We start from the raw sequence: 109,873 nt of genomic DNA, 5'->3' as shown, positions 1-109,873 counted from the left end.
CATGTTATAAATTATTTTTAAACTAAATATTATAAAATTTTATTAATATTCTAAGTTTATAAGGTTCGATGATATATATTCTTGTTCAAAACAACAGGAGTTGAACCAGAGGAAGTAGGTAAAATGAGATGCACATCACAGTTAATTGCATGAAGTTTATCAGTGAAACACATACAACATGAGCATGACGGACCATCCGCGTGCCCGATCGGTCATTATCTTACGTGCATGACCCGGGAAAGTGCCTGCTACTGCTCGATGGATTGGGTAACGACAATGACGTGCAGCACTGCTAGCTGTGGCCGAATTTACACTGGTCGTGATAGATTTTTGATGTCACAGCTTTGCGTTGTGCCAGCCAGGGAGCAATACAGCAGTGCACCAGCGCGGCGCGGCTGCGCGGCCGGAATCCGGATGGAGCGCAGCGCAGCGCGCTGAAGCTGACGACGGACGACGGATGTAAGCGAGCGGAAGCGGACCAGGCTCGTCGGCATCGGCAGCCAGCCAGCGCCGCGAGTGACAAAAGGTCGTCCTCGTCACGGCCCGTCACATCCGGAACGGTGAAACGAAAGCAATAACGCCGGGCGGGTAGATGCACATCGATAGGTATATTTATAAAAAAAATATGAATAAAAAAATTATGTAGGTATTCTAGCGATTTAGAATGCTGAAAAAATAAATTTTAATAAAAACTTAAAATCAACTCTAAATATAAATTTATAAGAGCAAGTACAATAGCGGACTATAAGCTAGCTATAAACATATTTTAAAGAGATAAAGAGAAGAGGGAAGAGCAGTGAGTTACAAATTTATAGCGAGCTACGGCACGAACTCCAAGACATAATATATGTATGACATGTTGGACAGAGTAGTATATATTTTATAGGAAGCTATTGTACGAATTATCTATTAGATTGAGTATAAATAAATTGAAGATAATAGTTGACTATGGCTGTGTTCGGCCATGCTCATAAGTTAACTAAGCCCCCCTTCGTTTTATGCGTGCACGCTTCCCGAACTGCTAAACAGTGTATTTTTTGGAAAAAATTTTTATAGGAAAGTTGTTTTAAAAAATCATATTAATCTATTTTATATTTTTTAATAATTAATAATTAATTAATCATGTACTAATCTATTACTATATTTTCCGTGACAGACATAAGTTAACTTATCCCCCATGCCGAACGGGGCCTATGTCGTCTGTCCATCTTTGATTAAGGCCATGTTTAGTTTGCAAAATGTTTTTAAAAAACATCACATCGGATATTCAGGTATACATTTAAAGTATTAAACGTATTCTAATTACAAAACAAATTATAGATTGTGTCAAGAAACTGCAAGACGAATCTTTAGAGCATAATTGATCCATCATTAGCACATGTGGGTTAGTGTAACACTTATGGCTAACCACATACTAATTAGACTTAAAAGATTCGTCTCACGATTTCCTCCGTAATCGTGTAATTAGTTTTAATATTTATGTATATTTAATACTTCATTTAGGTGTCCAAAATTTGATGTGGTGTTTTCAGAAAAAACTTTTTGTAAACTAATTAGGGCATGCACAGTGCAAGCTTCGTGAAGGAGTAGCCTAAACATACCACGTAGGACGAAGCTACATCTTTCATAGTGCATGATGCCCTTAAGTGGGTCCCACGAAAAAAAATTATGGCCTTTTTTACCTTTTCCCTGCTCTCTCCGATTAGCTCTCCTCTCTTTCCCCTCTCTCCGCTCTTTCTCTCCTCCCCCTCTCCCGGCTCTCTCCCTCCCCTCCCCGGTGGCGTGTCGGGGCGGCGAGCGGGCGACGGCGGATCCGGCCGGCAGCGGGCGAGCGACGGGCGGTGCTCTTTGTCGTCTCTCTCCTTGCTTTCTCTTGTTTCTCTCTTCTCTCTCCTCTCTCTAACAGAGCTACTATCCCTTGGCGAGGGGACGCGTACCCTGGCTGGGGCACGATTCACGCCAAGCTGGCGAACAAGCTCCTACGTAGCGAGCTAGAGCTCCTCGCCACGTAGGAGCACTGTGCGTGTCCTAAACAGGGTCTGAAGCTCGCGCCTCGCGTGGTGTGGACTGGTGTTGTGGCGGGGCCTAGCGCTTCACGTCACGGGAGACGCCTCGGTACTTGTGCAACCCTCTATCAACGTATATTTTTAAGCAATGTATATTTTTATGCGTAAGTTTTAACGCATAGAGATTAGCTAAACATGATCGAATGTATAGATTTATATAATTCGTACTAAAATGGGTGTCCACTTTGTTAGAAAAATATTATCTCCTTTTAACTTGTTTCAACGTGGATCAATAAGACAACAGTCCAACCTAGTTGTCTAGCTAAAATTATTTTTCTAACTTAAGCATCAGTTGTCCAAATAAGTAATAAGTGTTTAAAATTTCTAGCATAACGCATATACTCCAATATATGGCGCTTCTTCTTGTTTCTCGTTACACCGGAGCTGCGCTCGTGTAGGTGCAGCTCGGTTGCCTGCTGATTTTCGGACAACTTATATGCATGTGTCATTTCGTAGACTGGGTTGGGTTGAAAAATGCGGTAGAATCAGGGATTCAGGAAGTGGTCTCGCAGCCAAGTTTCAGATCATATTTTTAATAGTACAGTGCCACCGACCTGGGCTTTTTCCCCGTAGCCTGACAACTGTTATCCACGACCAGCTACCTATTCTGCGCGAAAAATATGCAGCACGAGACCTACAAGCAGTTTTTTCTCCCTACTGGAATCTGAAATTACACGGCATTCTTCCCAGAACTAGTGCTTCAGTGTATGGAGCGGTGGGTGTCCACTGTCCGAATCCCACTTCTTCGCCTGCGTGCAGGTGCAGGAAGGATTGAACTCGTCTAGACACGAGTTGATATAAAACGGCATGGCACCAAAGTTTTCCAAAAGCGACCCCCCAGTCTTCAAAACTCTCCGCTGATGGGCGGGTAAGCATTGAAGCAAAGCCACATGCCAAGGCAAAATATTCTGCCATATCACATGGCACGCAGCGACGCAGGGGCACAGGGTGAGAGGCAGAGTAGCCATTGGTGCGTTTGGCTCCAGTTCATCGTCCATTTACTACAGGGTGACATCGCCACATGCTTGGTGTAGCCGCGTATATAGCTAGCTGCACACAGCGCAGGAACAGAAATGTTTCTGGCTGTGATATCTTAACAAAACGTATCTACGCCGCTCACAGGTCAAGCATCGCGAGTAGCTGCTGGTGTGGTGTGTTACTGTGTTATCTTCAGTTGCTACTTGCTAGCAGTTCCAGGAAATCAAAATGATTCGATCGCCTGAAAAGTTCTATTTACTACAATTGTAGGTTGAGTCGTAGATCGGGCGTTCCGGGGATGTCTGTCAACGCGAACTTCTCCGGATCTCTATGCTTGTGATTGGTAGTACTCCCTCCGTTTCATAATGTAAGACGTTTTAATTATGCTTAGATTCATCTATTAATCAATGTATATTGTTATGTCTAGATTTATTGATATCTATATAAATTTAGGATACGCTAAAAAGTCTTATATTATAAAACAGAGGTATTAGTATATTAACTACCATCGTGCAGATGTAAAATAATACTCCTCCATAGATTACTGCAACTGACAATACAAAAGTGCCTTTTCTAAGGACATGCAGAATTTGGACTGATTGCTTGCTCTGCAAGTTCATATTGAGTTGTTGCCGCAGGTCTAGCCGAGCGACCATTCGACCATCAATAGTAGTACAGCTTTCCCTTTAACACCGGAAATTCGCATTCAAGAAAGAGCTATTCCCATCAACAAACTGAAGCTGGTACTTCTTTCAAAAAAATAAATAAATTGAAGCTGGTATCATTTCTGCGAGTACTGTCAGAATTTCGTATTGACTGGTGTACCGCGTCACCGCGGTATATATGCCCACATGCAACTCTGCTGGGAAACAAAGCATTATAACTGTTCAATTTGCTCTCACTCAAGTTCTCTGTAAATCTCATGTGTACATCTCTGGGTTTGAGTGAGTGAAAGAAAAAAATGTTTACACACAACAAGGTACTATTTATGTTCTTAAATGTAACAAATTCTACGAACAAACCTGGATAATCTCAGAATCCCTAATATTTAAGGACATAGCTAGGTAGTATCTTATTAGTGAATGGTAAATTAAAGAGTTCTTTTTAACATATTTGAGTAAGTGTCTTGAGGCCATACATTTTCTAGGCTAAAAATCAATACCTCCGCATATTAACCATCTCAGGTATCAAAATTTTACAATAAATTTAGTACATCCATGTGCTTTCTCAATGACCGTAAAATTTTCTCTAAACTAAATATTAGTTGTTGTAAACTTGAAAATCAATTAATATGACTTTAAAATAACTTTTATATAGAAAATTTATGTTAAACACACAGTTTAACTGTTTGAGAAATATGCTCATGAAAAACGAATAGATGAATGAAATTTTCTTACTATCTCCATCCTTAAATGTGAAAGTGGGTCATTGCTTGGCTTTTTCAGAGAAAAAACAAACGATATATTTGCAAGCAAAAAAATAATTTATAAATAAAATTTTTATATGCGTGTTCATAAGACTAAAAAATAAACTATGATAAAAGTCCTAAAATCAACTCTAAATTAAGATTAAAAATTTAAATTTTATCTTATAAGATAATTATAAGATAAGTAAAAGCGAAATAAGAAGACCGAAAGATTATATGGTAGTATTTAATTGAGAGAACGCCATAAGATGATGAACTCATCGGGTGCATCAAACAATTGAAAGGTGAGGTGCCGGTGGCGGATGCTCTGTGCTACTTAAAAATGAAATAATTAAGTATTATCTATTTTAAACTTGAAAAATGAAATAATATTATTTTTTAAACAACTTTTATATAAACTATTTTAACAAAACAATATAGTATTTAATAGTTTGAAAAGCGTGCGCATGAAAAAAAAAAAGAAGAGATTAGCCCCGTGAGCATCTTGAGAACGCGCCCACTGACTTGTGACGAATGAAGATCTATCTTTCTGTTTGAGAAGAGTTAACATATCATCTACTTCATGACTTATATAAGGCCCTGTTTAGTTCCTAAAAATTTTCGCTAAAAACATCACATCGAATCTTTAGACATCTAAATAGAGTATTAAATATAGATAAAATGAAAAACTAATTGCACTTATGTGAGAAATCGTGAGACGAATTTTTGAGTCTAATTAATATGTGATTAGCCATAAGTGCTACAGCAACCCACATGCGCTAATGACGGATTAATTAGGCTCAAAAGATTTGTCTCGAGGTTTCAAGGCCAGCCGTGAAATTCGTTTTTTCATTCGTGTCCAAAAACCCTTCCGACATCCGGTCAAACGTCTGACGTGACATAAAAATTTTTTATTTCACCAACTAAACATCCCTAACAGAATGGTTTGCCTCCTTAAATGCACAATGATGCACTTCACTTGGATGCTTTAACAAATCCACATATCTTGTACTTGTAACCTGGTTAGATTTATAATATATCATATGCATTTAAGGAAATCTTACGGTGAAGCACCCGTAAGCTAAGCATGAGCTTTGATCAAATAAGATAGATTAAATTTCATAAAAGTAGATCAAATTATCACATAACTAAATATTTAAGGATGTCTATAATAAAACTACAGATTTAACACTAAATTCTTCTAAAACTCCATATTTGAGGCATTGTACCGTAAACTACAGATATAACATTAATTTTATGACAAAAATATAACTTTTGTAACTTGAAAGAAAAAGACAACGATGGAACCCTAAAACCTATAATTTTGTGCTACAAGACACAAAATCTATAATTTTCTAAGAAATTTAATGATAAATATGTAGTTTTGAGATATATAACCTTAAATATATGGTTTTGCATAATTTAATCAAAAGCATTTTTCACATTCTTGAGAAAGTACCATGAGGTACTACTATTTTCTATACAAAATTTGGTATTTTCTAGTACCTAAGTTACCAAGAGGTATTAAATTTTACATAAAAAACAGTAGTACCTCATGGTGCCTACTTAGGGATGAAAAAATTGCTCCTTAATCAATATACATGTAGTTTATGAAATTTACACCATAAGATAACTTAGCCTAGTAAATTGTTCATGTGATCTTAAAAATGCAATCAATATACACAAGAGTTGTTTTTATTTGTTTTTAATGGATTTTTAAAAAAAAGTAAGTCATGATATTTGTTATAGTCGAGGCGACATGTCAAAACTACAAGCACCGCCACTCCGCCAGTGCCAGTGGCACATTTATTGAATTGAGTCGAGATGAAAAGGCAGCAGTTGAATTCAACCCGTGTAACATGCTTACGTACGTACGCTAGGCTTCCGTATATCCACCTGACGGATCACGCACTCACGCTAGCTACATGCGCCCATGATTGCTGTCGCAGTGTGTTCCCGTAGATACGTATGCTCATCGCTACGATCACAAGACAGCAACACCATTCGGCCGTTTCATTTTTTTTATTTTTTTATAGAGAAGAATCCGCTATATCTACTCGGATATATGCAACCATTTTTTTATTTCAAAAACTCGAATTTAGTACAAGTAGGAGACTAATCTCACCCAATCCGAAATTCATGTTTCTACAGAGATTTAAACATAGCACCTTAGATACTACTCAGGTCGCTATATAAACAATAGTATATATGCCCTTTCACAATGCCGTTTCATATTGCCGTTCATGTAGATTAATTTGTACTGCTTTCGAAGAACATTCCACTGACAAGACGAATTAGTATGATTGCTTGCCCCGTGGCTATTTGTTTCCAGCTAATTGCACTTGACCTCGTGGTATACATTAGCTGTAAGCGTTCAAGCGCAAATGGACGCGATACGGTGGTGCACGGCCTTTGCAGAAGTCTATGGTCATACTCATACATGGATGGATGGATGCCTCTCACGCGTTTGCGACCTCAGATGATAATTGATAATGATAATCCGTTACAAGTGGCGCAATACCAAAGTTCTTGCAACTTGGCATTATCCACTAATCATCGGCGATCTGAGTCATCTGACACGTTTAACGTACCGAAGTGGAAAACAGAGCGTCGGTGGGAACAAAAATTGCCCTTCTAATACGGAGTACATCTGTACATGTCGAGAAGTTGTGGCTGAATTTTAATCAAATCTATACTATTATAAAAAGCAATATTGATTCTGCTAATTTTTTCGTCCGTCATCCCTATGGGCTGCTTCTGCGTCAGGTCGTTGGCCCGCTTCTGCGCGGTTGCGCTGTCGGCCCACTCGTGCCACGCGCTTCGCTTCTATGTCAGGCCGTCGGCCCACTTCTACGCGCCGCCCGCGGTCCACTCGCACGACGCATATCGCAAAAGATGAAAAATCGCCGTAGCCGGGTGTCGAACTCGGGTCAGCCGCGTGATAGGTAGGAATACTCACCACAATACTACAATGAAGCCTTTGATTGAACATTGTTCCTTAAATTTGTGAACGTTCTCCTTAGCACCACGCCGGCAGCCAGTGTTGATGGGCGTCGCCAACCTTCCGTCGGCTTCCGTCGCCACCGTGGGCACCCGAGCGCCCTCGCGCCTCTTCCTCCCCTCCGCCACCGCGCCCGACCTCCTCACCGCCGCCAAGCAATCTCCGCCGCCACCGCTGATCAACCGCGCCACCGGCCGTCGTCACCTGTCCCGGGTCCTCGCTGACTTGCTTCCGCACTCCGTCGTCGCCGGTGAGCTCTCCCCTCCTCCCTCTCCCTCCTTTTCCTCTCCGCGAGCCGTCGTCGGGGAAGCTGCTGCCACCGCGCGCCTGCGCGCCTCGGTCCTCGCCATCGTCCCTCCGCCCGCCGTCTACTTCGCCTCGGCGTCGCCGTGGTGGCCTCGCCGCCACCGGGCCCGGCACGTCACTGCCGCCTTCTTCCCGAGCCGGCGCCATCCTTTGTTGTCCTTCTCTTGGTCCGGCCGCCGTCTTCACCGTCGCCGCGTGCGCACGCCGTAGGTCGCCGCCTCCGCGCCGGCCGGGCGCCGTCTCCACCGCCACGCGGTCGCCGTGTCGTCGCCGCCGGCACCCGTCGCTGCCTGTCGTCGTCGCCGTCACGCCGCGCCGTCGCCGTCGTCGTCGTGCTGCCGCGCCGTCGCCGTCGTGCTGCCGCGCCGTCGCCGTCGCGCCGTGCAACGCCGCTGTCACCGCCCACCGGTCGGCGCCGCCGGCCGAGCATCTCTCCTCCCCGCTCCCCTGCTCTCCTCTCTGACCGACGGGCCCCACCCGTCGGCCACACCTCCTCTTCCCTCCCTCCCTCCCGACTGACGGGTCCCACCCGTCAGCCGCCGGTCGCCCCCTTCCTCTCTCTCTCCTTCCCGGGACCCACCTGTCATCCACCCACCACCCCTCTCTCTCACCGACAGGTGGACCCTACCTGTCAGCGCGCCACCTCCCCTCCACTGACGTCAGCAGCCCCATTTAATTGCGTAATAATTGATTTAGGACTTTTCTGTTTAGTTAAAAAAACCCAGAAAACTTCTAAAATTCATAAGTAATTCATCTAGTCTCCGTTTAGGCCCATTCAAGTTTCATTAAATCCAGAAAAATACCAAGAATCCATTAAAAATAGTTTCTTTCTCTGTTTCAGTAGTTTTATAGCCTGTTTTTCTTGTTTTGCCTTGTTTGTCGTAGGTTTTGACCCCGTTGAAACGCCGATCAATCTCGAGGTCGTCGCCGAAGTTCCTCGTGGGTCTAAGCAAGGCAAGTGGCACCCTTCTTTGATCATATTGAACCTATGTTTATAAAATTCCCTGCTTTACATTCAAACATGCATTGTTTTATGCAAATGTATTTATTTTATTTATCTATTGAGCAATTAACAATATATCAGTTGATTCCCACTTTTTATTATTGTCATCACAGGGTTAATTTGACTAAAAATAGGCTTAGGCAATGCCTAGCCATGCTTAGTTCAACTAGTTCACCAATTATCATTTAATTATTGTTACACTTTGATAGACCTTTAATGGTTGTAATCATTATTAATCTCCCGATGTGGATTAATAACAACTAAAATATTACTTATGGTAGGCTGTGGGTGCATAGTTTGAGAGTCGTGACCAGTTCTCAGGAAACCGTGGAAGTATTACACGTACTAACCACAAGCCAGAATGGGTAACGGTGAGACTCGTAATCTAGCTTATCCCTATTCGACGTACCGAGGCAAGGGTGAGCGTGGTGGAGTATGGACGGGTAATCGTGGTGTAACGAAAACCTCTGCTGGTTCCGGATTCACCTAGGCATAAGAGGGGACTGCCCGACTTAGTGTAAAGGAGTGGGTGAAACCTGAAGTGCGGTGCGATTGTCTAGGGAGGGTTAGGTGAAAAATCTTATCATGGTTTCCGTACTGAGGTATCGTGGTGATACGTTGGCACATGACAACATGCTTAGGAGCCATGTCTTATGGGTAAAGTTGTACACCTCTACAGAGTAAAACTATTCGAATAGCCGTGCCCGCGGTTATTGGACGAACTGACAGATTCACTGGGATTAGTTAAACCATTAATAACCTAATCAATCTTAGAATAGGAGATAGATTATATGACAGATACAAATGTACACATTCACGAATACATCTGCTTTCTTAGATCATTCACTAGGGTGAGGGTTTCTCCACATGAATTTCAATTGCTATGGGATATTTTTAATCGGCCACCAAGGTGAAGGTTTCTTCGCCTGAATTTCAATTACCTATGAAGTACCTAAAGCCAAGATACATGGTTTTAGATATAATTACAGTAGATTGAAGTGATAGAAGGATGATAGTTTACACGTTGAACGTAGAAATAGTATTACACATGAATGGGAAGTAATACAAATTTCAAAAAACAAAAGAGGTACTAATGCAATGCATGTACCGATCGAAGATTATAACACATAGTAAAAAGACTTGCATGTATGGCCATTTAAGAAGTATTTGAGAAAAACAAATTTTAAATTATATTCACATAATTTTTATAGATTTTCTTCTAAGTTTTATGCTCGTAGCAAAGCACAGGCATTGTGCTAGTATATATCAAAGGATTTCATTTCCGAACTTTGATATTCAGCTTAACTCAAAATAAGGCCTGGATGCAAAATAATCTATGATATTCAACCATATAAGTCCAAATAAGTATGTTTGAATACAGTAGAAAAATGCGGGAACTCCTGTTACAGTGAATCAAAAATCCTGGAACAACATGAGAGAATCGTCATGTCTAATCAGGGCTAGGATCAATATATTTTTTCTATTCCGCAACTTCGTGTCATCCTTTGAGCCCTGAAATAGATTATGTTCAAATAATACGTGAGGTTCAGTGGCACGCAGCAAGTGGAAGCTCCTTCAAGCTAGCAAGCAAATGCCAATCTAACTCATAATTTAGTATGACGTGTTATCTGACCATGCGGAGCAGCCAGTTCTTGTTATTACAGGTGCACAAAGCATTGAACACATTAGTTATGATTTGCTACATGTTGCTATTTCCGCCATGTCTAATAGTATGACATACTGGAATATGCAAAATCATTAGTATGTGCAATATTAAGATTTGATATGTGAAAATGACATTTGGATCGTGAACTTTCATGCAGTTACATTTTTAATATTTTGGTTAAACTAAAAACATGTGCATTCGAGACTATGTCAATGTTATAAATTATAGTGGCTACTTACATTCTGTTCTGCATTTGCAATTAACAAGTGAAAGGCACAGCCTGGAGACCTGGACCTGACCAAATAAGCTTATGGCAATGATTAAAAATACTCCCTCTATTTTTTATTTGAAACCGTTAATTTTTGGATTTACGTTTGATTGTTTGTTTTTTTAAATATGCAAAATTATAAGTCATGCTTAAAGAATATTTAGTAATAAATCAAATCATAACAAAATAATTAATAATTACGTACATTTTTGAATAAGACAAATGAACAAACGTAGACTCATGGCAACAGAGTCAAATAAAAGAAAGTGAGGGAGTATGCAACACAATTTAATTTGCCATTAACGTGGTGTTGCACTATGATGATCCACAGAGGAAGCACCTCTATAAGCACAGTAAGACTACTTGAAGATTGCAAATTTACAAAGGTGAAAGATCAGTATGTAACCTCAAGTAGAAGTTCAGCTATGTAATTGACCATCTGCCGCAGGTTTAAAGCAGCATGATATAGATTATCAATGAACTGCTCCCGGAATGTATTTTTCACTCTCCATACAAAAAATTGTGAGTTCCCCGTTCCTGTTCCAGAAAGGATTCTCTGCAAACACAAAAGGATTATCATCAACATAAGTATAAAACGTTGCGTACTTTTCTTGCTCAACATCTATATACAATGCATACAGGTATGACTGCCTATTGTACATGCATATGAAATTTATGCGCTTTAAATCCACTAATTATCCTACAGGTCAGGAAGTGTACATGGGATGATGCTATGGGAGAAAAAAACTTAAAAAGTTCCTTTTGTAACTATAAAGTTGCACCAACAAACTCACCCCTAAAAATATTTTGCATGGTCACCACATGTCTATAATAAATAGTTCAGGAGTTATTGTCACAGCTTCAAGACTGACAGATTGGTCAATTTGACTCAATTCCTTGGCTTAACATAGGTATTGCGAAAATTTTGCTTCAGAAAAGCAAAAGTCAGAGTTGCCAGAGAAAAAAAAAACACCTCTCTTGTTTTGGGCAATATTGCATGAAAATTTACGAATTGTTGGTACTGGATTAAATACCAAATATGAGTGCCACTAGAATACTGAAATGTTCTAATATACTATTTATTTTAACTGGATACGTTAGTATTTGGAACACTATTCATAAAACAGCTAGCAATGCTTTATAACATATAATAGGCTGCCTTAATGAGTAATTAATCTATATAGATTTAAGCTGGCAATAAAGACAACATATACTGATGCATTTCTAAAACTAATTAGGGTTGTCTGCCTGAAACTCTCAAGTGGAGGTTTTTTTCTTAAGGATAAATGGTTTCACAAACATGTACAACCAAGTGGTTTGCTGACTTTTCTTCACTCTAGAATATGAACTACAGCAAATTCATCCATACTCCATACTCCAAATAACAAATGTTACTTGTCTAATTATGTAACAGACCTCTGTATCTATGTATTCATCCTTCCAAAGCTTATACAAAGTTCCATGAACAATCTGCTTGTCGAGAATTGTCGTGTCAATAATCTGCAAGGTGCAACCGAACGTCCAGTGTTATTTCCTGCAGTTCACAGAAGGAATCCCTGTTGTCTACTAGACATCGTAGAATAGCAAGACCAGCATGTAATAAAGATAAAAGCATGATAAAGGCCTAGATACTTTCACAACAGCAAAGAATTGAACTGGTATGTTAGAATACTAAAATTTGCTCGCTGTATGAGATACTTACTTTATCTGTCTCAACTGGACAACCTTCTCTGACCAATAGCCTAAAAATTATAAAAGCTTCTTGCCCATATTTCTTCTTCACAAGGGATTCTATCTATAATGCACAAATATAGGAACAAATATGCTGTCATTTTTTATAAGCCAAGTAAAGGATATAATAGCAGCTTTCGAACAAAAAGAACATAAAACTTTGAAGCAATTATGTACCTCCTCATTACGAGATGCTTCAATGATTCTGCTTAAATCTACAAAGAGTAGTACCACTGTCATGTAAAACTCTTACAAAAGGAAGCACCGATTTTTATTCAAGGTTGCCACAAAATTTAAACATGGCATTTTTTTTTCAGAAAAAGGCTCATTGTCCACATGTAAAAATATATTTTGCAAAATTTCTATTTCAATTATGCTTTTCTTGTAGTAATCTAGATTGTTTCGTTAAGTTGATGGGCAAATTAGTCATTGTTCTAATTTTTCACAAATAATTAAAGACAAAAAAAACATTTTAGACTCTCAGCAGCAACCATTGCATTTTAACTGTGCATAGATATTATCAACTAGGTACCAACCCCAAGAGAAACCTTACATCAATAGATTATATCAACAAATGTAAACTCTAGGTTGTCCATTACTCATCAAAATAGAGTTGGATATGTAATTACATGTTAATAGATTTGTGAAACTACAAATAAAGGGGCATATCGGAGCTTCAAATTGAGTGAATAAGAATTGCAATTCCCACTATCCTCCCCACCATTGATAAAGCTAATGCAGAATGCCTACTTGGATACATATCAAGTCACATGGCTGTGGCATCACAAACCTGTGAATACGATATTGTACTGCCATTCTTTTTTTATTTCCTTTGTTCCTAAATAATTGTCACCAGATACTGTTCATGTACAACCTCTGACTGCTCATCTTGTTAGCAAAAATATATAAATGTTCAAAAATATGTCGTATTATTAAAGCACTTTCTATGCTAAATATGACTATACTCCATTTTTATTTATATGATATTGGTTAGTTCAGAACTAATCAACTTCATATAAATAAAAATGAAGGGACTAGCTGTGTTCATGAAAACACTGTAATTTAAAAGTTTTGCTAGTCAAAGATAAAATCGCACTAGTCAACGGTGTCAAGGAAAATGGAACAGAGGGAGTATTAAAGACATTGGCCAAACAAATGAAATATAACAAAAGGCATGAGAAGAGTTTGTGCAACGGAAAGGAGAAAACACGGATAAAAGATATTGCAAAAGGAAGACAGGAAGAGTAACACCAAAAAAATCAATCAGCATTCATTTTAAGGATAGTAAATGTACGAATAGGATAGCAACACTTTATATTTGTGCTCTACACTAGTATAAACTGTTGCATTTAACATTTTTTGTGTGTAATATTCAAGGAATCAAATCCATGACTAGATTCAAGTTCAAAGCCAGACTATTCCTGCATGCATGCTCTAGTTTCCAATTTATCCGCTGCTATAAAAGAATAATCAAGTCACTTTGATGTATTATTTTTATACTGCAGTAAAAAAAACCAACACAACATTTAATCAACTCTTACCTAAGGTGAATGAGTCTGGGTCCTCCGAGGAAGGACTACAATTTAACTCCTCCAAAACTCTCGTTATATGATCAAGTGTCATCGATGTACTTCCTTCTTTCTGTCCTAGTCTCTCCAAAATACCATTTATTGGAGATGTCACTGCATAAGTAGAAAATCTACTGGTAAATACTTAATTTGAACATTCACAACAGAGATTAAAAATTGGAACTTAGATCTGTCTTTTGCCTCTTATGTTACTATGAATTATCAATAAGGTTTATGAGTTTTGCCACAAATATCAAATTAAACAGCCTGAAAAATCTATCGATTAAACTAAACTACTCCTTCAAATGTTATGATGTCATTGTGCCAGTATATCTATCTTACCCTTTTCCCCTTCAAATGGAAATCCTAAAAGACAACATAAAGTAAAAATGAAGGGGAGGTAACACAATTAATAAAAAAAAATTGCACTATGCACCAGGTAAAACACATCATGCTTCAGTTAGCACCAGGTGTCGCATACCCTTTCACTTTGCACCAGGCTGTATTCAAATAAGTTTCACTTTGCACCAAGATACATCATCAACCCTATGGGAATTTAATGAAATTTTATAAAATCTGAATGAAGCTTTGCAAAACTTGGTCTAAATTAAAAGCTTCATAAGTTCTACCCATATTTTACAAGATTTACCTTCAATTGACACAACCTAGTGCAAAGTGGAACTTATTTTTATACATACTGGTGTGGAATGAAAGTATGCGCTAAACCTGATGCAAAGTGAAACAAGGTACAACCTACACCGTGCAAAGTGCAATTTACTCTAAAAAACCTACTATATGTAATTCTAACCTTGCTCATAGTAGATCATTTATCATTGCATACAGATAAATAAGAAAAGGAGTTTGAATAAACAAAAACCGCAATTTGGTCAACAGTAGAAAAGAACACAAAATGTACTAATCTTTCTTGTTGACCTCTATATAAGCTTTCTCACAAACAGAAACAATTATGTTCAGATATATAACTGAGAAGCTGCTGCCATAACATAATGTTGAGGTGTTTTGGCTCTCATACTGAAAGGTTACTTGAGATACTGATATGGCTATTACCAGAGTTGTTGTCCCTTTCTATTAAACTGGCCTCGAAAAATGCTTCCCAAATAGGATGTGTGCCAACCTTCAATTTAGGTTTCTTTCTTTCTGCACAAAACTTGAATACGAGAAGAAATGATTAAGTTGTAGGTGATAATGAAGTTCATTGTCTTGCATTCAGTTGCATCATGCACACGTACACCTATAGATACTTAAAAACTGGCAATTTTCTTCTTCGGGATGGAGACTGTTCAAGAAGGCCCTCGGATTTCTTATCTCTTTTTGCTTCTCTTTATTGCATATCTTTATAAAGTTTTATTAGGATCATTTCTACTGTTTGTTAAAAGAAAACAAATCAAGTTAGCAATATGTGCAAAGGCTGCGGCTTTAAAATTCCATTTACAAATAGGACAAGTAGTGTAGCACCACTACAAGGAAAAATAATATATGCACCTACATAAATTGTCTATCAAAGTAATGTTATGGGTAAAGCAGCAAACCTTCTTCTTTAGACAGAATATGAATTTCTCAAAATTTGCACGATAAAGTACTTCATTCTCTGCAATCGTTGAATTGAGCTCTGCATCTACCTCTATGGCATTACGTTTCCTCTGATGAAATAACAGCGCATAGAATTAGCAGATGACCAAAGTATATAAATTTCTCAAATAGTTTCTTCATCAGCCATCAAATATTTGCATATAACATATTAATAACACAAAATCTATGAACAATCATGTTAACAATGAGCTGCAAGAGTAGAATACCTTTGCACCAGATATAGAAGAATGTGGAGAATCATTAGCATTTGATGCATCTTCCATGATGCATGGGATCTCAGAATATCTTTCTGCATCAGAAAGAGCTGCCGTATTGACAACTTTCTTATCAATTGAAAGAACAATCTCGACAGTCTGTTCCAAAAAGATATTTGTCAGATTGTCAGCTCACCCACCAAATCATCATACACAGAAACATCGTGAGAAGAAAAGACAGGAACGCTTCGAAGTAACAAGGTGTTGATTTTAGTAGATAACCAGTTTTAATTAGTGAATATATATAAGTAAAAAATGAGATATGTTTTGGTGACAGCCAACATGAAAGCAGGATAGAAAATTCCTTCACCACTGAGCTATCACATTTGCAGGTAACAAATCCATTTTAGGTGATCTAACTAGAAAAACAAAGGTACTATACTAACCAAAGTCTAGTCATAAGTCAATTTCTACCAATTATCCATTGGCAAACAGGCCCAACAAAGAAAACTATAAATAACACAAAACTAGAAAGTAGTAGAGGTAGATGATTGAAACTCCAAAAACCTCAACAAATCAATGCCCATGCTAAGGAACTAAATGGATAACTTACTTTTGGAGCCCGTTTCCTTGTCAATGTAGGTTGTTCATCTACAAGTGGATCAAAGAAAGGTTCAGGTTTTGGGCAACGCTCCACATAATGTGCAAATACAAGTTTGTTGAAGTTCATTCGTATTTCCTCCCTTGTTGGTGTGATACTGCCTGAAACATGAAATGACCCATTGTTGGGAGAAAAAAAACAACTACGGTAACAACAACCAGTTGTGGCCACTGAAAAAGAAATGTTTAGAAGGAAAGAGAACACTATTAAAAAGGACAGGCGATGGAATAACAACATCAATAATAGTACTCGCCTTCTGGTATTTTAGAAATTGTTCGCTCCACAAGTTGGTCGAATGTTAGCCTGCCATTCTGAAGCAACCCTTCAAGAAGAGCTTCTGACTGAAAGATATAAAGATGCATGCGTAAGGTCATCAAACTGCACGTTGCTATGACAGCCAAAAGAATTGAGTCACGAAACCACAAAAAGAAAATATATTCTTCAGGTTTGAGAATGAACAGATGAAATTTTGTAGCAAAACTAGCATGAATATCAGAAAATAAGTTAAGGTATGCTATTTGGATATAAATTATCAAAACCAATAATTTCTAGCATACTTACAACTGTGAAATTGGACTGAACCAACAAACCAAACATTCAGGATGGGGATAATAATTTGTTACCACCAACATGGTAAGATCTTTCATCAATCAGGTTAAACATTTAAGATTGATATAGCAACTTCTACACTATTTAGTAACAACTCATAATATTTTCTATCAAAGTATCAGTTGTCAACTTGTGATAATGAATTACTGACAATGCAAATAAAACATTAGGTCAAACTTTGTATCTGCAAACCTCACCAAATGGGGAATATGAGATGAGAAACGATAAGGGTTTAGCAGTAAAAAGAAGGTATGCTCCTTAATGAAGCAAGAAAAAAGGGGAAGAATGTCCAGCAGTACAGTAGCTTGGCAATGCTGGATAACAAACTGCATACATAAAGTATTAGCTACCATGTGTTACCGAACAATGTTATGAATGCATCAGTGTCGTTTCTAGTACTATCAATTCTAAAAATTATGACAAGTACACCAAAGGCAACTTATGTGTGTTCACATACTAGATTATTTCGTAACGAAAAAGTATTAGCGTGCTGCTAACAAGAGCCACATGCCATCCACTCCAGAATATTAATCGTGGTCAGGATGCATTTAACTCCTACATTTCAAAGATGGAGAACAAGATGTACCGTAAAATCTGACTACATTGGAATCAATTTCAGCATTTCGCCCTTTCAAGAGCTATGGCGGCTGTTAGTGCTAATATCAATTTTAACCATGTAATACTGCAAAAAAATTACAACAAAAAACGAGTAAGGACCTCTGGAATGTCTGCACGGATGACAGAAACAAACTTTGAGAAACGCTGCCGATGCAGGATGTTTTCGAAGATGGCCAAGTAGTGTGTTGTCGTCTTATCGCCACTTCCTACAATCGACGGATAGTCACAGACAAGTCACACATCGAATCAGATCATACTTGAGTAAGTGGCTCACCTCTAGGGGAATTGAAGGCCTGGACGCAGTTGTGCTGGATGAGGACAAGGAGTGAGTTCTTCACCTGCCCCGGGGAGAGCTCGAGGCGGCGGACGATCTCCTGCAGCGGAAGCGCGCCGTGGCGGAGCAGGCAGCGGCACACCTTCTGGGAGGGGAGATCGGGCGGCGGCGGCGGTTAGGGCATACCGCACACAAGCACGAGCGAGCAGACGTAGCCGTAGGGGAAGTACGAAGCGAGCGACTGAAGGGGGAGAGGGGCGCTTACGGACACGAGGGGGCCGAAGTGGTCGGAGATGATGCTGACGGCGAGGAAGATACCGTGCTGCGACACCATGGTCGCCGGCGGCGAGTAGCGGCTTTGTGGTTTGGTGGATGGAATCCCGCGCGCATAAACCCTCGCGGGAAGGGGGAGAGAATGGGAGGGGTGGGGTTTGATGCGACGGATGGTCAGGATCGGCTTTGCGGAGAACACGGAACGTGTGACGCGTACGCCGTGCGGGAGTCGAGACTCCGCCACGGCCCACGGGCCACACTACGGATCGGGCGCGGGAGGTGGGGGAGGGTCAGGAAATTTTCAGTGGGTAAGAGCATCCCAATTAGCTCAGCCATTCCCTCCTTCATTCTAAAAATAGAGGATTAAGAGTTAAATTTAAGCTCCAGCAAAATATCTATCACATCATCTATCATCTATTTTTAGATATCATCTATATTATGAGAAAGAAACTCTATATTTAGATGTTCTCTCTCCCATCCTCCAAATAAATATGGAGTACAATATATATAAATGATCTGCTGGAGTACAAAGGAATATAAAAGATGAAAGCGTTTTAGATGCTCATCCGGATGAAGATATGAATGACCAAATTTAGATGAACTGTTGGGGATGCTCTAAGTCTGATCAAAACTCCAGCATCTCAAGTTGATGCGACGTAAAAAAGATTAAACATCACAATCACATATATGTGTAAAATTTACTTAAAATACAATAGAAGATAGAATTAACATCATACAACATTAATAATCGACTAATTTAGATAGTTCACATACAAAAGATGGTGTACACAAATAAAAATAATTAAACACCACAATCACATATATCCTTTTCCTCTTCATGTTTTACCTAAATAAAAATAAAAATAGCCCCATGCAAATCCTATAATAACAAGTAAATAATAAGATGCTGTAACTTGTAAGTTCATGACAAGTAAATAATTTTCATTTGCGTATGAGTAGAACCATAAGTTTCGTTCTAGCAACGGATTTAAATTTAACTAGTGAGTATACAAAGTATCGAGTATAACTACTACTACCTCTGTTTCATAATGTAAGATTTTCTAACGTATCCTAAATTCATATAGATATTAATGAATCTAGACATATATATAAACAATATACATTGGTTAATAGATGAATCTAAGCATAGCTAAAACATCTTATATTATGAAACGGAGGGAGTAACTAGTAACAGAGATACAGAGAGAGATTCAGAGAGAAAGACAGCACTCACACACAGCAGAGTAGGAGCCCGACTGGCCGACTGCCCGGGGCGGCAGGGTAGGCCGGGCAGCGGTGGGCGGCTAGATGGATGAGGTAGAGAGCGAGGGAGAGAGGTGCTGTCGACCGCCGCAGTTTCAGGCCTTCAGCGCGTGCGGTGTGTGCGCATATCCACAGAAGGCAGAGGCAGGCACATCAAACCCTTCCTCCTCTTTCTAATGGAGTGGGCTATCCCTATTTCTGGGCCGATTTGAGGTAGTCATCGGCCCTGCCTACGCCCCTGAGGCCTACGGCATGGTGCACTAGTGTGGTGGTGCTTGTCCAGCAAGAAACATAATGCTATTTTAAATGTCTACTGGGATGGTAGTGAATCTATCATCCATTGTTTTCTATTTTTTTATAAATTAGGCCATAATATTTTACAATATTATGGAATTGTCCATATTTAGTTCAAACAAGTGATATTAGTATAGTTGATAAAGAATACCTATAATGTTTTGTAATATATTTTCATAGCAAAGTACTAGTTTTTAAACATGTTTTGCGTCTTATAAGTAAATTTTACTATATAGTAAGTTGGCCACTTTTATCATCATATATACTTTATTTATTATTTTTTTATATCCAATGACTAAAATTATCTTTGTATGATCGAACAGGTAGGACGGACTTCACCTCTCTTTGCGTAGATTTTTCATATATAAGTGACTTTCCATATATTAGAAAATATATTTCTAATTAGAAACACTTTCTATATATCTTTCTATATATTAGACTTTATATAAGAATAAGTATATTAATGTTCTAATCATAAATATCTGCAAATATGTAATGTATATCTTTAGAATCGATGTTTAATCATAATTTTTAATCGTATTGTTAAAACACCGACAATGATAGCAAAAGATCAATCAAGGCTCTAGGCTATTATTATTGGACGCCCAAATAGTCAAATTGCTAACAATAATATTAAATATAATTTTTCCATGAAATAGAAATGAGTATATAGTGTTCTAGAAATATTTTGTTAACACCATATTTTTATTTGAAATAAGTAAAATTCTTTATTTGTCAAATGACGCACCACCTTAGAATATTTTTAAATCATAAAAAAATACATGCACCTCCTAATAATAACGAGCTGGAAACATAACTACTTAAAAATATCATTATTAGTTTCACTTCGTTAAAAATTGTCATATACTTTTTATAACTACAGAGAACTCATGCTATAATATAAATATTTGCTATAAATTATATAATTACTTAATATTTGATTTATATATTTTTTCATATGTGATCACTTAATAGGGTGATAAATATTAAGAACAGAGAGAGTATAATATTTCTGTATTCTTTCAGTTGTTTTCTCCAACTAAAAAGAAAGCGCGCGGTGCAGATAGGCTGGGTTAACCACGTCGGCCCCGACTTCTCATTCCTATCCGGTACCGTCTGCCCTTTCGATTTGTTTGTAGCCGGTCCCGTCAAAAACTCAAAATACCTTACTAATGAATCCCGCGGAAAGCCAACAGCATCAAAAACCAACAGCAAAGAAACAAGGAGCAAGCAATAGCATCCCCTTGCCTCTCCCTCTCGCTAACCAATCAATCAACCAAATCCCATCACTCGAACAAAGCTAGCGCAGAGGCAGCAAGAAACCTCCCGGGCAGACGTGCGCGCAGATTGCTTCAAAGCAAACCTAGCTTGCTTGACTTCGTCGATCGAGCAACTGATCAATCTTATACCTACGGATCACCACGAGAGGCAAAGCTTAGCTAGCTAGGCACTCGCAGCGAGCGATCGAGGCGAGGCGAAGGCTGCAGCCATGCTGGAGCTGCTGGTGGTGGGCTGCAGCAGTGTGGTGCTGCTCCTCCACGGCGCCAACTTCCTCCTCCGCGCGCTCTTCGCTCGCCGCGGCGCCGTCGCGCGCCCCATCAGGTACGGTTAATTGTGAACGAGCCCCCGCATCGCATCGCCTCGGCTCGCCTCCCCCTCTCCTCCGTCCTCCTCCTCATCTCGTTTCCTGACTCTGCAGCTAGCCGATCGAGCTAGCGTTATGGATTAATTAACCGAGCCTTCCTGGTCTCGTTCTGTGCAGCTTCCTCGGGTTCGTCGCGTGAGCGAGTGATGGATCTCATCGACGGATCGACCCTGTGCCGGTGCCGCACACCCCAAGGCCAGCGACGGATCAAGTAGTGGACGACCGTATAATAGTACTCCGATCGACCAACCGAGATATGTAAAATTCGTGAACAACCAAGATGTGCGCGGTTACGCGTACATGTACATGTAGTAGGCCTAGGCCACCTAGCACGGCAGCAGTAGCATACATCGAACGGATTGATGCATATGATTGACCAATGACCGATTTCTCCCTGCGTAACGTGCCAAACGTACCTGAGCAGTACTAGCAAGTAATTAGGTTACGGTTATATATACAACACTGTATCGTCGTCTCCGAGCCGGTGCATGTGATCGATGACTGACGTGTTGATCTCATCGAAACGTCCGTGGTGCCATCGGCATACGTGTGCACGTTTGTTCGATGCGGCGTCGGGGAGCAGCCCGCTCGGGGAGCTAGCGCGCGCGCGCGGTGCGGTGACTTTCCATCGCCGTGACGACATTTTTAGGTGTTTTCCAGGAATTCAACCGGTGGACGGCCCTCTTGTTGCAACGTGCCCGTGGCGACATCCCCGCAGCGCAAGTTGGGTCCTCTTGCGGGCGGGCCCGCGACAGATTAAAACATGCGGAGCCGGTGAGCATGGTCGACGTTTTCAACACCAGCTGTCCACAGGTTTAGCTGTTGTGCTGTACTCTCTCGTGTCTTCGAGTAGCCTGCAGTCAACGGGCCACGGTCCACCCCCACTGTTTTTTCTTTGATGGCAAGACGCTCTCCAGTCTACCCTACACTACAGTGAGTGCCACTGGCCCACTGCATTTAGGTCTTATTCACTTCATTGCCCAAAAAAAACCAGATCCAAACTACGGTAATTTTTGGTATTACCAGATTTTGGTAAGATAGATGGGATAGTATTTAGTTTAATAGACCTTTCCAAAGTTTGGTGGAAGTTTCGATGGTGGAAAGTTCTATAATAATACCAAAATTTGGTGGTTGTTGTGTTGACAGTAGTATGTTAAGTTTCTCTCCGTACAACATTTTTGCACTGAAAATTTTAGAAGGGTAAAATTGCAACAAAGTAAATAGTCCCCAAGTCTTGTAGTATAACGTTATGGAAATTTTACAAATTCTCACGTATCTAGTCGGTTTCAGTATGAAAGAACGTCCACATTCAAGGGAGGCCTAAAGGTAATGGATTGAGCGCTAGTCTGATAACATGGTATGTGGTATTAGGTCATCTTGCATCCTATTTGACCAAAACTCAAGAAGCATGAACAAAATATTCGATCCTTTCCTGGCATGTAGGAAATATAAATTTAGCTGTTCGCATAGAATATTTGAATATGAACTATGCATGTATGATATTTGACTTCCTACATGAACGTGACAACATGCTCAACAATGGTTGTGTCACAAAGGCTAAATCCAATTTGCTTATCGACTGTTTTTGCTGGAACTAAAGAAACAACTAGGATAAAGTGGCATTAACGACAATGTAAATCTTATCGATTACGCCTCCGATTAATATTCTCTCCAAGATATCCGGGAACGGGTTCTTAAGTACTATCGTCAGCTCATAATATGGTCCTAAGTTGCTATCCAGATTATTAGAATACTTTTGTGGTCCCCTAATTGGTATAGAATACATTCTTGTAACTTCACTGGTTGATCTCGAGGCTATAAAAACATGTTTATCTAAGAAATAAATCATTGAAATATTTGACCATTTCACCCCTTGTGTTCACATTTCATTTTGGGTAGACGGAAAAAGTTGTATTTCGCTAACTATTCACTTTCTTCTCCGTGGCACAACATGGTATCCAATATGTGATGGTCAGGGTCAAATGCTGGGGGCTTTAAGCCCCGCACCCACTGGATCTCACGAAGGAAAAGATAGATGTAAGCGGGATAAGAGGGAGGGGAAAGAAGAATACGATGCTTGAAGCCGTAAAGGATGAAAAAAAAAGCAATGAGTCCCCCTCATTCGGGCTAGATCCGCTCCTGGTGACAGTTATGTTATTACTGCTATTACAGTTGTCTGTGCAAAGTTTTAGATGACTCATGATTCTTTGTCCCCCTCGCCTGCTGACAAGGGTGCTAACGGCGGAAACTGCCACCAGCACTGTAGCCAAAGAATGCACCTCTGCTTTTGGACAATCTGTCACCAGAGTGTGGCCAAGAAGGTATCTACGATTGAGCAATTAGAAAAGAGATTCAGCTGATTTGCTCTGTGATCTCTATTCTTTTGCCGGGCCGGCGGAATGGAGGAAATGAAGTAGTACAAGGACAAAGGCTCGGTCTCGGGTAGCATCCAACTACACGGAATAAGCTAGCAGCACCCAACCAACTGCTTGCATCCAACTAGTTAGCAGCACATCCAACACTTGGCATTGCTTCACATTGAAGAAGGTTACTGATTGATCTGCTAACCATCTTATATTATTTTTTATGTCGTACATTGCACAACTTGTTAATGGAAGCATCTAAACTCGTTCACTTCTTCTAAGATTATCTGAATTAGATTAAGAACCTTCAGAACCAGCATTCAGGGATGGAATATTTTTCTCAAAAAAAAACTAATACTGGGATGGACACTGCCAGCAGCAACACTGTTGTCTGAGCATATATAGATAATACTCGGCAGGTTATTCAGCGACATGATACCCGTTGAAAATACGCTTTTACACTTGCATATAAATCACTACGTACTAATTGTCCATTGTTATTAGTTATTGGCAATATTCTGCTCCCTACCAAGTCAACCTACTTCCTCCGTCCCAAAATAAACCAATCTTTTATTTTTTTAGCTATAATGTTTAACGTTTCGTCTTATTCAAAAAAATTACGATTAATATTATTATTTTTATTATATGATAAATCATGAATAGTGTTTTATGTGTGATTAATTTTTTTTAATTTTTTGAAAAATTTTCAAATAAGATGGATGGTAAAACGCTAGACACAGATGGCCAAAAGTTTGTCTTATTTTGAGACGGAGGAAGTACTAATTTGCCGGTTAGCTTAAGCACTAAAAGAAAACAAAGACTAAAGTATGTGTCAACATGATAACAACTGCATGTACATTGCCATCTAGAACAAGAGTGAGTGAAGCAGCCAAGAACGTGCATTCGTTGCATCCCTTTGATTAGCTGGTATATTATATGCTCAAAACCAGCTGTTAGACTGCAATCTTAATTGCTGCACCATTTTCATAGAAATAAAAAAGAGCACCAGTTGGTGTGGTTTGGCATCTATGGCAGGTATAGATAACCATAGGGTTTCCAAACTACTCCATCCATGTCAACAATCTCTTAAGCATATGAAGCTGCACCTGCTACTGAAGACTTGCTCCTTGACTCAAAAAATGATTTCCAACAATTTTGTAGTAGTCACCGATCACTGTACCCGCTATTTTATTGATCAGTAGGGATAGGGAGTACCACTGCTGCAACTACTACTGGGATTTAATTTTCATCCGAATTAAAATAATAATTCTCTCTGTATGTGTGCGCCCATTGACCATGTCCAAGCGTCACCCTTGTGTATAAAGCTAGTTATTGGAGAGGAGGCTTTTGAAAGGGCTCAGATGCACATATACTAACCAATCGGTTAATCTTCTCAAGCATATATCCTAATAAAAATTTTGCCGCGACGATGAAGGTAAGCGATTCTTCTAATCCCTTCATATGTTTTTTTTTCACTCCGATGTATATATGGAATTCCATTCGTGATGTAGCTGTGTTATTGGTGTGAATCAGATAGTGCTCAAGGTGCCGATCACCTGCAAGAAATGCAAATCCTGCATCCTGCAGACCGTCTCAAGGACCAAAGGTCTGTGGCCAGTTTTTTCTCTTCCTTCCTCTCCATCACCATCCATCCATGATCCGCTCGCGTTCATCATCATCATCCATGCAATGCACTGCTTGCTCGATCGATCACCGTTGCCGATGATGCCGTGTGCGTGATGGGTTTCCTGCAGGGATCAAGTCGCTGACGTACGACGACGAGAAGAGCACGCTGACGGTGATCGGGGAGGTGGACGTGGTGGTGATCGTGGACAAGCTCCGGCACCCCAAGTCCGGGAAGGGGAAGGAGAAGAGGGAGGGGTACATGGTGGAGGTGATGTCGGTGAGCGACGAGAAGAAGGAGGCGGAGGAGAAGAAGAAGAAGGACGAGGAGGAGAAGAAGAAGAAGGAGAAGGAGGAGGAGGAGAAGAAGAAGAAGTGCGCCGAGATCAAGAAGTGCGTTGAGCTGCAGCAGCAGTGCTGCAAGGCGTGCCAGCCGTACTACATCGCCGTCGACGACCACCCCGGCTACCCCTGCACCATCGTCTGATCAGTCACAGTGCTGTCGCTGTCGCTGCAGATCTGATGCTGCTACAGATTCAGCCTAGCCACACTCAGGCTCTGCAAGTTCGTGTGTAAATTGTTTTTCATCGGTTGCAAAGATTCAGCTTTTGATTCGCGTTTCTTTGTCCGGATCCTTTGCTCCTCCTTGCCGCCTTCATTTATGCTGGGGTACGCAGCCATGGAAATGCGATTGTGAATCCCCATGTCTCTGCAAGAAACGGCTAGGATATCTTATTCAGAATTCAGCGGCCAAGGTTAAGATCCTCTCTTTGCCAATAGCAAAAAAAGAAGATGATATTAAGAGGCCTCTTGCAGGGAACTGGTTAAGCAAGTTGTTGGTTTTGGACTATTTTTGCTTGACAAGTTGTGGGGGGGGGGGGGGGGGGGGTGGGGGGGTGGGGTTCTGTGTATCTCATGACAATTAATACAGCTTGAATAAGTTATAATGGTGGTTTGCCAACTTAACCAAATGTGCTCAAGTCTGTAGTTGTTCGCAGTGTCAAATTTGAAAAAATTTCTAGCGACCATCTGTCGCTATTGACACTAGAGTTTTCATGATTAAACAAAAGAACTTGGGTAGGGAAAACGATTTAGGGGGTGTTTGTTTCTGGGGACTTATTTTTAGCTCTTAGTCACATCGGATGTTTGGGGAATTTAAAGTATTAAATATAGACTAATAAAAAAACATAATTAGCAAATATTTACTATAGCATCACATAGGCTAATCATGGATTAATTAGGCTCATTAGATTCGTCTCGTGAATTAGTCTAAAATTATAGATGGATTTTATTAATAGTCTATATTTAATACTTCAAATTAATGTCCAAACATCCGATGTGACATGGGGCTAAAAAGTTTAGCCCCGTCTAAACAACCCCTTAGGTTTAGAAGCCAAAGTGATGTCCACTGGTGCATACATGCATCATTGCAGGCTAAAATAGAGAGGGGCAGTGGATACTAGACAGAACCAAGGACTTATTTGGGACAAGAGAATTTTAATGGATTTTCGTAGATAATAGTTCTGTTCCCCTAAAAATACCATGAAATTCCTCCAAAGTGAAGGAGACCTAAAGAACTATACCTAATCCCCTCTTGGTGATTCCCGTAGATGATTAGCTAGGATTTCCTTTCACTGTCCAACGTGGAGGGATTGATACCACTCGCTTTTTTTTTTCATTTAAAGTCGTTGATTTTTGGATTTACTATTGATCATTCGTCTTATTTAAAATTTTATAAAAATATGTTTATAAACCATTCTTAAAGTTTATTTAATAAATTAAATAATAACAAAATAATTAATATTATATATTTTTAATTAAGATAAATGGTTAAACATAACAAAAATCAATGCCGTCAAACAAAGAAACCGAAAAAGTATTTCCTCTAATTTTTTTATGCCGTTGACTTTTTGATGATTTGATCTACGTTAGACCCTTCGTCTTATTCAATAAATTTATATAATTATTGACTACTTTATTATGCTTTGATTTATTACTAAAAATAACTTTAAGTATGATTTATAATTTTATATATTTGGACAAAATTTTTGAATAAGACGAATGATCAAATATAAATAAAAAAGTCAACGATGTTAAATAAAAACCCGAAGAGAGTAGTATTATCTCTATAACACGCTCTGGTATGTGCTATTGTTATGGCGAGATTGCTGGACTTCACTTTGAAATCAAGGGCATTTAAGCTATACAACTAACAAATCATAATGAATCAGAGCGCGCTAAAAAAACTCGTTGCGACCTCGTTGTTGTTGTGAAAGTGCAAATTCATGACAATCACTTTGCTCGATAAATCTCACATAGATTCTTTTAAGTAGAGTTTATATATAGTATTTGAATTTACATTTTGTGTATGAGTGCGTCTGTTCAGCACATATTTACGAACATTTCACAATATGCCTAAGTCATCCAAGGAAGGTATGCAGTTTTGGATATCGATACAGTGTTCAAAATGCAACCGTAGCCATTATTCGCTCAAATTATATCTGTAACACACAGTACAATTTTAGTGTTTTTTAAAGCACTTTGGAAGGTAATTATAAAAAGGTTCTTGTACGTAAAGTTTTAGATTTTTCTTGGAAGCTGAACGAGTGAACGGCATCCTTATTTGTCCTAGCAAATTTGTCTCTCCCTTTACTGCCCCTTCTCGTAACTTTTTTCCCTTTATTTAGTCGCTCATCTTTTGTTTTTCTACGATATATTTATAAATAAAAAATAATTTATAAATATTTTTTTATATACATGTTTTTAGCTATATAAAGGTAAATGTTGACAATAAACTACGATAAAAATTTCAAAATCAATTTTAAATTTAATGGTAAAATTTTTAATTTTTATCTTATAAACATAAACAACGCAAGTGTTACCTTTTTGACAGTCATATGTTGGTTTGCTGTTAGAATACACGTGATTGAGCAACTTTGCCCTTTGAATTGTTTAGAGTTGAAAAACAAATAATATCTGTATTAAATATTGCAGGGTTAGAAATGAGTGAATAGTTATAGGTATATAATAGAGAAAGATTTAAATAAGAGATGATTAATATAACAAGTAGTACTTTAGGATAATAATTATTTGCTATTAATTTGAATTATACAAAGACTAATATTTCAGGACCGAGATAGCAAGAAAGATTTTTGGGGGACAAACAAATCAACACAGTGAAAAAGCCCGATTTACTCTGGTAAAAGAAAAACCCCCCACCTACCTTTACGGCTTTACCCCCTTTTACCCCTTTGGGCCCCTCCTCGAAACCGCCCACACATCCGACTATCCGAACAGCAATGGCGCCTGCCTGCGGCGACGCCGCCGCCGCGGCTGCCTCCGTCGCGCCAGGCCTGGGCAGCCTGCTCATTCGCGACGCCGCCAGGCTCCCTCCACTCCCCGAACGGTACCCGCCATTCTGGTCTTGTACTTCCGATTCCTTCCCCATTTCCCAGGTGAGGGGATTTTTTTTTTTTTAATTCGGTTTCTCCTTCACGCAGCGGCGGCGGCGGCAATGCGGCAGAGAGGGAGGCGGGCGGTGCGAACAGGAACGGGAGGAAGGAGAAGGCCGGGGCGCAGAGGATCACCGGGTGGGGGCTCCGTGAGTTCAGCAAGATAGGTAAGTCAGATGACGCGCATGCCAAAACGCTCATGAACCCGCAGTGGTCAATTCGAGTTTTTATGTTACATTTGTGTTGGTGGCACTGCTGGGGATGCAGCCCAGTACTACCGTTTTGTACACGAAACAGATTGCGCGATTCGATGTTTAGCATGGTGCTATTGGATTTAGTGCGTGGGGTGTCACCTTGACCTTGAGCCATAGGGAGAACCGATGATTAAACAAGTCCTGTCTGGTGGCAGTTGCTACCCTACTATTTTGAATTTTAGACAGCGCTGGAATGATAGTGTCAGACTGCGCACTTGTGGAAAACCTTGGCTATTGTTGTGTGGTTGGCATTGTTTGCGTTATGGAGCGCACTATGCCAGCATTGCTCAACTTGATGGTATGCCAGCATTTTGAGCACACCATGTAGAGTAATACGATATGAGAACTGATTTTACAGATCATGCTTATACGGCAGTCACTACCCACTGCATTTAGTTAATAGAATTGCTAGGATATCTGAGGTTGTGTTGGTAGAAATTTTGTGAGGGTGCAGATCTGTAATGGATCTGTTTTACCAGTTAAAAGTAGATGCTATCTTGCCATGATGTGAACGAAAGTGCTATCCTGGTTGCGATTTCATGAGCATCTGACTTCATTTTGCAGTTTCTAAGAAAGTTGAAGCCAAAGGAAGAACCACATATAATGAGGTATTCCATTTTCCATACATAATTCCTGAGCTAACATGGTGTGATGCATTACTTTTGGAGGTTCATGGTCAGAACATTAGTAAAATCATTCTGAATTTACTGTGCTTTAGATTACACTTCAAACATCCAACGATGAAGTTTATACAAGATCAGGAGAGTTTATGATAAGAACATCCCAAATAGGCAAATACTGAGTGCAAAACTATTATCCTTTCCTGCTATCTAAACTATCTGAATTCCCGCACAACTTGAGTGGAGATGGATTAAAGTTGAATTGAAAGTAGAATTGTATTTAATATACAACTATTGCTTATATTTCTATAAATACAGCTGTATTTTGTATACATGGATAGCAATCAATCCACACCATAATAATATGGGCCACCATGATCAATAGCACATATATTTCTTTTTTCCTATTAATGTGGTAATTTCCAGTCTTGAGAGGAAACGTGGCGGTTCCTTTTATCCTTTTCTTACTGATATATACTACTCTCTCCGTTCTATATTATAAGACCTGTTGGGTTTGCCTAGATTCATCCATGTATCAATACATATGTTTTATATATGTGTCTAGATTCATTAGCACAAATATGAATCTAGGCAAGGTCAGAAAATCTTATAATATGGAATGGAGGGAATAGATGCCAAAGGTAGAACACATTTATGTTTAACAATGATTTATTTCCTCCCCTTTAAAGGTTGCAAGTTACCTCATTCCTCAATTTGTTATTGCCTATTCTAGGTTGCCGATGAGATTTTTGCAGAGCTAAAGTCCATTACACATAATGGTCTGGAGGTTTGTTCATGCTATTTTCATACTATTTATTTGTATACGATTGAGCTGTGTATGTGCTTTACAGGAACAAATGTTGAGCTAATACAAAATAATGTTGTCTCTGTAGTTCGATGAGAAAAATATTAGGCGGAGAGTATATGATGCTTTCAATGTGCTCATTGCAATTCGTGTTATTGCAAAAGATAAGAAGGAGATTAAGTGGATGGGCCTTACTAATTACAGATACGAAAAGATACAGAAGTTGGAGGTCAGTTGCTCTTACATTGAAGGTTAGATTGAAAATAATCAATCATGAAAATTATTTGATTTCTACCATGTTCTATTTTAAAGGAAGTTCACAAAGAACTCATCACCAGGATCAAGAACAAGAAGAAGCTTCTCCAGGAAATTGAAAAGCAGGTAAGTTTGATTGCAAACATATCAACCGTTTTGTTTGATTTCACATTAACGTGGTGCAGTTGATTATTTCCTGATGTTTCTTTCTTGTTTATTTCAAGTTTGATGGCCTTCAAAATATTAAATTACGCAACCAGGCACTACAAAGATCAGCAGAAAGTGCTAATGGCATTTGCCTTCCATTCTTATTGATCAAGGTAGTTGTTCTCACTTGACAACAGTGGAGAATTCCTTGAACTCAGCCACCTACAACTAACTCCTACGGCCTACCATATGGCTGTGCCTATTATACCTCTACCAATTCTGTAGACTACAGTTGCTAGTGTGTATTGACTCAGTGTTCCTAAAACCATGAAAACTGCGGTGATTATCGCGCCTACCGCTGTGGTGTGGTAGCTGTAATACTGCGGTAACCGCCCTAAATTCAAATAAAATTTGAAAATAATTTTAATTTTTTATTAAATTTGGTGTGGTTTTGCACTGTTCAACCGTGGTTTTTGCTCCTGCCACTGGGATGCGGTAACAGTGCACTCCATGGTTTTGGGAACCCTGTAGTGACTACGCTAGATTATATACATATCCTATTCCAATGCTAGGAAATAGTCTTGTACTTGCAAACTTACAGTCATTTTTATGTAATCGTATAAAAGAAATGCTGATTGATACAAAGGTTGCAAGGAAAAGAAATCTGTACAAATGCATCATATGATATTGGCAAGATGGGTCAGGACGGTTTATTTATTGACTTATTTACCTTCGAGCAGACCTCCAGAAAAGCAAGGGTGGAAATTGAGATTTCAGAAGATTCAAAGTTTGCACGGTTTGACTTCAATGGGTATGTTTTTATGTGCTACTTATCTCCCCATCCTAGCAGGTCTTTCTCCTAACTGAATGCCTGCAACTCTACTTTTCAGTGCACCATTCACCATGCATGATGATGTCTCAATCCTTGAAGCCATCAGGAGTAACAGCATAGGAAGAATTGGCCTCTCCATTCTCCCGTAAGAGGCACAAGAATATGACAAATCAACTAAATTGTCAAAATTGGCAGTGCCAGTTTCTTTTGCACAGCTATGTATAGTTATAGCGTACCTTTCAGTATTAAAACTCGATGTAGTTTATAGAACGGTCCCTCAGGCTTTAAGCAGATATGGCCTGCGAATTTTGCCTCTTTTTTGTGCCTAGCAGGTGAGTCTGGAAATAGTTGTTTCTTATATGAGCTGCTATGTATAAACTCGATAGCCGTTTGGCCCGTTTCAATTCGAAGCTCGTGTACAATCTCTGTTTGTGGCTCATGGTGTTTAGTTGTTGGCAGGTCGTCGTGCATTTAGAAGCATTCACTGTGCAAATGAAGCTCGGCACTTGTCATCAGCTCGAAGCCCCAATCTCGCGTTATCATCGTCAATTAATCATACACTAATGACTTTGTTTTGCGTGAGCAAATTTGATTAGCTTGTTTTAGCCCAAAAGAACTCTCTCTAGAGTAGAGAAGATGTGTGCCATGCTATTGGAATAAACTGATCTGCATGCCGTGCTTGACCTGTCCTGCGAGCTGCAGGGCAAAGAGTCGCAGATAACATTGCTCATGTTTAGGAGCGCAGCATCGCAGGAGTATAATAACAGAATAGGAATTACTGCATATATCAGTAAGGCTTCGTGCTTACTGTAGTCACAGATGAAGTCCGCATTCCTTTTTATAAAATTCAAACCTGTCCATTGAGCATCGCTGAAAGTCTGAAACTACTTCTGAAGAACATCTCATTATTTGCACAAATCAGTGGGCAGTAGTGCAAAAAAACCCTTAACACTGAGTGAATTACTTTGAGCTTTGAAGACATCTTCACCATAGAAAGAAAATATATTTCAATTTGGAATTTTACAACAGTGATGTGATCATGTGAAGGAAAACAGAAGTGGGAGGGAAGCACTGGCCCAACTCTATGTAAACGTTTCCAGTACTGGGCAAGCACATGTACACAGAACATGGACTAGAGGTATACACATCAGAGTATAACAAACTATTTAGTTCCTTAAACAACATGTGAATGCCCAAAATTGGCAAGACACGCCGAAAATGAATCTGCTGCGAATTCGTAATGACCATTTGTCAATAAACTAGGTGGTAGCAGCAGGTTCAGCATTTGGAACATACCAACCACGGAGTATCTCAATGGCCTTCTTCCTCCTTGCAAGAATGGACTTGCGATGATTACCAGTATTCCTGTGCATGGCGCCAACCTTCACTGTCTTGTCAATGGCTTTGTATGCCTCAGAAATCCATTTCTCTATTTGAATGATATCTTCAGGTGTTGCATCAGGTTTCTTCCGCAGCTTTTCCAGGGCTTTCAAAACCTAATCAAGTAACGAGGATTATAATCACAAAAAGGAAAAAAAAAAAGAAGGCTTATGGTATTTGATATCCACAAAAAGAGCTTATGATATTGAATGCTGCATAAAAATGTAACTGTTTTTAGAGGAAATGAACTTTTCTTATTTCTGTAGCTGGTAAGGCTATCAGAGATCCATTAGATCGCAAAATAACTATGGTTCACACAAAATAATAACTGTGAAATCAAATTCAATCTAGTAGTTTTCTCCTTTGAGATGAAAATTTTACTATATCTGCAATAATTCAAAAGAGTGGTGCCTTTCAAAATCACATTCACTCTATTTTTTTAGTTTGACATTGGACATTACATCAATTCATCTACATTCCCAAGAAGAAAGCAACCCTGGAAATGTATTTCAAAGGGAATGAATAAAACATATGTTATGTTGGAGTGTATAAAGTGAATTGTTAGCCCTTCCCTATCAGTTTAGGCTTTTAGGTGCAACTGGCTGGTGCATGCAACTTAACATGATATCAGAGCCAAAGGTCTCAAGTTTGAATCATGGCTGGCGCACAATTAATTAAATTAATTGCAACCCACTCCAATATTCCACGATTGAGTATCAGCTTAGCTTTTAGGTGCAACAGTCACATGCAACTTAGCATGTTACATGGTCATAAATCCTAAACCCCAACCCACCACTCAAATCAACTTCTCAAGCTCCTCAATCCATAACACGGGATGATTGACGTACTAATATCGAGTCGTAGCTAATTACGCATAATTTCCCACTCTCTCTGCACAGTGCACCGTGCAATGTGCTGCTCAAAACATTCGCCTTGGTAACAGTGGGTGGAAATACTGGAGAACTCCTGAATCATAAGCAATGAGGAAGGAAAGCACCGCCGTTTGTGTACCTTCTTCATCCTGGTGCGCATCTCGGCCTTGCGGGCATGGTTGCGGATGCGGTGCCGGTCGTTCTGCCGCTCCCTCTTCTTGACCGAGTCCGGCCGCTTCCCGGTCTTGGTCGCCTCGCAGACCACCTCGAGTCCCCTCCTCCTCGACCTCCCCGACGCCGACGCCGTCGCCCATGCCCCGAAGCCACCTGAACAAGGCATTCGCATCGCATCCCCGATGAATAACTAAGAGCAAAGGAAAAGAACACCTTTCTCGAGGGGGGAGAGAGAGAGCTGTACCGATGGGGAAGGCGGCGTAGGAGGCGGAGAGGCGGGCACGCGGGGAGAAGGCGCGGAGGGAGAGAGACGCGGGGGCTGTCCGGGCAGGGAAAGGGAGGGAGGCGGAGAGGGAGGAGAGGGAGAAGAGCGGCGAGGTGGCAGTCGCCATGGCTGCGGCGTGGAGGAGTGAGCTCGAGTAGCGCAGCGCCACCTCGTGCCTGCGGCGATGATGTTATCTTATCCGGGACGAGCCGGAGCCGGAGCTCGGAGCCTGGTGCGCCGGCTCGGGTCAGTCGGGTGGGCCAGGCGACCTAAAATGATTTGTCTCATAATTTTCTCTCTAATTATACGATTAATATTTTGTTTTATCTACGTTTAACTGTCAGATTTTTATTGATTTGATGCGATGTTTTTGAGAACTAAACAGAGCCATGTGAAGGCGGAATATTTATTTACGCTAAACAACCATACATAAACATTGCATTTATAAATTAATTTTCATAATAATTTATTTACTGGTTTTTGATTTTAGATCGCTAAGATCATATACATAAGTATTTTATTTATAAATTATTTTTCGTTTGTACATATGTTATTTGGCTTTTAAAAAAACCAAATAATGTGGGTGAGAATAGAAGGATTTGGTTGGGTTTCTTAAAATAAATCTATTGAAGAAAGGTTGAAGCATGGAAATACAAGAGGAAACATGGAAGCCGGGATCGAATGAGAGAATGCTCTGAGAGAGAAAAAAAATACTGGTCACACTCAATATTATATTACAAAATGTCTCTATCGCCCCTAGCTTGAATACACTAGAAAAGAGAAAAAAAAAGATAAATACTAGCATTGTACGTACTTCCTATTGCGCATGAAGTTTTGAGCTTTACTGCATGTTTGGAAGTAGATAAGTAATTTTCATTTTTATGTAATGCCCCTTCTATCATATCAAGTGTTTTTTTTATCATCACTGCATAAAAATTCTGTTATATTGTAGAATTTTTAAACTATCAAATATTTATCTTGTCGGCTTACCCTTCGTATTTTTTTTGTCCGGCTCTGTCAATGCACATACTCAAGAAAAAGAAAGAAAGAGTACCAAAAAAAAAAATCCAGAGTGAGCATCAGGCAGATGCGACGTCATTCTTCCCCCCGCGCCGTCTGCTCCACCCACGCGGACAAGATGCAAACATCATGATCCATCGTCCCATCCGTACCGAAAGCCACACCGTTCGCCACGATCCTTTCCCCCCGGCCAAACACCAGCCACCAGTGCTTGCCAATCAGGACTCCAGGACCACCAGGACACACCCTCCACAACGCCCGGTCCTCGCGGTGGTGTGCCGGCCGTCACCCCCTGTCCGCTGTTCGCCGTGCCCGCTGCAATCCGCCACGGCGCGCCACTGGATTTCCGACGTGCATCGAGCGCGCGCGCGCGCGCGCCAGAGCTGCCTGGAACGTGGCCGACGACAACCGGCGGTGGTGGTTTGATTTTGATTTTGCGAAGCACGTTGCCTTCGAATTTGTTTAACCCCCCACACCCCCACTTCGCACACACACGCTCCCTGTAAACTAATCCGCTTCCGCTTCCGCTCGCGCTTTCCAGATCTCTCCCTGCGCTTCCGCTCGAGGGAGAGGGAGAGATGAGGGAGGCGGAGGCGCCTCTGATCGCCGAGGCGGCGGGGCAGCACAGGTCCCGCGGCTCCGGGTCGTCCGCCGGCACCGGCAGCCACACCAGCGGCGGCGGCGGCGGGAGGGCCTCGAGGCAGTACAACCGCCGCTCGGACGCCCTCGCCTACGGCGACCGGTACCAGAAGGCGGCCGCCCTCGTCGACCTCGTCGGTTCCTTACTCTCTGCTCCCACCCAGCTTTCTCACGAGTTCTCCAATAGTCCAATACCTCCCTCCTCTGCCGTGTGTGTCGTTCGTTACTCGTTACGGGAAGCGCGACGCTGCTCGCTGTGGGATGCTGTTTGTGAATTGCGGTGATCGTGTTCACTGTGGGGTCGTAGGGACTAGGGGTGGTTTGCGCTGGCGTCTGGCGAGCGAGGTGGGTGTAGGAGCGGTGTTTGATGGATTGTCTGCATGAGCCCGGCATGCTTACGTTACGTGGCGCTGAGCTATGGGTGGTCGAGGTAGTCGTTTGTACTACGTAACTCTGTATGGAGTGGCAGGATAAAGCCAAGGCCACATTTAGGCGCCAATGCCAGAATTAGGTGTGGTTTCAGTTGCTAAACGTATAAAGTTGTTTGAGTTGCGTTGTTTTTGATGTTTAGTGTAGATGTTAGCTTAATAACATGTTCTTCAACTTTCGTGAGTGGTATCTGTTGAATCATGCAAAAAAATGATAAGCATGCATGTATCCGAGTTTTTTCCTGTGTAAGCTGACGTTTTATCATGACTATTGTGGCACTTTTGTTTGAAGTTTCGCTCACTAATTAGTGCCATAAAAATGAAGCTATTCGTCGACACTCTTAGCTGTAGGACTCACAGTAGTAAATTCCATTTTGTATTGGAAGGCTACTAGGGAATTGTCGAATCTTCCCTTGAGAGTTGGGATCCAGTTGTCAGATTATGTGTTGCAAAACCCTTATTTCCAAAGGAATATGTGCTGGTGTTTTTTTAATGATGTGAAACGCGGTTGTGCATTTGTGTTTTGCAATGTTGTTGTTGTTGTTGTTTTTTGATGTACTGGAAAGTTAATTGCTATTGATTTGCAGGCAGAAGATGGTGTTGGTATCCCTGAGGATGTCTTGAATGACACAAGGTTTGAGAGGGCTATGAGATTCTATTTTGTGTATCTCCGGTTGGATTGGCTGTGGTCACTTAACCTATTTGCTTTGATTCTCTTGAATTTTCTTGAGGTCAGTTCTGAAAGTGGAATCTACCTATTACCTTGTAAGAGAGAGTAGCCAAAAAAGGCAATTTCATTATGGTAATATTTTGAGTTGTTTGTTTTGCATTTCAGAAGCCTCTCTGGTGCCGAGGATATGCTCAACATGCTTGTGATCAAAGGGATCTTTACTTTCTTGGGGAATTGCCATACTTAAACAAAACTGAATCTCTTATATATGAGGTAAGGCTTTCTCCATAATAGTAGGGTTTTTATATTCTCTCAAAACCTTAGTTGCATAATAGTAGGCTTTCTCCATAATAGTAGGGCTTTCTCCATAATGATAATCCGCATAGCTGTTTTAAAGAATGTGTACTGGTCTGTATTGAGGACTTAAAACAATAATCTGATATATTGATGTGTACTTTCTTTTGTTTTAAATTTCAGGGGCTTACACTTGTTATTCTTGTAATGGATATCTTCTATCCACTGTCGTATGAAGGTTTAAATATATTCTGGAAGAACACTATTAATAAATTAAAGGTAACATATCTTCTTCCAAAATAGATGTTTATTTGTACAAATAAGTGAATAACAAGAATAGCTTACTTGATTGTTTCTATGTGTCCAAGTTAAACAAAAACATGTAACTGCAAACAAAATAATGGATAATTTGGATATATTTGGGCCTACTGAGATACAATACATTTGGAGGGATATTTAACCATGCACAAATTTCACAACTTTACATAAAGTAACTTCATGTTTTTTTTTCATATGAGCTATAGTTAATTGTTTAAGTTTTGTTAAATTTGCTAGTTATATTCATAGTTCGGTCACTTTTGACTGGACTAGGCCCTTTCAACTTTGGCAATTTTGATACGGTTTGCCTTCAAGCTAATTAAACTAATCTTGTTTTAACTAGACTGCTCATTATGCTAAGTGTGTCCATTTTTTGTTTCTACACTGCAAACAAACTTTAATTTTTGGTGTTTTTTTAGTAAATTAAGCAGCTGTTTCACTCTTAAAGAAAGTGTATCTTTCTTGTTGCCTCACTAACTATGGTCCATCCATGTTTTTTGCTTTACCTTGTAGGTTCTTCTTCTCTTCATCTTAGCATGTGACATACTGTTGTTTGCATTTAGTCCTCAACCTTTCAGAGTAGCTCCCTACATCCGTGTCTTGTTTCTAATAATGACTATCAGGTATTTTTTATCTGCTCAAAACTACACCTTGTGCTGCTAGCTTTCTGAATACAGTAGGAAGGCTCCTAACTGAATCAGTTAATAAATAATATAAATAGAATGTGGACTCCTGGAGTTTTTTCATACTTTATACCAAAGAGAGCAACAAACACAGGCATATAATACAATCTCAATTAGTTGGCACATAAGCTGAACTGATCCTCTGTTCTATTATTAAGAAAATATACATGTCAATGTTAGCAAAGAAATATCATTTTTGTTTGACAGATGTATTAAATGTTCTTTATGTAACAGGGAACTGCGAATGTGTGCTGTTACACTGGTTGGTATGGTTGGAACATATCTTAATGTTTTGGTAAGGCTTTAGTAATTATGCAAAATTACTGTACTTCTAGCACTGTAAGACAAGATTAACAAATTCACTTTAGAATGATAGAAACTTTTGCTGATGCTTGATAGTACTGTGGACCTTCATTAATCATCATCTGATGGTATTGAGTAAATGTTTTGTGTTGCATGTATCGAAGTTGTGGGTACCAAAGCCTTTGTAGGTTTATGTAGGCTGGGAGGGAGGGAGGGATTGTTATATTCTGATGTTTTCATTTTTTCCTTCTGCTCTTTCTGCTTCCCAAGAACTGGGCCAGTTTGCAACCATATTTTTTGTCCTCGACTCCTCGTTACTGAAATACATCTCAGTAAATTTATTTTTTCCATACATATTTTGTGGATATGTATGTTCATATTCATGTTTGCATTAGCACACGTTATGTGTTCAGTTTTGACATATATCTTTTGGGTCACTTGCATTATATAGGCCCTTTCACTGCTGTTCCTTGTATTTGCAAGCTGGCTAGCTTACGTAACATTTGAGGACACACTGCAAGGAAAGACCCTTTTTTCTTCATATGGTGCCACACTATACCAGATGTTTGTTCTTTTCACCACCTCCAATAATCCTGATGTATGGGTTCCTGCTTATAAGTAAGAAGGGATCATTATTCCTGAAAATTTTATGATAGTTCCTGCAGATTACATGCATACAAGTTAACCTTGTACATCTTTTGAACAGGAGCTCTCGTTGGTACTCGCTATTTTTTGTTGTCTACGTACTTTTGGGAGTTTACTTCCTAACAAATTTAATTCTCGCTGTCATTTATGATAGCTTTAAGGAACAGGTAGATCCTCACTTGTGTCCTAATTTACATGATTATCACCATATTTTTTCTTCTATGAATTCTGATGTATTCTTATTGTTCTTCCCATAGAATTCTAACATGGTATAGTTTCTGTGATCTAGCTAGCAAAGCAAGTTTCTCAGGCAGACTTTATAAGGAAAAGCATACTAGAGAAGGCATTTGGTCTTATTGATGTCAATGTAAGTGTTCTGTTTTTTATAAGTTGTCCTGGAAACTAATGTACCATATTTCATCAAAGCATTTTAGTGCATATATTTTGTTGTTTATGTTTTCCTCAACTAATGCACCATAGTTTAACAAAAAGTACTTTAGTAAGATTCATATAAATTTTAGTATGGCTTTGGCATTTAAGTTATCCTTCACCAGAGTATAATTCAGTCAATTCAGTATTCAGTTGGGATCATTTTAAATGTTCAAATCATCAAATAATGAACACTAGCCCATCTGTGCAAGGGGTAATAAGGCTAATGTTGTAGATCCTATATTAGGGAAAATGAGTTAGCAATGAATCATGTTACTGAAGAAGTAATGTGTTATTGTCCTGCTCCTATTGAGAGGATATGGAGGTGCCTTTAGCTGTGTTACACTGCTGTTATTCATGAGTGGTACTTACAGTTAGCTGCTGATATCCTTTTCTTCCCTGTCTGTGTGCATCAGGGTCAGGGTTATCTCAACAAAGAGCAGTGCCTATCATTACTAGATGAGCTCAACAAATACAGGTAACAAAAATGCCCTCTTACATTATACTGTTTCAGAGCTGCTTATTACATTTTGGAGTGATTTTAAGGTCCTTGAGGAAGTGCCACACTTTTTAGGTTTAAATTGGTGCTATCTTCTGGTACCTCAACACTGGGAAGGTACCAAGATGTACCAAAGATGTACATTAAAAAGTGCCCTACCTCCTGGTACATCATCTGACCGTAAATGAACTCTACCTTTTTATGTTTGGGTGGTAAGTTTGTTTTCACACTCACCATTGTGGAGATGGTCGTCCATTTCTTGAAGAAATCAAGATCAGTATCTGTTATGCATGAAAGCAGTTCTCAAACCTAAGCAAACTTGAGATCCTCCAGGGAACATGCCGAAGATGCTGAAGGAATCCAAGCCAACCCAGGTCCTGAAAAAATATGTCCATGCCAAGGGTATAAGAAGCTTCTAATCAGCCCCTCTTTGTGCAAGCTTGTGTGCTTGACGCTAGCTGTGAAAGTAGTTTATCCATTGTGGAAGTTTCCACACTATCCTTGCATAAACAGTATTAAGTTATGTCCCTGAAAAGGTTTGCTAACTCAAGAAATGGTCAGCAATAAAAATGAAACAAAATAGTAACTTGACTGCCTTTGGAAGATGGACACCCATACCAGTGTCTAGAGCCAAAGCTCTGCTTTTAGATGATGAACTAGTACTTGAATACTCATTTGAAGACACCATCACGGGGTGGCTGTTTTGATCTATGAGACTCTGACAATCACTTACTGTTGCAAATTACATAATTTCACCTGTGCTTCATTATTTTGACATTATTAACTCATTTCAGAAGACAGAACTGATTTTGTAAAAAATGGCAAGTTGGTAGCTAAAACATGGTTCTAACAATTGCAGCATATCATGCTGTGTGATTTTCAGTTTTGCACTTATTGGTTCTAGCAAGTGTAATGACTTTTAAGTTGGTTTGCTTATATCATAGCATGGTAGGGAATCCCTAAGTTAATGACGTTAGATGTAATCCTTGTATTTCATCAAGTTCCTGCTAGATCCTGGAGCAGTTACTGGTGTCATATAACGGTGTCTCCTTTTGTAGATCCTTACCGAAAACTTCAAGGGAAGATTTTGAATTAATTTTTGCCGAGCTTGATCAGAGTGGTGATTTCAAGGTATGTGCTCTTCTTTTCTTCTTATCTTAGTAGGCATGTTTTAGATTTAATAACTCTTGAAGCATGTAGTTTGCTTTAACCTATGGAAGTAAAGAAGGCCTTAATCGTACTACTGTGTACTCCAGCTAGTAGTACAATGTCAGCAACTTCCCTTTCTGTATGCTCATGTATAATAGTTAGTGCAGAAATTATTCTCAGAATCTCAATCTTTGAGTTGCTGTTGGATTTACTGAAAATTTTGGATTTATGGACATCCGACAATATTTGCGAACATATGCACTCCTGACTCCTACATATTCATCCCTGACTCCTACAAGTGTTGAGAATGTTCATAACAAAAACACTTATAATAAGCTGGTAGTAATTTAACACCTTTACCATTTTCTGAAATTAAATAGTCCTCAGTGTGGTCTTAAGTTTGAACTTAGCGTTTATCCTTAGCTGATGACCTGCATGTTAGGGTATATACATCTCATTCATTTATCTTTTCCAGGTTACCTCTGAAGAATTTGCTACACTGTGCAATACAATTGCAATAAAATTCCAGAAAGAACCACCGGTATGTTCTACTTCTTTTGGTGTTCATAATTCTCTCTTGTTTATCATGAAAACTATACCCCTTCAGTATAAAATAAATGCCCTTTATTTGACTTTGCACAGACCAATGCAAAAGTTTGTCTGTTTATTGTTACTTTTAGCAAAGGTTGAAGGAAATATTTTATGGAAATATGCCTTTGCAATTCTCTTGTTTACACAATATGAATACTACAGCTGCAAATGTATCAATGGCCAAAGATTTGAGAATTGATTATAAGGATGTAAATGTTACATCGATGTTGTACTGTTTGCAACAACTTTGTACCTTGTTTGACCTAATGTTGTACATATCTTTTCAGCCATCCTGTCTCGAGAAGTATCCTTCTTTCTATCATTCAGAACTTTGTGAACGGTTGAAATCTTTTGTGAGGAGCAGACTGTTTGAGTATATTGTTGTTTTTGTTCTTCTGATGAACCTAGTCGCTGTCATTATTGAAACAACGGTATGGCAGCATCATTCTCTAATTTTATGTTTTATTTTTTTATTAAGTTTGGAGCCAAAATTTGTACTTTAGCAGCATTCGATTTCTGTTGCAACATTGTCTAAGAATACCTACATCATATTTTTTATTTACCATAAAACACTGAATTACATGGCAGCATAAGCAGCCTAGTATGTTATATTTGCAACAATTCATTGATTAACACAATTGTGTAATCTAATTTATTTTTACATAGAAAATTTTGTCAGGAAGGAAATATGCATTCATTTTCGAACCAATATTTGAAATGATTAAACTCACAAACTGACTGTAAAAATCATATGTAACCTCTGGCATATGATCTTTGCAGCTTGATATACAAAACAGCTCCTCACAGAAAGCGTGGCAAGAAGTTGAGTTTGTCTTTGGTAAGCATGATGTGGTGAACTTTGTTCCAATTTTGGAAGCAGTATGTTTATTATCTCTGATAAATTTCATATTTGGCATATTATCTTGTGTTTCCAAATTAAAGTTAGCCCCTGAAGATTTATGCCATTCAAAATATAATCTGTCCTAAACTGTAGTACTCTGTTATTCTTAATTTTGTTGAAAGGGTATAATGTATTTTTCCTGTTCTGTTGCTGCAGTAGTTTGGGGGTTGATACAGAGTTACATATGATTGCAATGGCCTTAAGTTTATGTACTAGCTCTATTTAGAAGTGTATGTTATTTCAGAAAGCATTCAGTCTAACTTCTTTCACTTTGACTACTAATATATAAGTCTGCTAGTATAGGTCGTTTCAAGTTGACAGTTAGATTTGTAGTTTCTTGAACTTTCATGATTATATTCAGAAGAAAATAATTTCTCCAGTTCTGTAAGGTGCATAGCACAATATTGCAGAGCACTGATACTATAATGTAACTATACGTTTCTCCGCTAAAAAAATGTTTCTTCCCTTCTCTTCATGTATGTTAACAAAAATCTATAATGTTGCAGGATGGATTTATGTTATAGAGATGGCACTCAAAATTTTTTCATTAGGATTTGGTGCTTATTGGATGGAAGGTCAAAACAAGTTTGATTTTGTGATTACTTGGACTATATGTAAGTTTCATCACACTTTCTTTATTTGAGATGATTTTAATCACACTTCTATGTATTTGCTTGTTTTCTTCCATTGATACATTTCACCTTGCATTGTAAAGAAAAATTATACATTGATCAATAGATGAATCTAGGGATAGCTATATCGTCTTATAATATGAAACTGAGGTAGTGCTATATTAATAATTGGTATGCACATTCATGGTTACTGAAAGTAATGGAGTATAATCGATTTTTCTCTGGTCAATATTGGATGTATATAACTTCAAACTCACGTGTCCTTCCCAAGAAAATAGTACTGGTCATGCCAAATGCATTTTGTTGTTTCAAACATTGTCTACCAAGGAGAACTGCATATGCTTGTCCATGCATTTCTTTTGCTGAAAATAAGTACTGCTGTATGATTTAACTACCTTATTTCATATGAATAACCTAATATTTGGAGAAAAAATAGTAACTTTTGCACAATAAATCTTCTACTCAGTAACTTATGCCATCTGACATCTCATTTTGTTGCAGTTATTGGAGAGGCTCTAACATTTGGCTTCCCATCAAAGCTTTCTTTTCTTTCAAATGGGGAATGGTAATTTCACTGTTTTGGATTCATTACTTTCCAAATTTTAGTCAAAGTCATCATAAGTACACCAAGATGTGCATAAATCTTTTTAGGGACAATTGCAAATTTGCCACTGGTTTGAAACGTTATTGCAAAACTATCACTAGAAAATTACAAAAATACCACTAGAACTGTCATTTGGGTGACATCCTTGCAATTTAGGAAAAACCAGCGGCAAATTTGCAAATGCCCCATCTTCTTAATATGCATCATGCTCTTTAATTCCTGAAACTAAAAATACATCCATGTGCTATGTATAGAACAGGTATTAACTATTAAGGTCAAAACCCAGTTCTAAAACGCTGTCTAATTAATCAAATTACGAAAAGCTTCCTAACATGATGGTTATTTAGGAATTATGTACTGAAATTCCCATTGAACAAAAGAAACTGCAACATGAAATGTCATGTTGGGCTATATGGGGTGTTGAATCAGACTGCATTTTAAAAGTGTTGGAGTGTATAAAGTGAATTGCCCGTCTTTCCCTATCAGCTTAGTTTTTAGGTGCAATTGGTTGGTGCATGCAACTTAACATGGTATCAGAGTCAGAGGTCTCGAGTTCGAATCCTGGCTGGCGTGCAATTAAATAAAATAATTGCAGCGCCCACTCCAATATTCTACGCTTGAGACTTGAGGGGGTCTCGCGTGAGGGGGAGTGTTGGAGTGTATAAAGTGAATTGCCCATCTTTCTCTATCAACTTAGGCTTTTAGGTGCAACTGGCTGCAACTTAACAAAAATGTGTCATGAGCTGTACTATTTCAAATTGCTAATTTAGCATTACATCACTTGAACAAGTGCTGTGTGTATCACTGCTGACAGAGTTATCTGGGAGCTATTTCTTGTTGCTTGCTCTAACAGTCCTGCTGGCTTCTGCAAAATATATTATTTATTTTCATATGCTTTTTACTTGGCAGGATTCGGTACCTTCTTCTTGGAAGGATGCTACGCTTAACAAGAATTCTGTTGCAAGTCCAGCGTTTCAGAGCTTTTGTTGCGACATTCTTTACTCTGATGTCTAGCTTGATGCCATATTTGGGGATTGTATTCTGCACCCTTTGCATTTACTGCTCCCTTGGTTTGCAGGTTGGAATAAACTATAAGTTCAATGGATAAAACAGTTCACCCAATAGCTTAAAACTTTTGGGAAAACACAAACATTTCTTCTCATTCTCCACCGCTTCCCCTCACACACACTCTTGACAAAGATTCTAGTTCACTTTGTTTACTGGTCACAGCAATCTGTTACTGACACTAGTGATTAGAGTTTTTTTTCCTTTGTTCTCAGATTGCCCAATTACTAATTACTATTGTTATGTGTGCTTTTCCTGTTCTAAACTGCACATCGTTGCTGTCTAAACATCGTTAGCACTTTTCACATCTCAATTATTGTCATGAGATGATAATTGAGGGTCTTCAATTTGCAGATATTTGGGGGCATTGTGTATGCAGGAAACCCAACACTGGAAGGAACCGCTCTTTTCGATAATGAGTATGCTTTTGTCCTTATTTCACTGTTTAGATTTCTAGAGCGCTCTGGTCCAGTAACTTCACTACAATATAGCCTTGTAATACATTTGTTCACAAAGTTCTCACATTTTTACCTTGACATGGTCAGCTATCTTCTTTTTAACTTCAATGACTATCCAAGTGGTATGGTAACTCTGTTCAATTTGTTAGTCATGGGCAATTGGCAAGCATGGATGGAGGTAAGAATATGGCAGCCATACTTGCTCTCAATCACGCTGCTTCTATGCACCGATCTTTTTTATATATTTTGAGGGGTGGGAGGGTGCTCAGGGTGGTACTTATGCCTGTCTATTTTACTGTATTAAAATGTGCAGTTAAGATCCGTGAGTTTAAAAGCTTATCCTGCAGATGTTAAGAAGTACTTCTACACAATAGAGAGTATTAATGAAGATCATCTTTTGACTCCTACATTTATATTCTTATAAAGTTAGCTCAATGATCTTGATAGCTTCCCTACAAGAATTCAAAGAAAATCTGCCTCAAAGTCTTGAACGACTTATTTTATTTGCTGCCTTCATTTCCTTATCTTTGTTCTTTTGAACATAAGCTTACTTTTCTTTTTCCAGAGCTACATGCAATTGACTGGAAGTTCTTGGAGTCTGATTTATTTTGTCAGCTTTTACCTCATTTCAGTATTACTTCTGCTTAATCTGGTATGACAATAAAGAGTTTTTCAGTTTTTGTTCAAGCAGTGACATTTAACTTTTACCAAAATGCAGTGGCATTCATGGTATAAATTTTCTAACATGCATAATACTATTGTTTTATGATATATGTGTGCATTGTTAGAAACTTATTGACAAGTGGACATTCCTATTATCCTATTTTTGATTTTAGACGTTTATTTGTTCATTGGATTAATTGTGTTTTATCCTTTTTCTTTCTCAGATTGTGGCATTTGTGTTGGAGGCATTTTTTGCTGAGATGGAATTGGAGAAAGATGGAGAAGCTGATATCCAGGTTAGAACCATGTTTGTGCTGAAGCCCGAAAGTAAATTATCTTTACCTGTATTTAGAAAATCACTTGAATCCAGAAATTAACTGGGCATTGCTGGTAGCCCAGTACTGTCCTTTGACGACCTTTATTTACAATACACTACAATCACATAATTATTTAAGCACGAAACCAAACCTTGCTATTGTTGCCTTACGTGAGTTTGAGCATCTGAGGGAGGTTGTGGCTAGTGTTTGGTACTCTGGTCTGTAGTCACACTTTCCGAGCTTTTTGTAGTTTCTGACTTTCTGTTATATCAGTATCAAGAATTTGGCATTACTAGCTTCGTTTCCTCAAATTGTGGAGTATAGAACATACATGTTTTTCCTTCACACGCTTTCCAGTTAAATCTATTATCATTTAATTTCGTTATGCCCCACTAATTTATCCAATAAAGCTGTTATCTGGATTGAAATATCTAGTTTTTTGAGGGCATAAGTTCGTCCCTGCAGGATTCTACTTTGGAAGGAAGAAGCAGACGGCGAGCTGTGCGGTAATAAACAAAAAAAAAATATTGTTATGGCATGATAACATATTGTTGCAGCATTTCTTACCATAGCTGTGGTGCAGTGTGAGGTCAAAGGGCACCATGGTCGACATTCTTCTGCACCATATGTTGAGCAATGAACTTGATGGATCTCAAAACTGTGACCAGTAAATTATATTCATGGTACTACTCTTCTCTTCACTCCAATGGCAAACCTTGTATAATTAAGTTAATGGATACTCCCTCTGTTTCATATTATAAGATGTTTTGTCACTATTAAGATTCATCCATGAATCAATAGATATGTTTTATAGTGTGTCTAGATTCATTACTCCACATAGATGTAGAGAGCACCAGGTAATGCGAAACGGAGGCACTACATGTTATGGAAATGCCAGGAACCATTTTTAATATTTCTAATGCATATACCATGTGACCGTGTACTGATATCCTTTTACTCAGATATATCATGATAGGTAATTAATACTCCATCCATTCTAAAATATAAGTTGTATTAGCTTTTTATATAGTTTTCAATGCTATACTTTGATTATTCATTATTTCATAATATACTATCAACAAGTATGATTTAACATCGCATGAAAATATTTTCAAATAAGAATCTAATGAAACCACTCGTATGACACTAACTACAAATATTTTTAGTTTACTTATTAGTAAAATTTTGAAATGTCAGACTTTCTTGAAAATAAGGATGCCTTATATTATAGAAAGGAGGGACAACTACTTTATTAGATTAGTCACATCATTTGATTACTTGCTTTCTATGGCTTGATGCTGCTTGTAGCATGATTTATTTATGTAATTCGGTCTTTTAGATTTTTGTCATGCAAGGAAGAAAACAAAAAAGAAGTAATGATAGTTACCAGTTCCTGAGCATGAAGTGATGTTTTGTTACGTACAAGTGCAAGGAATTTTGGAGAGCAGTTAGAAATGGTCTCCGTATTTCATATTTTCATTTTCAAGGAGAACATTGAATGTGCTTTATTTTTTCTGCCCAAAAAGATGTCTTTTCATAGGATAAAAAAGTGCTAATGGCTATGGCGATTTTACCTATCGTTTCAGCCAAAATAGTACGCATTTGCCTTGCTAAATGTGTTTTGTAGCGAGCTGTGTATTTACTCAATTTTAACGAATGCTTTCTGCATATACTTGTATAGTTCCATGGTATACCTGTTGGTCTCGTTGGCCCATAGGAATTATAAGCTGGTATCAGAGTCAGGCTAAGGCTAGGGTTTCATCTCAGCTGTAGGCCTGTAGCCACCGTCACTACCACCGGTGTGGATCATGCTCATTCTTCTCCTTGCGCAGTCCGGCTTTGCCCCACGCGGACGCGGTTCCTCTGATTTATCGTGTCCCTCTTGACCCATGCTCCTGTATCGCTTCCACACGACACGCCGGTGGAGACCTGCCGCTGGGTGTCCATGCCCATACCAGCACTGTTTAGAGATGGTTTGGATAAAGCGGAGCACCCATTTGAGTTGTGGGTAAGGGAGGTGTAATATCCATTTTACCCATTTGAGATGTTAATGGGTTGGTGCTCGACAAGGATTGCTCATCGAGGGGTTGATCTTTTCTTTTTCCCGTAACCTGTTTTGGTCTTTGATTGTTAAATTACAATTGACAGTTATCGAACCGACGGACTCGATGACCAGAATTGCCTCTCAGATGGCATTTAAGCACCGATGAATCCCAATGCAGAGAGAAAGGAATTAAGGAAGCACGTCAGTCCGTCCACTGTCTACGCCTCCACATGAACCAGGTCTTCAGTCTGTGACTGGCTGACACAACAACCCTCTCTCCGGTCACCTTATCGATTTTTAAAAAACAAACTTTAGTAAAAAACATTAAATTAACTCTAAATTTAAGATTTAAAATTCAAATTTTGGTTTACAAGTATAAGTGTAAAGATAGAGCAGAGTGACAGCATCTCCCTTTCTCCGATCACTTTATCGATTTCCTACTGACATTGTGCCTATCTTATCTTAGCGATCTAAAACCAATGCTAGAAAATAAATTTTAGTAAAAAACCTCAAATCAACCCTAAATTTAAGATTATCGCACATCTTTAATAATTAGTAGTAGAAACCAACTGGTAATCACCCGACCCCCTGCTCCTCGGACGAAGCAACAAATCTCCTCCAAGCCGCTGCTGCAAGAACAGCACGAAGGCCAGCAACGCCGCTCCCAGCGGCACAACGATGTCCCACGCGACGCCGAAGAAATCGTCGCGGCTGCTCGCGTATACGTGGGTCGGCGCGTAGCTCACAGCCCTGAACGCGTCGTACGCGTGAGGCGCCCCGCGGATCGCGGTGCCCCCGACGTAGAACCACGGCGAGATCGCCTTCACCCTCGAGCCGGACGCCGCGTTGAAGATCACCTGGGGCAGCAGGAACCCGTCCAGCACGAGCCCCGCGTACGACGCCAGGTCACCCCACAGCGTGGTGGCCTCGGCCGGAGCGAAGCGGCGAGGGACCAGCTCCGCTTCCCTCGCGGCGCGGACGTTCATCATGTGAGCGACGCCGGTGACGGCGGCTCCGACGACGTACAGGGGCAGGCACGTACGCAGCACCTTCCTCTCGACGGCCGCCGGCGAGGCCTCGCCTTCGCTGCCGCGGTCCACGGATATCCGGCCGGACCATGCCAGCTGAAGAAGGCGCAGCTGCAGCACGAAGGCAATCAGCGTAGGCACCCTCAGCATCAGCTCGTTGAGATGGAGCCACCCCTTGTCGCTGTCGGAGAGCCAGGCGAAGTCCTTCCTCTTGTTGAAGAACACGAGCTCAGAATTCACCACGAGAGGGGTGACGAGCCCCAAGGCTTGGACGGCGAGCATGGTGATCGATGTGGAAGCAGCCGCCCTGGGGTTCCTCTTGGTGTGGAGGATCTGCAGGACGGTGAGGACGCATGTCATCGTCGTGGATATCACCACCACGACGCTCTCCATGTCCATCCGCCAGATTGACTCGGACACTACGGACCGCCAGTACATCCCGGACACGGTGAAACCCTTCCCTGGGAAGTAGAGACGGTCGCTGCTATCCCTCAGGCTGCTGATCCTCCCCCTGCCGCCACCGCCATAGCCAAACCCCTTGTCACCACCAAAGAACTGAACGCTTACCAAGATCTTGCAGTCCATTGAGCCATTGTGCTCTCCACAGCCAACCATGCACAGGGAGCCCGTGGTAGGATCGTAAACGCCCTCGGCCCGGATATGCTGTCGTTCGAGCTGGCCAAAGGAAGACCAATTCTTAGGTGCAACATCGTACGACATATCATAGCTGACATTCACCAGTGTACTCTGCTTTAGCTGAGCCGCCGCGTGCCGGGAGAACGAATGGTTGGCAGCCCGATGGTCGCCGTCAACCATTGCCGAGCCGATCATGACCGGGCGGGCGTGCCCGCTCCCTGTTTCTCCCTCAAAGAACAACGGGAAGTAGAACTCACGGTGCGAGTAAGTGTAGTTTCCCAGGAACGAACCGTTGCTCTTCTTCTTCTTGCTGGTGCTCAGCCCGGCCTTGAGGTAATGCTTCTTGGCCTCCTCAATCATGGTGAAGTTGTAGATGTACTTCACGTCGGAGAGGTTGCCCTTCCAGTCCTGGAAGCTCGACGCTGTTATCAGAGCGTCGGGGCCTACACTTGTGTGGTTGTCGCTGCTGTTCATCTGGGTCGCGTTCCAGATCACGCCGGCGGCGACACTCCGGTCCCGTACCGTCCACACGGCCGGGAACCATAAGCTCATCCCGATCCCGCACTCGTGCACCTGCAGCTCAGTACGGGTCGACGGTGTCGCCGGCGCCTGCGAGGAGCGCGCCACCAGGCACGCGCGGAGGCAGAGCCGGTTCGTGTCACTGTCCCAGTGCCCGTCGGCGACGACCGCCGCCTCCTCGGACAAGAAGATGTGCCTGAAGCCCCACTTGTCGGCCGTGTCGTTGGAGAACACCGCGTACGCTCGCACGGCGCCACCCGGGGTGCAGTGCACCTGGTTGACGTACATCCGCGGATCGTGCAGCGAAGGGAAGCTCACCGCATACCCGGGACCGTACTCCAGCCGGTACGACGTGGCGATCCGCTCCTGGAGGGTGGCGCACGAGAAGTTGCCGTCCGGCGTCGTCTGGATGCCGCGCCGCGCGGCAGCAGGCTGACTGTCCGGCTCTGGCAGGCAGGACGCGTTCTCGCCGTAGCTGTAGCTGCTCCCCTCGGCGTACGTGACGAGGGAGAAGGGCTCGAAGTCGGCACCCTCGAGGCTGCCGGTGACGAAGGGGTCGGTGAGGCTGGAAGGGCTGGGGATCCGGAGGTGGAGGGCGACATCCGCGTAATGCTTCATGGAGCCGTCAATGGAAAGGTCACTCCCCTCGCCAACCATGCAGAGCTGCGCGGAGGTGGACGAGTAGTATCCGTCGAGGTAGAAGGAAATGGAATGCCTTTCCTTCTCGAAACTACGGCCGGCGCCGCTCTCGAATACCTGGACGCGGCTGCCGGACAGGGTGAGGGTGGCGGCGAGGTGGAGGACGCCGGGTTCGGTGGTGCGGGACACGGAGTGGGGGAGAAGGGAGAAGGAGCGCCGGACGAAGCCGTCGGTGAACTGGTGTAGGCCGGAGACGGCGTAGAAGCTACGAGGGGCGAACAGGATGTCCGCGCCTTCGCCGGAGAAGACGCCAGATGTAATATGGAACGACCGGAGGAGCGCAGAGGCGTCGTCCACGTCAGTGTGTTGGTCGGCAGCCGGCGACGGGGACACGCACCGTGAGGAGTATGAGCCAGAGAGCGCCGCGGCGGAGGGGGTGGCAGAGGTGATGAACACGACGAGCAGGATGAAGCAGAGCCTGTGATTCTTCGCTAGCGCCGCCATTTTGGAAACACCGAGGTATGATGAGGAATTGAGGCGAGGCTGCGCCGCGGTGGTGCGCTTAATAAATAGCTTGGCGATTAGGCACACGAGGAAGACGCGCGGAAAGACAGCTGTTCGAATTGGTGCTTTATCATATTTGTTTAGCAGCATGATCCTTCTCTAGCACCTTTCGCAAACGTGAGATTTACTAGCTATTTTTTAAGAGAATGGAATCTTAACTTTTGAGATACTTGCAGGCGGATCAAGTTGATGATGATTGGAAGTTAAGGATGGTGGATGCCTCTTTAATCCGGCTGTTGACCTGTGGTCAAGGAGTTGCCCGTTGGTTGCCATTCTTTTGTACATACGGTGGGTGCGCACGTCGCAGATGGATCCGGGAAACTGCCCAACAGCCAAACCTGTACTAAAAAATCGTAAGGGCTCTCGTATATTGTATTTTATCTAAATAGTTACTAAAAATAAAAAAAATAAAGATAGATTAATATTAAATATATAACTCTATAAGCATGCAAGTTCAAATATGACTTCTATAATATATAATAAAAATAACAAATTGAACTCTAAATAGTATATGTATACTCGTAGTCATATTTGTTATATTTATTACAGATTATAGAAGTCATATTTTAACTTGTATATTTATAAAATGATATATCTCATATTAATTTATTTTCATATTTTTTTAATTTTTACTTACTGTTTAAATAGCATATAATAGATGAAAAAATGTCTTCCTCCTGAGTTTAAGATCCACTCATCTCTAACTCTAGGGGTTGGTACGAACAAATACTCCCGCAAAGAGGTGATTTGACTATTGTGCCACTTGTCAAGCTGCACTTTGAAAGTGTACCGTGATCCGTGAGTACATGGGAAAATGTTTTAAGCTCTCGAGGGACATCTCCTCGTCTATTGTATGCTATTTAAATAGTCATAAAAAGTATACAAATTTTGTGAAGATAAATTAATATGTGATATATCATCACAAAACATGCAAGTTAAAATATGACTTCTACAATTCATAGCAAAAATAACAAATATATGATTGTGAGTATGTGTATACTATTCACAGTTTAGTTTGTTATTTTTGTTATGAATTGTAGAAGTCATATTTTAACTTGTATGTTTGTATAGTGATATATCACTAACTAATCTATCTTCATATTTTTTTTACATATTTTTTATAACTATTTAGATAGTACGCAATAGACGAGAAAACGATGAGGAGATGTTCCCTGGAGAGTTTAGAATCCACGCTCACCATGTACAGTGATGAAACGGCGTGGGCAACATGAGTTTGGGACTGGTCCGGTCCATTGACGCATGCGAGGCAGAACACAATCATAAACAGAGAAAAGGAGCAAGAGAAGGCCCGACATCCAACAAAACCCAAGCCGTTGATCATGTCATTTCTGCAGCTCTCTCCTGGTGTTAATTTCGCCGGTTTAACATGGGCCGCACAAGTGGAAAAGGAGTCATATCACAGTGAACGGTGAAGCCAAACATATAAGAAATAATCTTTATTTCATTAGCAAGCAGCCAAGCATGAGAAAGCGCCTAAACATACACACACAAACACTAGCATGCGCATTAACACGGGCAACGATACTGAGTATTTTTACGGTTGTTGAGTAGGTTTAGTACCCCCGATAGAAGTGTAAAATTGCTCAACGATATTACTTGTACTCTACGTAGACAGCCCAGGGCACCGTGATCACTAACAAAATCACAAACAGCTCGTTCAATCCATCGCCGTGTCGACCTCCTGCGGAGAGCCAACCGTGGTGGAGACCATCTCGTATTCATCGAACCTCTTGCCCCTCACGAAGAAGGCGCCCCCGAGCCGCTGCTGCAAGAACAGCAGCAGCGCCAGTGACGCTGCCCCCAGCGACACGGCGACGTCCCACGCCACGCCGAAGAGATCGTCACGAGGTCTCGCGTACATGTACGACGACGGCCTCGCGCTCGGCACGCAGCCGCGAGCCCTCAGCGCGTCGTACGCGTGGGGCGTCGCGCGGAGCACGGTCACCCCGACGTAGAACCACGGCGAGATCGCCCTCGCCCTGGACCGGGAGAACACGTTCAGGATCACCTGCGGCAGGAGGAACCCGTCCAGGACGAGGCCCGCGTACGACGCGAGGGCGCCCCAAAGCGTGGTCGAACCCGCGGCGGCGACGCTGACGATCAGCGGGTTCTCCCCCGTAGCAGCACGGCCATTGTTGATGACGTGAACCGCCCCGGCGACGAGGCCGCCGAACAGGTACAGGGGCTGGTAGATCCGCAGAGATCTCCCCTCGGTGAGAGACCATTTCTTGGCTATAGCACGGTCGGCCGATCGCCGGCTGGACCGCACCAGCTGGAGGAGGCAGAGCTGCAGCGCGAAGGCGACCAGCGTGGGCACACGCAGCACCACCTCGTTCAGCTCGAGCCACCCGCCGGTGGTGGAGAACGGGACGTAGTGCGTCCTCCTGCCGACGAACAGGGCGTCGACGTTGAGCGCGAGATGGGTCACGTGCACCAGGGCTAGCATGGCGAGCATGGCGATCGACGTGGCCGGAGCCGACGCGGGGTTCCCCTGGCGTGGCGGATCTGCAGGGCGGCGAAGATGCACGACAGCGTCGCGGAGACCACCGCCATGATGATCTCCAGGTCCATCCTCCAGATCGACCCGTCGATCTGCTCCTGGGAAATTGTTTTTAGCATACGGGTATAGGTACACCCGTGTGTTTGCATGTTATCTAAATAGTGATAAAAAATATGAAAAAAGATAGATAAATATGAGTTATATCACTCTACAAACATATAAATTTAAATTCAATTTATACAAGTTACAGCAAAAAAAAAAAACAAAACTGAAACTAATCCATCTGCTCCCTGTACATCCCGTACAGGGTGACGTCGATCGCTTCGAAGTAGAGATGATCTGCCTTGCTCCTTGTGCTACTGATCTTCCCCCTGCTGTGAGCCCGTGACCATTTCCCTTGGCATCCAAAGATGCAAAATGAACTGTCACCAATATCTGACAATCCGTGGAGCCATCGGTATCTTGGCAGCCGAGCATGTACAGGATGCCAGTCTTAGGATCGTATACTCCCTCGGCTGAAATTTTTCGACGCTCAAATGGCGCTGGGTTCGTCGATGATTGCCATTTCGTAGATCGGACGTGATAGCTTATATCGTAGCTGACATTCAGCAGCTGGGCATGATCCATCTTGGCCACTTCCGGCATGCAGCCTCTTGTTCATCTCTCCCATGGCATGATGGAAGAACGTGTATTCAGCTGCCAGCTGATCGCCGTCGACCATCAACGATCCGATGGTCACCGGGGATGCTTGTCCATGCCCAGAAGGAACGGTTTCCGCGAAGAAATTGAATCCGAAGTCGTTGTACGAGTACGTGCTGCTGTTGCCCGGGAACCGCCCTTCTTGCTCTTGCTTAACACGCTCTGGATATACTGTGTCTTCGCTTTCTCAACCACCGTGTAGTTGTATTTCACGTCGGTGAGGTTGCTACGTCTGTCCCCGTCGATGCTCGACGCCGATATCGCTCCGGAGGGTGCAGCGCCGGCGTGCTTGTCGCCGCCCTCGTCGTGGCTCGCGTTCCAGAGCAACCCGGACACGACGCTCCGTTCCCGGATCGTCCACACCGCCGGGAACCAGAAGCTCATCCCGATCCCGCACTGCTCCCCCACCTTCAGGTCCGTACTGGGCATGGACGGCTTCGGCGCCGACGAGTGCACGGCCACCCGGCAAGCCCTGAGGCAGATCCGGCTCGATGTCGCGTCCCAGTACCCGTCGGCCACGAGGGCCTCCTCCTTGACCAAGAAGCGGTCATGAACCATGTTGCGCCATTGCCATGGCTCTGCTGCGTCCGTGCCGTTGGAGAAGACGACGTAGGCGCGCACCGAGCCGTTCGCGGTGCAGTGCAACTGGTTGACGTGCATGCGAAGCCCGCCCCGGCTCAGCGCGAAGGGGCTCGATGCCGGCGAGGAGGCGTCTCTGCTCGTGTTCTCCAACCTGTAGGTGCTCACGAGAAGTTCCCTGAGGCCTTGTTCGGCAGCCCAAATTCCAAACCAGTTCAGAAACCATTCTAGACCAGGTTTGAATGGAACTGTATTCACTAAAAATCTAAAACCACATGTGGTTTGAATCTACTCCTTTTCTTAATCCAGCTCTTCAAAAAAAGTGCATTCGGTTTGAGCTGGAATAAAAACAGCTAGCACCAATATACAGTTTGTCACAAGTGCCCAAGGGGCTTAACAGCAGCTCCAATATGAGTTTGTCGTAAGTGCCCAAAGGGCTTAACAACATAGCAAATTAATAGTTTTAAGTGCCAAAGGACAGACAACACTCTTTCAAGTGCCAAAAGGGCTGGACATAGAAGACCCTTAACAGCAAATCAACAGTTTGTCACAAGTGCCAAACTGGCATGATCAACAACCATAATATTCGGATTCGAATGTTGAGACAGCTCCTCCATTGTGTGCAACTCCATGGGTTCTTTCCCTTCTTCGCATGCTTTATCCAAACTGCAAACCCACAATTAAGATAAAATGATAAATGTTTATAAATCAGTGTGGAGTAGAATCAGTATGATAATCATTTTGATATTGGAGACATAAAAGATTGCACTATCAGTTTTGTCTTCAAGAAATAACAAAAAGCACAACTTGAAGAGCACCACAATGAGGCTCATGTCTTCAAGAAATAATACATAGTTTTTTCATATTCTTTCAAAGGAAATCAAGTACTCCTAGAATTGCAGTCTTTTCAGTTCTCACTTATCAGCCTAGTCATCATCTAGCAGACTTCAGAAAAAAAAGCATGATCTAATCCTTAAACATTAATTGATATAGATTAGTACTATAAGCCAAACAGCTATCCAAACTGAACATCATACTGGGCATCTATCCAAACTGACATCATATTGTTAGAGTACTGAATTGAACTGAATGTACTAATCAATTTACTTAAACATGGATTACTATACTGTTTAAAACAGCAGTAAATGTCAGTGTTCCATTTTCTCTTAAATAGTACTACCATACTTCAAGAATCTTAGCATACACCTAAATTTATTAATCAACTACATAGCCTGAAATCAGTCAGCAGAAAAAAGGGCACAAGCAAATGATCAAAGCAAAATAAAAACACATACCAGTAACACAAAAACAGTAACATGTTCTTTTCCAAACAATACAAGTAGCCCAAAGTTCCAACAAGACGAGAACTAACCTTTGGTGATGCTAGGCCATTTCATTTCTCAGCCACATTAAAACAGACTCTAAGTCATCTTCGCAGGCACACAAAAAGATTTCTCTATTTGCTAGGGTCTTAAAAACAGCAAAAGCCTTTGCCTTCTCTTGTTTGGTAACATCCAATAGCACTTATGGGTAATCATAGACTAATTAGGCTCAAAAGATTCGTCTCAAGATTTCTTCCATAATTGTGCAATTAGTTTTTTGGTTCATCTATGTTTAATGCTTTATTTAGGTGTCCAAAAATTCGATGTGATGTTTTTGGAAAAAAATTTGGAAACTAAACAAGCCCTGAACTAAGGACTAGGAGTGCATCCATTCTTAACTTATTTACCATATTAATAGTACTATGACCAGACAATAATTTTCTCTCTTTTTTACATGCTATTCATAAAGAAAGAAAACCTGAAACATCATACAAATAATAGGCTTTCAGAAATTTAAAATTTAATTAATACAAGCTGCTACAGCCTACCACCAGACCGATTTGCAAACAAGTTCCAAAAGTGATAACACAAGAATCCACATGACAGCTACAAGCTAAAAATACAAGCTGTGTAATGGAACCAAACTTTAAATTAAGCCACCAAGAACCTACACCTTTCCCTTCCTTTTGGCCATTTCCACAAAGTGAATCACACTATCACATATATATACACAATATCTCTCTCACACACAAAAAGTACGGGATCTCCTTGGCAGGGTTAGCCCATCCCAATTTATCCAGGATAACTAAATCAAATGTTGTTCGTAACTGATATCAAGATCAATTGCTGCTGCCATAGGAAATTAAGGGAAATACTGAAAACTAGCAAATCTCTCACAAAGGATGAACACAAATCTCTGTGTAATCATACTAGCTGAACCAAGAACCTATAGTTCTTCCACCAATAATCCCCCAAAATATCGCAAGGACCTAACTGCATACCAAATCGCCAAGAACCCATTCCGATTACCACACCACCTCCCCTTCCCTACACAGATCAGAATCCTCAAGAAACACCCGTCCTTGGAAACCCACGCAAGAGAAGATGAACAGCACAAGCACCCTATCAAGAGGAAACCCTAGCAAGAGGAAACCCTAGCACAACGGTCGTGGTGGAGAGTAACCGGAGAGAAGGCAGCGGAGAGCGCGGAGGAAGAGGTTGCCGTCGCGTCGCTAGCCACGGGCGCCGTCTCCTCGCGTCGCCGCCACGCTGTCTCCTCGCGTCGCCCATCGCGAGCCGCACGCCGCCGCCTCGCTTGGAAAGAAGCCGGGGGTAGGAGGTGGGGATTGGAGCCGGACTTGGAACGGGTGGAATGAGGCCAAAATGGGCCCGTTTCTAATCTGGGCAGGCCGAAACGAACGAGGATTCCGGGCCAGGCTAGATTTGGAAACGGGCCACTTCGTTCCGGCCAGGAACGAGGCCATTCCGGGCCGTTCCAGGCCTAACCGAACGAGGCCTGAGGCGGCTGCACGAGAAGTTGGCCACGAGCGCCAGGAACGCGCTCCGCACGGCGTGCGCCGGTGTGGGCGGCGGCGGGCAAGACGGTTTCTTCTCGCTGTACGCGTAGCGGTCGCTCTCGACGTATGCAACGAGGGAGATGGTCTCGAAGTCGGCGGCGTGGAGGAGGCCGGTGACGAACGGGTCGGCGAGGCTGGGAGTGCTCGGCACGCGGAGCCGGAGGTTGACGTCCTGGACGTGTTCGACGAAGCCGCCGTGGACGGAGTAGCTGCCAGAGCCGCTGAGAACGCATAGCTCGCCGGAAGTGGTGTTGTAGTATCCATGGAGATGGAAAGAGGCGGTCTGGCTTCCCACGTAGCGATGGCGGCGGCGTTGCCGGCGGGCGCCGCGACCACCGTGGTCGCTGGGTGACCCGGAAAGGGCGAGGGTGGCAGCGACCTCAAGGTAGGCCGGATCGGTGGTGCGAGCAACCTTATATGGGGACAAAGCGAACGAGCGCGGGATATAGGACGAGTTGTCGTCGTCGGGAGCGAAGAGACCGTCGCCGCCGGAGAAGTAGCCCGTGATCTGAAAGGAGCGGAGGAGTTCGAGCGCGTCGTTTCCTTCCGGTACCTCCTTAGGTGCAGGGGACGGGTTGGAGCAACGGGAGGTGGACACAGCGACGGGGAAGACGAAAGCGGAGAGGAGCACGAGCTGGACGAGGAGGTGGCAAGCGCGAGAGGACTTCATGGACTGTGTCATTGTTGGTTGATGGGGCGGAGAGGAGGAAGAAGACCATGGAGGCATGGAAGCGGCGGAGCTAGTGTTAGGGTAACGCGCACAACAGAAGCTGCTTCCTCCGTCAGGACCAAAAAAAAAAAACACTTGCAGAAATTAGTTTTTCTTGGACGAACGGAGCATGCGACAACCAACCAGAGATTCTCAGATGAAGGACCATTAAAGGGGTGTTTAGTTGGTGAAATAAAAATTTTTGTATGTCATATTAGATGTTTGACTGGATATTGGAAGGGGTTTTCGGACACGAATGAAAAGACGAATTTCACGGCTGGCGTGGAAACTGCGAGACGAATTTTTTGAGCCTAATTAGTCCGTCATTAGCGCATGTGGGTTACTGTAGCATTTATAGCTAATCACATACTAATTAGGCTCAAAAAATTCGTCTCACAATTTCTCACATAATTGTGCAATTAGTTTTCTGTTTTATCTATGTTTAATACTCTATTTAGGTGTCTAAAGATTCGATGTGATGTTTTTAGGTGAAAATTTTTTGGAACTAAACAGCCCCTAATTAGTTTGTTCAGTGCCGTGGGGTTTACTTCATGCGTGGACTGGAATTCAGCTCTCCAGGCGCTCACTTCGATCGGAGGATTTCTCATCCGCATTATTTGACTTGCTTACCACTTGGTGGATTGAACCATGGATAATGGATTTTGATGGAAGAGTTTGTATTGCATAATTCAAACCACTGAATTTCTTTAATTTGCATGGAGCTAGATTAAAACTTATTTTGAAGTAGTTTTGCATGAAGCTAGATTAAAGTTTATTTGGAAGTTGATCAAAGAGTATATTTCATAGAATTATGGATATTTTGATCAAATTATCACAAAACTACATATTTAGCATCAAATTATCATAAACTATATATAGTGGTGAAGTTATCAAAGACCTATATATATTAGAGACATACCAGTATTGTTTTGTAAAAGATATAGTTTTATAATATGATTGGTATTAAATATGTTGATACAATGCATTAAATTTGTACTCCCTCTATTTCATATTTTCATATTATAAGAGTTTTTAGTCTTGCCTAAACTCATCTATTAATGGATGTATATGTATATGTATATGTATATGTATATGTGTGTGTCTATATATATGTGTCCATTAGTATTCATATTAAATCTAAGACGCTATAAAACGGAGGGAGTAGTTTTGTAAAAAAATGATGCTAAATATATAGTTTTGTGAAGCACATCCATAATTTTGTTCTTTTCAACAATTTGGTCAAAACATTCAAAGTTTTGTGAACTTATTCTTGGTTAAATATTCCATTTGTTGTTTTGCTAACTCTCCATAATTTCTAATAGAAGCATGTAAGTCTTTTTCATGAGTGTTTTATGATCTTTGAGAAGCATTAGGAGGTACCACTCCTTTAATGTCAAATCAGATTTTTCTAAGAACATTTTTTCAACTAAGTGATTAATGATTACTACACTATGTTTCTATCTCATATAGTCATATATTCTATTTCAGGTAGGCAGTTAATTGTTTCTTATTCCTGGTTCTCTTATATATGGTATATTAGAAAAAACTACCTTGTAATTAAGTTTACTTTATAGTGTAATTGCATATAATTTAAGCGTAAATGTTTCTTTAGAAAAACCTCTTTTGGTAAAATTTGCTTACTTCCTACCAAGTTTGACAAGTTTCTATAGTAAATACTGTCCGGCATCTTATCGTGGACTGTAGAGTTGCTCTTTATTTTCGTGACTACAAATAACCAGTATCTCCAACAGTAGGAAAAACGGAAGTGAATTACAATTACATGACGCATGGTCACAGCAGTTGGGAATATTCATCAGATGAAGGCTGCACCAATCTCTGGTCCAGCTCGGACAACAAAATACAGGTCCCTCCGACCCTCCCACACGCTCCCATATCTATCCGCACCCATGCGTACTCTTCAAAGTAAACGTCAACCATTTCACTTTTTTGTGAACCTGCTAAATTCTCAAATGTAAAATGATCCACTAACTAGCCAAAGAAAGAAGACCCCCTGACTGAGGCGGAATATATAGCAGATAGACGGTGACATGCACATGCCATGGCAATACCGGTTTGCGATCCTGTGGACTGAGCAGGTCCCTCTCATGCATTGTCCTTTTGGTCGTGAAAAACTGAAGAAAAATTACACCAGCTGAGTTATCTCCGGCGAACACGAACAAAGATCACATCGATCCGGCGTGTCAGTCCGTCCCTCGCTGCGTTATGTTCTCGCCTCCTTTTGTTTAGGGGGAAAAGAAAAATTCAAGCTGGAAACACCGACCGGACCTGAACTTATCTATACTTAAAAAAAAGAGTAAAGTTCATGGTCGATCCTCAAACTTGTAGCGAGGTACCACATAGATCCATAATCTTCCAAAATGCACTTTGAGGTCCACAATCTTGTTTTAATGCATTATCATGTTCCAAAACTCGTTTGACTCAGCCCAGGTGTCGACTTGGCATGATACTGTAGGATCGAAATAGAGTTAACCACGCCTACCAGAGGGGTGAATGGTAGGTAGAACAAAAACCCAAAAATCTTTTAGCGGAAATAAAATATTACCTCTGGTTACGCCACTCCTGAGATTACCTCTACTTACGCCGCTCATGTGCCACCAATATGGTTACGCCGCTCCTGAGATTAACTTGATCACGTCGCTCCTGTGCCGCCGATCAGATCGTTGAGATCCACAGAAATACCAGTAGATGAAAGCAGAATATGTAGATTGAATGATCTGAACTTTATTGCTTCAACTGGTATTTACAAAGCACACCAACAACACTCCTCTTAAAATTGTTGATCTAGAATCAACAACTATTCTAAACTCTAATTTTCTAATTCTAAATCTCACCAAAAAGCATACCGAGAGCATATCCCTCGGTACCTATTTATAACAAAATAATCTATCTCAAAACATCGAATTTCTATCGGACTCGCGGACGCAGCCACACAGGCTGAACCAAATTTCCTGCTCACGTACGTGATCGTACATGAATCCAACTCTATGGCCGTACGTCCGAACAACACGAACGGAGAGTCCAATTGCTACAGTATATCCGTAGCGTGCTACAGTAATTCGAACCGCCCGTTACGATTCCATCCCTCACGGTGTTCCACCACCATGTGTCACCTCGTATTCAACATCGTCACCCGGCATCCTCGATCGTCTGGACCTCAGCTCCTCCCTGAGCCTAGTCACGATCATACTGCCGTTGACCGATATTGACCTCCGAGAATCACGACTCTAGTCCAACCATGTCATATGGCATCCCGACCATCCAGAGCTCAGTTCCTCCCTGAACTTAGTCATGGTCCGCATCCCGACCATCCAGACCTCAGTTCCTCCCTGAACTTAGTCATGGTCCTCGCCATTGACCACAATTAACCTCAAGTCACCTGCACATATAGAGACAAACCAACCGCTTCCGGGCATAAATATCGTAACCTGACCCACATTAGTTACACACGCTCACACCAACACCATAACCATTTCCATACCAAATTCTATTAATTTACAAGCCAATTGTTCATTACAAAATATTAATCATGACTATGATCTTACAGACACACGGACATGATTCTTGCATTCTCCCCCTGAGCTTGTCATTTAATCCTTCTCCCACACCGTAAGTGCACAGGCTACCAAACCTTATTATTCACCACAGGCTACCAAACAATTCATGGGGAGCAGCGGAGGGTGGCGTTGAGGTGCGTGTTCCATGGCTAATACGACTAGCTCATCGTCATCCAATGTCCGAAGGAAAAATCGGGTTTACCTAAATAATATATATCCATTCATCTTTTTTACAGGGTCTAATACCAGCAGGCCTAATACGTGAGTTATTATATTATTCAAGTAAAAAAATATGAATGGATATATATTATTCAGGTAAAAAAAGATGAATGGGTATATATTATTCAGGTAAACCCGGTCTACTCCCCCGGACATTGGATGATGATGAGCTAGTCGCATTAGCCATGGAAGACGCACCTCACCGCCACCCTCTGCCGCTCCCCATGAATTGCTTTTGGATGAATCCATCAAGTAAATCCTAGAAGCAACGGTGGGGAATAATAAGGTTTGGTAGTCTGTGCACTTTGGGTGTAGAAGAGGGATTAAATGGTAAGTTCAGGGGGAGAATCCAAGAATCATGCCCACGTGTCATGCCAAGTCGACGTCCAGACTAAGTTAAACGAGCTTTGGACCGTGATGATACATTAAAACAAGATTGTGGACCTTAAAGTGCATTTTGGAAGATCATGGACCTATTTGGTACCTCGCTACAAGTTTGAGGACCGACCATGAACTTTACTCTAAAAAGATAATGGTGGTAGCAGTGCATCTATCTCCACCAACTATATTATAGCTTGTCTTACCAACTACTTCTTTTAAGTATATAAAATATTTTAAAATAGTCTTATATGTTGGTTCTATTTTTCATTTTCAAAATACAAGTTCCGATCAATACTAACATATTTTCGTAGCAAAGCACGGGTGTTTAGCTCGTCCACGTTATATTTTCAATATTAATTCAAATATCTTACCATTTTAACAAGATACTAGAGATACTATACTTTTCACTATAAACTTGCTATCTCTGCATGCCTAACAATTAACTTCCTTTCAGTTTGTGTTGGAAGGTTAACATAGAAACTAGGGGATCGTAAGCAATTCGATGGTGACGACTTCATTTGTCCGTTGCAGTGACATCAGTCTTAGCACATTGAAGTGTAATGGTGAGACTTAAACTCAACCTGTTTGGGAAGAGCATTATGTCTCATGCCAGCAGAAATAATATAGACCGAATCAGCTATGTTAAAAAAGAATGAATGTCACATGAAAGCCTTTATAGAACATCTCTCGTATATGTTCGTCTCCTCTTCTCTTCTACTCAAAACTTTATTTTCAAAAGTTGGTTGCTTATGACAAATTACTAATTATGTTTCAGGTGGACTTGGTACCTCCAAGTACTCCTTAGTTGAAGAACATTTTTTCCATTTTTAAAGGAGGTACATGAGGTACCACTGTTTTCTACGTAAAATTTGGTATTTTTTAGTATCTAAGGTAACAAGAGGTAGAAAATAGTGGTACCTCTTAGTACCTGTCCAAAGATGGTAAAATTGCTCCTAGTTGAAACTATAGTGGCGTCTCTATCCAACCTATGAGATATTTTCCAACAACTCATTTGAATTTCACCAATTTATAGAATCAGTTTCTCATTCGTTCGGCTCTTGGATTAGAATCATTTCGTAGGGCTTCAGAGTCATTTCTCTTATTTAATTGCCTCCTTGAGTTTTTATCCATTTTTCGGATTAGTAGAGACCAACTGCCCTAGGCAACACATCACATTGATTCCGTTGGGAAGTCTAGTTGGACATGCCAGATGACACGTCCCATATTATAAGAATTTCTATATTTATTTAGATTTATCCAAGTATCAATATATATATATATTTTATACATGTGTCTAAATTTATTAGCACATATATAAATCTAGACAAGATCAAAAAGTCTTATAATATAAAACCGACAGGAATACATTTTAAAATGGAACTTGCTCCCCTCACCATTTCACCACTAGTTATTTAGTAATGCTATTCAAATCGAACTAATTAATAAGTTTATGACGGATTATCCCATCTACGAGCGCCACGGGTTGCTAATCAAGTTAAGCGCTGGTGTCGAGAGTAGAGACCACCACCTTGTATCCATCCTGCTTCCTGTTCTTCACACAACACAGGAAACCACCCCCAAGCCGCTGCTGAAAGAAGAGCAGCACGGCCAGCGCCACCGCCCCGCACGGTATCACGACGTCCCACACGACGCTGAAGAGATCGTCGCGAGGGCCCGCGTACACCATGACGTCGTAGGACGTCGACGACATCCACCTCTGCGCGTAGCCCGTAGTCCTAAGCCCGTCGTACACGTGAGGCGCCGCGCGGATCGCCGTGCCGCCCACGTAGAACCACGGCGAGATGGCGTTCGCCATGGAGCCCGAGAACGCGTTGGACACGATCTGGGGCAGCAGGAAGCCGTCCATTATCAGGCCGGCGTAGGAGACGAGGTCGTCCGACAGCAGCGCCGGTGGAGTCGCGTCGATGGCGAGCTTTATCTGGGGCATCGGCTCCTGATTGTGGCCGTCGCCGATATGGGGGATCCAGATCAGCAGTGCTCCGGCGATGTACAGAGGCAGGCATATCCAGAGGGTGCTCCTCTCGGCGGTCCACTGCTCGTCTCTGCTGCCGTTCGGAAGGGCCGTCGTTGATCTCGCGGACCACGAGAGCTGCAGGAGGCGCAGCTGCAGCACGAACGCCACCATGGTGCTGGCCCTCAGCGCGAGCTCGTTCAGCTCGAGCGACCGGCCGCCGCTCGCCAGCTGAACGAAGTGCTTGTTGCTTCTGCCGCCGCCGTCGTCCACGAACATGGCCTCGAAATTGAGCACGAGAGGGATCATGTAACCCAGGGCCAGGACGGCGAGCATGGTGATCGACGTGGCCGGGAGCGCGCCGGGGTTCTTCTTGGCGTGGCGCAGCTGCAGGAGGAGGAAGACGCAGGAGAGCGTCATGGAGCTGACCAGCATGATGCGCTCCATGTCCATCCTCGAGAGAACCTCCACCACCTCCATGGCGGACTCCGCGCCATACACCCTAATCTCCAGTGTCTCGAAGAACAGGGTGTGGTTCTTCTTCCTCAGGCTGCTGATTGACCCAGCTCCAAGCTCGCCGTCAAGGGTTGCGAACTGGACGGTCACCAGGATCTCACAGTCCGACAAACCGTCGATCACTCTGCATCCTACCATGCACAGGGAACCCGACTGGGTATCGTAAACGCCTTCCGCGGAGATGCGCCACCGATCATGCTTACGCGACACATTCCGGGACGAATTCACGTGACGATACAAGTGGACGTCGAGTTCGTAGCTGACGCTCAGGAGCCTTTGCTTGTTCATCTCCGCCACCGCGTGGCGAGAGAACTCGTCGTCGGCCATGAACGTGCCGTCAACCATGGCGGAGCCAAGCGTGACCGGCGAGGCCTCCCCGTTTCCGTCTTGCGTCGTCATGTAGAAGTGGAAGGCGAAGTCCCGGTACGAGTAGTTTCCTGGGAGCTTGCCACTCCTCTGCATGCTCAACTCTGCCCTGGAGTAGTAGTGCTTCATGGCGTCCTCCACTCTCGTGTACTTGTACTTGATGTCGGAGTGGTTACCCCAGAAGCTGTCGGTTGATGACACTGATATCGTGCCGGACATGTTGTTGGTGTCGCCGTCGTCGCTCTTGGTGCTCGTGTTCCGGATCAGCCCGGCTATGGCGCTCCGGTCATGGATCGACCACTCGGCCGGGAACCAGAGGTTCATCCCGATGCCACAGTCGACCTCGCGCACCATCGAGCGCACGGTGCGGCACGCCTTGAGGCAGAGCTGGCTCCGGGACGAGTCCCAAGACCCTTCCGCGACGAGCCCCTCGTCCACGTCGACCTGGAAGCTACCGCTACGCCGACGCCACCACCGCGAGCCGTGGATGCCTGGAAGCATGCCGTCTGATGGGGTGCGGTCGAACACCATGTACGCGCGCACGGCGTCGTTCTCGTCGCAGTACAACTCTCTGAGCTGCATGCTGCCATAGCGTTGACGTAGCGGGGAGCCGCTCGACGCGCGTCCCGCCGCGTACGCCAAGGCATAGGAGACCCGGAGCATCTCGCCGAGGCGGCGGCATGAGAGGTCCGCGTCGAGCACCTGACGTGCGGACCGCACGGGGTCGGGTGGCGGCGGGCAGGTCCAGGATGAGGCCTCACCATACTTGTAATCACCATCGTCGTTGGCGTAGGCAACGAGGGTAACGTTGCCGAAGTCGGAGCCCGCTAGGCTGCCGGTGACGAAGGGCCGCATGAGGCTGGCGGGGCGCGGCAGCCGTAGGCGGAGGACGACGTCCGGGACGACGACAACCCCAGAGCCGTCCTCCATTGCGCGGGAGCCAGACCCGACCATGCAGAGCACGCCCGAGTCAGAGGCAGGTTCAGTGGAGTAGTAACCTTCCAGGTCAAACGAGACGGAGTGGGAGCTAAAGTTGCCATGCCGCCCGCGCCCGCTGGAGCGGTAGCCGGAGAGGCTGAGCGTGGCGACGAGGTGGAGGGTGTCGGTGTTGGTGGTGCGGGACAAGCGGCGAGTGAACAAGGAGAAGGAGCGAGGGACAGGGATGTGCTCGGAGCCGCCGAAGAAATAGCCGTCCGACGGCAAGGGGAGGTGATGCATGTCCGTGAAAATGGACTGGTCTTTTCCGGCAGCGCCGACGAGGTCGGCCGGCTTGGCGGGGGAGCTGCAGAGCGAGGAGTACGACGTGGCCGTGGCTGCGGGAAGAAGGAGCAAGAGGAGAAGGGAGACGCGGGCAGAAGCGCCGTCGGGTCTCCGTGGCCGCGCCATTTTCGAACCGGAGAGAAGGGACGTGGCCTCGGTGTGCTGCTTGGCGGCTTGATGTACGCTGGTTCGGTTGTTTTTAGGAGGATGTGCAACGGTCGTCGTCTACGCATGCTTGGAAAAATCGTGGCAGAGAAGCGTGTGCGCCTAAAGAAATTAGACAGAGACAGGCACATTGGTGACCAAAAAAAATGAAAAGAAAATGATGGTTGCGGAGTGCATGACTGTGTGGGTGCGGATGCAGCAACACGCCCTTAATTTTTTAGAACGTGAGCCCACGGTGCAGAGGATCTACATCCTTTTAGGTTTTAGCCCACATTTAATTATTTATTTTATTTAAAAACTTACATAATTACTATTTATTTTAATTGAATTGGATTTATTACGCTGTGTATATTAATTATGACTTATTTTTTAAAATATTTTTATAAAATTTTAAATAATATAAACTCAAATATGTTTAAGAAATCAGTAATATTATCTATTTAAATACGGAAATAGCAGTGATCAAAGTAAACGTCAACTGCACTCATTGCACTCGATAACTCTATGTGGAATTTGTCAGTCCATCGGACCGATAATGCACCATTTCCAAAAGGCAATCCACGACGCGAGGTGGCAAAGTTAATGCCGTGGTCAGTACGGCTTGGAAGTAAGCAAATATATCAACTTATCTATTCGCTACTACTTATTTTTATAAGCTAAAATTTAATTTGTTTAAGATTTTATTTCAAAGGCTTTCATCGTATTTTGGTATTTTAACCTTATTTTATATCTAAAAACACATATATATATATATATATAATTTTTGTTCATAACTATTATTTATAAATATACCCATGTGCTAACGCCGTTCATGTGGCAAGACTGAAGTCTTCGTTAGTTCACTCCTAAAACTGAAGGTGGTATTAGTAAAAAAAAGTGACGCTTATAAATGGTGGGTTTTGAAACCGAGGGAAATAAGAAGACGCGCGGATTAAGATGAGGTACTAGACCCTGATAAATTGAGTATTAATTATTATTATATATATATATATATAATAGATCAAGATGATTTTTTAAAAACGATTTTTTTATAATTTTTAAAAACATATATTAATTATTTGACACTTTGGAAAACGTTCTTATAGAAAACGAGTGATGTTTTCTCAATTTTTCTGCTCAATGATGCCTAAGGGCAAGTACAATGGTTCAAACAGTAGCAGCTGTCTATTTGATGGCGCCGTTGTCTCCCTCACGGCCAGCGTCGTCGTCTTCCCCATCCGATTTGGTGCCAAAGCAAGGTGGAAAGAAGAAGTTGCTGATGCTTCCCCGATCTATTTGGCGTGAAAGCACGACACAGAGAAGAAATCGCCTTGCCACGCGGATGCAATCGATCTGCCACCGTCATGGTCGAGTTCGTACAATGCCCGACCGAACCGTCTACTAGCCTGGGAGCATGAGTGTTGGCCGTCGACGAAGGAAGCGCCGACTCCTCTCTCTTTCTTTATTTAATTGCTGTCACGTAGAACTAAATCTCTGCATACATAGCTAAATAGACGGGGTTATCTCTGCGTTGTACTTACCCTAAGTGGTTGGGTCCAAAGAAAAGTCATTAAAAAGGAAGTAGAGAAGAAACCGGAGGAGAGTTTAATAATATCGTGAGGGCAAATACGAGTAAGGATACTAGAGAAAAACATATACCTGCAGCATAAAATTCCATAAAATCACATAAAATCGTAAAGAAAATAATAAAGGAATAATTGTAAATCTGAAACACATTTCGGAACACATACTAGTGAGAAATTCCTCCAACCCGGAGCGTGTACTAACGCATACTCGTGACTGACTAGGAGCATAAAACTAATTTGTGGATCTAATACTCGGTGAGGGGGAAGGGAGCTGAGCAGCCTGAGCTTGTGCACTTATTACATTCTGATGTTTTGCTTTCAGTTGACAATTTGACACTAGAGCTATAAATTAAGGAGAAGAAAAAATCGCGATATGTGTTCATATATGATCTAATAGGTGATAAGTGTAATTATTAATCATCAGGTGTTTATATACAGATTGTGTTTACGGTAGGGTGGTGAGCATTCCATTCCGTATATTGATCACATTGTAACGGAGCAAGATCACAATGTGACAGAGACACTTCTTTTAATTCACATATATTGATATAGAATTAATGGATTGTTAAAGATTTGTCAGCCCTCATTTTAGATTAAAAAAAGTGAACCTGCTGTATTCCAGTACGCTTAGGCTGTGTTTGGCAAATTTTTTTTTTGAAAGAATCAATATGAGATTGTGTTATTTCATTAATAAAAGTGGAGAAGAGTATAAGCCCCTAGGGGCGAAAACAAATAAAAGAGAAAGGGGAGGGGGAAACAGAGAAACGGGCACGTTAGGCTCTACATGTTAGGAGTAATTAAATCTCCAAGCCTCTTGGCGTGCCAGGGATCAAATTCTGGCCTCGTCTTTAATTTTTACCATAAGGCTAGTAGCCGAGGTCTCTTTTCTGTCGAAGACACGCCGGTTCTTCTCTTTCTAGTTGCTAGGAGCCGATCCCTCATATACGTGACAGAGAGGGACTTATTAGTGCACAATTAATTTAGGGAATATACGTGTGAAAAACAAGAGCGATGAGCTAACAATCTCGACTAAAGAACTCAGCCATAAGGCTTAGTTCGTTTGTGGGTGTTCTAAACTTCTTCTCTTCATTTTCGTACCCATTTTTTTTACAAACTATTGCTAATATTTTATAAGAAAGTTATTTTTTAAAATCATACTAACCTATTTTGAAGGTTTTTTAGCTATTACTTTGTTAATCATGCACTAATTTATTGTTCTGTTTTCCACATCGGGAGGTGAGGGCGAGGGTGGCTCCCAATCCTCAGGCAAGAACATAGCCAGCTGAGCACCTATAGCTTTGTGACCCCACCAAAGAAAAAAAAATCAAAACTCGAGGTTTTGTGTAGCAAGTGAAGAAATGGGGCCTCCTAAAACACTGCGTACAGTCAAAACAGTGAATCCTCTTTTAGCTAAGCAATGAAAAATGGCTCACGTAAACACGCGCAGACACAGATTTGTGTAAAAGGGCACCATGCTCTGTAATCAATAATGCCATCTAATGATCCTCATTGCAAGTTGATGTCCGTCTACCAATGATTACTGGCCTGTTGCCTTATTATATATAAAATATTCTGCTAGAGGATAAATTAACCAGCTGATATGATATGGGCTCAAAAAATGAGCTCCTCTGGAAATTCTCCAATCCAAGGCGTGTATGGAAAAGACCCTTCTATAAATGGCTGGACACCCATACATGTTCCATAATATTTTGGGCAAAGGTTGCGCAAGTCTTAGACCTTTCTGGTATTTAAGTGGTACGCCAGTCCTCGGGTAAATGAGTAACTCAAGAAGACAACCACCTTGTATGGATGAAATCTAAGGAATATGATAGAACCATGGAGATGCAAATTGCTCCTATCTTTAGTGTTGATGACATTATCGTTGTCCAAGTCCCATTCAAATTTCTGTTCCTCTATTGCCTCACTGCTATCATATTTATAACGGTCAGGATTTAATACATGATAGTTGATATCTTGTAAGGTCCAGGGTCCATCAATTTCAGGAAATGCTTGTCTTAGCACATAGCAATTATGATGCTTTGGTACCCACTCCATCTTGCCACATGATTCGTCAAGAATACAAACCCAGTATGGATGATCAACAAATGCACAGTACACCCTCTTCTGTGATTGTCCCAGATATATATTTGAATCATCATTCCGCCCAATTTCTATGGGTAGTTTAATTATTTGGTACTTACCATCTGACAGTGATATTCCGCAAATATTGGAAAGCTGAGATATATTAATAAACAATAAAATTGAATAGCATAAGAAACTAATGATATCACTCATCATTGAGTTTAGGGTTTAGGGTCTATGCTATGTGTTCATGCTCCATGAGGAAGCAAAGCACTACCATCTGGTGTTGTGTAAGCAAGGTCCCCTGGCCAGCCTCCTATCACTCTCTCTTCCCTTTTCCCTCTCTCCCTTCTCTTCCCCAAGGCAGCTGTGTCAAGTCCCTCGTGTTGTCGTCTTCCCCGTCTCCAATGGCTCCCTGTTGCCAGATTCGCCACCACCAGTTTTCATCTCCTAACCAGTCTGATTGTTTTTTATTGCCACCAATCCCGGTTGTTGATGCAAAAACACAACGACCTAGGAGTTATGCTTATCTCCAGTGTAGGTCCAAAGATGCTTCGGGTTCAAGGTTGCCAGTTGGTTTGCTCCTGTAACCAACAAGATAGATAAAAACAAATATTAGTAAATAATAGTCGATCGACCAATGAGCCGATGACGTATTGTAGAGACCTAGCCGATGCAAGCAAGTCGAATCAGTTGTATGGTATCAAATACTATTTATAAATTAAATTCAAACTAGATATAATCATGAACAATCGTTGTTTAACAGAACCAATCCTATAGGTCAAACCAAATCAATGCATCATAAGATTGATGGCGCTAAAATCAGCTATTGTATGGTTATAAGGTTTGAATAGCTAGCCGATATACAGATAAATATGAAAGAGCCTAAGTACACTTCATCTGCAGTATAGGCAAAGTGCATACAATCACCAATTTAGTCTTTTTCTTAAGTACAAGCAATTACAATAGATCGGACCCAACCGAGATAGTATATTTGTTGTCAGTCCTTAACGACCAAATTTGATCGTCAGTTCCGACATAAAACATACCAATGTCCACCACCATAACTTAGTGGTAGGGATTATTACTAACTACTTCCACGAGTGTTGGTGAATCTTCATATGCAGGTGATTACTTGTGTGAATTGAGGGAAAACACAACTCCAACCAATTAGAGGAGAGAACATGGATCAACGGGCTCACACAAGGAGGAGAATCGCCTAAATTTCCACCAAACACCCCAAACCGACTTGAGGACCCACAAAACTGTGACCCAGACGAAAGGCAACACAAATGGTCGAACCATGGTTGACTCCTCTCGGCCTCAGCTTCCACGTTGCGCCAATTACTGCCTTCTTGAAGTCAGTGGCGTAGGGCTCACGGTAGGAAACTATCATCTAATGTTGGTTTTGGATAGGTGGAGGCTTGAGAGGTGTTAGAGGGAGAATAATTACTTAGCATGGATAGGCGGAGGCTTAAGAGGTGTTAGAGGGAGAATATTCCCTTAGCATTTCCACTCTCTCAAGTCACATCAAAACTATAAATAGGCTTCATCCTCCTCTCTTCCAACTTGCACTAAGATAGATGATCATAAGCTACATTCCAAAGATGAAAGCTCTACTTACCTATTGCTTAGAATAGGGAGAGAGTGAGGGGAAGTCCGTAGGAGTGTTGAAGTTGTTGGCGCTCTCCTCCAAACTTGTATTTCGACAAATGCTTATCTTCATATAAATAAGTGGTCGTGATTTCTTTATGGTATTTACTTTCTTTTATTTAAATGAGGTATATTCTCATCCCTGTGCTTTTGCAGAGTGTCTTAGTCTTAAATATGGTACCGAGATTAAGGTAGTAATCGATAGCATAGACACGGAGCCTAGGCTAGAGTTTACCTTTGTTTATTGTGGGGTAGGCTATAGGAAATTATTTGGGTCTTGCCAAACAAAGGCATAACACACACATAATAAACAAAACATCATAACTAAGTTTTGCAACTGACAAATGATTAGTGATAGTGAAAGGGCATGTAGCCTATTGGTTGCAGTGACCTGAGTAGCACCCAAGGTCCTGGGTTCAAATCTCCATAGGAGCATGAATTTTAGATTGGGTATTTGAGGGACTTGGGCTAAGTTTCCAACATGAATCCCACTCTGTTCAGATGAGATTGTTGTCGATAAATGTTAAGTACACATTCTTGTGTGTGTTTAAGAAAGAAGCTCTGAGTTGCAAATGGAGGTACCATTACTGAATAGCAAATAACCTCTAGTCCGCAAGTATATATCCGTGTGCTCTTTACTAGGAAATATTAACAAAAAACTTCATCCTGTATTTCAATGTACAACACAACTATGTCGCTCCGACTTCCAGATCAGCTAGTTGGTCAACATGATCTCCTGCATCTTGGTGTCAAAATTAAACTTGGTCACTCTTGTTCAACGGTAACCTTGAACCTATGGCAGCAATGGAAACCCTTGGGCTAGGATTTTGAACTAGCACCAGCAACGGCTGTGAAGGACAACTTGAGTTGATCTGAGAAGTTCTCTGCAATGGTTCAAGATGTTAGACTCACTGATTTTTGGCGCTGGTACAGTAGGGAGCAAGAATAATTGGTTTTGTCAGTACAGTTTTGCATACCACTCCAACGTGCCAATGCTCTGAGACAAGGCCCTTGAAGTCAGCTGCATCCATTTCCTGTGTCGTTACATTCACAACATGAGAAACCTCAAACTTGTGCAGGCCAAAAAAATATTAAGAAAATACAAAGCATTAAGATTATACGCGGGGTAATCTTAAAATATATTTGTTAACGTACCACACTGTAGATAGTTGGCATTGCAATATCCCAAGTAGATTTCGTAAGGGGTACAAACGGAAGATGGAGTGATGCTTCAGGTATCCTAAAATTCCAACTGAAAATAGAAACAGGAAATGGATTTAGATCTGTTTGACCTCTCATTTGTTTGTCTTGCATTACTTTTTTGCTGTGTTGCTAAGCAATTATTTTGACTCACCCGATATACATGAATATGCAAAATTGCACCCATTCACGCACCAATACGCGAAACCAGTAGTTATCTGGTGTATCATCAGCCCTCATGTACACCTGAGGGGCACATATTGCACTATCAGACTTTAGAAGCACTGAAAAATCAAAGAAATCATACCAGAACAAAGAAAACTTTTACCATATTTAAGAATGTATCAGGAGGTATCATATTTTCTAACGTAAAATTTGATACCTTAAGATACTATTTACATGTAATTAGAGATAATTTCTCAACGGTGACAACTATACTATCTTTCAAAGATAATGAGATATACCATATTTTCTAGTGTTAATTTTGATATCTCCAATTGGTATTTATCTCAAGATAACTAGGCGTAAATTTTAGTACCCAAAGATAATGATAGAATTATCCTTATAAAGGATGATTAAAAAATTGCCCGAAAACAAAAGACCATACGTATGCATAAGTCATACCATGATGAATGCCACTAGTGCAACCTGCATTGTACCCTGAAATCTCCTGAAAAGGGGGAACGAGAAGGATCTAAGCACATGGCAGTTTCCCAGAAGTTTGGTATTAAAATGATTTCAAGAATATGATTAGGAAGACAGTAGACTAAAACGGCTTACTTGAACATTATGTATTTTGTGTTCAGTGCCCCATGTAAGGAATGCATATCTTCCTCCTCTATGAAATTCAGTTGTTCCCTTAGAACCAATAGGTTTTGGGATGTGCGGCGAAATATGATGTAAAATGACATAAAGTAGTTGATCAAAAGAAATACCTGCACCAAACATATGAAAGGTCAAAACAAAGACCGCTAACTTATAAATTTCCAGTCCTTCCTTGATACCTCTACTGAGAATCTAGAAGAAGGTACAAAAACGGCACAACACGACATTGCCTCCTCAAGAACGGTATAAAATCTCGTAGCATATCATACCCATGACTAATCCTATACGCCGGCTACTTTCAAAATGAAAAAAAAAGATAATGATAATTAATGCTAAAAAACACCACATTGCCAGAAAAATTTAATCATTTAATCAGTGAGGCCTTACTGTGAAATAAGGGACTGCAGCTTTGTAACCAATCAGGCTGAGGTAGAGAAGGCATCCCAAACCCGCGGTTGTGCGCCTCTCCCTGATCGAGAGACGCTCGCACATGATGCAGTAACCGTGTGAAATGAGCATGAACGAAACAAAGGAAGCCGTCTGGAAGAGAATCCCCGTCACATACACGCCAAATGACATCCACAGCGAACATGTCTGAAGGTGGACGCACGAGTACCTGCACACCACCTAAAATTCAGTACTTCGTTTGTCCCATGACAATATTTGCGAAGCTTGAACTAGAAAAGATTTTGCCAAAACAACTTCTGGGACTTGTTCGATCACAAGTGTTCAGAGATCAAAGATACCAGGTGTAATTTAGTTCAAAGACTTCAGATTGCTCACCAGAACAGAAATGAGAGTGCCATTTGTAGGGCTTTGATCAAGGGCACCAAGGCTAGGATCCACTGAAGGTTATTTGCCTGCTGTAAGGAAACAAAAATTGCTCAAGAACTAACTTGATTAAACGCTTGAAACAGGATTCAGAAACTGATTACTGCCAGTAGTTTAGAAAAAAAAATGGATAACTTTGGTGGAAGAATCATTGGTCCCAGTTCAAATTAAGCCATAACCAGTCAGTCAAAATAAGCCATGACCAGTCTTCTACAAACCATAATCAAATAACTGCAACAAAAAGACAGGAAGAACTCGCTTTGAAAACCATTTCGCCATGAGAATTCTACTCTCAAAAACACTACAATAGAGCAGAAGAACAAGCCACCACACCACCAAACTGTCAAACACACTACTCAAATTCAGGGCAAAACAGAACGACAATGCAGCAGGCACAATACCTCGAAATGGCGGCTCCTCCAGGAGCTGAAGGCCCAGGAGAAGCCGGAGGCCGCCCATATCGCCAAGAACCCGAGGTACAGCGACGGGAGAGGCTGGTAGGCGTTGCTCAACGCCGCGAGAGGAGACGACGCGTCCTGCATCTCCTTCTTCTTCTTCCTCCTCCTCCTCTTCTTCTTGCACAGGTAACCAAACCCCTCTCCAAGTTGCGGAGGAACAGTTACAAGTCCTTGGCAACCGAATAGAAGGGATCACAAGTTCTCAACTCCCGGGAGGACTGCTTGGATTTATGGATGGATCGACGAGAGATGCATGCAATGCAACCATGCAGGAACAGAAGCTCATGGAGCAGTAGCCTGGATATATAAACGGACTTGACTTTCATATTTCCTTTCTTTTATGCATGTCTTGGCCGATGGTTCGTATCGGTATTGGGTTTGGCATTTGGGGAAGTTGTGTGCCCCCCTTTTTTTCTCACCAGAAGCGTTATGGAGAGTGTAGGAGTAGTTAGGGTTGGTTGCTTCTTGGAGGGAAAATACTAGAGGCAACGTGTCCCTTGATGAATTTAAAAGGAGAAGAAGAAACTTTTTTAATTTATGGCGATTCTCTTCCTGTGTCCTTTTGACTTGTAGATGTATGCTAATGTTCCGAAGGCCTAAGGATTTAATTAGGGCAGAATGGAACTAGTATAAGCTAGTGTCTCAGACATAAAGAAAATAATGCTGCAAATATATTCACCCTTATCTCATGGCTTCTACTTATACTTATAAGCTAAAATTTGAATTTTCAACCTTAAATTTGGAGTTGATTTGGAGGTTTTTTATTGAAGTTTATTTTTCAACATTAGCTTTTAGATCGTTAGGAATACCATTTTTATTCAAAATTAATTTCTTGTTTGCAAATACATCGTTACAATCATCCCCGTTTAGTCCACACATCTGAACAAATACTTTTAATTATCCAAAAAAATGTTTACCACATCTAGTAAAAAATGTGTTTATATATCCTTTAGAAAATGTGCTTACCACATATAAATGCTTATCATACTGGATCATTTTACTAGTAGGTGTGAAATAGCGCAACTAAAGACCATGATGCAGAGAGAGAGAGAGAATGACATACCTAAGCACGCAGTAAGCGAAGAAGAAAGATCGTGTTTGCAGGTTTATAGCGATGGAAATGCCAAAGAACTCCCGAAGCACGCAAATCAGTTGCCTTCAGCTTTAGGGGACTTTATCGTAAACAGAAATGCAATGACATCACACGAGAACATGTATCCTTAACCGCATATGACGCAAGTTTTTCACAAAGATTAATTAATTAATCGATCGATTATTGTTAGCCAGAGTCAACATGCACATTAATGCTATCCTGTGGCCTGTTCTTTAGGATCGTTAACAATCGAGATAAAGGTACGCATCAGCACAGCAGCAGCTAGCGCCGGAGTTTAATCGGGTGGAAGTGTGGCGGATGGGTTGGGCTAATTCATCAGAGGAGGGCAGGGCAGGGCAGTTGGTGGCAGTAGTTGCTCACTAATTCCACGTCGCCAAGATGCCCTCTTTGACTGCCTCGGACGCTCGCGCATTAGGTAAACCAAACCTCAACGAGACGGATGCCGGTCTCGATCTCGTGCGGCCGGCACCTACGAGTCCGAACTGAAGCAGAAACACGTACCGCAGTGCTCGTGTCAATAGCATCCTTACCAAAAAAAAAAGAGGTTCACATAATAACATATGTAATTTCGCATTTTAATTTTATTGTGAAGATATGTTTGAAGCAGTGATACAATTTTTACACTCCTGCCTCCTAACTTGATCAGATTTATAGGAATTCATATATCCATAAAACAAGCATGGTGGATTCTTTATATGACCTCTCAATAGTATAATAAACCAAATATATGAAAATTTTATGACTTATTAATTTCTCTTCTTCACTCCATCTTTATCTTTTTTTCTCTTATCTGTAAGTTATTAGTGTCATCTTCTCACTATATGTATAGTGACATTATTCCATCTACTAAAGATAGCATAGTATATCAAATAAAAATATTCATCGTTATAAACACTTCATCAGTACCTGGTGTCTTATATTTTGTTTCTGTCTTATATTTTGTTTCATTTTTGTTGCTTACGGTTTGACATCTGAGGAGTCCAACTAGAAATAAAATTTAGGAACATCTGAAATCCAAATTAAAAATATGTCATATAAAGAGAAAGAGTCCACATTGAAATACCATTTAGAAGTAAAAAGAACAAATTTAGAAACAAGACCTGAGATCAGCCCAAGCCCGACAATCATGAAAAAGAAAAGCTCAAAACTGGCCTGATCAGGCCGGGCCAGATTTTTATGGTTGTGCGTTTTGGGTTTTATGGGTTATTTCAGGTTTTTCATAAATTTCAGGCTTCAATATCTAGGATTGGGTCTGGCCTGGTCCATTGTCGGGCCGACGGGCTGGGCCTAAGTTCAACAGACTTAACCATGATAGCACCTACCCGGGTCATATATATCCACTCGTATGAAACACTGCTCGACAAAAATATGTTACTAACACACACCGTGTCTTCTTCCCGGTGCATATGTTCAAACACTAGAACAACAGAGGAGGCGATCTCGTTTCAGGCCCTTATTTAAAGGATTTGTGAACTACATAATAGCTAATCAAGTGCGTTAAAATATTGAGGAATGTTACTGTTCTTAAGTAGGTATCGAGAGATACCAAAATTTTAATGTGGTACTAGGAGATATGAAATTTTACACTAAAATTTTGACCATGATAAGTAAATAATATTGGAAAATTAGGTAAATTTCAAAACTCTTAATAACCATGATAAGTAAATAATATTCGACAACATTATGACCTCACAAAATTAATAGTTGAGCGCCATCTTTCCTTGCTTCATGTCATCATCACAAATTCTTGCACAATTGATTTAAAAAATTAATCATGTTGCTTTGTTAAACTCAACTTCCACACCATAAGAAACTCTTATCTTGATAGTAATAGGGTTTTAGAGTTTATTATTTTCCTCAAAAAGAATAAATGCTTAGTTTTCCTTAACCGTCTTAGGACACGTTATTGCTAAAACAACAGTACACATACACATTTAATCATGCTTCACAGACACCATGTAAGCTAGCTATTACACTGAAATGAACATTTTACAAATTGTTACGTTCGATTGCACCTGACTCATAAATTTGTATATGTTTACTATGTTATTATCGTATATTACCCTTCTCTTAATCGATCATCCACGTTGTTACGTCTCTTCATACCTTAACGTATATCGTAAACGCCCTAACGTATCACTCTCTACAATGAGAGATTGCGTGCGTGCAGTAACCTAAGAGCAAGTTCAATGAAATAGCCAACTACTGACTCCAATTCATCTATAATCAATCTAATAATCAACCAATGTATACAGTAGTTACCTATAAAACATATACTATCATATCACACCTGTCATACGCATATTATATCTTAAAGTCCATGCTACGGCTGACTATAAATTAGTAGCATACTTATCTTCTCTCCCCTCTTATTTCTTTAAAATATAATTATAGCTGGCTTATAGCCTGCTACTGTACCTGCTCTAAGCTAAGAGTATCTCCAACAGCTCATCTATCCCATCCTTCATCCTAGAAATAAAGGATGGAGAGTAAAATTTGAGCTCCAGCAGAACATTATCTCATCATCTATTTTTAGATGTCATCCATATTAGGAGAGAGAAACTCTATATTTAGATGTTCTCTCTCAAATCCTTCAAATAGATACGAAGGATACCATATATAGATAATCTGCTAGAGTACAAAGAAATATAAAAGATAAAAATATTTTAGGTGATCATTCAAATAAAGATAAAGATATGAATGGCTTAGACGAGCTGTTGGGAATACCGAAGCTAGCGCGGCTAGCTCCCCGGCCGGCACGAGGCCACGCGCGCAGTACGTAGGCCGTGGTGCGGTCGTGCGCACGCGCGTCACCGAATTCCCGGTCACGGCACTGGCACGATCGATGTAGCCTGTAGGCATGGAGGAGGGCCGCGCTTTGCTCAACAAACCACACTGTCCTATTGGCCGGCAGTCCAGCCCGCCCCCAATGCACTCATATATACTAGTACCCTCCACCAAAACCCATCATCATTACACAGACAGTAACTCAAAATTATTATTATAAGATACGAATACGCAAAATGCTACGTATATAATCTTTTTTCTGATTTTAGTACGACCAAACGTAACGATGCGAAGGACCTGAGAGAAACGTAACTACGTTTATGGGCCTAAGCAGAGAGAGAGTGTGTGTGTTACGGCAAACTATAGCAAAAGAGCTTGTTGAAGTAGACCATGAATTGCATGCTATTGCTATAGGATAAGTATACTTGCTGCGTTAATCAGGCCACAAATGCAAAAGAGCAATCGTCTCTAACAAACTAACAACAAACCATATATATCTCCGTCGTGAATTGTGCATTGAGATCCGTGCTACCTTAAGTACAGTAGGTTGTATGCTTGCTGTATTACTTCTATTTGTGGGTGTCAGACAAATTGAGCTGCCAATTGTAGAACCATTGGCAAAAGTAACAGGTTGTGTATTTGGGACTTTGAATACTGTGGCTTCGTGCATATGAATTATGGAATTTCAATTTCGAACTTCATATTTAAGAATTCAATACTTGTGCGATATATGTACGACACACATTTACATATACCTTGGCACCTTGCCTAGTAAGCAAAGATCAAACATAGTGCCGAAACAATCTCTGGTTGCAGGTTCACGTCTACAATTAAGATCATGATGATCATGGATAACTTCCTTCCAAGGGAGTGTTCATCTAGGCGTGTCCGTGTGGGGTCTCCTGTTTTTCGTGCCTGTTTGAGTCCCGATCAAGCGGAAAGCCCCTTGACGAGGAGCATGTTTGCCGGAGGCCAACTTTTCTGCCCTTTCACAACAGCGCCCTCTGCATCAGTAATTTATTGGCACACTTCTTGCCACCTTAACCTCAGTGTTCCTTCACCCCTGCCGCACCGAACAGAATTGTTATCTCTCAGGCCCGGTTCGGTTGGAAAAAAAATTTTGGGATAGATGTCACATCGACGCGTACGGTTATAAAATTAAAATATTAAACATAGTTCAATTATAAAATAAATTTTAGATTATGCCTGAAAACCGCGAGACGAATCTTTTTGAGCGTCAGCACATATTAGTTAATCATGTACTAATTAGGCTCAAAAGATTCGTCTCACAATTTTCTCCATAAGTATGTAATTAGTTTTAATATTTATATATATTTAGGTCTCTAAAGATTCGATGTGATGTTTTTGAGAAAAAAATTTAAACAGGGCCTCACTCTTCCGTTCTTTTCCTGTGCCACCATAGGTCCACAGGTGCTAACTCGTTTACTTACCCTGTTCAGGAAGCTAAAATCACCCCTTTGCTCAGGGCACATGTATATATATATATATAGCCATGGCCTCTTTTATCTCTTATGTCTTGCACACAAACTCACTACATTGTTGGTGTGTTAATATGTGTACAGAGTTCTAATGCTTACACAGGTAATTAACTCATCTAGTCATGCAAAATTGTTTATGCATCTTCAGTTCAAAAATTGTTTTTTTCCTTCCTTTTATTCAACAATCTTGTGGCGACTTAATTCTTGTAGTCCTTTGATTTTCTGATAGAAAAAGTCAGGTGGCAAATTAGCAGAGCTCCACATTTCGCACAGAAAACGTAAAGGCGAGCCAAGAATGGAGCATGCCGTGCAGTTGCCGCAGTGCATCTTCTTCGACCTCACCGGTGCGCACCTCAGATGCTTCGGCCCAGCTCCGGCCATGGAGCAGACAGGCGTCCCTTACGACACTCAGCTGGCCATCGGCTTGGAGGCGCTTCACCGAGCGAGGCTGCCGCGGACCGGTGACATCGTTGCGTCTCGCCCGGTCCACCAGGTTGACATGGCGGCGATGGTGCTCTGTGATCGCGCTGCACAAATCGGCGACGATGACGACGGCGGCGGCCCCGACACCGTGTCCGACGCAGGCACGTCCGGTGTTGGGGCGGTGGATGAGGAGACGGCCGGCGGCGAGGCCGAGGCGGAGGACGACGTGGCGAGCTTGGACGAGCTCTTCTTCGACGAGACCTTCGTGAGGAAGATCGATGCACTGGCTGAGCTGGTGGGCATGGAGGGCGCCTACCAGCCGGCGGCTGTGCTAGGTGAAGTCGTTCGTTTGATCCAGGAAATGGAGCGGAAGACCGGGCATTGCCATTATGCGAGTGCGACCAGGGCCGTTCGATCTTGATCGGACCGCGTCATGGCATGGTATTAGTTTTTCCTCTTATTTTCTTTGCCTTCTTCGGGCTGTCGAGGGCCTGCCGCTAATGTTGGTTTAGGCTACTGTTTATTGTATCGAATGTTTGTAGAAAAACAAGTGCACCAGATGGACAGATGCAACCTAAATCATTAGTTGAGAATTCATGTCTATTCTAGCATATGCTTCACCTATGAGTGGGGTATGCAGAGAACTGTTCGTGTCGCTCTCCTGGAGCCCGTAAAACAGGGGAGCAATTTTACGGTCCTTGAGTAGGTACCGAGATACCAAAATTTTAATGTAAAATTTGATAATTTGTCGTACCTAAGTATCAATATAATTGTGCGTTTTTTCCACTCTGGTACTCGGTATTGCAACTTGCAAGATTAAAGCACCAGTTTTATTACATTTGGCTTGATCAATATCCGTACCTTGCTCCAAACACAACACTATATTGCAAAGATTATACTCTTCCTTTTACCGAGGAAAAAACACACCACGAGGTTAAAAAAAATCGCGGCGGAAACATTCTCTCCTATTTTGCGGGCATGCGGCTGCTCCGTGCCACTAGCTAGCTATAGCCAGTATACACTAGCAACGTCGTGTCAAACGGCAAGCGCGGGGGTGGAGATGCAATGCACGCGCTCCGTGCCACACTACGCACACTGTAAAATCATCGTGTCAGACGCGGAGAGAGTCACGTTACGTTCTTTTTTTTTACTTGTGTATCTTCACCCACGCGGCCTTGCTCGGGACCCCCTTCGCCACCACGTACACCATGTAGTACCCCGGCGGCGCGAGCTCCGGCTTCGGCGGCGGGTCGACGGTCACCGTGTGCTGTCGCCCCTGCGCGGCGAACGCGGCGACGGGCAGTATCAGCAGCCGCTGGTTCATGGAGTACCCGTGCGTCGTGAACGGCGGCGCGTACATGGTCACCTTCACGTCGGCGTTGCCCACGGCCTGCGCGGGCGTCGCGAACCGGAGCGTGAACCTGGAGCCGTACCGCATGCCGTCGCGGGGCAGGGAAGCCGCGTCGATCGACGGGCGGTTGGCCGCGAGCTGCGGGGAGAGGTACGGCGGGGTGAACCGCTCCACGCGCACCTCGGTCGGGAAGTCCACGCCGCTGAAGTTGTAGGCCGTGTTGGTGTTGCTGCCGGCCACGAGCACGGTGGCGTCGGGGAGCACCGCGCTGGTGGCGTGGTACATGCGCGGGACGGTCGTCGCCGTCAGAGCGCGGAACCGCTTTCCGCGGGGCTGATGTGGCGAGTACAGGACAGGGCTCAGAACAGGCTGCCGGCCGAAGCCCCAGCCGGAGCATCCCTTGGCTGCGCCGTTCAGCATGAGCAGGTCGCCGGTGGGCAGGATCAGCATGTCGCCCATGACGCGGGCGACGGGCATTTGGTCGAGCGCCCACCGCGCCCGAGGCTTAGACGGGTTGATGCGCGCGCAGTCCCGGAGCGCGGGAGGGAATGTGCTGCTCTCGCCGAGCTTGAAGGAATTCTTGGTGGCGCCGCCGCAGACGATGACCTCCGCGCTAAGGCCGACCCCCCGGCGGAGGTCCAGGGGAAGGAGCGCGGACATGGCGGACGCAGGGTAGTTCCGAGCGCCGGCGGGGAGGATCGGAAGCTCGCGCACGACCTGCCCGCTCCCGTAGTCGAACACGACGGAGCGGTCGTTGACGAAGATGAAGAGGTTCCCGTCCGGGAGGAGGTAGACGAAGGGGTACAGGTTGTTCTCGTCTTCGTCGGTGGTCTCCCGGAGCAGCCGGAGGGGCATGGTCTTGGTGTTCACTTGACCGCCCGGCGGGACGAACTCGTAGCTGAACGCGCGCCGCCCGCCGATCACGATGAAGCCGCCGTCCGGCAGCACAAGCTGCGTTGCGTACCTGCTCGACCCCTCCGCCAAACTAAATGTCAAATCCTTGTCGAGTTTTGTAACGTCAAAAATTACCGTCTCGATCTTACTAATGTACTATACCATCTTCCTTCGGCAAGGCTCTTGGGAAACTCCTTCCAGTCGCAGCGGTCGCACGCGCCCAGGTACCTGACAGATTTGTCACCTTCGAAGTAGCCGCCAGTCTGCACGAGGTTGCCGTCGACGTCGAATGCGCCCGACGAGCACCACGTGTCCGTCACGATCTGCAGCGTGCGTGGCGTGCGCCCGAGTCGTGGCGTCGTGAGCAGCAGCGACCAAACCGGCGGAAAGAACGATGGAGCATCTCGGGGGGAGGAGGTATGATCGATTAACCTTGAGAGACCGGAGCGCGCCGGTGTTGTAGTCGAACTCCACGGCGTGCGCCCAGCAGTCCATGGCGCCGGGCCGCCTGCTTCGGGTGTCGGGGCGGCACCCGCCCACGGGGAGCCTCATCAGCGACCGCCCCGTCGTAGACGTGTCGAACATGACGGCCTTGCCGTGGCGCATGACCACCAGGTGCATCGCGGACACGCCCGAGTTCTCGCTCACGACGCTCCACGCGCCGGCGAAACCCGCGGAGGTGTCGGCGGGGAGCGTCACGCTGTCCAGCGCCACCTTGCTGGGCGCGGGCCGGGGCGGCGCCCTCGTGAGGCCGCTCGCCCCGCCGCCGGTGGCCAGGAGCTCCTGCTGCCCGCCGCCGCCTCCACGCGGGGCCGCCTCGACGGCGGCGAGCAGCGCGGCGGATAGGACGGAGGCGCGGAGGAGGAGGAGAGGCCACATCGTGGGGACGGACGATGTCATGCGCGATGGTGCACTACCCTCCCCTTCCATGGTGGCCATCCCTATTGATCTCCGACTTCGCGAGCTTCTAATTCTCTAGCGGCTGTGCAGTGCTTGCTTGTTTGGGCGCGCGGGGAGCACGTGACGGCCTATTCAAACATAGACATTTGTGATTTGTGCCTCGTGGGCGGGCGTTGTGGTTCCCGGCTTCGCGCCAAACAAACAGGCGAGGGTGAGAGGGAGAGGGAGAGCAATACAGTTTGCGTGTTTGACGGACCGGACCAAAGTTCCATCCGAAAGGAGCCCATGTTGTAACAACACTACTGGGCTTAAACCCGAGCCTTGCACAGGCCGCAATGGGCACAACCCGAAACCATCGCCTCTCAAATGTACCGTGGTGCGGCGATGCCTGTGGATCGCGTGATCCGCGTTTATTTATTTTTCAAACTAACACAAAGCTAAAAGAGCTGCAATAATATTTATTTTTCAAACTTTGTACACCACTTTCATATACTCTGAGGCATTTTTTCTCCCACTTCCATAAACTTTAGCAATTATTACATCAAAGTTAAGGTTTTTTTGGGGAGAAATACAGCGAAAAAAAAAGTTCTGTGGATGAAGGGAGTATATAGTAAACGATAATAATTAATTGCACTTGTGTGAACCATGCATCACATGATGGGCCTACTGCACCTGAAGTCCTGAATATATTAAGTGATCTTCTGCATGGTCAGTCGTTGGTCACGAATTAAGAACGGGAATGGTCATAAATTGACCAGATTTTTGAAGACGCTATTGATAAACCTAGACTAGTGGCCACGCCGGCGCGCTCTGTTTTGTGCTCTGTTAATTTACCACCACATCGTTGACAGCCTGCAAGTCGATCGGTTAAATGATTATTGCCCCACCGGCACCATGCACAAACTAAACAAATCTTTTGAATACTTTTTCCGGTTCCGTAATTCTTACCCTTTTAAACAAGGGGCTGGTCCAACTATTAATAATATTACTATTAAAATTTTAATTATTAATAACATTTAAATATTTAGTTTAAAAACAATATGACAATATTTATAGGTGAGCCATACAAAATAAATTAATAAAAGTAATCATTTTTATCTTTATATCTTTTAAATAGAAATATCATGGGCATACGTAAATTTAGAAGAGCTAGCATACTATTGTACAAAACCACAAAATTATCAAACTAGTGGAAGAGTACTTTGCAGTGCATGTATACACTTAGAAGTGCATGCGAACGATAATACTAGCTTGTTTTGCACCATTGTACACAGCATCAGCCAAGACCCAAATATCAATACCCCAATTATATAACAGGTGCATATATAGCTACTCAAAAACCATGGGGTAAATCATTGAATATTTGAATGGATGTTTTATATGCATTTCCATGCTGATAGCGTTCCAAAGAACTTGTGAGAGTACGAGTGCGTTCTTTTAATCTCACCTTTTTAAGGTCAACCTTTTAACGTTATATTAGTTAATTTCATCATTTATACTATTAAATAGCTTCTAAAAATTCAGATAATTTTCCATCCTTCATCTTTCATCTCACAACAAATTTGGTGTTCATAAACGAAAACAAAAACTGTAGATACAAGAAGTGTAATCAGCTGGATATAGAACCAAAAATGAAAACGAAACTGCAGAAATAAAGTATATACTTCTTTATTTTATTTGACGTTGTTGACTTTTATATCTATCAGTGTTTGACCGTTTGTTTTATTCAAAAAGTTTGTACAAATATACAAAATTATGTCATTCTTAACATTTCTTTAATTAGTAATAAATCAAATCATAATAAAATAATTGATAATTATATAATTTTTTTAATAAGACAAATGGTCAAATATATAGACCCAAAATTGAAAACCGTTGAATAAAAAATCAGGAGTATTTTGGAATGAAAGAAAAAAGTATCACACTTACACGTACAACCTATGTATGCAATGAGCTATGCATTTTATCATTTGGTCGATCCATTGGGCCGCTACATAAGTACATATATATGCATATGGACATTCGAAAATGATCGGGTCTCCATAAGGGTTAACCTTACCATTGGAGACCCATACTGTAAGGTTACTAAGTGGTAAACCATGAAAACGATATAAAATTTATCAAAAACTTAAATTATTTTCAAAATACATTTGAAATTTAGTGGTTTACCACACAATCGTCACTCTAGTACCCTAACGGGAAACGTGGTTAAGGCAAAATTGCTATACATGCGATACAATCGTACGATTAGCGTACGATAAAATGTTTCGTCGGCTATCCATTCGTCCGCAGCGTTCATCCATATGTGGTATCATACGCTAATTGTATGATTATATCATACGTATAGCAATGCTCTGGTTAAAGATGGGTATAAAAAACGTGGGCTGAGAACCGGCCCTAAAAAGACGAGAGTGAGCCCAAATATCACTATATTAGGTGTTAGTCAGCTAGTCATGTTAGTAAATTATATAGGACCTATGTTATTCCTATGTTTGGAAAGACTTCGCTTATCTACAATAATGTGTCCTCACAAATTTTAGAGACTTCGCTTAAATCCATCACAGGTAACTCCTGCCCATGACGACTTTGTACTCCAGGTCATCATTTGTGATTTATCCCATCAACGTGACCAAGTTACCAATGATGTCTTGTTAGTCATTGTCGTATGTGGTATGGTCACTTGTTGCAGGTTGAGAGTCACTTCTAATGGGTTTTGCGTCCTAGTATGTCAGAGGTGATCCCACATGACCACTTACCTGTGATGAGGCTCATACTAGAGAGATGATGGTTTTGGCCCATCACACGTAAGCTAGGCCGGTGTAGTATTTGATAATAATTAGTTAAATGCTTATGGGTAAATTAAAATATATTATAATATTTTTAAAAATAAATATAAATATGTATTTTTCATGAGATGTGTTAATCTTTTTCTCTATAGGGAATATTGATGTTAGTTTATTTTATCTGTGACTATTTATTTATCGAAGTTGTAGTAACTGTTCTAAATTCAAGGTAATTTGTAAAATTTACTATATGATCAGTTGGTACTAGATTTACCGTGCGTCGCTACCATGAGCTTCTTTTGAAGAGTAGATTATATACGCATCGATCAACTAGCGCTTCCAATTGAATGACCAACTCCAACTGGTTGCACTCCTCCAACCACACCTACTGCGACGTACAACTAGCTAGTGTGAAGTAGTGATCGAGTTGCAGGTACGGTGTACTACAGGGGAATATAATGAGTGCAACTTACAAGGCGCGACGAGAGCAGTCTGCAGGTGCTAACTCCCAATTCCCAAAGTAAAGCCTTTTTGGCAGGTGGATGAGAGACTGGCATGCAGTTCAATATATACCCACCGTTTCCAACTTGGTGTGGCCATAACGTGCATGCCTGCATGCAGCAGCTGCCTCTTGCATGCCCAGTGGGTAGTACATACATGATACACCTATACAATAGAGATTTGTTTCGGTCCAACAAAAAGTATCTTGAGATATCGAGACCTCGCGTTATCAAATTATTTTTGATCTTTAGATCTAACAGTGCGCATCCTACTTAGATAGCTAGATCCAATAGTCAAAAACGATTTGGTATTTCAAGATACCGATACCTCGAAGTATTTTTTTTAGACCGAGCAAGTCTCTATAGAATATCATCTCTATCGCTCGATCCAGTTCGTCGATCTCTATATATACGTATGTTGAGAGATGGATGTTAAAACAGGTAGAGAGCTATATGGACGCTTTTCGCAGGAGGCGAGACCATACATATAGTATGTGCCAGTTGGTAATTAATAAGCAAAGTTTTGCAACTTGCAAGTTGCAAAGCCCAGTTCTTTTGTCACTGAAAGATCGTCAGATTACATATAATACAAAGGGCGCGACATATGCATGCGGTGATGAACTGAAAAGTTTCTGATTAAATAGTACAATTGGGGATTCGTGTAGCTTTGCATCCGATCGAAGCCGATCCGGTCCTGAGGGGACAGCAAAGCCCCCCCTCATCATATGAAGTAGGAGTAGGATCTTTCCATGAAGATTCCTACACGCTTTGGGGGTGCTAGAGATTGAGAGGATCATCCGGTTTGATTATGTCGCATACTTAATTACATATTTTATAGGTTAATTATGCCATCTATTATTGGCTTTGTTTCAACTCGAATCAAGGACAAACTAACACACAAAGGCGTGCATTATGTGCTTGTGTGAAATTGTGATGTGGAGATATATACATAGTTGGTAGAAAATATAATGCTTCCCTCAACCAAAAAAGTGCAATATTTTTGTGTTCTTCAAAGACATGCATTCCTCATTGATCATTACATACATATTAAAAAAAGGTTATGAAATTGTGTTTCATATATCTCTTTTTATGTTGTACAGACAGTGATTTTTGTACCATCTGTGACTCTGTCTCTGTGTATATAGATTATGTTCTCTTTCCACATGTAGAAGATTCATTTAGGGATCGGAGTGGTATTATGAAGAACAGAATATTTCAAGTGGTATTACAATTTACACAGATTGTCCCAGACAGTAACTAGTGTAATCGAGAGGGAGAGAGAAAAGGTGAGTGGGAATGGAAAAATTTAGCGTACTAGTCCATATGCATGTGCATAAATCGACACATTAATTGCACTGAGAACTTAAATATATTAAGTCAGCAAAGAGAACCAATTAAGGCAGCAATACTGAAAAATATACACAGAAATGTGTATATAGAATAGCACTAATGAAATTTATATAATGCACTGTTCTAACAGGAACCTTCATCAACATGTACTCCCTCTAGCTAGTAATGTCTGCATTTTGAACATTGACATATATAGTACGTCTGCCAACAAATGCAACTTTGACTAGCATCCAATTTCTATATACTGTAAGAAATGGTAAAATCCATTAAATTACATTATAATAGAATTTTAAACGAATCCATATGTATAATTTTTCATGTATCTAATATTACTATGTGAAATTATATCGATAGTCCAAATTTTAAAAGTTTGTCTAGAAATTCGTCCAAAATGATAAGTATTTGTGATTAGATGGAATAGTAAAAATCATTGACACGGCTTATTTGAGCATTTAATTTGGTGCATACATATCCAAAATTAGGACTACTATTCATAACAGTATGCATGACAATACTTGATGAGAAATGCATATGATCTAATATTCTCATTGGAACTTAAAACCACATTTGTAAGCTATACGTGAAGGAAGCATACCCTTACCATACATGCAGAGAGAGTGCTCCAGGCCAGCTTGCTTAATTATATAGACCTACAGGATTCAGAGAACATGTACACAAATATATTGCCGTGTTTAAATATCTACATGGACTATATATATCTAGCTAGAAATGTCAATCGATTAATTAAGCATGCATGCAAAGCTTGCAAACTGCACCAAGCAGCATGATTAGTAGGCATGTATGTATGTACTGTACATCCACGGGGTAGAAAAGCGCCACACAACATGTCAGCTTTCACTGCTTCATACGTACAATGCATTATGCATGCATGGAGATAAAGAGCATGATCATCCTCCACCGGACAACACGCAGACACACACATGCATGCAGAGGATAGAGATCTTCTTATGATTATACAGATAACCAAACTAATAATGGAACCGCTGACACAAGCTGGATTAGAAGTAGTACAAAAGACAGCTGTGTCTGAGATAGTACAAGATAAAGTGGTTATTCTATGTCCATCTTGTGCTTCTGGATCAAAAATATTCTGGCATGCAAGTGTGTGTCTCACACACATTTGAACATTCTCTCTGATCTCAGCAGTGATGAAAATTGCATTGCATAAACTATAAGAATCGTGCACGAACTGTGTCAGTGTATACTTGCAGTTGCAGGGCAAGGGTCAACACATCTACTATGCTTCACACCAGTACAATCAAAACGACTGCTAGATATCAGCAGAGATTCCCACACCCATAACGTCTTGTTTTTAAAAAAATGTGCATCATATCACTATTCCTTTCTTCTTATGCGCATTACAGTACAGAGAAGATGGTAATCTTTTGGTTCTAGCTAGTGGCACCAATTAAGAAACTCTTATTGCACCACAAGGAAAAAAACCATCGAGACTAAAATTAAGAAAATCAACTATCTCAGCAGATGGCAGGAGAGAGGGCTAGGAAAGCTGGGGGGAGAGGAGGAATTAGAACATCTTAGGATCGATCATAGCTTGAGCTCGAGGTCCACATCCTGTGGATCGTCAGAGTTCATGCTTGTCGAATCTGCCGAGTGGCTTCGGTCATGGTGTCCCTTCAAGCGAGCTGACTCCTGAAACAAATTAAACCAACAGAGATATGCATATTTAAGCTACCATTCAAGCATGTGTTATACAGAAAACTGCACAACACTTTGGTGCAGTAACGCTTCAGATCTGCTAGCTGCTTGAATCTACCCACAATTACTCATGGTTTATGTACATACCTCTGGTTCGAAGAGTGGCAATGTGATGTTAGGATGTGCGTAATGCGGGGCACCATATATGTTACTGCTGCTTGGTGATCTGATTGGCAATGCGAAAGTATATATAAGCAAATTCAGTATATTAGAGCTTGATCAGGAGAATCACAAGAGCTTAATGGAAATGGGGTATACATCTTGGAAGGTTACTGATCATGAAACTGAACAAGCTTTGACCGTATAAATATAGGTGTGCTAGCTACCTGATGATGGGAGTTTGGAATTCACTGTATCGTACGTCTCCTCTTTCTCCATATGCCATCTACACATGATAAAGTAAGGCATACCGTAAGAGATTTATCTGATCAGCAGTTTGATCACACGCATGGAACTGAAACCATGATTGGTGTTACCATATATAACTCATACAGTGTACAAGCTTGCTGTGTACATTGATTTTTGAAAAGTTTCATCACGTATATTGGTTCTTATAATTGAAATAGTGTAAGAACGTTCTTTTGTGAGAAAAAACTTTGCAGACGAAAGGAACCTGACGGTGACATGAAGAAAAGGTAACAAATTACGAAAATAATGAAGAGAAAACATGCACATATAGAGCTAATGAAAACAGGCAACAAGTTAAGATCAAGGAAAAACATTTTATTTTAGCAGGGAAAATGAGCAAGGGTTAATCTTCTTGCACTTGGTCGCGAGTAACTTGTTTGTGTATAGGATCTCAAAATAAGCTACCCCGCAAAAAAAAATAAGCTACCCTATTTTTTTTTACCGAGCAAATCAAGATGAATCAATTCAGTACTAGCTAGCAAAACATGCTCGCGTGCTGTGAGCGGCACATACTATAGATGAACTACTGATGAGTCTCGTCCAAAGAAAACTCCATTGAAAAACTTTCTCCGGATATGTAGTGGCTATATCTCTCAAGTTCTTAATTAGTGCTCAAATTCTTCCTAAAGCTACCAGCATACATGCATAACTCAGAGAAATTTGTCCATGTACCGCAAGATTTGGATGGATTGGGAACTGAGACGACGAGCTAACAGCGGTAGCATGGAAGGGAGACGATGGGGACGACGACAGCGAGGATGTGGACGCCCGTGCATCCTCCTGCTCGATCGATCCATGCCAAAAACCACAAGAAATTAGAAACGCCTAATCTCTAGATCATGGCGCATATATGCACATTAGCCGCACAGGAAGGAGACGAAAGATGCATATATGTAGCACATGTGTGTGCGTGCATCCCTAGCTTGACTCACCAAGTTAAGGCTACCGGTTCTGTGGACTAAGCTTCCCGGCTGCTGGCCTAGAGGGCTGAAGTACTCGGCCATTTCGCTCTGCAACCTGATCTTCTCCAGCTGCGCCACGCCGAGCCCTCGCTGCGGCTGCTTCGGCTTGTCGGCGGCGCCGCCGCCGCCGCCTCCCCTCTTGCCCTTCCTGGAGGACCCCGCCGGCGACGACCTCCCGCTGTTGCCCCACCCCATGCTGTCCCCAAAGTTGCTCCCACTCATGTCCAAGAAGAAGACCTAGCTAGCTAGCTAGCTAGGAGGAAGACTTGGAAGAAGAAGATGAGCAAGCTAGCTAGAATGGGAGGAAGAAGGGAGAGAGAGAGAGGGATTGGATGAAGCACAAAACCCTTTTAAAATGAAAGGGAGAGATCTCCTTGCAGGGGCAATATATCCCCCCATCTTTATTAAAGGGAGACTTGCCCCAAGCTTTTCTTGCCGCAAGTTTTAAATTGCAACCAGTGTCATGGCCATCTTAGATTATAGTTAACACCATGTGCCAGAAATTAAACCGTATCGCTTGAAACAAAATCAGAGAAAATTAAATATGGTAATTCGTTTTAATTCGGTAGGTGATGATCTCCTAGGATCTTTGCCATATAAAAAATACCTGTTTTTTTTCTCTCTGAAATATGTAATCAGAGAGCTGTCACAATTCCTATTGTGAGGGAAACTAATAACAGAGCTTAGGATGTTAAACGATTTGATATTTGTTTGTTTTGTAGCTCATTTACTATAGCAATTTAGTAAGTATAGGAAAGCCTCTTTTAGTGTGATGGATAATGTTGTGAGTGTATGACTCTATCATGGATTAAATCCAAATGCCCACGATTAAATAGACAACCGTTACATACATAGTTGTGCAAAGCCGTGAAGCTACTTCCTTTATTATAGAAAATGTAATTTAGCAACACATGTTTGTGCAAAACAGTATTGCTTGCATTATGCAAGGGCGCACGTGGCTACAAGTACCACCATTCTTACCGGAACATACGCATGGAAACTTAATGAGAGGAATTCTCTGTTCTGAAAAAACAGAAGTGATCAGAGCTGTCACCATGGTTATAATTTTCGTACTTATGCGATTAATTTACATGTAGAAACTATATATCAATTCACTCACCATTCAATACTATCGTGTATATGTCTAGACCAAGGAAATCTAGCGAATTGAGGATTCCTACTTGGTGAATTTGTTAGCTTGCTAACTACCATGGGTCTTCTGGCCGGCTCTACGAGATGGTGGGCTAGCCAGCCCGGTTTCAAAACATCACTTCTATCTATTTATTTGATATTATGTTCTTCCCTAATATCCAAGTTTTTTTATATCTCACCCTTGGTGCGTCACATATATTGCCCTGCTTATATATATATATAGGTACCTTATCATAGAATATTCCTCAGGCAGCTAGTAGTGTGTGGATTCAACTGTATATGCATGGCACAAAAATGCTGCATTATTTTGAGCCAGGTTGATTGATTCGAATATAATTATGAATTGTGCAATCATTTCTATGAATATTATTTACGAAACAAAAGGGGGGGCAATTATTGCTTTATTTAAGCAAATAATTCCCGTTATGATCATAAATGTCAAACAAAAGGGGCCAGTGAAAGAGAATGCGTACGGGCCCTTTGTGCCGGCTAGCTGAGGGTGCAAAGTCTGGTGGCATGTAAGAAAATGGAAGGGATGGCATTAGCGTCCATGCCTTTTGTCCCATACTCCCATAGTGATCAAATCACTTGCTCTTGTTAGTTCCGGGTTAATTAATTAAGTTCCTAATTAATTGACATCCACATATCACACGGTTACAAAATAGTAATTAATTAATTATAGTCCTTCTATGCGCTCAATTCGTCGAGATTCAAACCCATAAATTCGTTTCATCTCAGACGGAAGTAGTTTAGAAGGTATAAATCTCCCACTGATGGGATTTCCGGCTTACAACGACGCGCCACACGTACGTGATATAGTAATTAGCCACATTGGGGCTAAATTCTGCGCCTTGTTCCTTTGTACACATGGTGGCCAAATCAAGATGGTATAAGAATATGGATTTACTTCTTATTAAACGCTAATCAAGAACTAATTAAATTAGTTATCCGTATTATTTTAGCTTGCCCACTCCTGTGAGTTGGGTGGCTAGCTAGCTAGCTAGCTCAGGGGCTGTTTGGATCCATGGACTTTTTTATAGTTTTTTTATCACATTAGATATTTGGACGTTAATTAGAAGTATTAAATATAGACTGATAAAAAAACTAATTGTATAAATAAACACTATTTCATTAGACAAATTTTTAAGCCTAATTAATCCATCATTAGCAAATATTTACTATAACATCACATTCGCTAATCATAGACTAATTAGACTCAATAGATTCGTCTCGCAAAATAGTGCAGAGTACGAGATGGATTTTATTAATAGTGTATATTTAATACTTCTAATTAGTATCAATATTGGATGTGACACAAATAAGACAAGATAGAGGAAACAAACGTCCCGTCAGCGGTATCCTGATTGCACCGATCAGCTAGCCACTGTAGCTAGTGCCTCTGCTCGCTCGCTTGGCCTTGCAGCGCCAGCCGAGCCGCACACCAACCCAACCCGATCGGTTGCAGCGGCCGAACCGCCACGGACGCAACACCTGTGCCCGCCTGTTTGGGATTCGGTCGGGGGATCATCGCGAGCGAAAAGCTAAGGTAAGCTAAACAAAAGTCGCTCGCTCCGACACGGAGGGTGGGGAGCAAAACGAGCCCCGGGGAGGCGCGTATTTTATACTGCTGCTCCGACGCAACCGGCCGGGCGGGCTGGTGCCGGATCGGCTTTCGATAGGCCAGTTTAAAAACTTTTTTCAAAAACATCTCGTATCGAATCTTTGGACATCTAAATAAAATATTAATTATATATCAATACTAAAACTAATTATACAATTATGAAAAAATCGTGAGACGAATCTTTTGAGCATAATTAGGACGTGACGTGATTAGCTATAAGTACTACTGTAACCAACATGTGCTAACGACGAATTCATTAGACTCAAAAGATTTGTCTCGCGATTTTTAGCCAGAATTTGAAATTTGTTTTATAATTAAACTGCATTTAATACATCAAATATATGTTTAAAAGCTTGACGTGATGTTTTTTTTAAAAAAATTGAGGCCTGAGAGAGAGGGGGAGGGGGGGGGGGGGGGGATCTACCTATCTGTGCGATCTCTCCGATCGCCCTGCGGCGGGTTGATTCGCTTCACGTGCGACGTGGACCACCGCTAGATCGATATGCCGGCCGGGCGCCTGGACCGAACTATCGTGGATGCATGTATATGCGTATGCTTGGCTGGTTGGTTTGTTGGTTGCTCGATCAACAAGCCGGCTGGAGTGGCTGGCTGGCTGGCTGCTCCCGCCTGCTTGTTGCCACGGTTGCCGCGCGGGGCGCGTTGGACTTGGAGTTGTGTACGTGTGTCGTCCGTGGTTCGTGGGCAGAGGCTGCAGGCCGGGTTGTTTTTGCGCGAGGAGGCCAGCACAAATCACAAATCGGCTGTAGCTGCAGGATCGAGATGAAAAAGGCGGTCCCCAGCGCTACGAAAAGCTCGGTTCGATCGGTCAGACTTAGGAGGTGTTTAGGAAACAGGAATTTATTTTTATTTTATATTACATCGAATGTTTAGACACTAATTTAAATTATTAAATATAGACTAATTACAAAACTTATTCTATAACGTTAGACTAATTCACGAGACGAATCTATTAATCCTAATTAATCCATGATTTATGTGATGCTACATTAAAAATTTACTAATTATGGATTAATTAGGCTTAAAAAATTTGTCTCGCGGATTAGCTCTCATTTATAAAATTAGTTTTTTTATTAGTCTATTTTAATACTTTAAATTAGTGTCCAAACATCCGATGTGATATAAAAAAAATTTAGCCTCATCTGAACACCTTGGAAATAGGACCTTATGTTCGGAGTCTTCGGACTACCTTAGGTTCTCTCTTCTTCCGAGAGATTCCGATGATCATCGTAGCTTTTCGAGAGAAATGGGACCTTATGTTGATCAATCTGTCATCTTTCCGTCAAACATGAAAGAATATTTTAATTTCTGATAACTATTTAAAAATATAAATTATAGAATTAAATACAACAAAGTCAAACATTTAATTTAGAATTGTGAGATGATAAAATTTTATATATAAACTTTTTGTTAAAAAAAACACCGTTTAGCCTTTCGGAAAGCACACGTGCAAAAGTCGAGGAATAATATGGCTAATGTTTGTTTTTTTTTCTTTCGAATGACTATCAGTATATCTTTTCGTTTTTGTTTATGCTTATAAGCGAAAACTTAAATTTTTAGCCTTAAATTTAGGTTTTAGGTTTTTTTCGTCATACTTTATTTTCAACCTCGCTTTCTAATGGCTAAGAAAGCACGTATAAAAGTTTTATCTAAAAATTATTTTTTGTTTACAAATATGTCGATTCGTTTTTTCCTAAATAACCAACCGAACACTCCTTTTGAACTGACTTGGGGGACTAATATATGTACACTTTTCACACTAACGTACCTGTATACAAAAATGCATCTTCAATGTCCAAATTTGATAATTACTACTGCTTCCAATAAAAATATTTGTTGTTAACGATGTGATTTGGTCAAACTTCTAATACTCTAACAAACAATTTTGTGTTATAGTAAATTTATCAAATTTAGTAAGTTTGTGATATGATGATATATTACGTACTTTTCTAGGAGAATCTATTTGTATCCTTTGTCTAGTATTTGAACTAAGCATTTAAGAAATTATCGACGGTTGAAATACAAGACAAAGGATACAAATATTTTGACCGGTGAAAGTAGTAAATTAAATCATATCCACTTACTTATATAATTTTAAACCGACTTCAATAGAAATCGGCCAGATGTATATGTTGAATACGAACATGAGTTAATTATGTAGCATAGGCAAATTTAGGCCACATACTAGTATATTTTGAAAGGCTAAAAATATGACATGTAGTTCTCATCTGTTTAAAAGGCTGGATGAATCCAGAATCCGTTTGAACAGACCCAATATGAGTGTATCACACGTTTAGATAACCACTAGATAAGAAAACTTTAGACGACAAGCGGGAAATTGGAACTGTGAATAAATAATACCTCCGTTTCGTAATATATAATATAAAATGTTTGACTTTTTTTTACAACTTTGATTATTCGTCTTATTCAAAAATTTAATACAAATATAAAAATAACAAGTCGTGTTTAAAGTTCTTTTGATAATAAAGTAAGACACAAGTAAAATAAATGATATTTTCATATTTTTTTTGAATAAGACAAATGGTTAAAAATTACAAGTAGAAAAGTCAAACATTTTACATTATAAAATGGAGGGAGTAGTAAACATATATAATAATAGATGATTGGTCAAACCAAAATCATACGGTACGTACATTGAACTTTCATGGAACAGATTAAAAGGAGTAGAAGGATGATTCCTTGAATGACAAAACAAGAGAGAACGTCGGCGCCGACGCTTATTTTATCGAAATTATTCCATGTACATCTGGTCGCTATATCTCCAATTAATCAAATAAGCAAGAGCTCCGTATGGTACTTGACTAATGTTTTCTATAGATAATAATTCAATATAGGTATAAGTAATTTGTGTTCTTATGTTTTACACTAAACACTCCTCCTGCATGGAGATCATCTTTTAACAGTAGTCTCACTAAGCTTGCCTGTGGTGCTCTCTGCTAGTACTGCTGTTATTACCACTGATAGATGATAGAGTAATTCAAGTTAGGCCGTGATTGGCTGTGGTTAACTTATCTGGCGCGGCGCGATAAATGTAGTAGTAGATTAGTACTTAATTAATTAATTATTAATTATAAATATTAAAAAAATTAATATGGTATTTTAAAGCAGTTTTTTATAGAAAATTTTTATAAAAAGCATACCATTCAACGGTTCAAAAGGCGTGTGCGCAAAAAAAAAGAAAATCTAAATCAAGTAAGGGGGAGATCGAACATGGCCTTATTATGTTTACTCTAAACATTCGTACTGCATGGAGATCAATTTTTTTAACAGGAACCTGAGCTTGAGTATGGTGCTCTCTCGCTACTAGTAGTATTCTATTACTATTATTATCGTTGGAAGTGTAATCCGAGTTTTTATGTTTTACTCTACACATTCCTGCTACATGGAGATCATTTTTTTAATGGTGACCTAACTAATAAGACTGAAAAAGAAAGAAGATTTATGCTGTACTACTGGCGATCTAGTTAATTGGTAGTCCTAAGTATTAGGGCATGTATGATTTACCTTTTGGAATAGGTAGTTATTACGGTATGCATGATTTACTTTTGGAACGAGTAGTTAATGCATTAAACCTTTCCTTTATGTGTTTTCATGTATAGATGGAGAGAAATGCACTAGTATTTTTATTATCAAAATAAGGGGCTAATATCAAGGGTGGGGATTATGGAGGACCTTAAAATAACTCAATAATTAACTAAACATATCCATTATGCACTTATATATGTTGCGGTAAATAGAATGCAAATTGGTAAAATATAAGCGTGTTGAATATGTCTAGCTCATTTTTGGTACATCGCACTGCCCCGTGCCCCATACGAATCGATCGTACGTACGTACCAGTGAATAAACGGTTTCGATCCACATTATATTTCTCAAAAACATCACATTAAATCTTTGAATATCTAAATAGAGCATAAAACATAGATGAAACAAAAACTAATTACACAGCCAGAGGAAAATTATGAAACAAATCTGAGCCTAATTAGCGCATGATTAGATATAAGTGCTACAGGAACCCATATGTACTAATGATTGGTTAATTAGGCTCAAAAGATTCGTCTCGCGGTTTCTAGGCGAGCTATGAAATTTGTCTTTTCATTCATGTCCGAAAACATCTTCCGATATCCAGTAAAACGTCCAATGTGACATCTAAAATTTTTCTTTTCACGAACTAAACGGGGCCGTGAAATACATGGGCAGTACACCTAAGTAGCGAGTGCTAGTATAAGTGTATCGTGGAAAAATAGAAGTCATGACAAAATAATCTCACTATTTATTCACCCGCACAGATGAACGATTTTTTTTAGGATTAATATTATTTTAATAAAAATCGCAAAAGTAGGGACCATCCGGGGAAAATCGCAATTTTAGGGGTCTATCGAACGGTGTGCGTTCGACTGGTACCTATCGAATAGAGGGAGTTCGACAGGGCCCACCACCCGGTTGACTGCTGGGCTAGCCGGGTGTGTCGAACTGCCGCAGTTAGACAGAGGGGTCTGCCTGTCGAACAGGGGCAGTTCGACATGGCCTGTGGAACTGCAATGCTGGCGATCTAGTCCGATCTCCTCCTTAGTCCACTGCTGAGATGAACGGTTAGATTTAGTCAATACTAGTGTCTTGCTATTATTACTAGCATTGTATACCGTAAAAAAAAACAATTTGCATATGAACAAGATAGGTAGCAAAATACGAAGTCGGGTCGAATATTAGTCTAATTATAAAATGCTGAATGTGAAGCTATAGGCCCACATGTAAACAATAAGATTGAAAGATATTGTTCCACGTCAGCAAAAATAGATTTTATTTGATGAAGATCATGTCGCCAAAGGGCACCCATAGAATAGTAGGACACATCACACACATCCAAGCTTCGATTGGACTCCAGCCTGGTCATCGAATCCTTTCAGGCACGTAATAACAACACAAGCTAGGCCTCCTAATAATCTGCAAAATAAATCAGCTAAAAATTATTGCGCAAGCAAATGATCTCAGAAAAAAGATTGTGCAAACAGATAGTGAGCTGAACAACATGCCAAGGAGTGGAGTACATCTTGTAAAAGACCATCGATCAGATGCATGGCTGCTACCCTTAGCTGGCTATAAGGCCCTGATTAGTTTACAAAAAACTTTCCAAAAACATAACATCGAATCTTTAAACACCTAAATAAAGCATTAAATATATATAAATATTAAAACTAATTACATAGTTATGGTGAAAATCGTGAAACGAATATTTTGAGTCTAATTAGGCCATGATCAGCTATAAGTGCTACAGTAACCGACATGTGCTAATGACGGCTTAATTAGACTCAAAAGATTCGTCTCGCGATTTCTAGGCGGAATCTAAAATTTGTTTTATAATCAGAGACTACGTTTAATACTTCAAATGTGTGACCTTATGCATCGATACGACCTCTCTCTCTCCAAATTTTTTTTGAATTAAACGCAGCCTAAATTCGGTGATAAATATATGAACAGGGAGAATCTTTGAGTCATGCTGGAGCATCCGTCCCTGTCAAACTCCTTAAAGGAGACAGCGTCTACCCCGCATGGTGGCCTGATGCCTTCTCTTTTTTTTCCCCCTAATCTAAGTTAATTTAATGGGGGAGTTAGTGAAGGATCAGATATGATTAGAAATAATGCATCACGCATTGCATGCCTTGTAATATTTTATCTCTATGCTTAATGCCTGCATCTTTTTCAATATCAATTGCGGCTAGCTCATCTAGCTAGCTGTATGCATTCCTTGGTCACATCAGCAAATTTTTTTTTTTAGTGCCACGGATGTTTACAGTTTGGTAAATTTTCAAAAGTTGCTTCCTAGATCTGTTCAAATGCTTATTGTTGGTTCCAATTAGCTTGGACCTCAAACAAGAGGCAATTCAGAGAGAAATAGTAAAATAAAAAATATTATTCTTAAAAAATATCTCGAGATATCATATTTTTAAGTATAAAAACTGAGTGCCTTACACTAAATTATTTAATATCTCAAGATACTTCTTAAAAGTAGTAAAATAGCATGAAAAAAATAGTACGATATTTCAGCCTTGCAGGGAGCTAGCATCTCTTCCCCCCTGCCCCCTGCAGGTTGCAGCGTACATGATCAAATTCAGAAAAGTTTCGAGCTGAAAATATGCACTGGAATTCTTGTTGATGCCGACGCTACGCACGTGTGGCTACCATGAGACACGAGATGGATGGAGTGAGCGGAAAGCGAGGCATCATCCTCTCGTAAAAATCCAGGCAAGAATCTCTTCAAATCTAGCTTAACTGCAGCAAACCGGCAAGAATCCAGCCGCCCCTTGGGCGCTGAAAAGCTCTCGCTAGATCTCAGCGTCAGGCTGGGCGATCGATCGACCGACTGGCGTGGCCACGCTGTACGCATAGCGGCTGCATTGCCAAATTGCCAATAGGCATTGGCACTTGGCAGGCAGATCACGATCCAGCTTCAAGCTTCTACTTGACTTACGTTACCTAATTCTTCAGCCTTTTGTCTCTTTACCCTTTTCTTTTTTCAGACCTACTCCTCCTTCCTCTGTCTCGTTTTCTTTCTGAACATCGCCTTCCATGTGTCTCAAGAGGAGGACGGTAGATGCAATTTGTTTAATGGAAGGGCCATGGAAGCTTATGGCCATGGATTAGCCAAGTCGCCTCCCTAAGTATTCTGCTTTGGCAAATCATCACAAGCACTACTTGATGGTTTCCCAGCTGCATCAATCACCATCCTAGCTTTCTTGCACTAATGTTAAATCGCACGAGCACTTCTGTACACTCTTGGCACTGATTGATGCTCATTTGTTTTTTAATTATAGAAAAAGGAGAGGTAGAGAGGAAGATAAGGATTAATTTATGCTTCTACAGGCACAAAGGGAATTGGGAAATTCAGAGAGTCCACTAACTTGAAACAAAAGAAAATTTGGAGTCCCAACCGTTGTTAGCGACCTTAGCTAGCTTAGGCTGACATAAGGGCATTTGACTAAAATTAACTAGCTAGCCTAGGTTCAGCATTCAGATTTGAGAGTTCTGGTCCAATTGTCTGTATAGCTAGAGAAAATTAATCTGATTCTTATCCTACGTTAATGACACTTCCATGAATGACCAAGTGCCATAGTTTGGTCTGTGCAAACACCTGTCGATCTGCTGTTGATAAGAAGGGGTGATGAAATCTTTCAAGGAACAGATTGATCACATGCCTGAATTGGCTAGGAACATGTCGTTATCACCACACACACAGGGATCGATGGCAATGTGGCTTTGGCATTCAGTGCATGGCGTGCCACACGTTTTCATACGGCACACGTACGTAAGCATGGAATGATTTCAGGATCGATGCAGACGTTAATGGCATGCAAATACGATGCAGATCGATCTTTAATTTTCCTGGCGAGCGAGCCTTTTTGTGAATGCTGCTGAGTGGAGCTGAGAGCGAAACTTACTTACCACACATGGTACATGGTACTAGTAATTAAACTAATCGACTTCTGCATCTTTCTTTCTTTGGTTTTCCTTTTTACTTTTGATAGATTTATAATGCCGCCATCAGTACATTATATGTTTTGCTGAAACGTTCAAGGAAAGTTATTCAAAAGTTAAAACTTTTTAGTACTTACCTAATTTGGGTTTGTCGAATATTGTTTTGTTTAGATTTACTTTTTGGTTTCTGTCCTCCTCAAGAAGATTTTCTTTTGTCTTTCTACAAACCCTACGCTTAGGGGGGAATCATCCTCACATATTATTTTCCAAATCCAAATCCTTATGTTGTGTGTCATGCTGCTATAATTAACACAACAAAGTAATTTTGTCCAATCCAGTGTTAATTAAGAAAAGGATATAGTGGAGTTTTTTTTATAAAAAACAATATGGTGCTGTTAAGAGATATCTAAACGAACCTTATGTTCCGCTCTCAATAGCTAGATTTACCATAATTAGGGGTGGCAATGGGCCCAACTATTTTACTTACAAAATTTACGGGCCGGGTTCAAAACGGGTTGAAAATAAAATTGTATAGAGTTTTGAGCTAAAATTTTTTAAGAATTAAATAAAATTATGAAAGAACCCACGGACCTTGGCTCATTCTCACCCCTGTCTATAATAGATGGAAAAATAATTACCACCATGTTTGACCAAAGAGGACCATGATTAAAATGTACATAGAGTGCTACATACTACAATTGAGAAAGAAATACTCCCTTCGTCTCAGTAAAATCTTGTGTTGGACTTGACACAGTCTGGCACAACGAATCTAGGCAAATTCAATACTACGTTTTAATATTTCAAGATAGAGTAGTACAATTTTATTTGCCAAGATTAAGGGGTACTCCTTCCAAAATCCAAATTAAATGCATGTCATTTTAACATTGGCAACTTTTTTTTCCCAAATACAAGTCATTTTACAACTTCTAAACACTTTTGCAACTATGTATCCTTACTATTTGCCCTTACTAAGTAACTGCTACCTCTCTCACAAACAAATGTATAATTTTTGTTTTCAAAACGTGGTATAAATGGAGGAAGACATTTAAATTGGTTTCTAGATTCGTGTATTCAAGCTTAAAATGACTTGTATGTTGAAGCAGAGGTAGTTCGTTCTACCTTTGATGTGTCGTAATAGTTGATACTCCCCCCCCCCCCTCCACTTTTTTTCCTTGTTTGACATTGTTAATTTTTAATCTACATTTGATTATTCTTTTTATTTAAAAAATATATAATTATTAATTTTTTATTGTGATTTGATGTACACGCTCTATGATAAACATGTCAAAAATAGATATAAAAATCACTGAGATCGGGAGTAATAAATTCGGTCAGCTTTGTTAAAGCTTTTTTTATAATAAAAATGTCGAGGGAACATGTTGCCAGAAGGGTACTGGCCAGGCCGTAGATTTATACTGGGCTAGGATACAATGGAAACTGGAAAGTGTGAGCCCACGAGGCCGAGGAGGCCAAGAAAAAAGCCCATCCTGAAAGTTAACGTGGGCTAGGATACCGCACGGCGCGCACGCACGAATTGTCTGAGCGTAATTATGCAGTATAAGTCCACTTGAGGTCTCTCAACTTATCTTATCGTACAGTCTGTTTTTCGTTCTTGGACCGTAAAATCAGATATAACCGATCTCTGAACTGTCAAAACCGGCACAAAAGAGGTCTCTCAACGGTTTTAGCTAACTTGACTACATGACTAGTTTGACTAGGTCTCTGCCCCACGTGACATTGACATGGCGCTTATATGACAATTATATATTAGAAAAACAGTGGGTTTATCTGTCAACTGCACACAACAAATAATTTAAAAATAGCAGGCCCACGTGGGCCCACAGTCAGCTACCCAAAAGAAATAAATATGGTGGGGCCCACGTGGGCCCCACATGTCATTCCTTCTCCCCTCTTAACTGATCAATGGGCTCACTGTTTTTCTGATATATAATTGCTACGTAAGCGTCATGTCAATGCCACGTTAGATGTAGACCTAGTCAAACTAAACATGTAGGCACCAAGTCAGCCAAAACCGCATTCAAAACCACTGAGCGACCTATTTTACTCCGGTTTTGATAGTTCAGGGACCGGTTATATTCGATTTTACGATCAAGGATGAAAAATAGATTGGACGATAAGTTGAGTGGCCTTAAGAACAGCAAGAAGCGGCCTGAGGGCATTCTCAACCCATAACACTAGATATGATTTCTATAAACTTCTCATCATCAAGAAATTAGTACTAGACACTACTCTTCCAATACAAACACCACTATTCCACATATAAATTTAATGCTACTTATCTTACATGATATCTTGGATGTTGTGTAGAAACCATTCTCTTTCCTCATTTATTTACTTGGCACATCATTTTTCATCCTATATGACAACTTATTTAATGCTATAGACACATCCTAGTCATTGGGCTGAGAATGCCTCGAGGAGATGACATTTCGAACTGAAAAGGCCGGCCATGTCAGGATGACTGGGTGATTCACGCAGGCCATGCGTACCATCGCAATTATTACTCAATCCATATTAAATTATCAAAAAGTTACATAATTACCATTTGTATTTATTATTAAATATGTTTCAATTGTAAGTTACATCTTTGTAATTTTTTTAAAAAATGAATAAGATGAATGGTTAAATATGTGTCAAAGAGTCAATTGCATCACCTATTAAAATGCGCACGTAGTATTACTGCAAGACTGTACAAAGGCAAAGCGTAGTTCCACTGCTTGCCATGTTTGGCCGCTGAAATTATGCAAGTGCAATTCTGGCAAAGCTCCTCGATCGGCTTGAGATGTTTGGCCGTCATGATGACTAATCACTAGTAAATCAGTCCGTTTCTGGTGTATCGCTTCATCGTTTGATTGCAAACGCTACGAGAGTACAGAGAACGAGGTGAGGCAAAGATGCATGACAATCTGAATTACCGGTATAATACTACTCGTCTATGCCTCGTGCAACTGTACAAAGGCGGTGGCAATGCAGCGCCCCGTCGTCACTTCTCAGCAAAAGCTATCAGAATTTCAGGATTCAGTGGCAGTATTGTGATGCAGAAGCGTCTACAGCTCGGCGCCGCCGCCGGAGCCAGCGCGAGCGGTCCGGCCGGCCGTCACAGCGAGAGCGCGACGAGGATGGCCTGGCGGCAGCGCGCGCGCGCCGTCTCGACGCGCTCCTTGACGGTCTCCTCCTTGACGGCGGCCTTGACCATCTCCACGTCCATCTCCACCAGCCGCAGCACGCGGAGGAGCTCCGTGACGACGCGCTCCTCCACGCCGCCCTCCGCCACGAGGATCTCGGCCTCCTCCCGCGCGCGCTCCGTCACCACTCCGGCGACCGTGCCCAGCAGCTCGCCCGACCCGTACCGCCCGCGCGCCATCAGGCCCTCCAGCTTCTCCATGAAGTCGGCGATGGCCCACCCCTTGGGCTTCTCCAGCGGAAGCTCCTTGGTGCGCTTCCACCCGATCTCGTAGTTGGGCGGCTCCCCCTGCGTCAACGCCGTCCGCCGCTGGCGCCGGTCCGGGGAGATGGCCGACGGCACGCGCCGCGCGACGGCGAACGACGTGGTCGCTGTCGCGGACGGTGGCGTCTCGTCGTCGGGGATGCGGTGCGGGTTGGTGCCTGCCTCGTCCGGGGTTGCATCGGCGGCGGTGGCGGAGGCATTGGGTTCTTCTTGCTCCTTGTTATTATTGGCCTCATCTTGGCTGGGCTTCGGGGTCGAGCCAGTGACCGGCTTGGGCGCCACGGTGCAGCGCAGGGCGGTGGCTGGAGTACTAGCTGGGAGATAAGGTCTGGGAGTAGTGGAGAGGAAGGGTTTCGAGGGGAGGAGAGGGCGGAGGAAGGAGGCGGCCATGGCGGATGAGGCCTGGTTGGAAGAGCTAGCGAAGGACTGAAGTGGATGGCTCTGCCGTTCCACGCATTTTTACGTGATAGAGAATTAGAGATAAGCTTAGAAATGGCTCCGCGAGAAAGGCCGTCGCGGCAAGGTGCAGATATTTGTGCGATTGGATATTTTCACAGAACGGGAACATGGCATGGGTTTTTTGTTTATATAGTATATATACAGAAGAAAACAAGAAAAAGAGGATATATCTTTTTTAATAAACAAAACAGGGAAATGATGACCAGGGCAGTGCTGGGAAATGAATTACTCCTGTACTTTGTTATTTTAGGACGTTAATTAACTTTTTTATTTGTGTTTGATCATTTATTTTATTTAAAAATTACATGATTATTAATTATTTTATTATGATTTTATTTATTACTAAAGACGCTTTATGCATAACCTATAATTTTGTAAATTTGTAAAAAAAATTGAATAAGTTAAACAGGCAAATGTAGTTCAAACGACATCAAATAGGAGGGAGTAACAGACAACAGCTTTCTAAGTAGGATGAAAACGGTCCAGACAGTAGAAACAAAAACGACAAAAACATTTTTTGTTACTGTTTTTTCTCCTCTAACATAATCAGGACGGCAAAGTCAAAAACTACAACTATAGTGTTACGACCGGAACATTAGAAATAACTAAAAATAAAATTATTGGAATTATTTTTAGATAATAGAAATGTGTTGTATCTCTAGCATCTATCTGTTAGACACAGCTAATTCAACTCAGAACTAAAAATGCGAATAAGGTGATAGGACAAACAGTGGCGGATCCAGCCAATAATATTAGGAGGCTCTGAATAAACTAGATGAAGTTTCAGCCCTCCCTTTTTATTGATATTTGTGATAAATTTTATAGGGGTTTTTGTGAGGGTTCTAACGGTTTTAACAGAGGTAGCGGGGCTGCCAAATCTGCCCCTGAGGACAAATACCTAGCTCTCCTTCCAATAAATGATAGACTAAATAGCCTTTAGAAAATCACGTAGATTCTAGCACGTAATTATGAAGTTACTACACCATCCTAAAAGTAGGATAACAGTTCTTTGGCTACCAAATTCAAGAGTGTAACTCCATTACGCATAGTATCATGTTGTTCATGATAGCATCGTAAACTTAGAATAGAGCTAATTAGAGCACATGTAAATAACCTACATAATGCAAAATGTATTGTTGTTAAAATTATTGGAATGGAGCCTCGAAATCAACATCTCATAAAAGCAAACAAGTCATGGTTATATTTCATTGTAAATAAAAACCATATAGCGTATTAGTGAAAATTCAAAACAGCGTGCAACTGAATTGAACTTGTACCAATAATATAGCATCAACGCTAATAAAACATAAAGGTTGTGGTATGTTTTCTTTACATACCTAAATGATATCCTCGTTCCATGAGATGTTTTGACACTATCCATATTCACCCATAAATTAATGAATATTTTTATATATGAATCAGATTTATTAATATCCATATGAATTGAATGAGTGCAAGGACATATTATAATGGAGATAGTTTTATATATGTGATCAGATTTATTAGTATCTATACGAATTAAATATATGAATTGAATGAGTGCTAGGACATATTATAATGGAGATAATACTTTTTTGAAATTCCAGCCAAAACGGTCAGAAAAATTATTTCTTTACAGAATCGTAAAAAAAAACATCGGTATAACACGCAAATGTATTCGATAGATTGAGTACCATTTTCACCCGTAAGCTTTCTGGGCCAACACGTAGAAGCTGAGTTCATAAGCAAATTAGTCTGCGTATGAAAATCGGATAATTCGGCCCTCTAGAAAAATCAGCCCAAGTCCATTTAGCCTCACTAGAAAAATCAGCCCAACTCCATTTAGCCTCACTAGTATCATCAACGTACTATTACTCTAGCCAAAAGAAGTAGATTGCGTTTCTGGTCACTTTTATCATCTCACTTTTAGGCCACCTCCGACAATATAGATAACATACTATCTCTAAGTATTCTAAAAAACAATTTCTTCAATAGTCTAGCTCTTAGCAAATATACTCATAGTACAAATGACCCTACAATTCGTTCTCGCTTAACATTAAAATATGTGCAAGAGACTATCTCTTGATTAAGAGATATTTTTTCTCTCTTCTAATAAAAAGTTATATAGTATACCTTATATAGGATCGAAACAGAGTTAACCACGTCTATCAGAGGGGGAGTGAATAGTAGGTAGAACCAAAACCCAAAAATCTTTTAGCGGAAATAAAAGATTACCTCTGGTTACGTCGTTCCTGATATTACCTATGACACCGCTCCTATGTCG

General features: G+C 41.5%; 12 protein-coding genes, 1 long non-coding RNA gene and 1 pseudogene across 17 annotated transcripts; 5 read left to right on the top strand and 9 right to left on the bottom strand.

Annotated features, from left to right (window-relative positions):
* Positions 1-9,973: 9,973 nt before the first annotated feature.
* On the bottom strand, positions 9,974-18,377 carry LOC102706699. Of its 3 annotated transcripts, XM_015836340.2 has the most exons (15): positions 18,225-18,377; positions 17,960-18,104; positions 17,785-17,891; positions 16,712-16,799; positions 16,411-16,559; positions 15,810-15,956; positions 15,543-15,653; positions 15,061-15,160; positions 13,966-14,106; positions 12,602-12,639; positions 12,396-12,488; positions 12,110-12,193; positions 11,100-11,249; positions 10,665-10,719; positions 10,170-10,271 (listed from the first exon to the last, which is right to left on the bottom strand). In XM_015836340.2, exons 1-15 carry the CDS (start codon positions 18,291-18,293, stop codon positions 10,258-10,260), a joined length of 1,491 nt encoding a protein of 496 aa, XP_015691826.2. In that variant the 5' UTR covers positions 18,294-18,377; the 3' UTR covers positions 10,170-10,257. The 3 variants fall into 3 exon arrangements, 2 of the variants coding, with proteins under 2 accessions (XP_006644517.3, XP_015691826.2); XM_006644454.3 differs by lacking the exon at positions 10,665-10,719 and having other exon boundaries at positions 9,974-10,271; positions 18,225-18,373; XR_001550049.2 differs by lacking the exons at positions 10,170-10,271; positions 10,665-10,719 and having other exon boundaries at positions 11,237-11,249; positions 12,110-12,227.
* Positions 18,378-20,942: 2,565 nt separating this feature from the next.
* Positions 20,943-21,829, top strand: LOC107304880. Its single transcript, XR_001550951.2, has 2 exons — positions 20,943-21,391; positions 21,552-21,829. It is a non-coding gene; the product is annotated as an uncharacterized LOC107304880 (long non-coding RNA).
* A 3,311-nt stretch (positions 21,830-25,140) lies between these two features.
* Positions 25,141-26,232, top strand: LOC102706423 (heavy metal-associated isoprenylated plant protein 4-like). Its single transcript, XM_006644453.2, has 3 exons — positions 25,141-25,232; positions 25,331-25,403; positions 25,552-26,232. Exons 1-3 carry the CDS (start codon positions 25,227-25,229, stop codon positions 25,905-25,907), a joined length of 435 nt encoding a protein of 144 aa, XP_006644516.1. The 5' UTR covers positions 25,141-25,226; the 3' UTR covers positions 25,908-26,232.
* Positions 26,233-28,675: 2,443 nt separating this feature from the next.
* LOC102706143 (transcription factor-like protein DPB) lies at positions 28,676-32,713 on the top strand. The gene is made up of 10 exons (XM_015832806.2): positions 28,676-28,826; positions 28,921-29,039; positions 29,691-29,734; positions 30,480-30,533; positions 30,640-30,780; positions 30,864-30,932; positions 31,031-31,126; positions 31,694-31,764; positions 31,844-31,930; positions 32,245-32,713. Exons 1-10 carry the CDS (start codon positions 28,720-28,722, stop codon positions 32,258-32,260), a joined length of 804 nt encoding a protein of 267 aa, XP_015688292.1. The 5' UTR covers positions 28,676-28,719; the 3' UTR covers positions 32,261-32,713.
* An 11-nt stretch (positions 32,714-32,724) lies between these two features.
* Positions 32,725-34,667, bottom strand: LOC102705858 (30S ribosomal protein S20, chloroplastic). The gene is made up of 3 exons (XM_006644452.3): positions 34,456-34,667; positions 34,177-34,364; positions 32,725-33,281 (listed from the first exon to the last, which is right to left on the bottom strand). The coding sequence occupies exons 1-3, from the start codon at positions 34,601-34,603 to the stop codon at positions 33,045-33,047; spliced, it is 573 nt and encodes a 190-aa protein (XP_006644515.1). The 5' UTR covers positions 34,604-34,667; the 3' UTR covers positions 32,725-33,044.
* Positions 34,668-35,716: 1,049 nt separating this feature from the next.
* LOC102705576 (two pore calcium channel protein 1) lies at positions 35,717-47,770 on the top strand. The gene is made up of 23 exons (XM_040523729.1): positions 35,717-36,269; positions 37,151-37,294; positions 37,399-37,506; positions 37,711-37,806; positions 38,359-38,468; positions 38,763-38,823; positions 39,283-39,449; positions 39,538-39,643; positions 39,766-39,843; positions 40,322-40,383; positions 41,463-41,535; positions 42,029-42,094; positions 42,432-42,575; positions 42,925-42,982; positions 43,552-43,659; positions 44,179-44,242; positions 45,191-45,359; positions 45,701-45,765; positions 45,892-45,982; positions 46,370-46,456; positions 46,692-46,763; positions 47,250-47,290; positions 47,368-47,770. The coding sequence occupies exons 1-23, from the start codon at positions 36,075-36,077 to the stop codon at positions 47,453-47,455; spliced, it is 2,253 nt and encodes a 750-aa protein (XP_040379663.1). The 5' UTR covers positions 35,717-36,074; the 3' UTR covers positions 47,456-47,770.
* A 1,426-nt stretch (positions 47,771-49,196) lies between these two features.
* Positions 49,197-52,154, bottom strand: LOC102720480. Its single transcript, XM_006646139.3, has one exon. It carries the CDS (start codon positions 52,152-52,154, stop codon positions 49,374-49,376), a length of 2,781 nt encoding a protein of 926 aa, XP_006646202.1. The 3' UTR covers positions 49,197-49,373.
* Positions 52,155-53,892: 1,738 nt separating this feature from the next.
* Positions 53,893-59,594, bottom strand: LOC102720199 (annotated as a pseudogene).
* A 5,545-nt stretch (positions 59,595-65,139) lies between these two features.
* LOC102719919 lies at positions 65,140-68,063 on the bottom strand. The gene has a single exon (XM_006646138.3). It carries the CDS (start codon positions 68,034-68,036, stop codon positions 65,292-65,294), a length of 2,745 nt encoding a protein of 914 aa, XP_006646201.2. The 5' UTR covers positions 68,037-68,063; the 3' UTR covers positions 65,140-65,291.
* Positions 68,064-73,733: 5,670 nt separating this feature from the next.
* LOC102719639 lies at positions 73,734-77,071 on the bottom strand. 2 transcript variants are annotated; one of them, XM_015839064.1, is made up of 9 exons: positions 76,633-77,071; positions 76,184-76,263; positions 75,788-76,016; positions 75,356-75,510; positions 75,200-75,245; positions 74,730-74,821; positions 74,531-74,627; positions 74,353-74,409; positions 73,734-74,259 (listed from the first exon to the last, which is right to left on the bottom strand). In XM_015839064.1, the coding sequence occupies exons 1-9, from the start codon at positions 76,771-76,773 to the stop codon at positions 74,131-74,133; spliced, it is 1,026 nt and encodes a 341-aa protein (XP_015694550.1). In that variant the 5' UTR covers positions 76,774-77,071; the 3' UTR covers positions 73,734-74,130. The 2 variants fall into 2 exon arrangements, with proteins under 2 accessions (XP_015694550.1, XP_006646200.1); XM_006646137.2 differs by having other exon boundaries at positions 76,184-76,260.
* Positions 77,072-82,384: 5,313 nt separating this feature from the next.
* LOC102719349 lies at positions 82,385-82,933 on the top strand. The gene has a single exon (XM_006646136.2). The coding sequence runs from the start codon at positions 82,385-82,387 to the stop codon at positions 82,931-82,933; it is 549 nt and encodes a 182-aa protein (XP_006646199.1).
* A 337-nt stretch (positions 82,934-83,270) lies between these two features.
* LOC102719070 (aldehyde oxidase GLOX1-like) lies at positions 83,271-85,636 on the bottom strand. Its single transcript, XM_040520026.1, has 3 exons — positions 85,190-85,636; positions 84,920-85,080; positions 83,271-84,827 (listed from the first exon to the last, which is right to left on the bottom strand). The coding sequence occupies exons 1-3, from the start codon at positions 85,634-85,636 to the stop codon at positions 83,660-83,662; spliced, it is 1,776 nt and encodes a 591-aa protein (XP_040375960.1). The 3' UTR covers positions 83,271-83,659.
* Positions 85,637-91,586: 5,950 nt separating this feature from the next.
* On the bottom strand, positions 91,587-93,650 carry LOC107304772 (protein SPEAR3-like). 2 transcript variants are annotated; one of them, XM_040519806.1, is made up of 5 exons: positions 93,368-93,619; positions 93,108-93,215; positions 92,354-92,412; positions 92,115-92,193; positions 91,587-91,961 (listed from the first exon to the last, which is right to left on the bottom strand). In XM_040519806.1, exons 1-5 carry the CDS (start codon positions 93,617-93,619, stop codon positions 91,857-91,859), a joined length of 603 nt encoding a protein of 200 aa, XP_040375740.1. In that variant the 3' UTR covers positions 91,587-91,856. The 2 variants fall into 2 exon arrangements, with proteins under 2 accessions (XP_040375740.1, XP_040375741.1); XM_040519807.1 differs by lacking the exon at positions 93,108-93,215 and having other exon boundaries at positions 91,746-91,961; positions 93,368-93,650.
* A 12,762-nt stretch (positions 93,651-106,412) lies between these two features.
* LOC102705022 lies at positions 106,413-107,669 on the bottom strand. Its single transcript, XM_006644450.3, has one exon. The coding sequence runs from the start codon at positions 107,539-107,541 to the stop codon at positions 106,801-106,803; it is 741 nt and encodes a 246-aa protein (XP_006644513.2). The 5' UTR covers positions 107,542-107,669; the 3' UTR covers positions 106,413-106,800.
* Positions 107,670-109,873: the final 2,204 nt, after the last annotated feature.

Source organism: Oryza brachyantha, chromosome 1 (genome assembly GCF_000231095.2).
Source record: "Oryza brachyantha chromosome 1, ObraRS2, whole genome shotgun sequence".
Lineage (NCBI taxonomy): Eukaryota > Viridiplantae > Streptophyta > Magnoliopsida > Poales > Poaceae > Oryza > Oryza brachyantha.
The sequence above is the reverse complement of the archived record's forward strand: the minus strand, read 5'-3'. Positions and strand labels throughout refer to the sequence as shown.

Coding starts and splice junctions, on each gene's coding strand:
- LOC102706699 (XM_006644454.3), bottom strand. CDS start 18,293: ATGGTGTCGCAGCACGGTATCTTCCTCGCCGTCAGCATCATCTCCGAC. Junction 14,107..15,060: donor AGAAAGGGACAACAACTCTG/GTAATAGCCATA, acceptor CTACTTATGCAG/TGACATCTCCAATAAATGGT. Junction 12,489..12,601: donor AAGCATCTCGTAATGAGGAG/GTACATAATTGC, acceptor TGTGCATTATAG/ATAGAATCCCTTGTGAAGAA.
- LOC102706423 (XM_006644453.2), top strand. Junction 25,404..25,551: donor GACCGTCTCAAGGACCAAAG/GTCTGTGGCCAG, acceptor GGTTTCCTGCAG/GGATCAAGTCGCTGACGTAC.
- LOC102706143 (XM_015832806.2), top strand. CDS start 28,720: ATGGCGCCTGCCTGCGGCGACGCCGCCGCCGCGGCTGCCTCCGTCGCG. Junction 29,040..29,690: donor CCGTGAGTTCAGCAAGATAG/GTAAGTCAGATG, acceptor TTCATTTTGCAG/TTTCTAAGAAAGTTGAAGCC. Junction 30,781..30,863: donor AAAAGATACAGAAGTTGGAG/GTCAGTTGCTCT, acceptor TCTATTTTAAAG/GAAGTTCACAAAGAACTCAT.
- LOC102705858 (XM_006644452.3), bottom strand. CDS start 34,603: ATGGCGACTGCCACCTCGCCGCTCTTCTCCCTCTCCTCCCTCTCCGCC. Junction 34,365..34,455: donor CTACGCCGCCTTCCCCATCG/GTACAGCTCTCT, acceptor TGCCTTGTTCAG/GTGGCTTCGGGGCATGGGCG. Junction 33,282..34,176: donor TGCGCACCAGGATGAAGAAG/GTACACAAACGG, acceptor TTACTTGATTAG/GTTTTGAAAGCCCTGGAAAA.
- LOC102705576 (XM_040523729.1), top strand. CDS start 36,075: ATGAGGGAGGCGGAGGCGCCTCTGATCGCCGAGGCGGCGGGGCAGCAC. Junction 42,576..42,924: donor CTGTCATTATTGAAACAACG/GTATGGCAGCAT, acceptor TGATCTTTGCAG/CTTGATATACAAAACAGCTC. Junction 46,764..47,249: donor ATGGAGAAGCTGATATCCAG/GTTAGAACCATG, acceptor TCGTCCCTGCAG/GATTCTACTTTGGAAGGAAG.
- LOC102720480 (XM_006646139.3), bottom strand. CDS start 52,154: ATGGCGGCGCTAGCGAAGAATCACAGGCTCTGCTTCATCCTGCTCGTC.
- LOC102719919 (XM_006646138.3), bottom strand. CDS start 68,036: ATGGCGCGGCCACGGAGACCCGACGGCGCTTCTGCCCGCGTCTCCCTT.
- LOC102719639 (XM_015839064.1), bottom strand. CDS start 76,773: ATGCAGGACGCGTCGTCTCCTCTCGCGGCGTTGAGCAACGCCTACCAG. Junction 76,017..76,183: donor GCACTCTCATTTCTGTTCTG/GTGAGCAATCTG, acceptor GGTGGTGTGCAG/GTACTCGTGCGTCCACCTTC. Junction 74,628..74,729: donor TGCATATTCATGTATATCGG/GTGAGTCAAAAT, acceptor TTCTATTTTCAG/TTGGAATTTTAGGATACCTG.
- LOC102719349 (XM_006646136.2), top strand. CDS start 82,385: ATGGAGCATGCCGTGCAGTTGCCGCAGTGCATCTTCTTCGACCTCACC.
- LOC102719070 (XM_040520026.1), bottom strand. CDS start 85,636: ATGTGGCCTCTCCTCCTCCTCCGCGCCTCCGTCCTATCCGCCGCGCTG. Junction 85,081..85,189: donor GCGCGCTCCGGTCTCTCAAG/GTTAATCGATCA, acceptor CGCACGCTGCAG/ATCGTGACGGACACGTGGTG. Junction 84,828..84,919: donor AGCCTTGCCGAAGGAAGATG/GTATAGTACATT, acceptor GGGGTCGAGCAG/GTACGCAACGCAGCTTGTGC.
- LOC107304772 (XM_040519806.1), bottom strand. CDS start 93,619: ATGAGTGGGAGCAACTTTGGGGACAGCATGGGGTGGGGCAACAGCGGG. Junction 92,413..93,107: donor CAATCCATCCAAATCTTGCG/GTACATGGACAA, acceptor TATCATGTGTAG/ATGGCATATGGAGAAAGAGG. Junction 92,194..92,353: donor TTCCAAACTCCCATCATCAG/GTAGCTAGCACA, acceptor ATTGCCAATCAG/ATCACCAAGCAGCAGTAACA.
- LOC102705022 (XM_006644450.3), bottom strand. CDS start 107,541: ATGGCCGCCTCCTTCCTCCGCCCTCTCCTCCCCTCGAAACCCTTCCTC.